Here is a 121,896-nt window from a genome sequence, read left to right as displayed (position 1 = left end):
GACTGGCATGACTGCATGGAACACCATTACCTTCCTGCCAGAGTGATACCTATTAAAGTACTTACATTTGCATGTTTTTGAAGTGCTAGGTTGGCAGAAGCTGGGCCTAAAAGCAGGAAATCCACCCCACTCGGATTTGACCTGCCCACCTTTCAGTCAGCAAGTTCAACAGCTCAGTGGTTTAACCTGCTGCGCCACTATGTGACACAATTTGACAGAAAAAAAAATCTGTTCCTGGTTTGAAAATTATTTCTTGTTTAACTGTGCAGTACTTACTTTGAAAGTAGTAGTTCAACTCCAGAAACTGTTTTTGTGGCTGCCACAAACCGTTGGTTAGGACTATGAGATATTCATTGTAAAAACTAGCAAAATGTGCTGCAGGATGTCTCGCAAAAACTTTGTTTTTGCAGTTCAATTAACTTTTCACATCTTTTCATGATAGAACCAATTAGGAAATGACATTTATAACCCAGAAACAAAAATGTGTTGCACAGTATTATATCGAGAATTCATGTTACCTACCATGAGTGAGTTTTAAAGATGTATTTTTTATTTAAAACAAAAAAAATATGTTCAAAATACACATTACAGTAGGTTGGATGTAATCAATATATATATATTTTGAAACCCAACTTCTCTTGAGTTCTGATCAATCCGCTGTAGAATAGGATTCCTTGGGTAATTTATAGTAGTCGTTCATAGAACAGGAGATATGCTTGTGCATTCAGCACTTTGGATACAGGAACTGCTTGTACTCGGGTGTCACTAATATGATACCATTGTCCTTTGGATGATTCAGTCTCTGCATCTGCTGAATGGGGGAAAGGTGAGTAATTTTACTGTTATTACATTCTGGCCATTAGTCAGTAAATTAGTTTTACATTATAAGCCACCCTGAGTCCCTTTCGGGGTGAGAAGGGAAATACAGTAAATAAATAAATAAAGTTCCACTTACTATGTTGAATCTTGCCATGCAGGACGAGATCAGAAAGTTGGTTGGTAGTAGCTCTTGTCTTCACATAGGCAGTGTAGTGGCCAGATCTCATTGTACCACTGTGTTCAACAATTCCATATAAAGAATACAGGACTCTTGAACTCCCTTCTGCAACATTCTGTAAAAACAGTAAACCCCAAGAGCATTTCAAGCACCTTGATTTAATTTTTGTTTTATTAGCCAAAAAATTAACATTGTACAGTTTCTCTCCATATATACACAATCATTTTCTGCTGTCACTCGATTTAGACTAAAAAGTATCATTAGCAGTGTTTTTTGTAGAAGAGTTTAAAAATATTAGGGTCCCTAGTTTTTGCTTAAAATATTGCAAATAAACTGCATCAAGGCAAAACTTCATTCAATACATCAAATAATCCATTGGGTTGCTGTGAGTTTTCTGAGCAGTATAGCCATGTTCCATAAGCATTCTCTCCTGATGTTTCGTCCTCATCTATGGCAGGCATTCTAAGAGGTTGTGAGGTCTGTTGGAAACTAAGCATGTGAGGTTTATATATCTGTGGAATGTCCAGGGTGGGAAAAAGAACTCTTGTCTGCTTGAGGCAAGTCTGAATGTTGCAATTGGCCAGCTTGATCATTTATTTATTTATTTATTTGCGACATTTATATGCTGTCCTTCTCACCTTACAAGATATATATACATACAATATATTATATTATTAGCATAGTACAATATCAGTATTAAATATTACTATATTGTACTATACCATTATATTGTAATATTATTAGTAATATTACATGTGATATAAATATATAATTATAATATATTATTATTAGTATTATATTGCATTACATTATAATATTATAAATATTATATGTATATACAATATATTACATTATATTATTAGCATTTAATGGCCTGAATAATTCATTGTTTGTAAACTGTGACACTGAATTTCCTGAGATTTGAAAATAGTGCAACCAAGGATGCCATTATAATGGCTTTTTAATCTCCCTATAATGCTTAGAACAAGTGAAAAGAAAACATGATACAGAAATGCTTGCAAGGCCTGAAGAGTACCATACATTGGGAGAAATAACAACTTTTCTATTCCGCCACCATCTCCCCAAAGGGACATGGGGACCAAGCCCAACAAAAACAATAAAATATAGCAAAAATAAAATACATTGCATTTCAATAATTAAAACAATAAATCCAAACAGAGAAATTGAAGTAGATACCAAAAGGAAGAAAGAAGTATGAAGGGAGGGCTATGACAAAACCTCATCTGGATGAGTGGGAGTGCAGAGCAAAAAACGCCAGAACCTCCACAAACACCACTTACAGCCAATATTATGGTCTCAAGGGAAGTCACCAGATCTATAAAGACATTAACTGACACAAAGCCCACAATCAAACACCAGCTCCATGATTTGTGTGTGCACACTATGTTTACAATTTATACTTCTAACACCTTCTTTTAAAAAGCCCTTCTATTGACAAAAAGTGGGTTATTGAGAAATAAAGGAAATCAAATGCACTTTTTTCTTCCTTACCTTACACTTAATAGAGCAAAAAGGAGCCAAATCTATGACTTCGGGAAATTTTATGTGTTTGTTCACTTTTTGGAGATTGTATCCAGTCTAGGAGAGAACCACAGAAAGAAAGATACAAATAAAATGCATACAATGACAGAATGATCAGGAATAAATTTGAAATATTTCTTCTACAATTCAAATATAAATGTAATAGTCAGTACAGCCCCATTTGTGACATTTTGCTAAATAAATGTTAACCAATACTGCCTACCATGAAGGCACTGCACTACAATTCTATCAGGGAGTAGACAGTAAGTGATGTGAATGAAACAGCAGCCATCTTGCCACAGCCTAACCTGTTCTACACACACTTCCTGCTTTGCGAGTTTGCTGCCCCTGGGCAGAAATGGGATCATCTCAAGTATTTAATTAAGTTTCAGGCCTGCCAGGCCTGTTATTCTCTGTATGTGGGGTGGGGTAAAGGTTTTACCCAAACATTAGAATAGCAACAATAGTAATAGCAGTAGCAGTAATATGAGGTTAACAATACCTGTTGAAATCTTTTTAAATGAAGAGTTAAAATTGGAGGAGCAAGAGAAATCAGCATTTGTTTTTTGGCATTAGTGTATACAGGTTTCTTGACATCTGGAAAAAAGAAAAAAAAATTGTTGACACAATTGTTTAAATGATTTCTATACTATTTCTTATACCTATTGCTATGCTCATGACACAAAAATGGAAGATTGCTGTCTGTTACTAGACTTGAATTGTTCTTAGGAGGGGACAATTTGGCTTACTTTTTCCAGTAGTCTTTGGTCCACAAAGTTGCTTATGTGTGCATACGTCACAGAGAAGCTTATTGTTCTCACAAAGTTTCTCATTATGGGTGAATTGATATAAACAATGAAGGACTGAACTTTCTTCTGTATTCATTTCTTCCCTGTTCGCAAGAGTGCAAAATGCTGTTTCTGGGTCTTCATTCACTACTTGGTACAATTTTGTTTCTGAATTATGAAGTTCACTGAAGCTATCAGTATCATCTTCAGGTTCTTCATCCAAGGACAGTTTGTGAAAGCCATTGGCAGTACAATCCTCGTCCTCATCTTCATTCTCATCTTCATCCTCATCCACTGGCAGTGTACTATCTTCTTTGAGAGACAAATGGTCAAATTTATTGACACACTCTACAACAGAAACTAAGTCTTCTGAGGGAATGTCCATACCGACTTCGTTGTTTGCCAGTTGGCCAGAATCCTCTGCATTTACATTATTATTATTATGGGTGTTAGTTATATCATGCCCATTTATATTGCCTCTTTGATCCACACAAGACTGTTCACATGAATTCAATGACTTTTCCTCTTGCTTCAGAGAAGCCACCTCAGAGTTATTCCCAGCATTTTCTATTCCATTGCTACTAATATGGTCAGCTTCATTTTTTTCAACGGCACAGTTTTCTGTTAGTGGAATCACCTTTTCCTGAATTTTTTGCTGACGACGATGGTTCTGTGAAGTGAAATACACCACACATTAAGAAAGGATACATAAGGAAATTTCAAATGAGCTTGTGCCAGATAGCTACACATAAAAGATAAAGGTTTCCCCTTTACATTAAGTCTAGTCATGTCCAACTCTGGGGGGTGGTGTTCATCTTCATTTCTATGTGAAAGAGCTGGCGTTGTCCATAGACACCTCCAAGGTCATGTGGCCAGAATGGCTGCATGGCAAGCCATTACCTTCCCGCTGACGTGGTACCTATTGATCTACTCACATGTGCATGTTTTCAAACTGCTAGGTTGGCATAAGCTGGGGCTAACAGCAGGAGCTTACGCCACTCCCCAGATTCAAACCGCGGACCTTTCAGTCAGCAAGTTCAGCAGTTCAGAGGTTTACCCCGCTGCGCCACCAGGGGCTTATAAAAGACACGGCTTTTTACACCATATAGTTGTTAAAAACAAAGCATATGAATTTAATAGTGTAGAAAGAAACAGCCTTACTACTTATACAAGTGGTATGACTACATCAAACCAGGATTGGCTGTTACTGTGATTAACTCATGGTTAGCCTTGAGTTTGCACTCTCCCCATTCCCAAAATACTGGAATCTATTGTTTCTTAAAACGGTTTTAAAAAATACTGTGCCACTAAATATTTTATTTTTAATGATTTAATAGTTTTAATTATTTTTAATACTCCAATTTTTAATTGCATTTCAATGAAAGGGGGGGGGGTAATTTATAGCTCATTTATACAGTTCTAAACCAGTAGTGGAACAATGTGTAACACCATGAATCTTGTTTTGTGACCTCTGCTGTACCATACAATCAAAAAAGAAATAAAGTTCGGTCTTCTTCCTTCCAACAGCCTTTGAAAATGCCCAAGGGATATTTGTGAGCAAATATATACATATATATGTGTGTGTGTTTTGCAATGGGGGTATAGCAGCGAGATACAGTGCTTCAAAGTCTCCAGGAGAGATAAAGCTATGTAGCCTCTGACTGATACCCACCCCTTTTTTATACATTTTTGCTCATGTCATTACTAACCTTTGCTTGCTTTTTGGCCATTTTCTTTGCCTTTTTCTGAAGATGCTTACTTGCCCCAGGAGTCTCTTCCCGATCCTTCAAATAAGAGTCATTTTCAATGTTGTCGGCATCATCTTCCATCTCATTTTCCTGTAACTTTTTAACTCTTTTCTCAACCGTTTTTTTCTTAGCACCCTTAGAAAGAAAGAAAAAAACTTGAGCAGTTTAGACAGGTATGGGTGGTGATAATAAGACATACCTAATGAAAGTAAAAGGAAAATGACACCCTCTTTCCCCCTCAAAAAGAGAAAATGTTGTCGTTTACAATCACTTACCTGGAAATGGAATGTGGACTGAGTTTTCTTAGCTTTGTTACAAGTTCTGATATAATTTCTTTTCACAATTTCACAAAAACTGTATTTTTATGAAACGATCTATTATATTAAACCAATGAAATCCCACTGTTACACTATCTGTAATTGGTTCACGCTATTGTCTTTGAGCCTCATATATTGTGGACTTGGGAGCAGGCACCCTAAATGTGTGAAGAATAACCAGTGTATCTGTTTCGTACATTTCTCACTTTTAGTTTTTTAGATATATTAATCCTACCTTCATCCTGATATAGGGACTGAAAGAGGCTACTTTTGCTTCAGAACTCCTTTCTTTTACTTCCCTTGAAACTTTTCATCTTCCACAAGTCATTTCTTTTGGCTGGAGAAATTTTCACATGCGAAGAAATTATAGATGTCTTTATACCCTTGATCATAACATACTAACAAATTCTATCTTCTTTGCACTCTTCTTCCTCTATTTTTGTTGATTTTAGAATCTTAGCAACATAACCCAGATGTACAAGATAAAAACAAAGCACATACTTTTATGCTTACCTGATCATTTAAAACTGGGAGTGAAAGATCAAGGAATGACTCATGCACTAATGAAACCTGAAATAAAGATTTAGCCCATTATTAGAGTCAACAGAATATAAGGGATTTTATACATTGGAGTCAGACTACATAAGCTTAGATGTACTGTAAAACCATCTGAATTGGCAGCTCCTGGTGAAAAAAAGCCCCAAACTCTAATGTCTTTGGAAGAGCTAAAATTAAGCATTTAAGAATAATTCACTTTATATGAGAAAAGTAGTTAAGCAAAATACCAGTAGTGACTGGTCTGTTTTGGGTCTTCTAGCTGAACGTTAAAAAAACCCCAGAAACTATTAAAAATAAATTATTTCCCAATATCTCTCTATCAAAAAGCAATCATTTTATTCCATTGTACACAGATTTCTTAAGAGCAGGACAATTTGCTTTGTAAATTGAGAGCACATTCAGATCTTCTTCTTCTTTTTGTTTTTACGTTTCTTGGTGAATTTACAGTCTTTATTAATTCCCCAATTACCAAACTAGAAAGAACATCATTTGAGTAAAGACTCTATGTTTACAATACAACCCATAGTGAGGAATGCTGAAAACCCAAATTCATAGAACCATTGAACTGGAAGAGACCTCGTGGGCCATCCAGTCCAACCCCCTGCCAAGAAGCAGGAATATCGCATTCAAAGCACCCCAGACAGATGACCATCCAACCTGTTTAAAAGCCTCCAAAGAAGGATTCCCTGCCACACTTCAGCAACTTTCCTAGGGTTGCACAATTTGCACTCCTATTTTGGACTGTAACAAAAATCAGAGACACTTACAGTTTGGCACTCCTCACACATAATTGTGCTTGTCAGTTCGCCTCCAAAAATACGATCCACAAAGGTCTGTGTTATCTTCCTCTTTTCATATTCTGAAATGTCAGATAATATATTAATAAAGCAACCAATCCTTTTACTCTTAAAATATGCAGTTGTTTTATTATAATGCTGAAGTAGTTATATCCCCATGTCATACTAAATTCTGATTACATTTTGTTTTAGTTGTGAATTGACCTGTAAATAGGCAAGTAAATGACAATTTATTTTCCCGTTTCTATCTTGTTTTTTCTCTATTTTGTCAGTGTCTGTTTCAGGGAAATAATTGGGAAAACAACTCTGGTACAGGGTGAGACAGCGTAACTTCCTTTTTTAAAATGTGTGCCATTCAGTCAGTTGAAGACGTAACGGAGTGCTAGTGGTCTCATTTGAGAGGCGGGAGTATAAAGTTTTGTCCTGACACAGTTCAGTCACCATCATGCGTTGGAACAGTGAGGAGCATGCTTTTGCCGTTGAGGCCTACTTTTCGAGCAGATTTGGAGTGGCCGGCCCGCTCTCCAGATTTGGCCCCTTGAGATTTTTTTCTATGGGTTTTTTTGAAATCCTGTGTTTATGTGAACCGTCCAAGGACCCTACAAGATTTGAAGACCAACATCCAGGGAGAAATTGCCAACATAATGCCTGCTATACTGGCAAAAGTCATGAGAAATGCCAGAAATTGGTTTACTCAGTGTATGGAGAATGGAGAATGGGGGACATCACGTACCTAATTTGATCTTCAAAACTATGTAAAACAAAACTTTAGGTATGCACCTACATTATATTAAAATAGATAAATAAAATTCTGATTCATACAATGGGTTTTATTAAGTTTTGAAAAAAGGAAGTTATGCTGCCTCCTCTGTACAAACCACAGCCAAGACAAATCATTTTTTAAAATGGAGGGTGAGAATAACTGTGGCTCTAAATATTGATTCACTTCAAGTCCTACAATCCCTAACACTGGCTATATTGCCTAGAACTGATTCAAGCTGAAGTCCAGCAATATGTGGCCCAATTCTAGTTTACAAACTGGAGTTCATATGCTAACAATAAGCCATGGGTTATACTGTTGCTTGTGACTGGGTAGTTTGCAGGTATGAGTTCAGATACAAGTCAAAATTCAACAAATCACATGGTTGTTACATGTGAGCCTAATTACCAAATTAGAAAAGAGGTAGCACACTCTTTAGTAAGAGAACAGAATGAAGACACTATATAGCTCCTTTTTTCAAAAGATGTGATTAATGGAGCTCCCAAATAGACTCAAAGAGACATGGTGAACATTTTTAGCAACACATGGATAGAAACAGTTACCTTTGATCTTCTTTTTAAGCTCTTCATTCTCTTTGTCAGCTGAATTATTCAGTGCCTTAAAGATTCCAACACAGATCCGCTAGAGAATAGAATTATGTTTTGCAAAAGTAAGAAGCCATGCATTTTTGTTCATAACCGTAAAACAAAGGATTTTATCAATGAATACATTGTTCCTAGAGCAGACTGTCTTAAATCTAAATGATCTCCCTACCATCTGAATGAACTGTATCTTCAATTCAACAGAATCTTCCACTGACTCAAAGGAGTGTTTTTTTTTACAATTTCAATGGCCACTGAAGCCCAGAATCACTTCCCTGCAGATTCAATGAGTTTCTCAATCCTCCCAAGCAGAGGATGAAGGAGGTTAGGGAAAAGAACTGAGAATGACATCCCTCCCTATTCCAGATGGATGCCTATGATGGGGAGAAAACCTGCTAATTGAACCCCATGTATACAAACTTGGTCCAATGCATCTCACTTGTGTGTGTGTGTGTGTGTGTGTGTGAGTGAGAGAGAGAGAGAGAGAGAGAGAGAGAGAGAGAGAGAGAGACTTAAAATGACTGTACTTGTGTTCCACTGAAATTAAGGGTAATAACATTAGTTGTGGCTACATTCTTGCATCTATAAAAAAACGAACAAATCCAGTTTGTTATGGAACAGTTGCCTTTTGAAATCCTTTAAGATGATACAATGTTCCTATTTTGTTAGAGAACACTTGCCATTTGAAATGTGAAAGGAACAGTACATCTTTAACAATCTAATTTGACAGCTCATAATTGTGAGAAAAATCCTCATTTCTGAATTTAAAGCTCTATCTTTACTGTATTTCAGATGCTGTGACAATGTTGTATGCAACATGTTGAAGTTCAATAAAATTATTAAACAGGAATAATACTCCAATTCTAAATTGGTTAATTATTCAGAAGCATGCATTTACTTTCTAGTAGGAGAATTTAGGACTGCACCCTAATTTGCCCCCACTGCCTCTATGAGAAATCACAACTACATTTTGTAGCATGAACTTACTCTCTCCAAACTAATACTTGAGAAAAGAGGACATGAAATTTCAGCAGCCACCATATCAATCCTGATCAGATACCTACTTGAACTTCTTCTGTCCGCATTCCATCTAGTAAGTAACGAAGCAGCTCCTGACTGTCCTGTTGCTGATACCCTTTAAACCGTATGGCTCTGTGTATGAAAGAAAAAGAAATTGTCATAGCTTAAAGTGTGCAGAATACATAATTAGTTGAGGAAGAGGGCAATATAGCTTGAGAATGAGGAACGAATTCTGACATCACTTTGAAATGTCCAGGTTTATGTTTTATGTTATGGTCCCAAGAAATTACAAACAACATTGTAAACATACTTCCTTGAGTCGCCTACGGGCTGAGCAAGGCGGTATACAAATACAGTAAATAAATAAATAAATAAATAAATATTGAAGTTGCTTGTTTTATTGTATAGTCCCCATAATATTTTGGTATGTAATGCAAAAGAACAGGAGGTGGTTTCTTCTAGAGTTTTACAGCATCACGGTATGTAAATTTGTTTTAAAATGCCACATACTCCTTGTTAAGTTTGTACAGGATCTCAGGCTTCAAATTCTAGAATCATCTGATGCCTGAACTGTCAGAGGGCCAGATCCAGTAGTGGACTTCTCCTAGTAGAGAAGTGACATCCACTGATACTAAGTGAATGTCAGTCCCTGCTTTTCACTGCACCTCTTGTGAACCCACAGATACAGTTCTGGAAGGTTGGAGTGAGTTTGGGAATAATAATAATAATAATAATAATAATAATAATAATACTTTATTTTTGTACCCCACATTCATCTCCCCAAAGTGATTCGGGGTGGCTTACATATGACACGAAGTGCCTAAAATAATGCATAAAATTAACACACGGTACAATACAAAAAAATTAAAAATAAAACCAATAGCATATAAAACAACGATTTCAAACTCAGAACAAATGCCCAGTAACCTATGGTCACAACTGCCATAAAACATGGCTAAACTGTAAACAATACAAGGGAAGGAGATAGTGCAAATTGTAGCTAAGGAACAAGGGCAAGGGGGGGGGGGGAGGAAAGTGCAGTGCTGTGTCATTAACTGCGGACCAAAGTAAAGAGATGTGCACATCTAGTGAAAAGGACGAAAAGTTTAAAGATTCAATGCAATTTTGGATTTAGTCCCACTGTTGTTCATAAAAGAATAGCAATTTAATAAGCTTTTTAATGATAAGATCAATTATAATTCAGCATAAAGCAATCAAAACATATACTAAGCCAGTTTTGCAATACTATAGGAAGATGCTTTACAGGGAAGATACTCACTTTTTACAGACCTGGGAGAAGAGCTCTTTAGGAGTCACAGTTCCCTTTTTTGTCTCTTGCATGTCTGTCAGAAAATCGCACATTGCTAAAGTAAGAGGTCTTGGTTGATCAAGTGTAATTACCACAGGTTCCTTAACAACACACAAAGAAAGTCACATTAAATATTTTAACAATCTGAACAGGGACAAAGATAACTTCACTATCCTAAGCAAAGTCATTTTGTTAATTTGTATAATTGAAGAGTTGCATCTATTGTAGTGTTCACTAGAAAAAACATTATCCCAGAAGAAATTCTGTTTCCTCTCTACAGCACAGACCACTTCAGCTCTACCAAAAGTTAGGCAGCTATGACGAAACACTAAGAGTCCAGGAAGAGGGATAGTAGCAGGAGGACTGAACTGAGAACGAAATACAGTGGGAATTTGCTAGTCTGGCTCAGAAAGGAATATCAACAGTGCTAGAGGGGGAATGTGTGTCTCATAAGGAAATCAAGCTCCAGAAAGCCTTTCATGATCAAATTAAGATCAAAATGCTCAGAGGGGAAGTTCAAGCTCCTGGCCTCCTTGTCTTCATTTCCTTCCCTCATATCGAAAAGGTACCATGATTTGTCTGAACCCAGCCATTACATGAGAATATGATTAATTAAAAATAGATACAAAAGATTTCCGATCTCCTTGTGGCCACATCAGAAAATGAGAGAACTCCTCAGCCTTATGTGCGGTCTTCATGCAATCCTAAAGCAGGACCATGGTGTTATTGCTCTGCCCACTTCTAAATCTAGAGACCCATCAAAGAGTCTGCAAAGTTATAATCTGAACTTGAAAGGAAAAGTACTTAAATCCACATTGTAATCATTTTAATGCATCCCAAAATAGAAGTGTACATACTGTTATTGAAAATTCTGGAGGCTCAATTGTAATGGTATAGTCAGCCATTTTAACCTCTTTCAAGAGTTCTCTTAGAACTGGGGTCTGTGACAGGTTCTGTAGGGGAAAATGAGCCAATATTATTCAGTTATGTTTTTGTGAAAACAGCACAATGCCACTAAATTTTCAAAATCTCCCAATCCCACTGCGCCTCCAGTTTTCCTGAAGAAATGCTGCAACCAAGAAGAGTGACTTGGAAAGTCAGAAAAAGACTGCAGCAGCTTGTTTATCTATTGATCCAATCCAAGTTGGATTCATTTCCATCACACACAACTACTGATAAAAAAAGTTTCAACTGCCCATCTCAACAGAATCTGACAAATCAGGATTCGATTAGAGATTTGGCTGCAACATTGAAATTGAGCTAATAGAAAGTCACTGGTGATTATATGCATTTAATGATTTTATATGGTTTTTATATGACTATTGTGGCATCAAATTGTTGCCAGTTGTAAGTCGCCTTGAGTCACCTTCGGGCTGAGAAAGGCAGAATAGAAATACCGTAAATGAATAAATAATAAACATAGAACTCGCTACTTCCTGCCAAATATATCCCAACTCTTGAAGGAAACAACATATGTACCACTTTTATTAATGAACATAAAATTCCAAAAATACATAAATGTGTTTAATGTACTTAGAAGCAAGTTTATATAGCCTTTAAAAACAGCAATTTAGTCAGAAAATAACTAAAATGCAACTGCAGTTCCAATCACTTTTCAGTACAAACCCAGAAAATAGATGGCAATCTCAGCTATTTGCACCTTACCTGCAAAACGGCGTTATAGAAACAGGTGTTTCCAAGATTGCTGAGACCCTTTACTGTCACTTCTGCAAGGCCATTTAAATGAATCTTATTCTCTTTGAGCAAAAGCTCCTTTTTCTCCTTCTCCTCCTCATTTTTGTGATCTTTTACTTTTTTGTTTTCTACTGGTTTTGTTTCTTCATCTTTAGACACCGAAATGGCAGAGTCTACTTTGAATTTTAAAAGAAAACAGTCAAGATATGATAAAAGCACATTGGCAATCCAATCACGAGATCTAGCAATTACAAATATCTCTTAAGACAGGAATGGTATTATGAAACAAAGCTTGAGTCCTGAGTTTTGGCAGTAGCCAGGAGTGCATTTGCACAATTAAAACTAATGTATCAATAGTACCTATGGCTATAGTGACACATGTCTTAGTTACATCTCACTTGGACTATGTTCTATGTGAGGCTAGGCTACCTCTGAAAAGTGCTTGGAGGCCTCTACTGGCCCAAAGAGATGGTTAGATTGTTAACTGGGATTGTCTACAACTTTCCTTGTTGGAACAGCTCCACTGACAACTGTCTGTTTCTAGGCACAATTCAACTAGCTCTGTAAGTTATCTGAAGTGTTCCCACTGTTCTGGTTTGCTCAGCATATATGAGGCTAATTACTAATGAAAATGAACATACAATATAAGAGTCCATGTTCTCTTTAATATCTTTTTCTCATCCTGTAGGCCCTACTCATGTATATGGCCTATGGATGAAATTTGGCATTTCTGATTTGTTTGGAAGTTAACCGTTAGAATTTATATAGAAATGCAGTAATGTAATTATTTAAAGCTATACGCACACTCACTGACTCCTCAAAAGGGAGTCAGTAGCTAAAACACACTATGAGTAGATTCTGTGAGGATTTGAAAAGAGATGCCATGATGCAATGGGTTTGCCTGGAAAGACATGTGTCGGCAGCTGACTGGCTGAGCATGCCAGGGGCCAGAGTTTTGATTGGCTGCTGTCTCTGGCTTCCTGCTGAGACTAACGGTTTTAACTGCCACTTTCACTTTGGACAGCGAAGAGAGTGCTGGCTGCCAACTATCTGAAGCCTGATCACTTTTAAGGTATGAGGCTTGATTTAAAGACTGTTTAAAAGGACTGTTTTATTCCCTCTGTTATCTGTGTCAATTCAGAGAGACAGCTGTATATATTGTTGCCCTGTTTGAACTTTTGAACTGAAGCAAATACACTTCAGCTCAAAAGTTCAAATAAAGTACCTGAGTGACACTTTATTATACTGCAGGGTATATCTTGGTTTAAAAAACTGTGGTAATGCTTCTGTTTATTTACATTTATCAACCCCTCACAGATTCAAGTCTCTTGTCCTAGGAACTTACCTTTATTTTGCATGCTTGTACAAGCTTGCTTTCTAACATAATCTACAAGTTGGCCCAGCCGACTGGAACTACTGTACTGGACCTCGTTATCACACAAGTAGCACCTATTTCAACCAAAAAAAAATCACAAAAGATAATTGTTGTTAAGATAAAACCAAAGTGGTATGATACTATGGCATGGAATATATTTAAAATAAATACAATATACATAACTAACTGTGATATGATTTTTAATGAAACTTTCTTTCAGGGAGAATATTATATTGGTAGTGGGCACTTTAGTTTTAACTTTTGCATACTTACAATGGTTTTATATTATTTAATGTATGCTTTTTTAAAATTGTGATATTTTAGTTATGTTTCAGTTCTTTCCCTACATTTTAAGCTAATTTTCTTGCATGGTTTGTGAACCAATTTGAGTCTCACACCAAAGGAAGAAAAAAAAAAAAGAAAAAAGAAAAGAAATAGATTTTATGTTGGTGTGCAACTGAACACTGAGCCATTTCCAGGTTCCGTTCAGGTTTTCAGAGTAACGTGATTGATGTCCAGGGGATAAAGCTATGAATAAATGATAGCTATTACATGCCTTTTCTGGTAGAGTAACAGTGATGGACAGTAGGCATTCCTTATTAAACTGTGTTTTTTGAAAGGCGCCTACCCTACACCTGATCTATTTTAAGGTTCAGTAATTAGAACTATATTGGGTAGTTAATTTTATTTCGAAGTCCAGAATATGAAAGAACGGGCTTCCTTATTGTGCTGGTGATATCCACAGCACCTCCCCAAAAGCAGTCAATGCAACACAGAGAAAATTAATGACTTTCAAGTCTTAGTCCAATAACTCAAACCAATGTGTGCAGCAAAATATACATTTATACTCATACCAGTAGAGATTGAGCATATGTAACTAAATTCTATTGTGCTGAGAGTAACTGTAGAATCATTAATGACACAATAGCCTTTACAAAAGCTTTTATAGTGCTTGGGACATTGAAAACAAACTCCATATGTAATCTATGTATACAGAAACAGTAATTCAAGTATACTGTACAAATGATTACAGAAAACATCTAACAGCCTTGTAGCACATGTCCATACAAAGATTTATTTCTGTGATCCACCATGGATACAAAACTGTACACTATCACACCCATATAGTATTCAATGGTGAATGTGCACACTCAGAATATTCAATAAATCAGTTGCTGAGGCCTGCAATACTTATACCTCATACTATAAAAATGAGAAACTCACCATACACTCCAGTTATCCACATTAAGAACTAAGCAGTGAGGTTCTGATCTTGGGGTTTCATAATGCTTTAAAGCATGTTTTTCTTGAGAATTTCTGCCACAGCCCTGTGACATTAACAACAGAAATATGAAGCACACACACCTCAGTTCTACTCCTCACTCAGCAATTGAATCAATGTGCAATGTCTACTGCAACTGAGACAACCACAATTTAGGCCACAGTCAATCACTATGCCATTTGTGAGGTTGCTAATTAGAACAAAATTTGCTTTCTCTGCTCATAGTAACCCTAAGTTAGGCAGTACATACTTTTGAAGTCTAGCAGGAAAATTAATTATCATTCAGCAGTAAGAAAGACAGTCTGATGTGATAAAGAGCAAAAAGATCTCTACATGGCACCCAATCTGAAGGCCCTTAAATGTACATGTTTGATCTCTTAAACATCTAACAGAAAAGACAGTTGATATTATAACTAAAACACTTGTGTTCATCAAATGTAATACTAAGCATTAATCACAATTAGGAAAAGATACTTTTTTTATTGCAAGTACCAGAATCCCCAATGATCATCTTTGGTTGTGGCCTGAAAATGTAGCATGTCCAAGATTTTGTGTACTATTTAAAATCTTAACATGTTTTATTATAGGGGAAAAGGTATACCCTGTGGCCGCATTTCAGACATAACCATATTGATGGTCTGTCTTCTGCTTCGTCTTCAGACTTCTCTGATGTACCATTGTCAGATATGCGGCAATCCTGGCATGAGCCCCAGTCTACATTCTGCAAGACTTTTTTCAGGTGGCCTTGATCCAAGCCTTTGCGGAGGTGTTTGCACATAGGTTCTGTCAAGAGGTTAAAACAAGGTGAGACTCACAACTACAGAGAGTGAAGGTACATTATTTACAATCCATGGAGTACAGACCAGGATGGTGTTATCTGATCCAAGGTGGTGTTATCTGATCAGTTATAAAACTTTCTGAGTAACCTTGGGTGAATGACTCTTTTCTTGATCTAAGCTACCTTGTAGGACTTTAGTGGGAACAAGATGGAACAAATATGTACTGTAGTGACCTACATGGAGGAAAGATGAGATTGCTGTGATAATTAATAACTTGCAGGTAGAAGCAAAGTTGCTAATACTGTCCTACAAATGGCCCCACAAAAAACATGTTTGATTTTAATATCACAAATGAAAAATCTTGGTTGCTTCATATACTCTGGACTGCAGCTCTCATATTTCAACTACTAGCAATGATGGCAATGGGAGTTGGGAGTCCTATATAATCTGAAGGGCCATGTTATGGCTATCTCAGCAGTCAATAATATGTAGCAAATATGTAACTATTTGCTTGTTTTGATGCTTAAAGCCCACTGTAGGGTTTTTTTTGTAAAAAGAGGCATTTATATTTTTTTAAATGCGTGTAAGAAAACAAATACAATGACCTCTTGTTTCTTATTTCCATCCTAAGCCCGCATTAATATATGCACAACACAGACATGGATGCTTCATAAATAATTATATAAATGTTTTTCTTCATTTAGTAATTTTTATAGTCTTTAGGCTAGAAGTAACTTTCAGTAATCTCACATTTTACTTCCAAATAGGCTTACTCTCAAGTAAACATGAATAGGACTGCACTCTCAGGGCTATATCAATGGCATCACTCTACTAGCACATGGCATTTGCCACTTGTGTATACCCCATTTTTATGTGCAAGCATCAAAAACTTGAAAGTAACAATCCAAATAATCTTTTTCGTTATTTCATCCTCACCAGCTGACAATTAAAATAGTAACATCAAAGATGATCACACCTTACATGAATTGGGAGATTTGTGTTTACTGGTATATGATGCTGTTATATACAAGTCAGAGTATAACTATTTATTTGGGAACATAATTGCAATAGGGATGACTCCTTAACAATGGCATTAAAAATCCTGCCAAGTATTAATAAAACACTTCCAATAGGAGCTATACAACTGACTGACACGGTTTGCACTTACAAGGCATACCTGATATGTCCGTTAAGTCATCTGACTGTACATTTTTCCCCTTTGTTCGTTTCTTTCCCATGTTGGAGACTCAAAGTTGTATTCCACATCAAACAATGTTGATCTGGACAGGGAGGAAGGAAGGGGGAGGATCACTCTTAACTTTCAAAGAAACCTCAAAACCTAAGAGCAGCTGCTTTTAGCACACACTAAGACATAGCACTACTGTGACAATATATTTTTTTCAAGGTTTCGAGATCCCAACCACAATGAAATGCCATGGAACAAGTTTTAATAGAAAGTAGGAATGAAATCTTTTGCCAATCATTTTTTCCTTCTTTCTCTATATTTTAGACATCTAGAGAAGAAGGATCAAAGTATCATGAAGTCTGACCTCTGGCTGAAAATTTATAAAGACCCTACATAAGCCAGCGTATAACACAGGCATGGGCAAACTTCATCCCTCCAGGTGGTTTGGACTTCAACTCACACAATTCCTAAAAGCCAAAGTTTTCCCATGCCTGGTATAACAATTTATTTAGCAGCAAAATGTACAATAAGAACATACTAGGAGCAGAAAAGTCAACGACAGCACTCATACCATCTAGCTGTTGATAGTACTGGACTTTGAATACAAAGATCTGAGTTCAAATAACTGCTCAGCTAAGAAATCAAAGTGCATTTTACCAAGACAAGGACAGATCTACAGTATAAAAATTACACTATATAACATGATTTTTGTTCCTGGATGATAAATGTCACTTCCTAATTGGTTCTGTCATAAAAGTATGGGTAAAAGTTTATTAAACTGCAAAAACTTTGGTTTTGCAGGACATCCTGCAGCACATTTTGCTACAGTTTTTCAATCAGTATCTGCTATAGTCTCAACCAATTCAACATAGTTTGTAGCAGCCACAAAAACGAAGTTTCTGGAGTACAACAGCTACTTTCCAAGTAAGTACCGTACTATTAAACTTTCAAATGGTGTTACATAGTATTATAATCTATTCCTAAGAGCTTCTGTTTAGATAGAACAGGGTAACTTCAGATGTATCACCCCAAGTTTTGCAGGCAATAAGTGGGATATGTATGCAATGAAATAAATAAAATACAGCCACTTGCACTGATGAAAACTTTGCAGTTAGTCTTACTATACTAGGATCTTAAATGACTGTAGAAGTTCTTAGTAGGTTTGTTTTATTCAAGTAACATACAAAAGAGTAAATGTTCCTCCTCCTACCCCAGATACAACCAGGTTACCAGATCCATAAAAATTGTAGTCTGATGGTGTATAATGTAGGAAACATTTTATTTATTATTTTTATTACTTTCCACTTCTCCTACAATATGGGACTTAGTGGCCCAAATCCTATGGGTTTGTCCCAACTAGAGTGGACTAATGCATCAACAGTTGAACAGTGAGTTGACAAGCAGAAACTTCAATTAGTCCAACGAGCGGCAGCCAGATTACTCACCGGAGCGACATTCAGGGAGCATACCACCCCCCTGTTATGTCAGCTCCACTGGCTGCCGGTTCAGTTCCGAGCACAATTCAAGGTGCTGGTTTTGACCTACAAAACCCTGTATGGTTCCGGTCCAGTGTATCTGTCCGAACGTATCTCCCTCTACGTCCCACCCCGAAATCTAAGATCATCTGGGGAGGCCCTGCTCTCGACCCCACCACTCTCACAAGTGAGGCTGGTGGGGACGAGGAGCAGGGCTTTCTCAGTGGTAGCCCCTCACCTGTGGAACTCACTCCCGGGGGAAATCAGGGCATCATCATCCCTCCTCTCCTTCAGGAGGAGGGTGAAGACGTGGTTGTGGGACCAGGCCTTTGGGCAATCAGGCAATTAAAAGACAATCAGGTGAATAAGATCAACACGATTGATGAAGTGGAATGGAAAACTAGAACTATGAGTTAGCAATCGCTGACCTTGTAAGAGAGGAACTGGGTTTGTATTGGTTTTTATTGATTTTATTGATATATGAATTAGTGTGATGTAATTGTGTAATTGTTTAACTTTGTGTCTTGATTGTTTTGTACTGCAGGCATCGAACCGTGCCTTGCTTCTGTAAGCCGCCCTGAGTCCCCTTCGGGGTGAGAAGGGCAGGGTAAAAGAACCCCAAATAAATAAATAAATAAATAAATTGACAATGTATTGTTGAAGGCCTTCATGGCCAGAGTCACTGGGTTATTGTAGGTTTTTCGATGGCCATACAGCCAGAAAAACCTAAACTCAGTAAGTTGACACATAGGTAAGTCCTACTGAATCAGTTGGTTTACTTTAATGGTAACTTACTAGGCAACTTTTAGAAAGACACATAGTCACAGCCATGGAAATCCCAGTAATAGATTCACCATAGGGCTGCTGTAAGTTGTTAATGACTTGAAGGGACACAATATGGGCCATTGTGTGTAGGAATCATCCTGACGAATACATAGCTGTATTCACAAGTGCATAAACAAACTGTTCTTCCACAAGGATAATCAAGAGTAATCACCTTAATCTTTTTGAAACATATTTTTGGAAGAGTATACTAATAACAGGAGGAAAAGGTATCAAACAAAGTCATACAAAAATGCAAGCATCACTTTCATCTTCTTCTGATATTACATTTTATGTTGCATTGCTATTATTTATATAAATGCAATGGTATATTTTGGAACAGTCCTGTTTTTACTCTAGGAAGCTCCTTTCACTGCTGCTTTTTCCTCATAGTCCTACAATACTTTCCATTAGTGTCAAGGAAGAACATTCACTGCAGTTTATAACCCTCACACATTCTACTTTTACTATGAAGACATTAAAATCATTTTCTTAAGTTCCTTAGGCAGGTGAAACAGCTATACACTATTTCTTGGCTATTCTCTCTCCCTTTCTTTTCCTTTGTCAAATTGTTGGTTGGGAACCAGGGGGTGGGTCAGATCTGTCCTTGTATTAGACCAGTGATTCTCAATCTGTGGGTCCCCAGGTGTTTTGGCCTACAACTCCCAGAAATCCAAGCCAGTTAACCAGCTGTTTGGATTTCTGGGAGTTGAAGGCAAAAACATCTGAGGACCCACAGGTTGAGAACCACTGTGTTAGATGGTTAAATCATTTAATAACTAACCACCTTTGACCATAGCTACTGCATGGCTTATGGAATTGAACAGTTCTCTCTAGGTCAGTGGTTCCCAACCTGTGGTCCATGAACCACCAGTGCTCTGCAAAAACTAAAATGTGGTCAGCGGCCTCACCATTACTACACCATTGCAATGAAAGTGACCGATCTCGCAAAACCCTCTTATAGTGCTGAAGCTTATTAAATATGGCTTTTTGTGTGTGAGCAGATGGTGACTATTGAATGGTATATGTTCTGTATCAGAAACTGGAGCTGATGTGGTCTATCCAATGCAATTTTCTGAATCAGTGCCCTAAATAACCAAACCGAATCTAAAGTTGACCAAAACTGATTTGTAACCCTTTTGGTACTAATGTTGGAGAGCGGTCCATGATTAAATGGTCCCTGGTCAAAAAAACAGTTGGAAATCACTGGTTTCCTCTCTTTTGTTCTCGCCCCCTCTCCTTCTTGCATATATTATACTATAGTTTATTTAATTTCTGTTCATTTGTTTGTTTTTATCTAGGTTTTAGGCTCTAGGTTTTGCCAACATACCAAAAAGAGGATTCTAGGTTTTGCCAGGATACTGGGTTTGGTTACAGGACCTTTCCATGGATGTTCCAATTCCATTATGTATAATGGTGTAAAACATTGTCTCTTATATAAAATGGAGAGATATAGGAGGTCGATTTTCAAGCTGTGGATGTTGAATCCATGGATACAGAGATCAGAGTGTAGCACCTGCTTTCTAAGGGTGCAGCTGCATTTGGTGAGTGCTAATGCCTGATTAAACTACAACTCCTAGGATTCACCCTGGCACGCCTTGAACTGCTTTGGCTCAATGTTATGGGATTGTGAGCGTTCCCGTTTGGAGAAGCATCCGCCCTCTTTGGCAGAGAAAGCTGAAGACCTTGTAGAACTACAACTCCCATAAGTCCACAGCACTGAGCCACAACATCCAGAGTGGTATCAAACTGCATTCATTCTGCTGTGTAGATGCACCCCAAATACTCCCCTTGAAATGGAAGGGAAGAGACAAGTTTGGAAAGTTCCTTTTTTTGAACAACTCTCAGCCGCAAGGCTCCCATGCCTCGAGATACACAATAGGTTCCTATGGCAGTTCGTGTAAGAATGTCTCGAGACAAATGAGAAATTGCCCGGTTCCACTTTTCCCCCGCACTCTAGGGAAAGGAGCATTAGAACGCTGAAGAGCCAGCCCTCTGATTGGCCAACTCTCTAGTTCGCAGCCCGCCTATCTGACCTGACTGATAGCTACCCCCACCAATCGAGAAGCATTCGAGCGTTTTGCCCCGGCGACGAAGACTGGAGTGACTGGTAGCGTTCGCACCGCATGCGGAGGCGGAGGCGCCTCGACGCGGCCCTGTGCTTTGGTGCCCTTACCTCGAGTGACGTCCTGGGAGCGAGTATTTTGCGACACATCTGTGAGCCCGACGAAGAGTTTTGCGGCGGTCCGGAGCAGCACTCGGCAAGCGGCTGGCGGCCCACGACCATAGAGACTACACGACAGAGGGGCCACTTGATTCGACCGGAACTTCCGGTAAGTTGGCTGTCGAGAAGGAACTCTCTAATGAGGAGACGTAGACGGAAGCGGAGAGGCTATAGACTCTGATCACAGTAGAGTATCGAGCTGGCCGTACTTCCGGGTGTAATTTTGTCATTTTTAAATACCTGGATGCAAGTCTCATTTAATCTAGAAGGTTTTACTTCGAAACATCTATAAACGTGAGTTACCAATAGAAGAGATAATGGAAATCGATGTACACAGTAAATTTCAAATCATGCTCATAAGTAACTGAAAGTTAACATGCTATTGAGAAATCACTTGTTGCTTCAAATTTATATTAGAACTAGAAGCAGTGCTATTTGTAAATGAAAACAGGGGAATTTCAGACAAGAAACAATCAGGGCCAGCTACAACCAAGTACTCCCCCAGGCAGGAAGCAGCCAGGCTTTGAAGCTGCAAGACTTTTCAATGCTGATGAAGCTGGCCAATTGCAACATTCACACTTGCCGCAAACAGACAAAAGTTATTTTCTCCCACCCTGGACGTAAACCTCACTTGCCTAGTTTCCAACAGACCTCGCAACCTCTGAGGATGTCTGCCATAGATGTGGGTGAAACATCAGGAGGAAATGCTTCTGGAACATGGCCATACAACGTGCCCCCGGTGGCGCAGTGGGTTAAACCCCTGTGCCGGCAGGACTAAAGACTGACAGGTCACAGGTTCAAATCCGGGAAAAGGCAGATGAGCTCCCTCTACCAGCTCCTCCTGCAGGGACATGAGAGAAGCCTCCCACAAGGATGATAAAACATCAAATCATCCAGGCGCCCCCTGAGCAACGTCCTTGCAGACGGCCAATTCTCTCACACCAGAAGTGACTTGGCTTCTCAAGCCACTCCTGACACGACAAAAAAATAAAAAAATAAATGGCCATACAGCAGGGAAAACTCACAGCACCCAATGTTAACTTTATTTTTCTGCTTTATTTCTTTTAGGAATATAATCAACATGATCCATTTGGAAGAAGCTGAACAACAACTCTCTGAATTAGATTTGCTTTCCAGTATGTTTCCCAATGAGGATGAATTTAAGGTGACTGACCAACTGGCTCTAGCAGAACTGAAAGATCGGGTGGAAAAGTGCACTTCGGAAGAGCCATCTTCAAAAATACAGTTTATGCTTAATTTAGAAATAGAGAAGCCTGATGGAAGTGAGGTACTGTTGTCTGAAAGTAAATGAACATGCCTTTTGAATTTATACTCTTAAATATACTATATAGACATATATTTTAAAAATCTCTTTCTAGGTTCCCCTTTCTTTGTTCTGTGCTTTCCCATTGGAATATCCCACCGTGCTTCCAGAAATCACTATCAGGTACTACATGTTATATTCCACAGGGGGAAATTAAATATGTTTATTATGTTATTGTTGATGTTATGTTCTCAAATCAGTTCCAAGTTATGGCAACCCTAAGGCAAAACTACTACTGGAGCTGAGAGTGTGTGATCGATCCAAGATCACTCAATAGGTTTCCGTGATCAAGCAGGAAATTAGACCTTGTCTCACCAATAATAATAATAATAATAATAATAATAATAATAATAATTTTATACCCCACCTCCATGTCCCCATTATCAAGCCCAGAACTTACAACAAAATACACCAACTAAAACATAATAAAAAACATAATAGTATATCAAAATCCAATTAAAATGCAGCAGGGTATAAAACTGCAACTATATAGGCTGCAACTATACTCTAGAACAGGCATGTGCGAACATTGGCCCTCCAGATGTTTTGGACTTTAACTGCCACAATGTGGGAGTTAAAAGTCCAAAACACCTGTAGGGCCAATGTTTGCCTATGCCTGCTCTAGAATGCATGCTGTTGAATGCCAGGAGTTACAGTTTTATGAGGCTCCAACAGTCTTTAACAAAGAAAGCTAAGGACCTTGTAAAAGTACAAATCTCAGGATTCCATTGCATTCAGCCATAGCAGTTAAAATAGTGTCAAACCGCATTCATTCTATACCGATAGTCAAATGCACTGCAATATACGTATAGATCTTCAGTGTCTATCAATTATCAGTTATCAATTAAAAACACTATTGAAATGCTTCTCTAATTTTACAAATGGAGAACCGAGTAACATGATTTTGTTATTATAATGCTCATTTTTGAAAAATATGACAACTGACAAAAAGCAGTGTCCCAAGCTGTTACACAAGTTGAAAGCTTAAACATTAGCCGGTGTAAAATGTAGCTGAAACCATGTTTTTAAATTGATAATTGACATGCACCTGTCCTTCCTAGAATCAGAACTGAAAATGACTAGCCTCAGACTTGTGCCTTTCCTTCCATCTTGTGTTAAGGCAGGAAGACTAAAGCAGTTTCTTGTTGTGTTTTAATTTATGACATTGCAGTTTGATCTTGGTTTTTTAATTGAATTGTTGTTTATTTGTTTAGTTGCTTCTGACTCTTTGTGACCTCATGGACCAGCCCACGCCAGAGTTCCCTGTTAGTCATTGCCACCCCCAGCTCCATCAAGATCAAGCCAGTCACTTCAAGGATAGCATCCATCCATCTTGCCATTGGTCGGCCCCTCTTCCTTTTTCCTTCTGTTTCCCCAGCATGTATTAGTATAACTGATTTCAGTTGTCTGCTCTGGACAAGTCTTTAAGTCTGGTTCCACCCATTATGTTCAATGAAGGAAAATGAGAAATAAGCATAATCTAGAGCAGGGCTCCTTACACTTTTTCCAGTTGTGACAGCTTTCTTTCTGATCAACATTTATGCAACCCCAGGTATCTAAGTATGCAAAATAGCTATAAAAACCTAACATTTACTGATAAAAAAATATCAAAATTTGCAATGTTGTCTTTTTGTGGAGTACAGCTGAAGCATTTTTTGCAGTGTCCACTGTAAACACTACGTGTTGTTGCTAATAGATTAGTGTCACCTTTGACTACTGCCACATTTTTGGGACTCCAGCATTGAGCTATGGGAACCCCATTTGGGTTCGGGACCTACAGCTGAAGCAGTGATCTAGAGCATGTTTTGGATTGTATTATGCAATTCATTTTTATTGACGGTGTGTTTCAAACTGTGCTATCTTTCCCCACTTACAGGTCTCAATTCATAAGTCGATCCCAGCAGGCTCAGCTAAATACAGATCTTATAACATACTTGCAGAAGCATTGTGCTGGTGAAGTGTGCATTTTAAGTGCAAGAGAATGGATTAAAGATCATGCTGCTGCTTACATCAACAAGGAACGATCATCTTCCACTTCACAGAAATCAAATATTCAAAGTTCTGAGGATATCTTCACCAGACTCTGGATTTACAGCCATCACATTTATAACAAGCAAAAAAGAAAGAATATAATTGACTGGTCTAAGGAACTTTCTCTCACTGGATTCAGCATGCCTGGGAAACCAGGTATCATTTGTGTTGAAGGCCCACAGAGCATGTGCGAAGAGTTCTGGGCAAGGTGGGTATTCATATATCTTTTATTTAAGATTTGCAATACTCTTCTTTTGACTGGTAACATTAGTAATAGAAAATTCCTAAGATGGTATTAACTCCCCCCCCCCCTCCCCCGGCAGATCAGATGTTTACAACTGATTTGACTTTATCCCTCTTGGATCCAAATTCACTCCTATAGTTAATGTAGAAAGCAACTTTCTTAATTCTATATTGTAAAGCATATAGTATTTATAATCCCAACTAGTTATATGTAAAGGTAAAATATTCACAGTTATTCTTAAATTTTTTTGTTGTGTCAGGAGCAACTTGAGAAATTCTTAAAATAATTTCTATCTACAGTGGAGTTGAGGATCCAGCTGTAAAACTAATGCAGTTTGACAGCATTTTAACTGCCATGACTCTATTGTATGGACCCACAGGAGTTGTAGTTTTACAAGGTCTTCAGCCTTCTCTGCCAAATGGTGCTGGTGCCTAAAGAAACTACAATTTCTACGATTTGGTAGCATTGAGTGCTGGCAGTTAAAATGGTGTCAAACTGCATTAATTCTGCAGCATATAATTAGCATTTTCTTTCCTTAAATCCATTCAGACATGTCAGGTGTTCCAGTTTTTCCATAGTACCAGTGATATAGTAATTTAGAATACATTTGGAGTTCTAGCTTAACAGAAACATGTGGTGAGGAGAATAATTTGCTGAAACCAAAAGCCATGCATAATAGTATAAACACACATTCCTTTATGTCTAGCCTTCACTGTGATTTTTGAAATCTTAATGACAGAACAAACTTGTTACATTAGAAGGTTTTTTTGGCATGGCAGGGAGAACAACATAAGTAATCTTAGGAGTTGCAATTCTACAGTAGATGGCTTCTCGTTCAGAAATTGCTTGATCCCCTTAGTAACACAGGAACCTGTGCACTCTCTTAAGGGTGTAATGAATTGACTTCTGCCACACGATGGATTTGCTGCAGTTGTTGGTGGCATGGCCAAATGTTAATAGCTGCCCAGTCGTATATAAAAGGTTAATGCTTGCATTGATTTGGCAGTTTGAAGCTGGGAAAAGATATGAAGGTGGAGAATAGACAGGATAGGTGAATTTTCCTAAGTTTCTATCCTACGTAGAGATCATAGAATCATAGAATCATAGAATCAAAGAGTTGGAAGAGACCTCATGGGCCATCCAGTCCAACCCCCTGCCAAGAAGCAGGAATATTGCATTCAAATCACCCCTGACAGATGGACATCCAGCCTCTGCTTAAAAGCTTCCAAAGAAGGAGCCTCCACCACACTCCGGGGCAGAGAGTTCCACTGCTGAACGGCTCTCACAGTCAGGAAGTTCTTCCTCATGTTCAGATGGAATCTCCTCTCTTGTAGTTTGAAGCCATTGTTCCGCGTCCTAGTCTCCAAGGAAGCAGAAAACAAGCTTGCTCCCTCCTCCCTGTGGCTTCCTCTCACATATTTATACATGGCTATCATGTCTCCTCTCAGCCTTCTCTTCTTCAGGCTAAACATGCCCAGCTCCTTAAGCCACTCCTCATAGGGCTTGTTCTCCAGACCCTTGATCATTTTAGTCGCCCTCCTCTGGACACATTCCAGCTTGTCAATATCTCTCTTGAATTGTGGTGCCCAGAATTGGACACAATATTCCAGATGTGGTCTAACCAAAGCAGAATAGAGGGGTAGCATTACTTCCTTAGATCTAGACACTATGCTCCTATTGATGCAGGCCAAAATCCCATTGGCTTTTTTTGCCGCCACATCACATTGTTGGCTTATGTTTAACTTGTTGTCCACGAGGACTCCAAGATCTTTTTCACACGTACTGCTCTCGAGCCAGGCGTCACCCATTCTGTATCTTTGCATTTCATTTTTTCTGCCAAAGTGGAGTATCTTGCATTTGTCACTGTTGAACTTCATTTTGTTAGTTTTGGCCCATCTCTCTAGTCTGTCAAGATCGTTTTGAATTCTGCTCCTGTCCTCTGGACTATTGGCTATCCCTCCCAATTTGGTGTCGTCTGCAAACTTGATGATCATGCCTTCTAGCCCTTCATCTAAGTCATTAATAAAGATGTTGAACAGGACCGGGCCCAGGACGGAACCCTGCGGCACTCCACTTGTCACTTATTTCCAAGATGAAGAGGAAGCATTAGTGAGCACTCTCTGTGTTCGTCCACTTAACCAATTACAGATCCACTTCACCGTAGTTTTGCCTAGCCCACATTGGACTAGTTTCCTTGCCAGAAGGTCATGGGGGACCTTGTCGAAGGCCTTACTGAAATCCAGGTACGCTACATCCACGGCATTCCCTGCATCTACCCAGCTTGTAGCTCTATCGAAGAAAGAGATCAGATTAGTCTGGCATGACTTGTTTTTGATAAATCCATGTTGACTATTAGCGATGACTGCATTTGTTTCTAAGTGTTTGCAGACCGCTTCCTTAACAATCTTTTCCAGAATCTTGCCCGGTATCGACGTGAGGCTGACCGGACGGTAGTTGTTTGGGTCGTCCTTTTTTCCCTTCTTGAAGATTGGGACCACATTGGCCCTCCTCCAATCTGCTGGAACTTCTCCCGTTCTCCAAGAACTCTCAAAGATGGTTGCCAATGGTTCCGAAATGACTTCCGCTAGTTCCTTCAATACTCTGGGGTGTAGTTGATCTGGCCCTGGGGACTTGAACTCATTAAGAGCGGCCAGGTATTCCTGGACGACTTCTTTCCCAATTTGGGGTTGGATGTCCTCCAATCCCTCATCCACTCCATCTTGCTGAGGTTGAAGACTCTCTTTTTGTGAGAAGACCGAGGCAAAGAAGGCATTAAGTAGTTCTGCCTTTTCCCTATCCCCTGTCAGCATTGCCCCATCTTCTCCGCGAAGAGGTCCTATCGCCTCCTTGTTTTTCCTTTTTCTACTGACATAAGAATAGAAGCCCTTTTTATTGTTTTTAATGTCCCTGGCAAGTCTGAGCTCGTTTTTTGCTTTAGCCTTGCGGACCTTTTCCCTACAGGTGTTGGCTATTTGTTTGAATTCTTCTTTGGTGATTTCTCCCTTTTTCCACTTCTTGTGCATGTCTCTTTTGTGTCTTAGCACAGTTAGAAGTTCTTTGGACATCCATTCTGGCTTCTTTGCACTTGTCCTATTTTTTCTCTTTGTTGGCACGGTTTGCAATTGCGCCTTGAGTATTTCACTCTTGAGAAATTCCCATCCATCCGTAACTCCCTTGTCTTTTAGTATCTGTGTCTACGGAATGCTGTTCAGCGTTTCCTTCATTTTTTGGAAATCAGCTCTCCTAAAGTCCAAAATGCGGGTTTGACTTGTCTTAGTTTCGGCCTTCCTTTGTACCTCAAATTGCAGGAGCACATGGTCACTTGCCCCTAAGGATCCTACCACTTCGACCGCATTGATCAGGTCCTCCGCATTTGTTAGGATGAGATCAAGAGTAGCCAATCCCCTTGTTGCCTCTTCTACCTTCTGGACCATGAAATTGTCTGCAAGGCAAGCGAGGAATTTGTTGGACCTTGTACTCTTGGCCGAGTTTGTTTTCCAGCAAATATCGGGATAGTTGAAATCGCCCATGACTACTGCATCTCTTCTCTGTGCCTGTTTGGTCAACTGTTGGCAGAAGACTTCATCAAGTTCTTCCTCCTGGCTTGGGGGTCTGTAGTAGACGCCTACAACGACATCTTTTTGAGTCCCAGTTCCCTTGATTCTTATCCAGATGATTTCAAGCTGGTTTCCCAGATTGCTGTCTTGAATCTCTTCTGCAGCATAAGAGTTTTTGACATATAAGGCTACTCCGCCTCCTCTCCCCTTTGTTCGGTTTCTGTGAAAGAGGTTATACCCCTCGATATCTACATTCCAGCGATAGGAGTCATCCCACCAGGTTTCAGTGATCCCTATGATATCATATTTGTGGTGTTGTGCTAAAAGTTGGAGTTCGTCTTGTTTATTTCCCATGCTCTGTGCATTAGTGTAAAGACATGTGAGCCCCTGGGATCTTCCCTTGAGCTGTTTAATTGGGATTATTGTGCTTTTGGTACTTGGTCCTTGTTGTGTTTGTGCAGCCCTCCGTTTAGCCTTCTGGCGATTCCCAGACATTATGGGTAAAGTAGTGTTCGCAAGGCTGTTGTCCCCCTCCCCCGGTGGACCTAGTTTAAAGTGCGTCTAATGAGGTTTGCGAGTCTGTGAGCAAAAAGGTGTTTTCCTACTTGTGTGAGATGCACCCCATCCCTTGCCAGTAGGCCATCCTCCTGGAAAAGCAGGCAATGGTCGAGGAAGCCAAAGCGTTTCTCCTGACACCATTTTCTAAGCCAGTCATTGACCTGTACTATTTTTCTGGCTCTTGTGGGTCCGTGTCTTACAACAGGGAGGAGGGATGAAAAGATCAGAGTTGAACGCTCTGATTTTCTTTGCTTTTCAACTAAACTCTAGTTTAAATCCTGCTTGATGGGCCAAATTGTTTTGTTCTGGAACTAGGGGTGGTTTCACATATCCCCATTTGGTGCCAAACAGTCATAGCACAAGTTACTGTATATTGGTAAGTCAGCAAATGGTATACTGCAGAGAAACTTTTCAGCCCTATTAATGATGGGATTCAGCTTCCCTTCACAACTAGTGCTACTCACACTAAATCTGGCTACAGTCCAGTTCCCCAAAGTATATAAACATGAACCATTTCTACACCAATAGCTATGAGAACTATACCAGCAAGTTAGAAACAGCAAACTTCACTAGATCTTAATATATTTTCCCATCCTTGAACTACAAAGTTATCCAAAAAAATATCATAGGATAGAATCATAGAGTTGGAAGAGACCTCATTGGCCATCCAGCCCAACCCCCTGCCAAGAAGCAGGAAAATTGCATTCAAAGCACCCCTGACAGCCATCTATCCTCTGTTTAAAAGGCTCCAAAGAAGGCGCCTCCACCACACTCCAGGGCAGAGTGTTCCACTGCTGAACAGCTCTCACAGGAAGTTCTTCCTAATATTCAGGTGGAATCTCCTTTTGAGTATTTTAATCGTATACAGTTTAGGAGAAATGTAATAGGATAGTAAGTAATGACAAGTATTTCTAGGAATATATGCTACATTTTAAAATACAGATAAATGTCAAATAGCAGTAATAGACTGAACTATATAATAATAATTTCTGACATAATTTCAGTTACACTGAAATTTTGATTAATTACAACTAACACAGTCCACTGGTTTTAACAGAATGTTTTAGGAGTAACTTTAGCTGGATTAGATATTGTTGCATTTTCTAAGTGTGCAATACTCTTATTTTATTTAGACTTCGAAGATTATCATGGCAACGGATTTTGATTCGGCACAGGGAAGATATTTTCTTAGAGGGAGCTGAAGGGCAAATGGGGAAACAAAAGAAGTTCACAGTTTTTGAAGAAAAAATATTTGATGCACATGGTGCCAGAGGAAATCACATGGATTTGGGACAGTTGTATCATTTTTTACTTGACAGTGGTTGTGGTGATATATTTCAATTGTACTTTGGAGTTGAAGGACAGTAGAAAACCACAACATTTTCCTTTTTAAAATAAATAAATAAATAAAAATAAATGATGGCTAAAGATTTTATTTATGGCTACTTAATAAATCTTTGATGCACCAATAAAGTTCCTTTGAAGAGGATAGTTTATTTTAATTACAAAGATTTAAAATAGCTTAGTTCTGTTCATATTATCGACTATTGTTGACTAAAGCTTATTCACAGTTACGCAAGTCTAAATCTCTGATGGGATTGTAGAAATGCTACCGGCTTCTTTAGCCCATGTTATTTGTCTTTAAGTTGTTTCCAAGTGATTGTGACTCTAGTTTAAAGGGAACCTGTAATTGGCTTTTCTGAGTAAGATTCATTCAGATAGGATTTGACTTTGCCCTCCTCTTGAGATTAAGAGACTGTGGGTGAATCTACACTGTGGAAATAATGTGAGACCACATTAATTGCCATGCTATGGAACCATGAGAGTTGTAGCCAGTACTTGGGGCCATGCAAATTATTGCTGCTGGAGTTCAAAATGACCATTATCATTTTTTACTGCTTAACATTATTTTTTTCTTCAGAAGTAGCAAGCTGTAACTCAGGTTACTCACAGATAGACAATAGTGGATATGTGCTTACCTCTTACACCACGTGTGAGCAAACTTCAGCCCTTCAGGTATTTTGGATTTAATTTCCACACTTCCTAACAGCTGGTCCACTGGCTGGGATTTCTGGGAGCTGAAGTCCAAAACACCTGGAGGAGTAGAGTTTGAGAAACATTGGTTTTCAACCTGTGGGTCGCCAGGTGTTTTGGCTTACAACTCCCAGAAATCCCAGCCAGTTTACCAGCTGTTAGGATTTCTGGGAGTTGAAGGCCAAAAACATCTGGGGACCCCAGGTTGAGAACCACTGCCTTAGACTAACTGCTTATCTGTTTCTAACATATGGATCCCAAAATAGGACAAATATGTGGTTTGCCCTAACTCCACTGAAAACTTTTCAGAATAAGCATCAATTCTAGTGTTGTTCAAACTTCCTGCCATCTTGGTAAACTGCCATCATTCACTTATCTGCTGAGAACATTCTGCTTTGTAGAAGAACTGGAACATGTTATTTTATGTGGATCACTAGCCAGACTTCTTCAGCTTCATCATTGCTTATGCATAGATCTGGGGAAGATGACTAATGGAGTAGAAACTGTTTAAATGCCATTCTCCTAAACAGAAAAAAACCCTGTCAGGTTCTTGGAATGGCAACATAGGACTGTTTCCAGAAACACATATTTATCATGATATCCTAATAGCTCTCAATTCTCAATTGCTAACAAAAAATAACCTTTTGTGACTTTAAATTAGGCGTGGGCAAACTTTGGCCCACCAGGTATTTTAGAATAATAGAAGCACAGAGTTGGAAGAGACCTCGTGGGCCATCCAGTCCAACCCCCTGCCAGGAAGCAGGAAAATCCCTTATGTCTGTATATAATGAGATGTGTGAAGCAGCACATCACCCCACAATATGTTAGGGTTACATATTTCAAAATGCAGAAAACACATTTAACAACACACTGCCTGAAACTACTAATCACTACAGTAACTCTTACTTTAAATATTCATACTATATACAGGGCTAGAAATACTCCCAGTGTTCATTGTGTTTAAATAGCAACAAATTGCCTTGCCTTTCCCCCTTCTCTGCCTCTTCCAGAGCTGCCTCAGCTTATTTCTCTTTCTCCTTCTCTCTGAATCTCTCGCTCTCTCATTCTTGTTTTCTCTGAGCCATTCTCTGCCTCATCTCCTTGCAAAATTATCAGTGGTGACTCAGAGTTGGGGCAAAAAAGAAAGAGACAGACCTTCTGGACATTTTAAAAGAATAATAGAATCCTAGAATTGGAAGAGACTTCATGGGCCATCCAGTCCAACCCCATTCTGACAAGAAACAGGAAAAGCTCATTCAAAGCACCTCCAACAGATGGTTATCCGGTCTCTGTTTGAAAGTCTCCAAAGAAGGAGCCTCCACCACAGTCTGGGGCAGAGAGTTCCACTGTTGAACAGCTCTCACAGTCAGGAAGTTCTTCCACATGTTCAGATGGAATCTTTGCTGTAGTTTGAAGACATAATTATGCATCCGAGTCTCCAGGGCAGCGGAAAACAAGCCTGTTCCCTCCACCCTATGACTTCCCCTAACATATTTATGCATGGCCATCGTGTCTCCTCTCGACCTTCTCTTCTTCAGGCCAAACATGCCCAGCTCTTTAAGCCGCTCCTCATAGGGCTTGTTCTCCAGACCCTTGATCATTTTAGTCATCCTCCTCTAGACACATTCCAGCTTGTCAATATCTCTCTTCAATTGTGGTGCCCAGAATTGGACACAGTGTGATTCCAGGTTTGGCCTGACCCTGGATCTAGACACTAGACTCCTATTGATGCAGGCCAAAATCCCGTTGCCTTTTTTAGCTGCAGCATTGCATTGTTGGCTCATGTTTAACGTGTTGTTCACAAGGACTCCAAGACACCAACAGGCTGATAGGAATTTGTGGGACTTGGAAGTCCAAAACCCCTGGAGGACCGAATTTTGCCCATGCTTGCTTTAAATATATTGGAAGTCCCAAAAAAGGATATATACTTTGCCTACTTACACATGACTTAATCTACCGAACCCTGCATTGGAAGGAACGCTTCCTTTCCCATTTATCTTAGGACCAAAAGAACTCGGGCGCTATAAAGGGCGGGAGGGAATCCCCTCGCACCCTTCCGGTCCGCCCCCTCCCTCTCTGGGCTGGGAGGGGGAGGGGACTCGATGATGCCAAGGCGGCCTCGACTTCCTTCTTCCACCCGGAAGCGCGGCTTCCCTTCAGTTCCTCCCTCTCTCGGTTTCCCTGGGCTTCCCACGACGGTTGAGGCCCCAGCCATGGGAGATAGGCCCAAGCAGCGGACGAAGGGCAACGTGAGGGTGAGGCGGCCGGGGGTTTAGCGGGCGTAGAGGGGGATCGGGCAACTCCCTTCCCGGCCAAGCCAGGCTATGTCACAACGACTCCCTTTCGCCAGAGCAGGTTCGGGGTGAGTCTACACCAGGCATGGGCCAAAAGGAAGGGGCTTGAGGCTGGCAGGAATGGTGAGGTTGGCCCATGCCTGCTGTAGAGGCATCCTCAAATGGGATGACTTGCTGGGGAGGTGCAAACAGATGCTTTATTTCTTTGCCCATTCTTTCAAGGATCTAAGCAGGGTCGGCCCTGGGTAGCACCTGGATGGGACACTAACAAAGTCCAGGGGTTGGATCTCCATTTCAGAGCAAGGAACTGGCCACGGAGGTTAAGATCTTCTGGGGAGGCCCTTCTCTTGGTCCTGCCTGCATCGCAAGCGAGGATGGTGGGGACAAGAGACAGGGACTTCTCAGTGGTGGCTTCTCAGCCTTTAGAAAGAAATCAAAGGCATGGTTGTTGGAACAAGCCTTTGGCCAGTAAAGCAGTGGTTCTCAACCTTTCTAATGCCGTGATCCCTTAATACTGATCCCTCACCACCTCATATGGTGGTGACCCCCGACCATAAAATTACTTTCGTTGCTACTTCATAACTGTATGCTATTGTTATGAATCGTAATTTAAATATCTGATATCCAGGGTGTATTTTCATTCACTGGATCAATCTGGGCACAAATGCCTGATACACCCAAATAAGAATACTGGTGTGGTTTGGGGGAGTCATTTAGGAGTTGTAGTTTCTGGGATTTATAGTTCAGCTACAATTAAAAAGCAACCTGAACTCCACCAATGATGGAATTGAACCAAATTTGGCACACATAACTCCCATGAGAAAATTCTGGTTTGGTGGGCATTGACGTTGAGTTTTGGAGTTGTAGTTCACCTACATCCAGAGAGCACTGTGGACTCAAACAATGGTGGATCTGGACCAAACCTGGCACAAATACTCCATATGCCCAAATGTGAACTCTGGTGGAGTTTGGGGAAAATAGACATTGACCTTTGGGATTTGTAATTACTGGGATTTATAGTTCACGTAGAATCAAAGACTTTTTTGAACAACAATGGTGTTCAGAAAACTTGACACACGGAACTCCCTTGACCAACAGAAAACACTGTGTTTTCTGATGGTCTTCGGTGACCCCTCTGATGCCCCCTCATGACCCTCCCAGGGGTCCCGACCCCCAGATTGAGAAACCCTGCAGTAAAGTAATGCAGTGCAAAGAAGAATTAGGGATTATGTGCAATGACAATTGAAATGGCTATGGTTTACGATTTTGAATCATGTGATTTTAATATTTATATTAAGATGTTTTTAATGCTTTGTCTTAATATTTAAATTTTGTTTATGGAGCAGTAGGTTAAACCCTTGTGCTGGTAGGACTGAAGACCGACAAGTCAGAGGTTCAAATTTGGGGTGAGCGTGGATGAGCTCCCTCTGTCAGCTCCAGCTCTCCATGCGGGGACATGAGAGAGAAGCCTCCCACAAGGATGGTAAAACATCAAAACATCCTTGCATCCCCTGGGCAATGTCCTTGCAGACAGCCAATTCTTTAACACCAGAAGTGACTTGCAGTTTCTCAAGTTGTCCTGACCACCCCCTCCCCCCCAAAAAAAACAAACCCATCATCTATACGATTTTATAAAAGCTTTCATTAAACAGGTATATCTTTTCTAATGAACTATTCATAAAATTATAAAGTTCACAATGGGTGTTTTTTAACACATAGTATTACAAAATACATAACCAGGGCAGCAGTAGTTCAATATAATTTCTCAATTATTGTCCTTAAAAAAAATAACATTTTTGTGACTTTGAAGCAGGCATGGGCAAACTTTCTGGTCCAGGGGTTTTGGACCTCAACTTTCACAATTTAAAGCAGGCATGAGCAATTAAAGCAATAACATTAATAAACAAATATTAAACATTTTTCTCTCTAAAATTAATCCTTTTTCTTTCCAAAACAGCCCTCTAGTAGTGGTAGAGCAGCAGAACTTCTTGCCAAAGAGCGAGGAACTGTTCCAGGGTTCATTGGCTTCGGGACATCTTCCAGCGATCCAGGATATGTTCCTGCAATTCAAGGAGCTGAAGAAATAGATAGCTTAGTAGATGCAGATTTTCGAATGGTGCTCAGGAAACTTTCCAAAAGAGATGTTATTACCAAATTAAAGGTTGGTTGGTTTTATTGTTGTTAAAATAGCATGCAAAGGCTATGCATTAATATCTACTGTGCCACAACTCTCAAAACATCTTTAAATAGATTACATATACCCAGAAACACTTTGAGAAAAAAAAATTCACTTGTGTAGTACAAGTAATGTTGCATTGTAGGATATTACACAGTTTGGTTGAAATCATTTTCATGTAATAGTTGCTGAACTTTCAGGGCATTTTTGACAGTCTGTGTGCCCTTGAAATATCCTGAAAATTGGTCCTGGATGATTGTGAGGTCATCAGGGCAGAATATCTGACAGGTAGAGAGGATGGATTGATAGTCTTTAGGGTACAATCCAGAGAAAGTTAAGGTACACCAAAGTATATTTGAAATCACTGATATCAATACATAGAAAACCACCTAAAGTAACGTAGCACTGAAACTTTATTTGGGATTATACAACAGTAATATTTATTACAGTCGATATACCAATCAGTAAACAAACAGTTGTTTATAAATTCTCCCATCTCAGGAGAAGTTCACGAAACTGTATTTGGAATTACGTCTCATTGAACTTAATGAGATTTATCTATGTGAAACAAATATTATGCTCAAAATGGTAATGATTCCAATAGGACATGCAGCCCGATCTGTGTGGTTTTAAGTGATTTAAATAAATCCCAGTGGTGTTCAGTTGGATAGAATGGATAGAATGCACTGACTGTGCACTTTGTATTTCAATTAGCAAGTGATTCATGAGGAACCTGAATGGTAGGGATTTTGTTATCATTTGACAACCTTATTTGTGTATAGTTATGTGGTTTTAACACGACAGTCAGAATTGTTATCCAGCCATGAATGCAAATGTTTGTAATATTGTATATAGAGAATTAATAGCAATGTCTGTATATGTGTGTGTGTGTTGTAAAATCATGTTCATTTTTCCTGTCTTTAATTTTAGGCTATGCAGGAATTCGGGACAATGTGTAAGGAGAGAGAAGCAGAGGTTGTTAAAGGAGTTCTACCATATTGGCCTAGAATTTATTGTAAAATATCCGTTGTGAGTATTGAAACTCTTGGATTATATAAAAATTGACAAATGGTGTCTCTATGATTATGCTACAGTAGTTAAAGAAATGTGAAAAATGTGTTTTTGTAGTGAGTGAGATTAATTTGTTCTGAATAATATTTTGATATAAAGCCACATTGTGCTTTATGTTTAAGTTATATACATGAAGATGTATGGAAAATATTGGATTCATTTTTGGGTGCAAATATTTTTTCAAGATAGAGAAACAAATAGCTTTTATTTGTGTTGTCTCTGCTTTATAAGTATGTTTACTTTTCAATGTTATTGTAGGATCATGACCGCCGGGTCCGAGAAGCCACACAAGAAGCTTTTGAGCAGCTTATTCTGAAAGTTAAGAAACATTTGGCACCTCATTTAAAGAGTCTTATGGGGCACTGGCTGATAGCGCAGTGCGATACTTACTCTCCTGCAGCATCTGCAGCAAAAGTAGCATTTGAAAAAGCCTTTCCACCAAGTAAACAGCCAGAAGCTTTAGTGTTTTGTAAAGATGAAATTCTAACTGTAAGTTTTCCATTTTTTAAAAATTAAAAAAATTAAGGAGAGATTATTTTCTATTTTTAAGTAAATATAAATATTGTATTGAACAGAAATACATTCCATTTAGAAAGCCTTTTAATTACTTTTTAATTTATAATTATGTCATGTACAGGTATGTTATCATTTGCCTATTCTACAAAAGTGAAAGTTTAGAATATTTTATAATCAAAACTGATAATCCTGATGCAGCAAATACCATTAATTTAGTAAGCCATTTTTAATTCCTGGACTTTTAAATTCTTTTTAAATTCTTTATTACTCTTCTTATTAGCGGATACTGTCAATAAAAGGGAACAAGTAGCTTACTTGTGAATGCTTTGAATAGCTAGTTAATCATTCACACATGTGAGTTCTGTGTTTCTTCGCACTATCAGTAATAAAACTGTACATTTATTTAGTCTAGAAAATATATTACTACTGACATCACAAATGAGATTGTGCTTTGATATGACCGATGGGCTAATCAATAAAATGTACTACAAATGAGATTGTTCATTGTGAGTATTTCAGAACAATTTCAAAATGTTTTGCAGTGGGTTAGGGTGGTTAAAAATTATTGGGATTTACTAATACATCTCTGATTTGCATTAGTCTTTCTGTATTTATCAATAAAACAACACTGCCTTTCTGCTATTTATTATATCATAAAAGTAAATGGGAATTGATTTTTCTGTGAAAGGCAAGCTTCATTCAGTTATAGTCAAAATTCTGGGCTTGGAATTTGAAATATATATACTTTGCATCAACATCTTTTAATGGATCTCAGGGTTTTTTAATCAAAAATCAAATGGCTCTGAAGCCCTCTATATCTACAATATAAAAATAATAAAAGAACATGACAGTGTTGTCCTTCTCCTTCTGATTAATAATGATTGTTAACATGTTTTTATAAGAACTATGGCATTCTCCCCTCACGCCATTTAACGACATCTGATTGTATTTGATCCAGGTGCTACAAGATCATCTTTTGAAAGAAACACCTGATACATTAAGTGATCTTCAGTATGTATTTTTAATATACACACATTATTTTTAGCTTAAAATACAAATTTAATTTGTATTAATTGTTAGGTTCTTGTAGGTTTTTTCGGGCTATAGGGCCATGTTCTAGAGGCATTTCTCCTGACGTTTCACCTGCATCTATGGCAAGCATCCTCAGAGGTAGTGAGGTCTGTTGGAAATAGGAAAATGGGTTTATATATCTGTGGAATGACTGGGGTGGGGCAAAGAGCTCTCTGCTGAAGCTAGGTGTGAATGTTTCAGCTGATCACCTTCATTAGCATTTGAAGGCTTGGCTGAGCCTGGGAAAATGTTCTGTTGAGAGGTGTTAAGATGTGCCTGGTTGTTTCCTCTCTGCTGTTTTGCTGTAGTAATTTTAATGTTTTTTAATACTGGTAGCCAGATTTTGTTCATTTTCATGGTTTCTTCCTTTCTGTTGAAATTGTCCACATGCTTGTGGATTTCAATGGCTTCTCTGTGTAGTCTGACATGGTGGTTGTGCGAGTGGTCCAGCACTTCTGTGTTCTCAAATAATATGCTGTGTCCAGATTGGTTCATTAGGTGCTCTGCTATGGCTGATTTCTCTGGTTGAAGTAGTCTGCAGTGCCTTTCATGTTCCTTGATGCGTGTCTGGGCGCTGCGTTTGGTGGTCCCTATGTAGACTTGTCCACAGCTGCATGGTACACGGTAGACTCCTGCAGAGGTGAGAGAATCCCTCTTATCCTTTGCTGAACGTAGCATTTGTTGGATTTTCTTGGTGGGTCTGTAAGTGGTTTGTATGTTGTGTTTCCTCATCAGTTTTCCTATGCGGTCAGTGGTTCCCTTGATGTATGGCAAGAACACTTTTCCTCTGGGTGGATCTTCATCTTTACTCTCGTGGCTTGTTCTTGGTCTTGCAGCTCTTCTGATGTCTGAGGTGGAGTATCCATTGGCCTGGAGAGCCCAGTTGAGGTGGTTCAGTTCATCTTGGAGGAGGTGGGGTTCGCAGATTCTTTTTGCACGGTCTGCCAAGGCTTTAATGGTGCTTCTTTTTTTACTTGGGTGATGGTTGGAGTTTTTATGTAGATATCTATCTGTGTGTGTGGGTTTTCTGTAGACAGTGTGACCCAATTGTTGATCTGGTTTGCGGATGACTAGGACATCTAGAAAAGGCAGTCTTCCTTTATTTTCTTTTTCCATTGTGAATTGGATTTTTGGGTGGATGCTGTTAAGATGGTCCAGGAACCTATTGAGTTCTTCTCCATGGCTCCAAATGGTGAAGGTGTCATCCACATATCTGAACCATATCGTGGGCTTTTTGGTTGCTGTATTAATTGTATTTATTGCCTGTAAGAATTAAGATATAAAGCATGTTTGAAATATGTCAAATCTGACAGGAAATTTTTCTCCCACTTCAGAGCTTTCTGCATACTCTTCCCACTGAAATCAGTCTAGTAGTGGTTATATTATAATTATAATAATATAATATAACCACTACTAGACTGTGCTTCCTATTCATTCTAGTAGTTGCATGAGTGGCATTTGCATATATGATTGTTCTTCATGTGCCTCATACTATCGGAGAACTAATGAGGTGCTTTAGGAGGTGGTTATTTTGCTATGTCTGAGTGACGACAGTGTAGTTGAGTACTTTAAGGTCCTAGTCAGAGAACTTCTGCTTGGATAATTTTATTGCCATTCAGAGTTACTGCAAGATGAAATAGAAAATGTACAGTTATTGACCGTGGAATATTAATGGTGAAGACAATTATGTCTCAGTTTGTAGCAGTGATATAAGTACAGTTCATACTCAAAATCTGAACATTATCTTGGTTTTTGGAGCATCTTGTTTAAAGATGATAATTTAAATCACATATAAAACATACTAGTGATTGAACTACATATTTACACAGCTTATATCTAAATTTTCCCTTTCTTTCCAGAACTGTGCCACAAGAAGAAAGGGAGGCAAAATTCTTTCGAATTCTAACCTGTTCTTTGCTAGCTTTAAAGAAATTGCTTTGCACATTGCCCAGTCATGAGAATAAGTTATTGGAGGAGAAACTTAAGCCTTTATTGTCTCAAAACAAATTTTGGAAATATGGGAAGCACAACATGCCACAGGTATTATATCTGTTGTCAGTATTTCCCTTCAAAATAGGAAACTGAGAAGAAAGAATGAAAAAACGGTTTCAGCAATCCTACTGTATATATTCATTTATAAGTCTCAAAGAAGAGGATGTTTTCTTTTTTTATAAGAATACTGCACATTAACATTTATTTTTAAAAGGAGTTATTCTCTTTTCTGAATGGAAAAGGGCCTTTTTAAATGCCTGAGTGAGAAATAGTGGTTGCCCCTCTGAGGCAGCGCTGGTCTCTTCTGCTCTCTGCAAAATGACCCTTGATTTGTCCATAAATTTTGCTCCCAAAGCCTATTCTCAGTCTATACCTTTCATTGCTGCTCTGTTTCTTTAAGTGTGCCATCTTATTACAGGCAGTTTCCGAGTTACGGACATCTGGCATATGTACAACTCGTAGATATGAACAGGGCAGAGGAAGCTTTCTGGGGAGTGGTGGAGCTAGCTGTTCCTCCCCAGCCAAAGTGAAAGAGGTTGGCAAAGGAGCCAGCAACAGACTCCTTCTCCCCTCATTTCAAACTATGGCTATTGTACCTCTCCTTAGCGTTGGCTGCTGAGGAAGGGAGAGGGTTTGCTGACAGGCTCCCTTGCATTCTTCCATTGTCAATGCTGTGGCGAAGGAGCCTGTCGCCAGCTTCCCTTGCTTCTTGCCCCAGTGTTGGCTGAGGAGGAAGGCGAGAGAACCTGTCGGCAAGCTCCCGCCTTTCCTCCTCAGCCAACTCACTCGAGTTTCAGTTTTAAAATGTATCCATTTAGACTTACAAACAGATTCAGCTTAAGAACAAACTATATAACCTATCTTGTTTGTAAGTTGGGAACTACCTGTATGTTTGGGATTTGGTAGAGAGTAATTCTTGAAACACCTTAACAAAGATAGTTACTGGAATTTTCTTGAACTCTGTTTTTTGAGCTGTATAACCACCTAAACATTGTCATCAAAACAATCCAAATTTACTTATGCTTTTTATGTATAAGACTCTGTATCCTCCAGTTCTCAAAATCTTTGTGAACAAGATTAATTAGCCCGAAAGTAGCTCTGAGTATTAGAGCACACAAATGATCTGCAAAGTAGTTCATCTGGAATACCTCTACTGACATTAAAGTGTTGGCCTCAGATTAAATGCTATGTGGACTGTAGTTATAGTAAGAATGATAAATGTTACAGAAGACACATTCACTCTTTTAGAAATGTTTTCTGAGGAATTAAATCTCTTGTCAGCATCCTTGTTGAAATAGTTTTGAACTTGGCTGTATCACATGTTTTTGTTCTAAGACAAATTTTGGATCAGAATTATTGTTCCCTTTATGCAACACTATTTGATAACTCAATTTTTAAACTTCAAAACATTTCCAAGTCCTTCAATTTTAATAAGGGAAAAAAACAAGATTGAAAAAGTTGCTGGATATGCTTTATAGACAGAGTTTTGGTGAACCTTTAAAAACAAAAATGTCACTGCTCAAAAATATCTAATTTTCTTCTCTTCAACTTTAGGTTCGTTCAGCTTTTTTTGAGCTGATTTCTGCTTTTTGTTTGCACATTCCTGAGTCAATGAATGCTGAAGCATCCAGACTTTGCCTGGCAGTTCTTCTTAGCATCGATGACAATGATGCTGTTGTATGCCCCGCTCTTTGGGAAGCTGTACTCCATGTTCTTACTACCATTGAGGTAATCCACCTTTCACACTGTACTCCTGGTATCAAAAACTGGGAGTATATCTATACAGAATTGAGGAAGGTTATATATGCTAAATTATCTTTTTCTGCACAATTGTCAAACGTAGAGGAGGCCTGCATTCCACTTCATCTCTTTAATCTTCCCTCTCAAGGATTAAACAAAAGGGTGGCAACGCCATTACTCAATTTAGCTTAAATTGGAGTACAATTCACTTCTGACTGCTTATCCATCAGTTAAAGAAATTTTTCAAATATGTGATCTTGCAGCAATGAGAAGAGATGATTGTTTACTGTAGATTTATGTTGTTGTTTTGGCAGGGGAACAGTTTAATAATCTTGTAAGAATTTTTTCTAAATTGTGACAATTATACCTGTGATATCAAAGTAGTTTATCTTATAATCATCTTGAAAAGTTGTTCTTCTCTAAGGGAAGTATTTGAGAATGATTAATTATTTTGTGATTTCTTAAAAACATTCAGATTCACTAATTATAAAATGAACAGGTAATTATTATTTGAACAAAGCAAAAGGGTGCAGTGTTATGTGGGTGGTGCATGAAATATGTTAGATGTCTGTCCAAGCACCCTGCATATGCTTTAATGTATTTCTGCATTTTGTGGTATTTTGTAGGATTGCTGGAGTCATGTGAATGCAAAAAAGGGAGTCCTGCCGAAATTGTGGACTGTGCTACGAGAAGGAGGACGAGGGCTTGCTACTGTTATATATCCGAATCTCTTGCCATTTATTAGCAAGATACCACATGGCATTATAGAACCAAAGCTGGACTATTTTAGAACATTTTTCACCTCTGTATCTCAAGGGTAGGCATAAGTGAGCTCTTGTACAATTAAGAATTGCCATGTATATGGTAGGAACTGGAAAACGTGACTAGTTAAATTTAAGTGCTGCAGATACTTGACTTCAAATTCAGCTGTCTTACCCATAACTTGATATATATATATTATTTTCTTGCAAATCTAAATCATTGTTGTCTTTACAGCATACATTCTTTTTTTTCTAGTGTATATTCTCATGTATAAGTCAACTTCATGTAGATAACTAGATAATGTCTGGTTTTGTGAGTTGAAATTATGGAAAAGGCAAGGGCAGAAGAAAACATCAATGCCAAAATTTCTTTACTTCTACGTGAGCGTACAATGTTAGTTCTGATACTCTCTAATTGCTACTTGCAACACTATGTAAAATTCAAAGACATAGCTGTTTATTTATTTATTTATTTATCGTGTCATCAGCAACCATACCATTGTATTTCAATTCTGACAGAACAAAACAAACACACAGATTAAAAAGAAAAGAAAAGAAACACAGATTTTGCAGCTTGGTAGTTGGTTAAATGTCCTTTGACCAGTATCTGGCCACTTGGAGTGCCTCTGGTGTTGCTGCAAGAAGGTCCTCCATTGTGCATGAGGCAGGGTTCAGGTTGCATTGCAGCAGGTGGTCAGTGGTTTGTTCTTCTCCGCACTTGCATGCCAAGGATTCCACTTTGTGGCACCATATCTTTAGATTGCCTCTGCATCTCGTGGTGCCAGAGCACAGTCTGTTCAGCGCCTTCCAAGTCGCCCAGTTTTCTGTGTGCCCAGGGGGGAGTCTCTCATCTGGTATCACCCATGGATTGAGGTGCTGGGTTTGGGCCTGCCACTTTTGGACTCTCGCTTGCTGGGGTGTTCCAGCGAGTGTCTCTGTAGATCTAAGAAAACTATGTCTTGATTTAAGTCGTTGACGTGCTGGCTGATACCCAAACAGGGAATGAGCTGGAGATGTCTCTCTTAATGAGACATAGCTGTGTTAGTCTGGATTAGTATGGAAAAGGAAAATGAAAAGTGATATAGGGGGAAATATGGAAAAGGATATTGTAGCTCCTTTGAGAACAACTGATAGAATGAAAGTTGTAGCAGAAACTTTAGTAGAGGGAGTTTCTCTCATCTAATGTGTGGAATGAAGTGCCCCTGGACATACATTTTTACCCATGAGTGAGTAGGTATTAAATAGATAGTGAATAGATATTGCCTAAAGCCCAGAGAAGCAGATCACCATATAAATTACGGAAAAGGTTCTAGGATTATAGTAGGATGTTGGCTAAGAAGCAGAAAGGAGTTGTGATAAAATTACAGTATAAAAGTAGTCAATGCAACATGATTTAATACTATTTGAAAGTAAAATCAATAACAGTGTTGGTCTTGTTTCTTAATTTTGTATTTGCTTAGGTTATTAACTGAAAGAGCTATGGCTTGCCACTCAGAATGTTCAGCAATCATATCCGCATTTATGGAATGTTTACGATTTACAGTACTACAGAATGTAGGGAACGAAAAAGAACAAATTGAAATCCAAGAAATGCTTATAAGTGAACAGGTATTTTATTATGGAAATTTTAAAATGTCATTTATACATTTTCCCATTTTAATAAATGACTTAGTTATAGTAAGTTGTCTGAAAGTCTGTGGTAAAATAGTTGAAAGAAGTCCTCCCTAGGCAGGAATTGTGAAATGGAAGGAGCCACAACTAAAATGACTCTTTTCAGCTACACAATTTCCTAAGACTAAACAAACAAATGTATTGAATATTTTCTCTTAAATATTTTGAGAATGAAAGCTTTTTAAATGAGAAAATATATTCTAGGGGACAGGAAGAAGAACCATTACCTTTAAGAATATATATTTGTGGTGTACTTTTTCTCTCCTTACTTTAGTTGGGGCTTCCTTCTCCTAGTTTACATATTACAGTATATAGTTTGCAAGTATTCAGATATGATACCATTATACTACATGATAACTTAAATCAATATGATATCACATTAGAGTAAGAGAAATTAAATAAAATAGGATAGATGGTATGAGTAAACACATTCTGTATACTGAGGTAGCCTGACAACTATTTCCTTTCATGCTTTTTGTCTGACTGTTTCATTACTACTGAAGAATTGTGAGTCAGAGAGCGAAAGTGTGACTGCTTCAGTAACATATTTGTGACTTGTAAAAATGGGTAAATGGCCTGGCTGTGCTTTCACAAAAAGAAATCAATAAACTTTATAATTTTTCTATGGACAGGGAAAATTGCAAAAAGTTTCAGTATCAGCTCAGCACTAAAAATACTGTGTTTTTCTTCTGATAGTTAATTCCCCTCATCGATATGGTGATTAAAGAGCCAAGGTTACAAAATGGACCTTTGTTTTATGAGGTAGCAGAAGTTTTATATTTTTGGAAAACAAGAGCAGAGATGGCAAGTGGTGACCTAGCAGCTCTCACTTACCAGAGGATGATGCTGAGCTTTTGGGATGGCTTTTCAAGCATCTGTGTGGGATATGTTGATGTCATGGATGCAGATGAGAAATCTTTGGCTGCCATGTCTTCTTTGCTACAAATACTCCAGAATCCAGAAAGCAAGATGAAACCAAACAAGAAAAAAGCTGTGAAGGTCAGATTTGCAGAAGACACTCAACCTGAAAGTAACACTGAACATGAAAATTATGTTGATTTGAGAAGTAACAATGAACCCAGCATTCCTACTCCTGGAATTCATGAGCAAAATCTTTCCTCTTTACAGAAGGAGCCTTTAGAAGATTTAGTTTGTAAAGTTGCTGAACTGAGTCTTGTGTATGCTAATGAACAGAAGTCTGATAGACACTTAAAGTTCCTTTCTGCGTTACTTAGAAACTTTGCTTCTAGTAGAGTTTTTCATGTACTGTTGCAAGATAGAAGCAGCCTGGAAGCTGGAAAGGTTCAGTATGAAAATCCATCTGTCCAGTTTCTGTATGAGAATGTAATTGATTGGCTGAAGGAAGATGGCAGAAAAGAGACTGACTTCTTGGTGGATATTTTATATAGCGTCCTGTATTGCTGCAGCAGTGCCACGGAGAGAGAAAACATTCTTAATGACCTAACAAAGGTAAAAGAGACTCAAAAATCCATTTCATGTACAATGATATTGTGTTAGTTTGGAAGCCATTATGATGAAGTGACTAAAATAATCCAGGTTTGTGGTAGGCAGTTTGGATGAGGATGAAATATCATCACTGTTTAGGATAGGAATAGATTTTTTACTGGCATATTAACTATAGCTATTACAAACCATTGTTATTCATTTCATATTAGAATGTTTCATTTTTTTTCTACCCCAAAGTATTTTCAAAGTAGTGTACATGAAGCAAAGTTGCTTTTATTGTTGACAGCAATTACTCTATCCTATTGAAGAGCTATATTTCTATATTTTTATACTGTCAGATTTTATATTTCTGTACATACCTAATCTATCAGTGTTATTTATGATGCTGATTGATTTATTTGTTCTAGTTAGTGGTGTTTGATTAGTTTATTCATAATTGTTTGCTTTAATGGTTTTTGTGTCATTGTATATGGCATTGAATGTTTGCCATTTTGTCCCTTTGGAAGCTGCCCTGAGTGCCTCTGGGGAGAACAGGTGTATTACAAATAAATATTATTATTATTATTATTATTATTATTATTATTATTATCATTATATAAAAACAATAAAATTAACAGAGATTAAAACAATATCTACAAAAACACTAGAGCAGCATTATGCATCAGGAGCTTTAACAAAATTGTGCTAGCTGTAATTAGTTCTTAATCATAATTAGTATCGAAAGCCCATTTAAGTAAGGCTAAGTGAGAATTAAAAGATTATATTATTCGGAAAATTTATGCAATATCCTCCTTGTCACACTATTGAAGCTATTTTTGTTTCAGATGGAGCTAAAGTGGAATATTATTCTTCAGATAATTCAGAAGGTATGTTCAAAGCATTTTTCTCCAAAACTTTTCTGCTTAATGCTTTTTTGATAGCTTTTTTTTTGTCGTGTCAGGAGCGACTTGAGAAACTGCAAGTCGCTTCTGGTGTGAGAGGGTTGGTAGCTGAAAAGTAGAAAGTTGCTTCAGAGTGCACAGGCTTTCCAGCTTTCTTCTTTTGGTTCCAGTTCCTTGAGGCAACAACCCATATGAAATGTATAAGGAACAACTGGTTTTTCGTTTACCAACAAAAATTAATTCCCAGTTTTCTCTGACTCCCTGCCATGCTTTATAAGTGAGATCAGAAGAACTGGATTGGCCCTGGTGGTCAGATTGCATCCTGGGACAGGGTCTTTATGATATGAGGGAGTGTGTCCATTTTAAAACACCTGCCTTATTATATCATCTAGCCCACTTTCCTGTTCTCTGGAAGAAGAAGTACATGGAGTAAAAGACCCATGTGGAGGAGCTCTTTCTGGTGACGGCTTTGTGTGTTGACATCTTCACTCTCCCCTCACCTTTTTTAATTTGGTGTGGCGCAGGATAAATGAAACATAGTCAATTGGCTCTTTGAGACACAGGGTATGGTTTCAGCAATCTTAATTTCCCCAGCACCTTCCAAGTTGCCTACAGGCAGGACATACGTGAGTTAGGAATACATTGTTAACTCAATCAGAAACTACTCTAATATATATATATATATATATATATGAATATGTTTTCTTGGTGTAGGCATGTTCAAGCTCAGAAAGACATTCCCTAAGTTCTACTTGGCTTAAAGGAGATGTGTTAGGTGAGAAGCTTGTCACTTTGGCTGATGATCTATGCAACACTAGCCTGAAAACGACAGTAGTTTCAATGGAATCCTTTCATTCGGAAAGATGGACTCTACTAAGTTTGGTATTATCTCAGCCAATTAAAAATGGTAGGTAACTTTACCTTTCCTGGTGAATAATAAATGCCTACTATAAGTGGGAAATGCAAGATACTGTACATGGAACAATATAATATTTCATGTATCCTTGGTAATATCCTTATAAACAGGTTTCAGAAGTTATGAAGTGTAATTCCATAGAAGAATTCTTGATTGCTGCATGTCATTTTGTCTTGGGCTTGTGATTCTATAGTTGTAGAATGTATGTATTGACTTGGGAATAACTTACACTGTTTCTCTTTTCATTCATAGACTCCTTGATTGGTGAAATGTATGTTAAAAGGATTATTGATAAACTACAAACAGCACTGGCTAAAGCGAAGGATCTTTCAGAAGCTGGAAATACAGAACCATCTGTGTCTTTCATCTGTGACATATCCTCTAACTTTTTCACCTCAGTTAAAGGATGCTTGTTGATGCCATCATCAGAAGACCTGTTGTTCACTATTTTCCAGCTGTGTGCACAAAATCAGGATACAACACGTTTATCAGGTAGCACTGCATAATAACTAGAGCAATTGCAAAGTCATTCCTTGGAATGCATTTTTTTCAGTTGATAGGTGCAGTTCTTGAAACTTACAAAAGAAAAAAATTAAGTAAGAATGAATGTGAAAGCAATACTATCAATTTCAAAAACAGTAGGCCTATCAGAATAAGATACCCTGTTGTTTTGTGTAACATTGCAACATACCTCAGCAAAATGTTTAATGGCCAGCATCCCTATATCCCACAGTGTATGGCAGTTCATCTAAGAGATGCATAGTATAACTTTGTTTTTTGAAATTAGAACAACATAAAAGAACTTGCAGATACCAGAATCTATTGTGAAGCTTTCAGATTTAACAGTACAATAAATACTTAGCATTATGTTAAGGGTTTTTTGCTCTGTTTTGCTGTATAGATTTCCTTGTCAACAAGCTGAAGCACACTTGGTTGTGTGGCTTAACTTCACTGGTGCATCAGCTTAGTGATACACATAAAGAGAGCACCTTCCTGCAGAGATCTGCATTTTGGGTCAAGAACCAGCTTCAGTCTTCAGCGTTAGATCTCAAAAGGTAACAATATATCAAACTGTACTCGTGTGTGTTTAATAGAGTTCCATCTTGGTAGTTCAATTCAGGCTCTCACTTGCACCAAACATAGCTGAAAGAAACTAGTGTTTGCATGTGATCTAGAAAGTCTATCCTGGTTTGATATTCTGCCTGCCAACCAAACTACACTTCTGTTTTCTCGTGCTGCCTGACATAGCCTTCCTCACCTTAGCACCCTCCAGATATTTGGTACTACATCTCCATCAGACGCAATCATGACTAATGATGCTGGGATCTATATTTTAAACACCCAGGCACCACCACATTAGAGAAGAGTAGCCTGCATATAATATAAGTGTCTGGATGAAAACAGAAATTGAGTCTCAAAATAGTAGTCGAGGAAGATGTGCTGAGGCTAATTCCTGCAGTACAAAATCATACCTTAGTCTTGTTCTTGGCTGTTTTAAACTATATGCAAATTTTGAAATACACATTGAATAATCAATATGTTTGTGTGTGGAAAATTAGTTTGTGATTTTTGTGTTTTTTTCTTCAAGTTAAATATTAGGTTCTTCTCAGTTTGCAGGTTTTGATTTCTGCAGTCAATGACTTGTTGACTCAGCTATTTCAAACTGATGAAGTTTCTGCTTCTGTTCTGAAAGATTATCTTGAATGGCTCACTCCAAGCAAGACTGAATGGGAAAGGATGCGAGACTGCCTGTCTAATGAGGTAATGTAACAAAGACATCGCATGATGTTTTCCTATCCAGATTTGTGTGTTTGGGGAATTCTATATAAATCTGTCTAAGAAGTAAAATCAGTTCAAGATATAAACACATCTTTGCTGTCAATATAAAGTACACATTTTAATCATTAAAGTTTGCACACCCGCTAGATATTGTAATCAGCTAGTTTTCAGTGATTGATTATTTCATTCCCATTTATCTGGTCTTTGAATGAAATAAGAGTTGCAGCTATGGAAGACTCATTTCTTATATGTAATGTTGACTTTATTAATAAACTCTCCTTACTCAAAAGTTAGAATGCAAAATTTTTCTAGTTTTAAAACCAACACTGGTTTTGAAGAATCATGGTGTAGGTGTGTGTGTGTGGGTGCATGTGTTTGGTGAATGTATTTTTATATACTTTGTTTTTCAAGTTCAAAATATCATTTCAGTACATATTTATCCACTCAACATAGTTTTTAAGATCTGTCAGTTCACTTGGTTCATAAGAATCTCCTAGAACCAGTTCATACTTTATGCATTTGCAAAAATGTGAGTTCTTGTTCTTGATGTAACACAAACAAATAGATAGAGCATACAGTATGAGAAAGCAGGACATTAAGTGTTGCATGGAACACTTTCACATTATAAATGTGTGGGTGTGGGTGTGATATGTGTTAGTTCTTGGGCTAGTTTTGATTGTGCGGTCTTGATGTGATGCTTCTGTTATGTGCAGGATACTGAAATAATGAAAACACTGCAAGAACGGTTTTAACTAACTCCCCCCCTCCTTTTTTGTAGTGGATCAGGAAGCCCCTTTTGGAAGGAAGACTGAGCATGAATTGTGAGATAACAGGAACAGATCGAAAGCATTGTGCCATGACTAAACTTCCAAGCCATTTGTGTACAGCAACTCTGTTAAGTAAAATGGTGCAGTTGATATTGGAAAAAGAGGTGGTGTTTGAAAACCCAGAAGTGGAAAGAAATAAATTTGAAAATATCAGTAAGTTCCAGGTTGTTTTTTTTTTTACAAAACTGTATGACTGCTTCAGAAATCTGGTGTCAAGCAGTAATGGGGCATATAAATAGCTTAACGCAAATCAATAAGAGCTTGATTTTTCAATTACTAAAGGATTTAAGGAAGAGAAGAACTTGCGAAGTTTAAACATTGGTATTCTTCCAGTCCACCTTCATTAATTACTTTTGTGCTTCCTTTTTAACCAGTGCAACTACTCTTTATGTTCCTGCTCCACAGCATCTATTAAAAAGTTGCTTAAAAATAAATAAAAGTAAGCTTCTGGTTTTTGGTTTAAGGTATTGTTTCCATCCCCTTGCTTCATCACTTGGACACTCACAGCAGAATGAGGTGATTATACAACATACAACATGAGTTAGTACTTGGGCCATATGGTATTCCTCCATCACCATGTAGTGAGCCCACACTGGGAGGCAATCAAAGTAAAAATTTAGTGACACTGCAAAGTGGTGAGGTTATACTTCAGAAAGTTGTAGTAGTAATGTCATTACACTTTCGTTATTGGAAAAAATATTGCAGGTAACTAATTATTCCTAACTAATTATATCCAAGTTCTGGTAAGGCAATTGGGATTACGACTGTGTGGATTTTTTGCGTGGTTTTTGTGTTATGACTCACACTGTGATCTCTTAGTCCATGTTTTGTTAAGGCATATCTCTCAAAATTCACCCTACACACACAAGCCTCCTATTTTTTCTAGGTCAAGACAGAAAGCAATTTTTCCTATACAGAAAATATTTCTGTCTGAAAATAAATGAGCCATCAGTGCTACCACATAAATAAAAACCTTAGGTTTAGTGCTCCTCTTACCATCCCAATGCAGTCCTGAATGTGGAAGTGAGGCACGAATGAGTTTTTTTTTTCTGTCTCTCATATTTGCTCCCCAATCTAAAAGATCATTGATATGATATGAAATCATTGCAGGGATGCAAAGCATCACATACAAGCAAGTGCTACATCAATATATAAAAAAATAACTATTATAAAAATAACAACTTGTTGACATTTTCTCTTGTTATATGTACATGTGTGTGTGTTTTGAATTGCACATGTAATAAATGTCATGATGACTTAAAGATTAATGCATATCCTGGATTATGCTAATCAGATATGGTTCTGGCTTTTTCTAGTTGCAGAATATCTGTATGCTTTACAGTGGATTGAAGAACTAACAAACCCATCTTGCCAACTCCTTGAATTTCTTCACCACCTACAAATAGAGAATATTTCATACGGGAAGTTACATACATTCAGTAATATCACTTGCCTCTTACAGATATTATTTGAAAGGTAAGCGTGCTGGTTTGAATTCCTTCTTAGCTATGGAGACCTACTGGGAAACCTTGGGCAAGTCATTACTGTCTCAGCCCCAGAGGAAAGCAAAGGCAACTCCCTTCTATATAAGTCTTGCCAAGAAAATCCTGTGAAAGGTTTGGCCTAGGGTTGCCTTAAATTTATAATGACTGGAAAGCAACAAACATCAAATATTGTTTCTCAAATAACTGTCTTAGGATTTTGTATGCTTGAGTATCACTTTGGTTATTGTTTATATCTAAGGATTGCCTTATAATTTTTTTCACAATGATAATAATGGTTGAGTGAATTTATTTTGTCTAGAGGTAAACCACATAATTACGTAAAAGCTGTCTTATCATTTCATAGATCAAAAGAGAATGGAAGACTTTGGGCTTTGACCATGGCTAAATTGTTAAATACAGAGAGCTTTTCGTCCTCTGAGATAAAAGCACTTTTTGTTACAGCAGAAAGGTATGATAATGACCCAGTACTTCTTTTTAGACTGTTATTCCACCTGTTACTTCTACAGTGAAGAAAGCAGGAAATGTGAAGAACAGACTTCATCGTATTGCAGAGACAGATCAAATAAGCCATCTTAAAATTCATTGCTTTCTGTCAAATCTTTTTGTAATTGTTTTGTTTCCTTGTGTCCTGCATTCCTTTTGGTTCCTTTTGTCTTGCATTTTGTTTAACCAATATCTGGTCTCATTGGGTAAATCCTATTCTTTATATAGGATATAGCACCAAAAAAAAAAAAAAAAAAAAGAATACTTTTGCTGTAGACAAGCTATTTATTTTGTATTTGATCATTGATGACCAACATATTCTCCTTGATGTCTTCATTTCATGGACAGGTTTTTTCCATTAACAGAGGGAAACTTACACACACTTCAGAATCTGTCTCCATTTTTATCTGAGGAAGATAACAAAGAGCTTGTTGTTTACTGCACTTCTAAATTAATGGAATGTGACAGAAGCGGACTTCTTAGTATTGATGGTCAGTGTCTTGTATATTACCTTCAGTGTTACCTTAGGTTGTAGGGAGGTAGGATTTTCAGTACCAGACATTTAATAGAAATCGCTGCTTCTATTCTTGAGCCATTGTAATTCAGTCGCGTTGTGTTGTTTAATCTACACAAGTGCATTTTTCTAAGTTGCAGATTTCAAGAGGTATATATCAGTTATATTGCAACTGTGCCTGCTGTATAAATAAGATAAACCTAAATTTCATTTTAAAATGCTCCAATTTTAAAAGGAAGGGAATATTTAACAATTAATATCAGAAATTATTCTTTAAAGTTGCTATGTGACAATATGCATTTCGACTGCTTCTGGTCTTTTCCTCTTCCTTTTAAGGAAAAAAAGTCCTTCATTTCAACTAGTCCATTTAACTTAGAATCTGCCTCCCAGCATCCCAAAGGGACAGCAGACAAGAAATGACATTAAACAATTAAAACACAAGACTTAATATTTCCGCAATAATGAAAAAGCTATAGACTTATTATTTATTTACCATATTTATTTATTTACCAGAAGCAGTCGAAATTCATTTACCATCTATGTATAAAGGCAGTTTTACACATAGATGGACAAATTTATATCTACTTCAGGCATTCTTCTACAATTCAATAAACAGATGTGTGTTGTATAGCCCAGTGGTTCTTAATCTTTAGTCTTCCTGGTGGTTTGGACTTCAGTTTCCACAATTCCTAACATCTGGCTGGGATTTTTGGGAGTTGAAGTCCAAAACACTTGGAGGACCAAAAGTTGAGCACCACTGCAGGGAGTTCATCCTTGCTCCAATAGAAACCAGGTTTAGAAATGCAAGGCTTTTTCAGAGTGGAGCAGGAGGAATTTCAGAGTTTTTCTGATCTTTAACCAGTTGCCAAGGTTCACTCCTTGTCACTGTTTTAATCATTTTTTCTTATATAAATAAAAATAACAACATCAATAGCAATAATATTTGGCTTTGTTTTAGGAGCTTTTGCAAATCTTGCTATTATAAATTCTTGTTTGAATTCTGGAAGCATTGGTTATGGAGAACAAATTTCTGAGATACTAAAAACCATCATATCTTGGCGAAATGACTACGAGGACAATTTTCTTTTTAGCTGGTGGGTAATTCTGTTGTATGTTTTAAATATTGATTTTTATTAATTTCTTCAAATAGTTATATTTGCAGTAAGACTGTAGGGAAAAAAAGTAATTTTCACTGATCACATGAGTTTTTATAAATGTATTAGCTTGAAAATGTGTAAAGACAGAACAATATTTCTGAAGCAAGAAATATATTTTTAACTTTCTTCCTTCTTTTTCCTTGGATGATGCATACTTTTTTTTAGTATGGTACATGTTACAAGTATTTTGTCTGGAAAAGAAGAAGAAAGTGTTGGGCAAGTGGGCTTATTAACAAAAGACCCTCCTCATAAATGCACAGCAGAGTAACTTAGCAGGAGCGTGACCCAGCACCAGCAGCCCAAAGTGATAAAAAGAACAAAAACACAGAGATCAATGTTACGTTTTTCCATAGGAAGCTTTTCTTTATAGCAAAATAATGTGGTTGCACTATTTACAAAAACAAGGTTTCCATATCACAAATAAAGTTCAACCTTCACACTGGAGCTTCACACACAAGGCCTTTGCATACATGGTCTTCTTATAGACTAAGGCCTGCCTCACAGAGAAGCCTCCCCACACAGGCTGAGGCGTTCTCTCACACAGAGAGGCTTCTCTCAGGCTGAGACGTTACTAAGCAACAGGCACGCCTGCTTATATTGTACTGCATCTTTGCTGAGTCATTGCATCCATTTAACCCTTTCAGTGCTTGACCCACATTTTTGTAATTAAAAATACCTAATTAATTTTTAATATTTATGACAGAAAGAGCCTAAAGGTGTTCCCAGCCACAATCTTTATGAACACGTGCATTTAAAATGATTGGCATTGAAAGAGTAAGCAAATTTTCAGAGATAATTTTCAGAGCTGGTAGCACAACTGGCTAAACAGCTGCAATAAATCACTGCTGACCGAAAGGTGGCAAGTTCGAAGCCAGAGTCGGGGTTTTGCTCCTGACTGTTAATAGCTGTTTTAAAAAAATAGCTGTTAAAATAATAATAATAAAAAATGCCCAGCTGTCTGTCGACCTAAGCAGTTTGAAAACAGCTGTGAGCTGTGAGTAGAGAGATTAGGGACCACTTAAACGGAGGCTAATTTATGACACCATAAAAATGCCAGAGAGCAAGGAGGAAATACTATGATCAAAATGGCTCAGTGTCATAGTGGATGAAGCGACAGCCCCCTGTGGCCAAATCAAGCAACCTCCAGGATCTGGTGGAAGAACTGCTTGAACGGCCTCTATCTATTTGTATGTCTTGTATGTCAAAAACGGCATTGAATGTTTGCTGTATATATGTATATTGTGAACCGCCCTGAGTCCCCTTTGGGGTGAGACGGGGAGAATATAAATACTGTAAATAAATAAATAAATAAATAAATAAATAAATAGTGAGGTTAGTGTTCAAAAATTGATTATTCTAACATAACTGGTTATTCTGAGCAATTTAGTTCAATCAATGTTGCAGCCCTGGTTTACAAGATTTAGGATTTTCAGAGTAGCAGTGTAGACTATCAGAATAAACAAGTCGGGCTCCTCAATAGTGCTGGTTATTTGTATAATGAATAATTTCATAAGTTCATAAAATAAAAGAATTTGTACATATGAACACTTGTTATTGATATTTACATAGTCATTTCTCTTGTACCTTTGTTTTTTACCTGAAGTGATTCCTCTTTTGTTGTTATACAGAAGTTAATATTAAACTATAATTTTCTAATCGTTTCTAATTTTTCCCCCAAGCAATCTACAAGAAGGAAAGCCACCGTTGCTTGGCTTTAATATTGAGGTGATCCATTTTATATCTCTGTTGCTGAACAATCCTCCTGCCTTGCTAGAGAGTGAGTGGGATTTTGTCATGTGTTCAATGCTGGCATGCTTAGAGGTAAGTAAGAAATACAAATACATAAAACTATCCACTGGGTGGCAGTTCTTTCTTCTTCAAAATCTGAGATATTTTGCAATGATTTCTGATGTAAGATTAAGATTTTTTATGATTATTTAGGGTTACTAATTACAGTAAATGTTTCACCTTTTTTCTGGTACAATTTTTTTGGAACTGATGTCATATGCTCCACTTAATCTTTCATACCAGTGCTTCCACACTTGAGCATACTTCATTGGCATTTCATTTTACCAGTATATACAGGTCTCTAGCTAACTAATGAGGTGTCTGGTTCTGTTCACAACGAATGGTTGGTAGAAATGTAAAACAAGTTATTAAACTCAAATAAGGGTAAAAGAAAAGATTTAGAAAAATGAGATATATTGAGAAAGAGAGAGAGAAAAGTTGTCTTTTGACTACAGGAATCTATTTTTGAAGCATATACTTAAAGAACTTGTTCTGTTTTATTATAAAAGGGTTAATAATTACATTTTTTTTTAAAAAAAGAGAACATGTAAGTTTGAAGAGATAGAGTTATTTGTTCTTTGAGTAGGGAATACAGATTAGTCAAATTCTATAACTGGGGGGGAAAGCCAAAGTTTTCCCTGATGTTTTTTCTTCCTCTCTTCAGACAACGAGTGAAAGCCAGGCAGTGTTTCCCCAGGCGCTCGTGCAAGTGTTTGCCTGTGCCAGCTGTGACTTGAGTTTTGCCTTGAGTGCCTACTTTCAGGCAGCGACTCCTGAAATCATCGAAAAACTTCCAACAAACCTCATGACTGAATGGCAGGAATTCTTTTCTGAAGGCATCCATAGTTTACTTTTACCATTGCTGGTTAAAATCACAAGTAAGTCTGTGGAAATTACATTTAGTTAATGTAAATTATTTAGTGAATCAAAATGAACTAACCATGATACTATAAAAATCCATCTACTTCCCTGCTTATTTACTTAATGCAGTATCACACATGCTGTTCTTGCTTTCACTTGCTCAAGCCTTTCAGGAAGATGATAAAAGATTAAGTTCTGGAAATATGTCACCTGTGAATATTGTCCAAGGTTATTTGCGTGTAATATTTTTAATGCTTTTGCCAAGTGGAAGTAACAATTTAACTTCTGTTTTATGCTTGAAAAATGTGAGTTTTGTATTGAAAGTTAAAAATATGAATGATCTCTCAATAGGGAAGGAAAAAGATACACTGGAAACATCATTTCAGAGCTCCATGTTGAAATCCTTGGGCAAAGCTTTAACGTATATATCAAAGGATCAGTTACTGAACAATAAACTTCCTGCCAAATTTGTGGCTGGCCAGAAGACCAACCTCCCTGACAAACTACAAACTTTGTTAAATACACTTTTTCCACTACTGCTGTTTAGATCTAGACCTGTTCAAATCACAGTATACCAGATGTTAAATAAGTAAGTTATCTCACTGTCTACTAGAAGAAATGTTTTGTATCTGTTTTCACTTGTATCTGTAGAATTTGGATTTGGGAAATATCTTATTAGCATAATGAACATTTCTGTTCAGTGTGATGTGCAAATGTGGTGATACATTATCTGCACCATGGATGAGCAACTATGGAATGCCGGAGCACATTAGCACCCCAGGAGACCTTGGTGGGCTGCCCCACTGCACTCGTTCTGGAGAAAACAAAGCAAAAGTCTGCAGGGCCCTTAAGAGGGCCCAAACATGGTGGAAATGCCCTCCACATCCCCAGAGAGCATTTAAGGGATTTCTCAAATTTTTTTACAGAAAAAATTGACCTCCCCTGGGGAGACACAAAATGGCTCAGGGGGCCACATTTTGCCACTCCAGATCTACATGTTATTTGCAATCTTGGCCAAAGCTAATCATTCCTAAGTGCTCAACCTTCCCAACTTCCATTCTAAGTAGAGCTGCTTGATTTTGGTAATTGCTTTGGAAATGTAATAACACAGTCATCAGCTGTTGCTTTTGTCCCATGTTCCGATACCTAGTTTCTGGGCTGAATAAGGTGATGTAAAGGCATCTTCTGGCCAACCTCCTTTTGTAGAGTGTGGGAACCATTGTTTTGGGAGACTTGCTAGATCTCTACAGTTTGCTTCCCTTGAAATGACTTATAGATGTCTTAGCTGCTGTGAGCATATAAAGAAAGTAAAAGAGCAACATTAATATAAATGTTAGTGCTGAAGATGAGAGATGCCAGTGCAAGCTCAAAGGGTAAAGGCCTTGGCCTTCTAGCCATCTGTTCAGCCTGGAAACCTGCTCTGAAGGATTTCAAAGGGTTTAAAGCAGATTTTGAGGGCAGACAGCAAGGTGTGGAATCTTCTCCTGGTTTTATTGACAGAAACAAGTCATGAGCAGAATAATGGGATAGAATCTTACATTATGCTGCTGTTCATATGAAAATCCATATGTTTAGGACTGAGATGGTACCTACTTTCCTTCTGCACTTCTGTAAAGAGGTGATTAAAATACATAATACTGTCTTCAATGTTCAGTAATGAAATCTTAAAAAATATTTTAATTGTTTTTCCCCTTTCTTTCAAATCCTAGGTTGATGTGTGAATTACCTAAATTTGATGATGTGGATCTCAAATCCTATGGAGATGAAGAGGAGGAACTCTTATTGTATGTTTTATTTTCTTTATTTTTGGTTAATGATGTTTAGTTTCAGACACTAAACTAATCTTGCAGTACATTTGAAAATACTATGATTGACATCCTGCATTGCTGTATGGTACTGTTCCAGATTCAGTTGTGCTCTATATTCATAATTGTGGCATTATTACCATGATTGTAAATGCCCCTAAAACCCACCTTAATGTCCAGGGAGCAATAAAAGTGTGCCTGACAGTTGATTGGGGCACTTCAGGATGATACAACACCTCCTGTTTTTGAGCTCCAGTGCAGTGAGGAAAAGCAGGTCACAGTGCTAGCCAGTAGGCTATAAAGATCATATAACCCCCTGATAAAGTAGCTGCATTGACTGTTGAACTGGTTTCAGACTGGATTCAAAGTGTTGGCCATGTTCTATAACTCCCTAAATGGTTTGGGTCCAAACTATTTTAAAACGGTACCTCCTTATATTGACCTGCCAATGTTTTTAGGGGAAAGCTTTCTCTCTGTCCCACATCATCCCTGACATGTTGGTGAGGACATGAGAGAGAGAGTCTTCTTAATGGTTGTTCTCAAGTTATAGAGCTCCCTTTCCTAGGAAATCCTATTGTTCCCTTATTAACTGTCTTTTTGCCAGAAAGTAAAGAAATGAGTTTTTGGTGTATGTGGCAAATAAAGCTTTTAATTGAGAAATGTAGTATTATTTATTTATTTGCTTATTAAATTTATGTCACTCCTTTCTCACAAGGAGAATCAACACAGCTTTTAAGGTATATTTAAATGCTATATTTAAATCTAGTTTAATTGTGTTAAAACTTTTATATCAGCAGTTCTTAAATGTTATGGGTCCTTGAATCCTGTGTAGGGAAATAGGTGGAAGCATAAGATCAATCAATTGATAAAGATAGGAGTGGTTATCTGGGTTTAAGAAGGTAGTTCTTTACTGGGGTGTTGTGTTGTTTCTAGCAACATTTTTTCCTGACATTTTGCCTGCATCTGTGGCTGGCATTTTCAGATCTGCATCTGAAGATGCCAACCACAGATGAAGGTGAAATGTCAGAAGAAAATGCTGCCAAAACCATGAAACACCCCAGTGATTCTGGCTGTGAAAGCCTTCGACAGTGCATACATAATTACTGTAATAGATAGTTTGAAGTCAGAGAAGATGGAATTTATTTTATTGGCATGCCTTGCATTTGTTTTAGGTCGCCACCAGCAGCTCTTATGAATGTTCTCACCACTCAGGAAGACTTACTAGAAAACATCCTAGACTGCATCCCAGTTGGAGAGTTTGCAGTTATTCAGCCACTGAGTGAAGAATTTTGCCTTATTTTAGGATATCTCCTCACCTGGAAATTAATGCTCATTTTCTTCAAAGCAGCATCTTCTCAGGTAAAAAAAACAAACAAACACAAAACCTCGCTTTTACACAGTATTTTAGTGAGAAACCAGTTCAGTTTGCTTGAAGCGTTCTTTTTGCTAAATATAACTGCAAGAAATAGAAATTCAAGAAATTTATTTTGTAAAATTATGAATAATATTTATGCATACATTACTCTTTGTCCACAACTCTGACTTCAAGCTATCTATTACAGTAATTATGGTTTGAGTTTGGTAAATTGTTTCAAGTACTTGAAATGTCGATCTTCTCTTTAAATAGCTTAACAGTGTGTTAGCATTACTTCACTTGCAAATATGTAGCATAGTTTCGTAGAAGAACATTCTTATCTAATCTAGGAATCTCATTTAAATCCATGGTGGACATTCCTTCAGTTCATTTGCTTCATGGCACAAGTTTTATTTGAATTTATTTCTTACTTTTTTTCTTGACAACCAGCTGCGGGCTCTCTATTCGCAATACCTTCGAAGAACCAAGAGTTTGAATAAATTATTATATCACCTGTTCAGGCTTATGCCAGAAAACCCAACCTTACCAGCATCAGCAACTGAACTTCCAAATAAGGATGCAAAAACATACTTTACAGAAGAGCTTGATTTAGACATTAAAGGTTGGTCCAAATATTTTAGCTTTGATGACAGCCATTTCAATCTTTATAAGCATCAGATATATTTTATACTGGAATACCATTTTCAAAATATACTGTTCAACTTAGCTAGTGTTAGAAAAGGACTTTCTTTAGGGCAGTCATAGATTTACAATGTCACATAATCAAGGGATAAAAGTAATTTGAAGTGTGGCACATTTATGGAAGAAAATATGCTTTAAATACTGTTCTTTCTGCACACATTTCATCTCCAGATTCACCAGGACTGTCGTCACAAATCCCACATCTGGCTTGCTCTGTTTACTGTATGACATTGAAAGATTTGCCAGCCATGGTTCGCCTTTGGTGGAATAGCTGTGAGAAACGAGTCTTCAACGTTGTAGATAAATTTACAAGCAAATATGTCAGCAATGTACTTTCATCACAAGAAATATCTTCAGTGCAGACTAGTACGCAATTGTTTAATGGCATGATGGTTTGTATTTTTATCTTACTTTATTTCATGTGGTACATTTCAGTTCTAGGAAGTACACTATGATTGACTATTGAATCTAGGAACTGTGAGCAAGCACAGACATATGAAGTCATATTAATAATAATATTATTAATAATAATATTTTATTTATATTCTGCACTACCTCCCTGAAGGGGACTCACAACGGATTACAACATACACAGATAGGCAAACGTTCAATGCTTTTAATTCAGTGGATTAACAATGACATACAAATACATAGAACATAGTCCCTTTCTCTTTCATCTGTGGTTTCTGGAGGCAGTCCTCAACTCTGGCCATGGGGAGGTGCTCTTGTTCCATTTCCAAGCCGAGGAGCCTATTGTCTACAGACACCTCCTGGTCGTGTTGCTGTCATGACTGCATGGGCGCCTTTATTACCTTCCTGCCGAAGCAGTACCCATTGATCTCACATTTGCATATTGAATGTCAAATGCAGAAAAACAGGTTAGGTTAGAATTAGTACTCTAAATAAGGGCATTTATCATCTGGAATCAATGTGTTTTTCTATGCACTATTTCTATGATTATGCAATTGAACAGATTTAACATTTGGGAAGACTGTGGGAGCATGACTGCTTCAGGAGTGCGCTACTGTTGTGCTAACATAAAAATAACATACATCTAAATTTGATGTATAGAGCTATTCTGTAAAAATGTGTAATATTTGTTCCAGTATTGTCCTGTGCTTAAGACTAGCAGATAATGTCTGCAGTGAACTATTTTAATTCCTGCCTTCTGGTTAATGTTGCACAAGTTAGAGTAGTAAGCAATATTTTTATAGAATGTCAGGTACATTTAGGGATATTTGTTGTTACTACCACTTCTGGACTATTTTAATTTATTCTAGCTAGTATTGATCCAGTTTTATTTGGACTATTGTTTGACTCGCTTGCAATGATGCTACCATAAATTTAGTTTTTGTTTGTGTTTAAAATTGTTAGTTTGATATGTCTCCTGAAATAACGCCATTTCCTGTTTATTGGTTTTTCACAGGTAAAAGCTCGATCAGCTACTCGAGAAGTCATTGCTACCTACTCAGTTGATGATATATTCATTGAACTGATCATACAGTTGCCTCCTAACTACCCTTTGGGCTCCATCGTCGTTGAGAGTGGAAAGAGAGTTGGGGTAGCAGTTCAGCAGTGGCGCAACTGGATGCTGCAACTCAGCACATACCTCACTCACCAAGTACGTTTTCTATTTTAAAAAATCTTGTTCCCAAAAACACCATGTATTTTAGTTATTGCCATATAATATTATCTGCAGGTTAGATTAATTGCATTAATTAGATCTGCTGTGGGGAATAAAGGAGAATGGCAGCTATTATTTTCTTCAAAATTTGACCAGATTTCCTAAAAGAAGTTACTTTTTTGGATTCAGGCACCAAGAATGTATGGCTGGAACAGCCAGAATAGAGTATTCCGGTGGGTGATTAAGGGCTCTGGACTCTACATTTCCCATTGCATGGCAGCCCTGCTTCCCTTAGTTTTCAGTCTTGATGTACTGCTTGTTATACGAGTCCAGTTAGGGCACCCCTGTGAAAGTGAAAATCTGCGAATAAAGAAATTGCTTATTTTTTTTCTCTAAAAGAATATACGAGTTTCTAGATTTTCCAGAAGAATTGTATGGTTAACTTTTGCTGGAAGCTGACTACAGAATTGCATTTGAGTTCCTAGAGATTCCTCTCTAGAAATCTCCACCATGATTACAGAGAGTTGACCATAGAATCACACAAAATCACCTTGATATTCCTAGGGGAATTTTAAAAAAATCAAATTTGTGAATCATTAAATACACAAAGTCAAAACCATAAATGTGGAGGGTTAACTGTAGCACTTGCTGCTCAACCCAGTTGGAAACTGATGGGGCATTGGGCTTTAATGGCAGAATTGGTGTGTGTCCCCATGTTCTCACATTAGCCCAGTGCATATTCAGAGCTAGTGTGATTCTGCATACCTTAAAATATTTTAAAGCTGTAGTATAACTGACAAAATATGTGTAAATATCATGAACCAGTGTGAATGGACTACAGAATGATACATCATTTTTGAACCAATATATTTTGAATATTTTCTTTCTTTCTGTTTTAGAATGGAAGTATCATGGAAGGTTTAGCATTATGGAAAAACAATGTGGATAAACGTTTTGAGGGAGTTGAAGATTGCATGATTTGTTTCTCGGTCATCCATGGCTCTAACTATTCTCTCCCTAAAACAGCTTGCAGAACGTGCAAGAAAAAGTTCCATTCAGCTTGTCTGGTAAGTACCTAGAGTAGGAAGACCTTGAACCAAGTTTCAAATGAAAAGAAATGTAATACTCCAACGGCTTTGGTGGTGCCAGAAATAGTTCAAAGTAATTGCTCAAGTTGCTCACTTTAGCAACATTGAAATGGCCGTTATTTATCACTAGAAAAACAATTTCCTTCCATACTTATCCACACTTCAAATATAAATAAAGTTTTATTTTTACTTTTAATAAATGCTCAGCAAATTCATTCACATTATAAAAAGCTGTGAGTAATATAAGTTCTTTTAAAACATTCCTTAAGAATGCTTTCTGGATGTGTTGGCATGAATACCACCATATCCAGCTAACATGGACATAGAAAATCTAGGCCATTGAATCCCTACAATGAAGACCATATTTGTCAGCTAATGTCTTTATAAACAAGTTGTTTTAATTTGAAAAGTTCACTAGATTATTTTTTGCATTATTTGATCAAGCCAAATTAACTCTGCTAAATTTCTGCCAAACAAAACTGATTAATGCCTGTTTTTTTTCTTTCTAGTACAAATGGTTTACATCTAGTAACAAGTCCACATGTCCACTCTGCCGAGAGACCTTCTTCTGAAGTATTATCTTCTCTGTTTTAGAGAGCAGACAATAATCACAGCAGGATTTAGCGGTGAAAGAAGCTAATTTAGGTTTAGCTGTATTTACAAATAAAATTTTAAGTTGATTGATAAGTCTGATTTAAAATATTGTATATGTCAATTCTTATATCAAGATTACTTATTTATTAAAACAGAGTATTCTGATATTTCTGGTGAAAATTGATGGGTTTGTAAAAAGTGTGCACAGTGTGCACTACTGCAGCAGTAAAGGATTTTACAGCCACCTGGAGCTGGTGTTTTCAGAGCAGGAAGCAGGCCAATTGCCCTTTTCTGATTCCATTTGTAGAAGTAAACATGGCTTGGCCAAGCAACATTGTGTACGGCTACACATAACCTCCCCTGAGTTCGGTGGAACTTAATCCCATCTTAAATTGTACACTTGATTTGATCTGATGTGTCCAGCAGTATGCATTATTCAAATAAAATATTAAGAACTTGATAGGTTATGATGAAAAAATGTGATTTAAATAAATATTTAATGCAAAAAAGGAATATAAAGAGCTTTCTTAAAATACACCATGGAGTAGACTTGAGTTGGATTTACAGTCATTTAATACAGCTCAGTGCAGTTCAAACTGCATTATATGAATGTACACTGACTATATAACTGTATTATATGACTTTAGATCCAGCTACAATTGATAATGAACTGGATTTTATATAAATTTAATACCGATTCTAGTTGAGCTGTTTATTTCATTTTAAGATAGGACATCCTAGTTCCAATTTTTTTTAAAAAAACATGTCCTTGCATTTTTGTAAACATTCAGCATTTAATAATAACTTTATTTGCAAACACAGGATCTTTCTTTGGTGTCCACTGGCCTGGTCTGTCTGCATTCCCACTTGGATTCTGCTAGCATAGCTTTAGTGGCACTGATCCTGGCTTCATTTAATTTTTAAAAGCAATAAACTAAACCTGTATTTCAATTTAGGACCACAGTAGGTTATTAGGAAATAATTTCCTTCCATTCTGAACTATACGAATTCTGTTATACAAACATCTTGCACATATTAGAACATACATAAGCCTGTCACTTTAATTCCCTGTCAGTTTAAAATGGTTAGGTTTAACTAACCTGCATTCTAATTGGCAATCGTCTGTGTGTTCCATTCCAGTCATCAGTGTTACAAACCCATCATACTCATTAAGGCAGTACCAGGCAGTAACCTGGATCAGGGCATAAGAGTAGCAAATACTACCATATCTCAAGTATAGTCTGTCTTCCGCAGGTGGAGTAGAAAAGATGGAAAGCTTGAGAATAAATTCCATGGTGGGAGTGGAGCATGTGTATCTAGGAGAGGGCAAAATTAGCAGTGTCTTGTGCACACTGTGCAGCTTTTCATCTATCACCCAGATGACAACAGCAAGATTCTGCACGTGTTGTAATAGGCTACAAAACTTGCAGCAAGTATCTTCTGAGAATCATCCTCCTTCCCTCTGGATACTGCACCAAATGCCCTTTCGCTTTGCAAGACAGTAAGCAGCAGAACTCGTCTTCAGGATCTCCAGAATTTGAGTATTGAAAGGTTTTCTCTTCCTGCTTGTCTGCAAAGTACTTTGGTGCCTTTTAAGCCACGCCTCTCCAATATTTTAATAATTTCATCTGCAATTAAAAATGAAAAGCTATAGTAACGTTGAAGACAGCAGCAGGCTAAAGTCTTTTTTGTCAAAGTATTTATTTCTGTCCCATTCTAAACTGTCTGCTTTTTTAGCAAATAGGAATTCTGAAACACTGACGTGATGATCGTCATTGACAGGCAAGCTGCTATAAAAGGGAACAGAACACTTTCTCATTTAAAATTTTAATTATTCTGCTTATAAGAGCCAGCATACTTGAACATAAATAATACACATGTGGGGTGGGGAGATCTTTAACATAAACTTGTCTGCATTATTCACCTTTCGTCAACTGGTAGTCCCTGTGTTTCATTTATAAGATAAGAGACTAATGATATAGTGGTTCCTGAGAGAGGTGATGTCATTTAAGGCTCTAATAACTGTTTGGTGTTCACAGAGGGTCCATCCACACTACAGAATGAATGCAGTTGTACACTACTGTAGCTGCAATGCTATGAAATTATGGGAACCACTAAACCACAACTTCCATCATTACATAGCATTTAACTGTGGCAGTTAAAGTGATGTCAAAGTATTCATTCCACAGTGTAGATGCACTCAGAATGGAATGAAGAGAGTGAAAGAGAACAGAATAACCTCTAGCATCTCATCTCCCCTCTACAGGCTTGTACTACATTACAAAGCATAAGGTATTTCATGCTATAACCAACCGCAAATTAAACCAGAGTTCTTTTCTGTTTCTGGAGTAAAAAAGGCAAACTGTTTAACTTACTGGGTTTCTGTGAGTTTTCCTGGCTGTATGGCCATGTTCCAGAATGCTTCTGGAACTTGGCCATACAGCTCGGAAATCTCACAGCAACCCAGTGACTCCGGCCATGAAAGCCTTCAACAACATGTTTAGCTTATCTTCCAGAAACGTTTTAAAATGGGAAGAAGGGACTATTTTAATCGCGTAACATACACCCCTCTGGCCCAGAGCATATCTAAATTACAGTAAATAAGATGGTAATTTGAGATAGTTTGCAATGAAAGTCTATGTAACCCAAATATTCTGCATTTTTTATTTTTTTAATTAAAGTCATTACCTCGACATCATAAGAAACTATTTCTTCTAAACACAGTTTTTTTCAATAGCATTTCCAAGTCTTGGTAAATGCACAAAAGGCCATCTACAATCTTTGCAAGGGCTTTCGATGTTTGCCTTAATATCAGCAGCTAAATGCCTTATATCTTTTACAGGATACCATAGTTCACTGTACATACAAGAGTGACAATCCAATTCGGCAAGAAGCTATCTCTAAAATAATTTATTTGAACTAATTTCATTTGGAAGGCTTCCTTTAAATGCTAATATTTAGCACTATAAATGGTGACTTGTTTTGAGGAATTTTTCAGAGGTTAAAAGATATCCATATATTTAAGAGAAAAAAGAAAAAGAAAAGAAACTTTCTTTCCCCTACCTGGATTATTTTCTTGGATTGTAACTAGGTAAAACAATCCTCTTGCGGAAAGTATGGTGGGCACCAGTGGGATAAGTCTGTTCATAACTTCTCTACCATTTTTACCTCCAGCCCAGGCTGCCTCTATTCCATGGTTTTGTATCTAAAATTAAAAGTTGCAGTTTGACCACATTTTAGAACTATGATTTCTTCAGCAATTTGATTTACACCAGATTTAAGCAGTCAAGCTTCACTTCAACATTTTCAAACCACTAACACACTGCAAGTGATAACCTGCTTATCACAACATACAGTAGATTGATAAATGATTTCCCAAATGCATTTGCGTGCAATTCTTACCTCAGCAGATGGTGTTACCACATAGGGTGGATTAAACAGCAGTAGGTCAACTTTCCCATGTAATCGTGGCAACAATCCTACTGTCTAGACATAGAGTGAAATAAAATAATACTATGAAAATATCCAAGTAAAACATCCATATGTTATACATCCAGTTTCAATTTGAGTCAAAAAGATGTCATAGGAAAAATGTAAAGATATATAACATCATTTGCTTGAGTACATGATTTCCATTCCTATGAAAAATTATTTAAAAATTAAAAATCTAAAGTATCATGTGACATTTATAGTTTAACAAATGCACAAAAAGGCCAGAAATAGAGATGCAGTGGGCACAACGTTTTCAATAAATTTGCCAAAACGCAAGATAAAGCCATCCCTCCACATTTACAGTTTTGCTGTGACTACCAACCTTAATTATGTAATGTGGTTATTTGAACCCTCTACTACCACCACCATAAAAAACTGACGTAATTAGGATTTTTATAATTTGAGTCTCACCAGGTCAGTAATGATGGGTTGAATATTAACATTATTACAGAGAGCTGTCTCCAGTGTGCACAGAGCTGCCAAAGGATTGATATCAGTGCACCTGTAAGAGATAAGTGAATGGAATATAAATAAATAAATACAGTAATAACAATAAAGTGTATATTCCCTGCAATAATGACAGTATTAAAACTGTCATAAGATACATACACCTGCAATTTGAATTTCCTAGTAAGGAACAGTATTTCTCTTCTATGAAACTACAGAGTTATCATGCTCACTTTCTGCAGAATTCAAATACTTTTAGTAGGAATTTTGTAACAAGTGTTCCCCTTTTTTTGGTATACATTTTTATTGTGGTATATAAGAAGAAACGATGACAACAGCAATCTTTGGTATTCAACACTCAAAAATACCCGTGAATCACCAACCATGACTTCCGACACCACACCAAATGGAACTAGTATCTAACAAAAATCTGTCCTTATCATTACACGAATTAATCCCATATTTAGCTATTTCAATATCTATTTTTGTCTTCTTTTTTAAATACCCAAAGGCCAGTCTCCATTTTTTCCATTTGCATTCCTCTCTGTTTCGTCCCCTTATGCTATTGGAGATCTTGCCCATCTGGATATGCTCTACTGCATTTCTTTTCCAATCCTTAATAAGTAGTTCTTTTTCCCCCTTCCAAGATTTTGCTATAATGATTTTCGCTGCCACATAACTATATTGGCATATATCTACATTGTCTTTGACAATTCTCTCCTGAAACAAACCCAATAAGCACATTTCTGGGTTTTTCTTAATCTTCTTAGTAATCATTTTATTGGTTTCTTTAGTCACCTTTATCGAAAAGTTTTTTTTAGAACCATACAGGTCCACCAAACACAGAAAATGTGCCTTTCTGTGTTTTCCATCTCCAACATTCCCTGTTGGATTTTATCAACCTTATCCATTAATTCAGGAGTTATATAACCTATAGAAGTTATATAACTATATCACATTTTATATGCTTTCTCTGATAGAACCCACTATTGAAAATTTAAATCCTTTTTTCCGTAAGTATTCCCATTTATCCAAATCTATATTTTCCCCAAATCTCTGGACCAGAAAATCATTACCTTTTTATTTGATTGTCTTCCAGATTGTACTCTAGAATATATTTGTATAATCTGGAAATCAGTCCTTTGTTTTCTTTCCCCAAAGTATTTTCCAACTCCGGTTTCTTTTTAGAAAATCCAATTTTATTGTCTTTCCCGAATATATCCTGCAATTGATGGTTATCCTTAACTCTTCTCTCACTTTTAGTTTCCACTGTCCTTTTTCTTCAATTAGATATTCCCTAAATTTTCTCAGTTCCTCACTGTATGTTGTTTTTAACACTGCACAGCCATAAAATAATATTCTACTCCATCTCTTCCTTGTATCTTTTCCACATCGCTAGAAGGCTAGCTCTTATGAGATGCCTATTAAAAACCTTTATTAACCTTCTCCTTTCCATACATAGATGGGCATACCAACCAAATCTTAGATTGTACCCCTCTAGACTGAGTAAAGCTCAATTTTCTAATTTGATTCAGTCCTTTAGCCAACTAAAGCCTGTAGCTTCATAATAGTATCTAAGATCTGGAAGCACCAATCCTCCTCTATCTTTTGCACCTACTGGATTTCGATATGCCATTCGAGCCTTTATTGCATTCCATATAAATTTAACTAATTCCTTGCTTGATTATATGATTTTAACATTTATATGAATATGTTTTTAACTCCACATTTTAATTGTCTAAATGTTGTTACTTTTTATGATCTAATTGATAGTTATATATTATGGTTGCTCTATGTTAGGATTTATATGTATGTGAGGCATTAAATTTTGCCATAAATATGTTGGAATACGCTTTGAGCACCCCCCCCCCCCCCGCTCCCGGGTGAAAAAAGTGGTATACAGTGTTCCCTCACTTATCGCAGGGGTTCCGTTCCAGGACCACCCGCAATAATTGAAAATCCACGAAGTAGGGACACCATATTAATTTTATTATTTATACATTATTTAATATATTTTATATATTATTTTCTTACCCGCGTTTTCTTACCTGCCTCCTGGCCCATCCCAAGGGTGCCTCCCTCCCTTCCTGACCTCCGGAGCCACGTAGGCAGCAGCAGGCCAGGAAGGCAGGCCTTCCTTACTGTGCCTCAGGCTGCCACACTTCCAGGGTCCCTGGCCTCCACTGGACGTAAATAATTAATATTTTATATTAATATTTTGTAAAACTCGTGAAACCATGAGTCTGCTAAAAGCGAACCGCGAAATTGCGAGGGAACACTGTACAAATAAAGAACATTAATTAATTAATTCTTATTTTTTCAAAAATCTTCTCTCTTATTTGCAAATTTTGAAATAGAAACAGCATTTTTGGTAAAATCATCATTTTAGCACTGTAACGGAAATGTTTCCCACTCACCTCTACCTTCCTGGTGTTAATAAACTCATCAGAAAACTTTGTTCATGTATCCTTATTTTGAATTGTATGAACACAAAAGTTCCCAAGTGTACCTGTGCTGTCGCACGCTGGGCCTGTGCATTAGACTGTACACAGGACATACATTCTGTGTGCCCAACGGGACGCCGGGGCTGCCTCAGATTAAAGGCCCTTAGATTCCCCCAAACAGAGTCTTTAGAATGCTTAAAGTAAATCCAACAAAGTTCTTTATTCAGGAACAAACAGGTACTTTAACGGTTTTCTTAAGTCTATAGGCTCTTTCAATCTTGTCCATCAGGAACAGGCACTGTCTTCTCAACTGTAACTAACTGATGGGGAAATCCTAGCTTCTAATCTGGGCAGTCTGTACTTGCCTCTGTTGACGTGGAGCCCCTGCACCCGGTACCAACTGCGTCTGGCTTCCGTGAGCGACCCTTGCCCCAACAGAGCTTTGTAGACCTCCAGGGAAAAAGAAGGAGTTCAGGTTGCTGTGATGACCGGCTGGAGTCCCTCAGCCAAGCTGTGGCTGTATGTTTCCTGGCCAAGCCGTAGGGCTGTATAACCCCGGCCAAGCTGTAAAAGACGAAGCTTTTCTACAGGAGCCACTTCGTTCTATGTCCTGTGCGCAAGGCTTCTCTGTGAGAACTAACTCAAAATGGCTTTGTTCCCTCCAAAACTCAAAAAGGGGCGGGATCAGGGAACCTAACTATAACTGGCAGGTGGCTTACCCTATAAATGCAAATTATAACAGGAAACCCCCTGCTACAAAATCCCAAGCATGGGATTGCACACAAACATGCAAACACAGCAAATAAATCTGGAGCTCCTGGAACAGCTGTTCCAGAACAGTACCTTTGACATTCATTCATACATACAGGTAAGGAATCATGGGAATTGTAGTTTTACAAGGCCTCTAGCTTTCTCTGCCAGAAGCTGCTGGTGTCTCACCAAACTATAAACTGCAGGATCCTATAGCACTGAGCCATGACAGTTGAACTGGTATTAAACCACATTAATTCTGCAGTATACCCAGTGATGATGTGGCAAGCTGGAATGGCAGTAGTGTGATTCTTCAAATTCTGTTATACTGCAAATTCTCCACATGTACAATGATGGCTAGGGCTGCTCGATGTTGTAGCCTAATGCCTGGAGCGTTTTATCATTCTGTCCTGTGGTTTCAGCAGTCAAATGAAAAGGCACCCTTCTTTCAGTAACTGTGCAACATTACACACATGTACTAGATCATACTTACAAGTACAATGCTTTGGATCCAATAACCGAAGCCACAAAAGTTGACACAACTCCAGATCCACATCCTACTTCAAGGCAGATGCTAATGCTAAATGTTTGGTATTAAAAACAAGGGTGGGAATTGATTAAAATGAATTAAGGATGTTACATACAGATCAGACGAGGTTCTTAAGGGTTCTAAATCAGAACTGACTTAAAATCAACTAACATGCCTTTCCCCCTTAACTTAATATTGAATTTTCTGCAGGAAAAAAAGAGATTTGACTGTACAATATAAGCTGTACTTTGAGAGAGTCATTGCCACCCTTAGGAACCTTGTATTTTAGATCATGCAACTATACAAGCCCAATTTTAAAAGAGGTTAATTTCACTCTTCAAAGCAGGCATGGGCAAACTTGGGCCCTCCAAGTGTTTTGAACTTCAACTCCCACCATTCCTAACCGCTTCAGGCCCCTTCCTTTTTCCCCTCAGCCGCTTAAGCAACTGAGAGGGAAAAGGAAAAGGCCTGAGGTTGGGTTGCTCTAAGTTTCTCGGGCTATATGGCCATGTTCCAGAAGCATTCTCTCCTGACGTTCTGCCTGCATCTATGGCAGGCACCCTCAGAGGTTGTGAGGTCTGTTGGAAAGTAGGAAAATAGGTTTATATACCTGTGAAATGTCCAGGGTGGGAGAAAGAATTTTTGTTTGTTGGAGGTAGGTGTGAATGTTTCAATTAGCATTTAATGGCCTATCAGTTTCAAGGTGTCACTTCTTCCTGTCTGCAGGAATCCTTTGTTGGGAGGTGATTAGCTGTCCCTGATTGTTTCTTGTCTGGAGTTCCCCTATTCTTATTTACTGGTATGATTTTAGAGTTTTTAAATACTGGCAGCCAGATTTTGGAGATTTTCTAGATTTGTTCCATTCTGTTGAAATGGTCCACATGCTTGTGGATTTCAGTGGCTTCTCTATGTAGCCTGACATGGTGGTTGCCAGAGTGGTCCAGCATTTCTGTGTTCTCAAATAATATGCTCTGCCCAGGTTGGTTCATCAGGTGCCTGAGGCTGTTAGGAATGGTGGGAGTAAAAGTCCAAAACACCTGGAGGGCCCAAGTTTGCCCAGGCCTGCTCTATGCAGTCAAAGGCCACTTATCTGGAACAAAATGCTGCTGGACGTCTTTATCCAACCATCCACGGCTTGAAAATAGTAAAAACAGAAACAAGCCCAACCCACCAATCAGCCGCCCCTTGCCTTCTCTTCCCTCTTCCTATTGGCTCCCTCAAGCCACGCCCCCATCGACTGTCTCACCCGCCGCTCTGCAGCTCCGCCGCGTCCCCCTCGAGGGCGTCCAGGAGCAGGAAGGTGTCCTCGGCGGGCTCGTAGACCTCGCGGAAGGGCCCCTCCGGCCCCAAGTGCGGGTGCCGCGGCGTGGGGATCATCCTCGGCTTGGCTCTCAATGTGGCGGCGCTGCGGATGCCTTCCTTTTCTATCTCTATGGCGAGTCAGCGTGGCGGAGGCGAAGAGAGAAGAGGGAAGGGCCGCCTCACTGCGTCTGCGCATTCCACGGACACTTTGGCCAGGCTGGCGAGTTAAGCCACGCCCCCTACCTTTCGTGGCTTCCTGATTGGGCGCTCAATTGAGAGACGCTAGGCTTTCAATCCGGAAGTCATTGTGAGAGAATGAGCTTTGCTCGCAGAGATGGGCGGGTAGAGGTGATGGTGAGCGTCATTGCGGGACTGTTCGGGACTTCTTCGTTGGAACGTGAAGTGCAACAATTCACTAGAAAGGAGAATTATAGCCATAGTTTCCCAATTTATTAATCAGTTTAGGTACTGTGTTCCAATAACTGAAGCCACAAAAGGTTTCAGGACTCCAGATCTACATCCATATGATGTATCGGCCCAAAAGGCTGTTAACTGCAATAATATGTCAATAATGTATTTAAGTGGGTTGTTGTAGGTTTTTTCGAGCTATATGGCCATGTTCTAGAGGCACTCTCTCCTGACGTTTCGCCTGCATCTATGGCAAGCATCCTCAGAGGTAGTGAGGTCTGTTGGAATTAGGAAAATGGGTTTATATATCCGTGGAAAGACCAGGGTGGGGCAAAGGACTCTTGTCTGCTGGAGCTAGGTATGAATGTTTCATCTGACCACCTTGATTAGCATTTGATAGCCTGGAAGTGCCTGGAGCAATATTTTGTTGAGAGGTGATTAGATGTCCCTAGATGAACAAAATCTGGCTAGCAGTATTAAAAAACTCTAAAATTCAAACAGTAAAACAGCAGAGGGAAAACAATCAGGGACATCTAATCACCTCTCAACAAAAGATTGCTCCAGGCAATGCTAATCAAGGTGGTCGGTTGAAACATTCACACCTAGCTCCAGCAGACAAGAGTCCTTTGCCCTACCCTGGTCTTTCCACAGATATATAAACCCTTTTTCCTAGTTCCAACAGATCTCACTACCTCTGAGGATGCTTGCCATAGAAGCAGGCAAAACGTCAGGAGAGAATGCCTCTAGAACATGGCCATATAGCCCAAAAAAACCTACAACAACTCAGTGATTCCGGCCATGAAAGCCTTCAACAATACAATGTATTTAAGAACCCAAGTAGATACTTCTTTAATACTTGGAAGACCCATATCAGCAATTATCTCAATCTAATATAGACGGGGGCTCCATCTTCTACACACTCATATAATGTAGTTTGGCGCTGCTTATATAGTCAGTCAGACCTCACAACTTCTGAGGATTCCTGCCGTAGATGCAGGCGAAATGTCAGGAGAGAATGCATCTGGAACTTGGCCATACAGGCCAGAAAACTCACAACCCAGTCAGTGTAAACTTATATAATGCAATTAAACTGCATTGCATAGATTCACAGAGTTGGGGGAGACCTTGTCGGCCATCTGACCCAAACCCCTGCCAAGAAACAGGAAAACCACATCCAAAGCACCCCTGACAGATGGCCATCTAGCCTCTGTTTAAAAGCCTCCAAAGTGGGAGCCTCCACCACACTCCAGGACAGAGAGTTCAACTGCTGAACAGCTCTCCCAGTCAGGAAGTTCTTCCAAATGTTCAGGTGAAATCTCCTTTCCTGTAGTTTGAAGCCATTGTTCCAGGTCCTAATCTCCAGGGCAACAGAAAACAAGCTTGCTCCCTTCTCCCAATGACTTTCTCCCACATATTTATACATGGCCATCACGTTTCCTCCTCTCAGCCTTCTCTTCTGAAGGCTAAACATGCCAAGTTCTTTAAGCTGCTCCTCATAGGGCTTGTTCTCCCTCCTCTGGACACATTCCAGCTTGTGAACATCTCCCTTAAATTGTGGTGTTCGGAATTGGACAGTGTGATTCTAGGTATGGTCTGACCAAGGCAGAACAGAGGGGTAGCATGATTTCCCGGAATCTAGACCAGTGGTTCTCAACCTTCCTAATGCCGAGACCCCTTAATACAGTTCTTCATGTTGTGGTGACCCCCAACCATAAATTATTTTCGTAGCTAATTCATAACTAATTTTGCTACTGTTATGAATCATAATGTTAATTTCTGTTATGCAGGATGTATTTTCATTCACTGCACCAAATTTGGCAAAAATCCCCGTTACACCTAAATTTGAATACTGGTGGGGTTGGGGGGAATTGATTTTGTCATTTGGGAGTTGTAGTTGCTGGAATTTATAGTTCGCCTACAATCAAAGAGAATTCTAAACTCTGCCAACAATGGAATTGAACCAACCTTGGAACACAGAATTCCCATGACCAACAGAAAATACTGTGTTTTTTGATGGACTTTGGCGACCCCTTTGACACCCCCGCACGACTCCCTTGGGGGTCATGACCCCCAGGTTGAGAAACACTGATCTAGACACTATACTCCTATTTATGCAGCCAAAATCCTATTGGCTTTTAAGCTGCCACATTGCATTGTTGGCTCATGTTTAACTTGTTGTCCACGAGGACTCCCAAGATCTTTATCACACTTACTGCTCTCCAGCCAGGTGTCCCCCATTCTGCATGTTTGTTAGTTTTGACCTGGAGGGCCACATAAAATGGCATGGTGGGCCAAATTTGGGTTGCAGGCCTTGGATTTGACACATGCGATCTATCATATTCTTCAGCAAGAGATCTTTCACTTCCATAGGGTTTTCTATTATATGCAGATTCGTGTATTCACACAAAAACTGGGAATATATATTCAATGGATATGGGGGGGGGGGGGGCACACAGAACTTTACTAATTCTAAAGACAACCATCTAAAACTGTAACCACATACTTCCAATTTCCATCTCTCCCTCTGCTGTAGCCTGATGGAAAGCATGGCTGCTGTCCAGTAACAGCTGATAGAGAGAGGAATGTGATGGAATTTATTTCTAATTTGAGCTAACAATCTGATCCTGCTTCCCATCTCCCCTCTCGTAGTTTGATGGAATATCTCTTGATAGTGCTTTACAGTTAATATTAATAGTTGCAACCCAGTATTTATGCAACCTTCAAAATACCAGTATGTCTTCAGAATGTGCACATTATTCATTGGAACCTCATAGCAACTGTTGCTGCTGTGCTGCGTACTTTTATGGGCCAATACTGTGTTGTTGCCAAAGCCAAAAATCATGTCCAATCCTTCAGCTTGCATTTGGGTGGCCAGGAAAAATTAGCTTCAACCAAGGTCCATGAGTGCTGGTTTAAAATTAACCCAGGGCCTTTGCAGCGGAACATTGGAAAGCTGTACTGGCTGACAACAGGATCAGATTTGTGAAGTTTTATTGGCTCATGGTTTTTCTGGAGGTGAATCACAATTATTCAAAAAAAATATCATATTAGGTCTAATAGAATATAACAAGAGATTAAGAAGCAAAATACATTTATCTCTTAAGAAGATGGAATGAAGAAATTTTGATTTTTGGATAGGTAGTGCTGTGTTCAGAAAAAGTGAGGTGAGGTGTTAGCATATACTTAGTTTCTTTTACATTGGATTTCTTGGAAATTAGAATAATTGCAAACCCTTTCTGAACAAATCTTGCCAAGCAAATTTATTTATTTATTTATTTATTTGCTATACTTGTACACCGCTGTTTCTCAGCCTAGCCGGCGACTCAACGCGGTTTACAACAAAATACAACAATCAACAGTATACAATTTAAAACCATAAAAACATAATACACAATATTCGCACATCAATAACAGTCCAATGCATCTCCTGACTAAAATCGTAATCCAGTTTTGTCGTCCATATTACCAAACCTTTAATCATTACATTCATTGCACCGAATTAACCAAATGCCTGTTCGAACATCCAGGTTTTTAATTTTCAAATCCTGTGATAGGTTCACCATAGGGCTGCCATAAGTCAGAAACAACTTCAACTCACACAACAACAGCAAAAACAACACGTATTTCATTGCAAAACATATCCTACGCAAAACATATGTTACGTTTAATCATTCTGAAGGATGTTTTCTCTATACATAGTGAACGTTTGGACTTTTTTTGCAAGAATTGAAGAAATCATCTTTCACATTAGCAAATGTTAGTCTTGGCCACTTTAATGATCAAGAGAAATTATATATATGTAAAAAGGCCTCTAAACCTTGCTTGGTAAAATTTTGTCAACATTTATTTTTGATCCTTATATAACTAAATGTGACAGGGCGTTGTTGCCAGAAGAACATTTATTTCATTTTCTAGAAATCGCTGGCAAGTTAACTATGTTTCTGTTTTGGCGATATGTCTTTCATGTTAGCAAACTATTTTTGATGGATATTGTAACTTGTGAATACTGCTGAACTGCTTTCTGGTGTTGGAGGACATCAGTTCGCTGAGACATATGCAACAACCCAGGCATTTGTAATATTTTTCCACAGAAAATGTTTCATTATAACAGGACCTCATGAAAATGGAGAGGCACATGATGCACATTATTAAATATGCTATTTATAGGAACAGGGTAAACAGATAGTCCCCTATTACTCTGACCTGGTTATCTGGCAGTTCTTCTCCCAACAGATGTGGTGACTCGGATTGAAGCTGGATAGTTGGCATTTCTAAGAACTAGAATGCAATGCTAGCTATTGAATTGAAGGGCATTAAAATTGCTGTCCACAGGTACTATTTTGACTTCTATTCAGACAATTCAGTGTCTGTTAGTTGTTCATGAAATCCTGTTAGTTGTTTATGAAAAGGGAGAGCCTGAGGGTGTTTCCACACAGCGCCCAAAATATGGGCCCTCTCGGATTTTTACCTGAGGCATCCAAATGACAATTTAGGTAAACGTGAAAGCAGGAAACCTAGCTTTATTCTAAATTAATTAAGTACTGGATTAATTAAATTCCTGAAAGACCCCGGTTTAATCCAGTATGGACCCTGTCTGTACTGACTCCTCAGTAGTCCTGGGAGTTATAGTCCAAAAATCTGGAGTTATAGTCCAAAAATCTGGAGGGCCAAAGTTTGCCCATGCCTGGTCTAGACACAAGCAATGACAAGCAATGACCTACACTTAACCCCAATTAGGTAATTTCAAATGTACCATGTAATGCTCTCAAATACAGAAACTTTCAATAGATAAACAAAATAATTGAAAAGTACCTAGCAACATTTTAATCTCTGCAAAAATGTTTCCAGGAAAAAATACTGTTGATTCCATTTTGAGGCTCTGAACATTGTGTTTGAAAAGAAGCACTGATAGAGGAGCTAATAATTGAAAAAGAGGAGTGTTTCTGAAATGAATTGTCCTTGGCTTCTCTGCCAAACAGCTCTCTAAGGATTAAGGTGTTTATCCTCAGTGCATTTTACTGTACATCCGTATGTCTGAGACAAGTCTTCACTGGCAACTAGCGACAGTCTGATTAATTATTGTTGTAGATGGACTTTTCGGAGAAGTTACCGTGTTATGCAATTGTCTTCATAAAACCTCACTGGTAACAATGGCTCCATGAAGATAGTTTAAAAAGGTCGAATATGCCAATGTTTTGACTTTAACTGTTTTAAATGGGCTATTCACAGAACTATAAAATATATTACTGAAACATGAGTGCACCTTTGGAGATTTGGTGCATAACAGTAAACAGAATATAAAGAATTCCATCAAACTGTTGTCAAAGTGTGCAGATTTAAGTTATAGCAGTTGTGAGAATATTTGGTGGTTTTGACAAGTTCTTTAAAAATGTTCAGAGCAGGTATGGTGAAGATGTGTTTCTTCAGATGTTTGAGGAATACAGTTTCATATCAGCTGTCTACTTGAGCTGATGGTGCAGGATGATAGGTAGACAAGGTGATCATAATAAACAACATACTCAAGGATTACAAATGGTTCCCAAAGCAGCTTGTAAATATATTTCTGGACACAAAGTTAAAGTACTATTAAAAACTGTATTGGAAATTTCCATCCTGTTGATGTATCAATGGCATTGTAAATCCGGTTATCTGGTTTTATTTTGTGGCAAAGCACATTTTTTGTGTGTAGGCCATCTCAGGCTCAATACCTGGTATTTCATGTTTCAGGGCTAGGAAGCAACTCCCTGTGAGTCTTTGAAAAGTTGTTGCCAGAGCGACAACACTGAACTAGATGGACCAATGGTCTGAGTCAGTAGCAAGAAAATTTAGGAGCATCAAGTGTTAACATGAAATGTATCTGATATATACAAACAAGTTATGGATTTGAAAGGAGATGGCTAATGTGGTCACAGTGACTGTAAAGTTCTTTGTTATAAACAGGCCAAGTTGGCAGTGCAGCTTTTAGTAGGAAAAACACAGGTAAATGGCCTAAAATTACTAGGAAGTCATCTAGAGTTACCCTGTAATGTGAAAGCCATCTTGGCAGAAGCTTTGTCTTCCTTTTCTTCTACAGCTAAGGATTATATTTAGTAATCACATCTTATTATAAAGGCAGTCTTTGTAAAACTGTGGATTATGAATGGCACATAGAGTTAGAGAGCAGAATACTACCTTTGAGCTTTAGGAAGCACCTGGAACAGGATTGCCTCTTTAGAGGATTGGTGTATATTTCTTGTTTGGGTAATTAAACTGTGCCTTTGTCTATCCATATAATTAATCTGTATGCTCATAAATGAATTCCAACTTTATGAAATGGTTTAGGTAACCAGTGGTATCTCCTTCCAAATGAAACCAAACCCAGGTAAGCTGTGCATCCTTGAAGCACCTTACTACTCGAGAATGTACAATATATTACAATGTGCTTTTAAAGGGCGAGTAATTTATTTGAGACTATTTTGCCAGGAACCTTTTAATGGGGACAGGAAAGGGTTCACAAAGTATTTAGCAATCTGAACATTTCCCTTTGTTTGCATGGTAGTCCCAGCTCCCTATCTATGTGATAGGTACTAATAGAAATAATGTCATATGAAAGCTGACTGACGCAACCTGGGGATCACAACCAGACACAGTGAAGACATCTGCCCTTGCACTTTGCTACTCTGCTGCTGAGTATGCATGTCCAGTATGGAATACATCTCACCACGTTAAAACAGTGGATGTGGGTCTTAATGAGACATGCCACATTATCACAGGATGTCTATGCCCAATACCTCTAAAGAAATTATACTGTTTATCCGGTATTGCATCAACTGATATCTTCTGGGAAGTAGCAGCCAGCAATGAAAGGACCAAGGCATTGACGTCTCCGCCCCATCCTCTGATTGGATATCGGCCAGTATGCCAACGACTTAAAACAGCTTCCTGAGATCTACAGAGATACTTGCAGGAACATCTCAGCAAGTGAGAGTCCAAAAGTGACAGGCTAAAACCTGGAACCTCAATCAGTGGCTGATACTGGATGAGAAACTCCCTGCTGGGCACAGAGAAAACTGGGCAACTTGGAAGGCGCTGAACAGACTGCACTCTGGTACCACAAGATGCAGAGCCAATCTTAAGAAATGGGGCTATAAAGTGAAGTCCACAATATGCGAGTGTGGAGAAGAGCAAACCACAGACCACCTACTACAATGCATCCTGAGCCCTGACACATGGATAATGGAGGACCTTCTGATGATGCCACCATCATCACCCTCTTCAAAAAAGGGGAAAGAACAGACTGCGGAAACTATCGAGGTATCTCCCTTCTCATCTCCGCTGGGAAAATCCTCACAAGAATCCTTGCAAACCGCTTTCTACCCCTCTCAGAAGACACCCTCCCAGAATTCCAGAATGGCTTCCGCTCCTCCAGAGGAACAGTGGACATGATCTTCACTGCACGACAGCTCCAAGAAAATTGCAGGGAACAAAGTTAATCACTGTACATGGTATTCATTGACCTTGCAAAGGCATGCGACACAGTGAATTGCAATGCTCTCAGGACCATCCTCCAAAAATCGGGGGCCCTAACAAATTTGTGAACATCCTGCGGCTCCTCCGTGATGACATGATGGCAACAGTCTTGGACAGCTATGGCCCCCGAAGTGATCCATTTAAGGTGGAATCAGGCGTCAAACAGGGATGTGTTATTGCCCCAACCTTATTTTCCATCTCGATTGCTATAATACTTCATCTTGCTGATGGGAAGCTTCCCACCGGAGTGGAAATCATCTATCGGACAGATGGCAAATTATTTAACCTCAGCAGACTGAAAGCCAAAACCAAGGTTACAACAACATCTGTTATAGAACTCCAGTATGATGATGACAATGTTGTCTGTGCGCATTCAGAAGAAGACCTACAAGCCACTCTAAACACCGTCGCAGAAGTTTATGAGAAACTCAGCCTGTCATTAAACATAGAGAAAACCAAAGTGAGAACTGGGAAGCCCTTGCCCTTGAGCGCTCCAGCTGGAGGTCAGCAGTGCTGTAGAATTTTAAGAGGCATGAATGGAGGGCGAAAGAGAGAAACATGCCAAGAGGAAGACGCGTCAAGCCAACCCCGACCGAGACCGCCTTTAACCTGGAAACCAATGCCCTCATTGTGGAAGATGCAGATCAAGAATAGGGCTCTACACTCATCTACGGCTCCACACTCATCTATGCCAGGACACTACACTTGGAGGACCATCATCCTCAGACTACGAGGGATTGCCTAAGCTAAAAGGAGGACCTTCTCACAGTGACACCAGAGGCACTCCCAAGTAGCCAGCTTCTGGTTAAAGAAAATCTAGTATGATGCAAAGTTTTTAACTTTGTTTGTGGTTTTTAAAAAAATACATTATAACTGTATTTTCAATTTACTTCCCCTGTTGGTCCATGGGGAGCTGGAGCTGACTGTGGGACCTCATCCGCGATCTCTCCAGATCTGAACCTATGACCTGTCGGTCCTCAGCCCTGCCGGCACAAGGGTTTAACCCATTGCACTACCGGGGGCTCCTATTTATAATGATGGCATCAATAATATCCAGCAGTGTAGCACCAAATGCTGTGAAGGACACCTCTCCTGAAAACCATTAGCTGTTCCCCACATATAAAATATCTCCTTATTTTTAGTATTTGAAGCAATACGTCTTGAAACCAAAGGCATCACAACTGAGACTAAATATAAGATGGTGCCTGTCTTCCCTTCCCTTGCCCTGGTTGATTGGCTTGATCCAACATTCTTTTAAGATAATTTCTGGCTCCGTTCATTTGCAAACTGAAGAAGTGAAGGGATGATTGCCCCAAGAGAGGCAAAAGCGGCAGACAGTCGACCAGGATTGTTATTGTACAGAAACACTGATTGGGAACTGGAAGAAAAAGGAAGCCTCTGCCCTCCCTGTGGGGTTTCCTTTTGTGGAACATTTTTCTTGGACAAATGGTTTTGCTGCCTATGATTTATTTGATACATAAATAGGATAAAATTGGCAAAGTGTCCACCCAGTTGGGGATCACCGTCAAGATCATTTTTAAGAATACAAACGTGAAATCCTTGACTTCATTATGCTGGTTATTAGATTCTGCAAATACAAAATCATGCAAATGATCATGTTTGGTGACACTAATCAATCACTTCCCTGCAAAAAAAATCCTCTCTGAAATCTAGCTGAGAAAAGTCAGATGACAGAGGAATAATTTAGAATGTCCTTACCAAATTTGGATAGTTAGAGGGTATAATTAAAAATAATCAGTTGTTAACATTACACAAAAAACAAAATGAGGAATCTTGACTATAATGATGTGGGAAACCGTTTTCAGACCAAGGGTTTAAGCATGGGGAGTCCATTGGGAACTACAGCACAAAGACTAATTGGGTTAAAATGGATGGAACCCACAGAAGAAACTAGAGATGCAGGTCAAGAGACTCAAAATATGGTTGCTTTATTGCAGGAGTTCTCAGCCTGTGGGTCCCCATATGTTTTGGCCTTCAATCCGCAGAAATCCCAGCAGCTGGTTAACTGGCTGGGATTTCTGGGAGTTGTAGGCCAAAACACCCGGGGACCCACAGGTTGAGAACCCCTGTTTTATTGGAAGATTCATGGCTGGAACATTTTGTAGTCCATTAAAGGAATATCTATAATGCAACAACAACAACAACAACAATAATAAATGAAAGACAAAACAATATTTAAAATGAAGAAGAATTTTCACCAACATAAACTTACCCATCTTTCAATGGGAAGTGTAAGCCTACTTTTAGATGATGAAATAGTCAAATTAATTAGGATTGTTGTGTGCCTTCAAGTAATTTCAGATTTAGGGCAAACCTAAGTGTAAAGTTTAGGGCAGTGGCCAGATAAATGACTTTGGAGGGCCATATTTGTCCCACGGGCCTTAGTTTGGGGACCCCTGAGTTAGCATCTGCACAGCAGTAATATCTTCTGGTTTTGCAGACAGGCAGAATTGCCCATTAGAAAATGTGTAGCCAAGGTCTGGAATGCTGTTGTTATACATTAGAATCACATTGACATCCCCCGCAGTTCAGACCTTTATCCCAAAGTGAATTCTTATTTACTGGGAAAGTTAGGCAGCTTCAAGATCACCTGGAGAGATTCTTTATAGTTTCCACTCTGTTTAGTCCAGCTGCAGAATTTTGGGAAGAAACATTTCCTTCAAATAATTGATGTCTGGCAAGATTATTCATTTAGATGATAATTACTTCTGCATCTATCACATTCAAACTATTTTCTAGTTTTCAAATATTTCTTTTCTGTGGAAATATTGGATTTAATTTAAAGAAAGGTTGACTCGTTTTCCTACTCACCGAGCCAACATTCTTTTCAAACTAGAGGATTTATATAATTTCCCCCTCAAAATCCAGTTTGTATTACCAGAACATAAACACCCGAAGTTAAAATACGAGCCTTTACTGCTAACTGCATACTATTATGCATGGATTTGTGAGCATTTTACCAAGCAATTCTGCACTGGGGCAATGGGGTATACTGTTCACATACAGTAATTGAATGGAACACCACAGATAACCTAAAGTGGTGTAATAAAAGGGCACACTTAACATTGTGGCTCTGTTGATAGCAGAACTTTGCACCAGATGTGGGCATAGAACAAGGAATGTTTTGACTTTACATGTTTTAAACAGACTTTAATTTAAATACTGCATTGTTTATGCTGTTGTTTGATTGCTAAAGCTCTGGAAATTAGCTTAAATGCTGAAAATGACCCACAACTCAATACATGTTTTTATTGAAATCCCTTCATGATACCCAACTTATACCCTAAAGACACCAAATCCAATCTGATCTTGGAAGCTAAGATGATCAGCCCTGAATAGTACTTAGATGGGGAACTGCCAGTGAATGTCAAGTGCAGTAGGCTATATTTCAGAAGCAGGAACTGGCAGACCACCTCTGAGTATTCCTTGCCTTAAAAAATGTTGAAATTCGTGGAGTCGCCATAGGTCAACAGGCAACTAGTTAGTGGGAGTATGTTTATACGCCCAAAATGTGCACCCGCCTGTGTTTTTACCCTGCTTTGTCCTGAAGTAATTTGAGAGTGAATTAGATCCTGGTCTTGAAAGACCTGAGTCTAACCCACTATAGCCACTGCCTGGACTGCTCCCTCTGAAGTTCTGGGACTTCTGAGGGGGCAATCTGCAGTGCCCTCTCGTGTTTTCCGGACTGAATCTGCCTGGAAAACTCAGAGGGCCTTACCACCTCCTCAAAAACCCTTTAAAAGAGTTTAAATAAATAAAATAACTTACCTAGTCACCATTAAACTGCTGCCAGCCCTCTCCTGCCACACAGAAATTATGTGTCAGGAGAAAGGAGAGCAGGAGGAATATTGCTCCTGAGCTAGCAGCACAGCACAGAAATGCTGCCCAAGTTGACCATAGAGTCATGGCTTTTCTGGTTTTTTTTGTTGGTGTCTGGGTGCCCTGCTGGAAGGTCCGGCAGAGCATCTAGACACCCCCCCCCCCCCGGAAAAGTGTGGGGTTTTTTAACCATGTGGGGACAGAAGTTCAACCTGACCTGGGTTTTTTAAACCCAGGTCAGATCGAACTTTTCCCCTGTCTGGAACCACCCTGGAACTCATAAAATGGGGGTATTATGAGACTGTTTGAGCTTTGATGTGAGGAAATACATTGTAGGCACATTATCATAGTGAGTTCAATGGCTGTCTTAATGTATGGTCATTGTCGACACAGGTTCTGACCGGTGGCATTTCTATGGATGCTGAAATATGTAAAAATAACAACACATTTTTGTTCCTGTTTTAGAGTCATTTTATGTTTTGATCTTGGGTGTGCCTTATTTTCAGCTTTTCTACCAATGTTACATCAACAAGTCTTCCACCGCCACCTAATCTAATTGGAGTAGATAACAGGATTGTTTACCTGGTCATCTACCATGACAAGATCTTCAGTATTTTAAGGAACATTCTGTTGATACCTCTGTATTTCCAACAGAAAATAACTACCATGTTCTATAAAACTATAAACACATAACTTGGATTTCTTTATTCAAAGTGAAAGGACCAACAAAGCAGCACTGAAATGTGTTGTGTGGCTATTTCACTCTCTATTAACAGGTAAAACTATTCTCAGATCACTCTATGGAACTTTTTTTTTTAAAAAAAAAAGCACTGGGTCTATGTTTTGATTGAAGCCCTTAGATAAATGAGAATGAAAGGCTAAACTTTTGCCCAAGAATGCCTTGTGGTTAATTGGTCCTGGACAGAGGAGAAAACCCTTTTTGTTAAGTGCCTCACGAGGCAGCATTGGATTTCGCCAAGTCTGCATTTGCAGCAGTAATACAATTATATTTATCCCTTAGCAAATTATAGTGGTTAGTTTACATTCTTGAAAGAATTCAGCAATTTTGCTTTGTTGAGTGAAGAATTCCAGATGGTGACCACCAAAATTTTTATGGCATTATTGATAGAGGAACTCAGTAATTAAGACCATAAGTATAGGTATGCACAGTGTATATATAATTAAGATAACTGTTTTATGGTGTGGTTCATTTTAAGGAAATAAGAAAATGCCCATACTTTGTCTTTTAAAACATTCCACGAAAGCACTATAATACTCTTGTTATATCCGGGGCTCTTACAAAACATTTTACGTCGGCAGTGAAAAACAGTGTTATTAAACTAAACTGTTGTTACTTGTTATTTGCAGTTGCCTTAATACAGTATATAGAACTTAAAGGATATGGCTTATAAAAAATGCAGTCTCTATAAAAGTCAGTTTATTTTAGCTGATTTTTGCCAAACTTGCTTGGATTCATTTAGATAGATTTATAACCAAACTGAGGCAACAATTCTTACTACAATTTCACCTGTCCCTTGTGACTAAGTCCATCAAATGCTTCCAAGTCTTGCTCTAAATCACAACTGTATAAATTACTCATGAGTGTAGTAGGATGGCTTGTATTTCTTGTATATGATCCAGGGCCACTCTAAGGAAATCATTTTATGTGAATATAAGCAGCAATGAAATTATCAAAACTTATTACCATGATCTCCATTTTGCCTTTAGAGCTTCCATACTATCAACATAGTAGACACATTACTATGCAGGCAAGAATCAGTGAAAATATTCACATCCATCCTGGAAAGCATCCTTTGTTACTTGGATTTTGAACACCAAGCATGCCTCACCATTGGTTGTGCGGGCATGGACTGCTGGGAGTTGCAGGCCAACAACATCTGAAGGATAATACAACTTTCATCCCTTCTGAGATCTTCATATCCACCTTACCTCCAGCTTGATTTTTTATAAACATTTTACCCTGATGAACAAACCTATGGTTTTGAAAACTTGCACAAAGATTTGTGTGTGTGTGTGTGTTTCTGGTTGTCATAATAAAGATAATGTCACAATATGGATTTTGGAAATTATTTTATTTATTTATTTGTTTATTTATTTGATGCACTTATTAACCGCCATTCTCAGCCCATAAGGGCGACTCATGGCGGTGTACAGTACACATAAAAGACAATTACAAAAAGCCAGTTTCAACAACATATATATACAACAATTACAGACTACACTAAAAATCCGCTTCGTCTCTTAGCGGAATCATAGCCAGTCTCATATTCCTTGTTCCATTCCAGTTCTCATTACCGTATTGTTTAGCACTTAATTAAATGCCCTCTCGAACAGCCATGTCTTAAGGCTTTTTCGAAAGGACATGAGGGAAGGCGCCTGTCTGATGTGTGCAGGGAGAGTGTTCCACAGCCGGGGGACCACCACCGAGAAGGCCCTCTCCCTCGTCCCCACCAGCCGTGCCTGTGAGGCAGGCGGGATCGAGAGAAGGGCCTCCCCAGATGATCTCAAGGTCCTCGTGGGCTCGTAGGCCAAGATGCGGTCGGAAAGGTATTTTGGGCCGGAACCGTTTAGGGCTTTGTAGGCCAAAACCAGCACCTTGAATTGGGTCCGGTAGCAAATCGGCAGCCAGTGGAGCTGGGACAACAAGGGCGTTGTGTGCTCCCTGCCACCCGCTCCAGTTAGTAACATGGCTGCCGCGCGCTGAACCAGCTGAAGCTTCCGGGCCGTCTTCAAGGGCAGCCCCACGTAGAGAGCGTTGCAGTAGTCCAGGCGGGATGTGACAAGAGCGTGTACCACCGTGGCCAAGTCAGACTTCCCGAGATACGGGCGCAGCTGGCGCACGAGCCTGAGCTGTGCAAATGCTCCCCTGGTCACCGCTGAAACCTGGGGGTCCAGGCTCAACGATGAGTCCAGGGTCACACCCAAGCTGCGAACCTGCGCCTTCAAGGGGAGTGCGACCCCGTCCAGCACAGGCTGTAACCCTATACCCCGTTCGGCCTTGCGACTGACCAGGAGTACCTCTGTCTTGTCTGGATTTAGTTTCAGTTTGTTCGCCCTCATCCAGACCGTTACAGCGGCCAGGCACCGGTTCAGGACCTCGACAGCCTCCTTAGTAGCAGGTGGGAAGGAGTGACAGAGTTGGACATCATCTGCGTACAGATGACACTGCACCCCAAAACTCCGGATGATCTCACCCAGCGGCTTCATGTAGATATTAAACAGCATGGGGGACAGTATAGAACCCTGTGGCACCCCACAAGTCAAAGGTTGTGGTGCGGAACAGGAGTCCCCCAATAACACCTTCTGGGTGCGGCCCTCCAGAAATGACTGGAGCCACTGCAGAGCAGTGCCCCCAAGACCCATTTCCGCAAGGCGCCCCAGAAGGATACCGTGGTCGACGGTATCGAAGGCCGCTGAGAGGTCCAGGAGCACCAACAGGGACACACTCCCCCTGTCTAGCTCCCGGCGCAGATCATCCACTAAGGCGACCAAGACCGTCTCGGTACCATGCCCCGGTCTGAAACCAGACTGTGCCGGATCCAGATAATCCGTGTCTCTCAAGAATACCTGGAGTTGTGAGGCCACCACGCTTTCCATGACTTTGCCCAAGAAGGGGAGATTGGAAACAGGCCGAAAGTTGCCTAATTTAGTGGGGTCCAGTGATGGCTTCTTCAACAGCGGCTTTATGATAGCCTGTTTTAGGCTCGCTGGAATCTTGCCTTCCCGAAGGGAGGCATTCACCACCACTGTTACCCACTCAGCCAATCCCCCTCTGGCCTCCCTCAGAAGCCAGGATGGGCAGGGGTCTAGGATGGACGTGGTGGGCCTCATTCCTCCAAGTATCTTGTCCACATCCTCGGGTTTCACAAACTGAAAAGAATCCATCAAAATAGGACAAGCAGGTGCTCTTGTTACATTCTCGGAGTCTGCATCTAACGCGGCGTCCAGCCCAGAACGGATCAAGGCGACTTTGTCTGCAAAGAACCGAGCAAATGCTTCACAGCGCGCGACCGAATTGTCAGGGCTCCCACCTGCAGTGGTGGGAGTTAAAAGACCTCTGACAATCCGAAACAACTCCGCCGGACGGTTCTTTGCAGACGCAATAGTGGCCGCAAAGAAAGTTTTCTTTGCGGCCTTTATTGCCACGGCATATGCCCTAAGAAAGGACACAAACCGTGCTCGGTTTGACTCGCTCGGATCCGAACGCCACACGCTCTCTAGTTCCCTCTTCCTTCGCTTCATCACTGCCAGCTCCTCAGTAAACCAAGGGGCTGGTTTAGCTCGGCTACTTGAGAGGGGACGTTCCGGAGCAATCATGTCAATAGCCCTGGCCATCTCCCCATTCCAGAGAGCCACCAAGGCTTCGACATGGTCACCTACCGAGGTGGCGGGAAAATCCCCAAGAGCCGTCAGGAATCCATTCGGATCCATCAGCCTCCTGGGGCGGACCATCTTAATAGGTCCTCCACCTTTGCAGAGGTTAGGGGGCGCAGTGAGCCTAAATCTGATCAGGAAGTGGTCGGTCCATGGCAACGGAGAGATGGACAGCTCCTCCACACCGCCACCCTGTTCCCATCCCTGGCAGAAAACCAAATCCAATGTGTGTCCAGCACAGTGGGTGGGGCCAGATATTTGTTGGGACAGCCCAATGGTTGCCATGGCAGACATGAAGTCCTGAGCCGCACCTGTGAGGGTCGCCTCGGCATGGATGTTGAAGTCTCCCAGCACAAGGAGCTGTTGAGACTTCAACGCCAGGCTCGAGACCACCCCCGCTAGCTCAGGTAGGGAGACTGTAGTGCAGCGAGGTGGATGGTACACTAACAGAATCCCTATTCTGTCCCGGTCACCCACCCTCAGGTAGACGCTTTCAAAATTTGCGGTCTGCGGGATGGGGCACCTGGTCAGATGGATGGAATCTCTATAGACCACTGCGACCCCGCCTCCCCGCCCTCCGGATCTCGGTTGGTGCTGCACGGAGAAGCCCGGAGGACAAAGCTGGGTCAGATTTACTCCTCCAGCTTCATCCAACCAGGTCTCCGTGATGCACGCCAGATCTGCCCGCTCGTCCAGGATTAGGTCCTGGATCCAGGTCGTTTTTCCGTTGACAGATCTGGCGTTCAACAGCAACACCTTCAGTCCAGAGGGTCCGCTCACCTGGTTACACCAATTTACCTTAGGAGACCGAGTTGGAATTGTTAATGTTTTGGATAAATGGTCCGAATTAGGCCGAATTCGAGGTCTCCTTCTTCCGCATCTCCTCCTTCCCACCACGACCTCTATGGGGGCCCCTCGGCTAGTGGAACACCTCCCCTCCTCCATGCCGCAGTTCCTGACCAGGGTCTTAATCTCTATTTCATCAGATGTTTGAAATGTTGGCGTTTTTTCTTGCCAATTACTTTGGTCTTCTTTGTCCCCCCTCCCTTCCTCATTGTTCTTCACAGGCTCCAGCCCACTTATGGTCAACATATCTATCCCTGCATTAATCTATTTTTTTAACTTGAAACAAAAGCAAAACAATGGACTTCATTGCCCTGTTGTGCATCAAAATCTCAAGTGCTACAGTAGTTATATGTAGATACACATTTAGAAATTATTATTATACATAGCTATATGATATATTTCATCATACTGGAGAAGTCTGCAACCAGTCTAGGTGACCCATGTGCCTACTTAATCTTCTTTCCAGGTGCTAATTTCCAAGAGACAACTTCAAGCTTTGATTCTGTGGATGTAGGATCTGTGGATATGGAGAGTTGTGTTTAGATGTACTTAGATGTGCTAAAGATTGGGCTTGTTTTCTCTTACATGGAAAATATCAAATAATCTTTATTTACCACTGAGATGAATCCTCCAGTTGCTAAAGCAATATAATAAACAGCATTGTGATACAACAGTGAGATTAGGTACTTCCACATCCCATATAGTCTACCCTCCACATTTGTGATTTTTGTGTATTTAATTATTTATGGATTTGATGAAATTGCTCTCTCTAGGAATCTCCCCAGAGCAACTGCAGAATGTGACCACAAAGATGCATTGTAGGATCTAGAGCTTCCAATCTTTAGGTCCTCCACTGCAATGTTATGGTTACCTTCTAGTCGGAATTAGCCTTAGAATCCTAATGGAGGACCTAGAAAGTTTTACCTCTAAGGTAAAAATATAGAAATTTTTATTACCAGTGTTTCACATTCACAGGGGTCCTCTGCTCCTAACCTCAACGAATGCAGAGAGCTGGTTGTACTTGCATTTGTACATTTCGTCTATTCACAGTTTATTGTAAAGCTCTAAAGTTGGAGAAGGCACATCTTGTGTAGACATAGTCTTCTGATTCTGAGCCTTTAAGATGATCATGGAAACACAAGCAACATAAGATTGCACAAAATGCAGTAAGAGGAGCAGAAAGCCACAGATGATCTCATTTGGCAACTGGAATTGAAAATAAAGAAAGGCCACTTAGTTCACATCTTCTGTTTCAAGAGTACATTGTACATATGTAATTTAATCAGACAGTATCAGTTTTAATTAATATCACAAGTGCCTCTAGCTGCCAAACATTTTAAAAACATTTAGATTTTTAAATAAAAAATGCAAACCGTACTGGCAAATAACTTTTTGACATAATTGTTGGACAGATGGCAGTCTGAAAGAAAAAGAAGTACACATTGAGTTAACTATTTTAGAAGATATTAATGCTTGACCTACTGAGCATAACCAGTTCTATTTTTAATATGCTAATGAAATACCTAAAGAATCAAATAAATTCATAAATACACTCATCCCTCTACTTTTGTGGATTTGATTACTTACAGATTGGATTATAGAGTCATGCTGGTGGACCTAGAAATTTCTAGAGAGAGGGAGAGTGAGGGAAACCCATTATATTTCAAGAAAGAGTTTCTAGAAAAATTAATTATACCTACTCATATGACCTTAAGGAAAATTGAATGAAGATGATGTACCAATGATACCTAACACCGTGCAAATTGGCAAAGTTCTCAAAAAACACAACAAATGCTGGAAATGTGGGATTAATGAAAAAGTAAAGCCTTCTGGAAAACAATCCAGGAAGCATGTCAAAAGATCTTGAAAACAACAATTCCTTAAAACCAGAGCACTATCTCTTAGGAATGGTTAATAAGGACTGGGATACAAACAGAGATAAGCTGTTCATCTATTTAACATCAGTAGCGTGGATTGTATTTGTGAGAGTTTGGAGACAAAATACAATATCAACAAAGGAAGACTGGCTAGAAAAGACATTAGACATAATGAACATGGATCACCTGACATTTTTATTAGCAAGACAACAGAACATAGATATTAAGGTAACCAACTGGACCCCCTTCAAGGAATGGATAAAAGAAAATAAACTCAAGATGTTATTATGAAGAGAGTCCAGGAGGTGAGAATTACCAATATCAAACAACCTACAAAGGAAGAAGAAAGGAATTCCAAAGTGTTTTCTTAAATACCATTATAAAGAAGAATGGAAGTTCAATACATCTTTTTTGCTTTCTTTTCTTTTCTTTTTTCTTCTTCCTTTTTCCTGCCCCCTAGCCCTAACTCCAACCCTAACCGCAAGCCAAATCCCATCCCTAACCCTATCCTTTTTTGGATGTTATCCTTTTTAATGCTTACCCCTGAAAACCTTCAATAAAAATATTTATTAAAAAAAGGAGAAAAAAAAGAAAGTTTCTATGTTAAACCACAAATGTGCAGAAAAAATCAAAACCTAAAGAAAGACGAAGTCTTGATACTTCCAGGGACTCGCCCTTTCCCTTTTGGGGTAAGCTTTATGTTTTGACTTAAATGATACATGCTATAATACATAAGTAAACAATTTGAGATACACATCCATGTGATGACTCCACAATGACTCATCATTATTATCAATAATAAATACTGTGAAATATATGGATCTTTCACAAAGCTGTAAACCATATTCATCAATTATAAACAGCTACTTGATATCATTTGGTGGATCCTATTAGGCCTACACATTTCATTTGGTTTGTCAAGTGTTAACAAAATTTAATATACAATTTATTTTCTTGCTTTATTTCTTTCTAGTTCCAAATAAAAAATATATTGGCAGGAAAAGCATAAACTACTGTGTGTGCCCCTGACCATATATTTATATAAGCCTCCGGTGCTGAAAATAATATTACACACACACACACACACACACTGAATGGAGTCCTTGGGTGTTATATATCCGACACATATTAAATAGCAGAATGAACTATTCTATTAAAAGTACAATCTTGCTTAATAAGTCAAAATTACCTTTCCCTTCTCCTTTTCCCAAAGACTTGGAAATGCATAACAACAAAAACAAAACGCACAAATATTTTCAGGTGTCGATGAATCATGCATTTTCTTTTTCTTTTTGTGGTGTGAACATGCACTGCTCATTAAAATAAAATAGCATCTTGTTAATCCCTACATGCAAATGATTTGAATTTTCTCAGCTTTATATTATTTTTACATTATTGTGAGCTATACATACTTTGGCAAGTGACTTATGCTTAAAATATAACCTCAGTTATTTTCCAGTTACATTCTGAATTTTGTGCATTTAAGTTAAAATGTTTAAAATGTTTTACAGTATCAAAACACAACAAGAGAGAAGGAATGGAATGAGGGAGGATTTCTAAACCACTTCCAGTTTAGTTTGTAATTTTTTAAATTTGGGGAGTGGGCAGGTAGTGGGATAAAAAATAGCTCCAGCCACATGGAGTTTTGCACCTCTGTTCTTCATGCCTAGCACTTTGTGGAAGTTTTCATTGTTTCTGGTTCTGTTTATGTCTACTTGGAATGCATCTTTGGACCTCATTGTCAGTTGCAAGCACTCAGTGGAACCAAAACCATGTGTTGTGAAGGACAGCCGAGCATTTTAACATGGACATCTTTCTTTTCTTTATTACATTTGTGTTGCCTTGCTATGCTATTACTCCTTCACAAGTATATTCTCCTAGCCAAGAGAAGCACTTGGGCCTATGCATACATATATAGACATGCCTAGATAAGTATAGTCTGCTCTCCACATTTGCCTGTTTAATTTTTTCGGAGTTAATTATCCACAGATTTGATTAATTTAGGAATCTCATGACTCTATGGTCAACTTTCACTGAATGTAGGTGCATAGAATCATGCTGAGGACCTAAAGCTTCCTAGGCTTACAGCCTGTGTTGGATGGGGCCGCACTCCCCCTGAAGACGCAGGTTCGCAGCTTGGGTGTGACCCTGGACTCATCGCTGAGCCTGGAACCCCAGGTTTCGGCGGTGACCAGGGGAGCATTTGCACAGCTAAAGCTTGTGCGCCAGCTGCGCCCGTACCTTGGGAAGTCTGACTTGGCCACAGTAGTCCACGCTCTGGTTACATCCCGTTTAGACTACTGCAATGCTCTCTACGTGGGGTTGCCTTTGAAGACAGCTCGGAAGCTCCAACTAGTCCAACACTCGGCAGCCATGATTTTAACAGGAGCGGAGCTCAGGGAGCATACAACCCCCCTGTTGCGCCAACTCCACTGGCTACCGATCTGCTACCGGGCTGAATTCAAAGTGCTGGCGTTGGCCTTTAAAGCCCTAAACGGTTCCGGCCCAAGCTACCTATCTGACCGCATCTCTGCCTATGAACCCACCAGGACTTTGAGATCTTCCGGGGAGACCCTGCTCTCGATCCCGCCTGCTTCTCAAGCTCGGCTGGCGGGGACGAGAGATAGGGCCTTCTCGGTGGTGGCTCCTCGGCTGTGGAACGCCCTTCCTACGGACATTAGACTAGCACCATCTCTAATGGTATTCCGCAAAAATGTGAAGACCTGGATGTTTGTGCAGGCGTTTGAGTAATTTAGTGCAATTTGGTAATGGAACATAGGAATGGAACAATGGACGACGAACCTGGACTACGCTTGGATGATGAGAAGATTGGGTACGGTTGTTTTTTGTAATAATTGTGCATTGTAATTGCTTATTGGTAATTTATGGATAATGTGTTAAGTCAATTGTTATATGTTGTATGGAACCACTGCTGTTTCTACTGTTTTTACTGTTTGTGAACCGCTGTGAGTCGCCTTCGGGCTTGAGATACAGCGGTATATAAGCAAAGTAAATAAATCTATATCTATATCTATATATATAATAAAGAAGAGTGTTTGTATGCGACGGACAGAGGAGGGAAGTGCGGAGGGCGGAAGTGTATGTGCCAGCATTCCGATTGGCCAGCCTGAAAGTTCCAACATTCTGATTGGCTGCCGCTGTGGTGCTATTTGCATATGGTCTCTGATTGGCCAGCTTCAATAGGAGCCCCTGGTGGAGAAGAGGGTTCATGGCAGAAACGGGCATGACAGAAGGAAATTTGCATATGGTCTCTGATTGGCCAGCCTCAAATCCAACATTCCGAGATGACAAAGAGAGGAAAGGAAAGGCCGGGGGCTGGGTCAGAACACTCCCAATACAGACCGAAATAGGCACACAGAACCCCCATCACCCACTCTACATCCTACTGCAGTTTGGAGGAGGATGAACCATGGATGATGGGACTTGCAGTACCACCACTCACATTCTGAGACCGCTGTTAACCTTATCCAATGACTGATCAGGACCAAACTTGGCACATAGACCTCTCATGACCCACTTTACGTCCTGGTGTGGTTTGGCCGGGGATGGACCATGGATTATGGGACTTGCAGTATCTTTGCTCAATTCTTGAGACCACTGCAACCCTCATCCAATTACCGATAAAGACCAAACTTGGAACACTGAGTCTCCATGACCCACTCTACATCCTGGTGCGGCTTGGAGGAAGATGCACCATGGACGATGGGACTTGCAATACCTGCACTCCCTTCCTAAAACCATTATAACTGCCAACAATGATGGATCACGACCACAGTTTACACAGAGAGCCCACATGACCCACTCTACATCCTGGTGCAGTTTGGAAGAATTTGACAATGGATGATGGGACTTGCAGTCACTTCACTCACTTCCTGAGACCACTGAGACCCTCGCCAATGATGGATCAAGACCAAACTTGGCACACAGAGTCCCCATGACCCACTCTACATCCTGGTGCACGTTTGAGGAGGACAGACCATGGATGATGGGACTTGAAGTACCTCCACTCCCTTCCCAAGACTGCTGCAACCCTCATCTAATGTCCGAACAAAACCAAACTTGGCACACAGAGCCCCCATGACCCACTCTACATCCTACTGCGGTTTGGTGTAGGGCATACCATGGATGATGGGACTTGAAGTACCTCTACTCGCTTTCCGAGACTGCTGCGACCCCCAACAATGACTGAACAACACCAAACTTGGCACATAGACCTCTCATGACCCACTTTATGCCATGGTGTGGTTTGACTGTGGATCGAGCATGGATTATGGGACTTGCAGTATCTTCGCTCAATTCCTGAGACCACTGCAACCATCATCCAATCTCCGATAAGGACCAAACTTGGCACACCGGGTCTCCATGATGCACTCTACATCCTGGTGCGGTTTGGAGGATGATGCACCATGGACGATGGGACTTGCAGTTCCTTCACTCACTTAGTGAAACTACTGAGACCCTCATCCAATGACTGATGAAGACCAAACTTGGCACACAGAACCCCCATGGCCAATTCAACATTCTGGTGAGGTTTGGGGGAGAACAGACTATGGATGATGGGATTTCAAGGACCTCCACTCACTTCCCAAGACTGCTGCAACCCTCATCTAATGACCAATCAAGACCAAACTTGGCACACAGAGCCCCCATGAGAGACTCAACATCCTGGTGCTGTTTGGAGGAGGACGGACAATGGATGATGGGACTTGCAGTACCTTCACTTACTTCCTGAAACCACAGTGACATTCATCCAAATACCAATAAAGACCAAACTTGGCACAGAGAGCCCCCATGGCCAACTCAACATTCTGGTGATGTTTGAGGGAGACTATGGATGATGGGACTTGCAGTACCTTAACTCACTTTCTGAGACTGCTGTGACCCTCATCCAATGACTGATCAAGACCAAACTTCTCCATCCTGGTGCAGTTTGGAGGACGATGGGACTCACAGTACCTTCACTAACTTCCTGAGACCACTGCGAGCCATATAAATAACTGATAAACACCAGCCTTGATATACAATTCCTTTCTCTCATAACCCGGGCAGCGCCGGGTCCCCAAGCTAGTAAATAATAAATAAGACTCCAAGATTTAAAAAAACCAACCAGTTTTTTAATGCTCAGTTTTTTCACATTCATGGTGTCCTGATCTCCTAACCCCTGTGAAAATGGAGGGCCTATTGTATACATAAGATTGGCAACATTGATCATATGGCAGTTAGGAGTACTTCCAAATATATATTAAACTCACTTTGAAGCGGGTTTAAGTCCACACAACCCAGTGGAAAAAACCCAGTGGTGCCCTCTTCACTTCTCCAGGGTCATGGGGCCTGAAGAAGTGAATTGGGTTGTGTGGACAGACTCCTGGGATTGCAGAAGGAGTCTGTACCCATAGGACCCATAACTCATTAGAACTGGGCCTTTCAGGAAGGCCCAGATCGAATGGTTAAATTAATTCAGGATAAAGCAGGGTTCTCCTGTTTTGTCTTAAATTAATTCGCTTTTACCGGAGGAGTCGCTTGGATGCCTCTGGTGAAAGCACCAGAGCTGGTGCATTTTGGGCCCTGTATGACTTTAATCCGTACCCAATCGGGCGTAGGTTAAAGTCCACACATCTCCTGCCAAAACCAGCACTTTCCTGGGTGTGTGTGTGCATGCCTAGATGCCCTGCCAGACCTTCCAGCAACTGCTGAGAATGATTAGAACTGAGGGCTCTAAATGGGAGGAGAGCAATGACCAATCTCGATAAAATAGTGAAGAGTAGAGACATCACATTGGCAACCAAGATCCGCATAGTTAAAGCAATGGTATCCCCTGTAGTAACCTAGGGATGTGAGAGCTGGATCATAAGGAAGGCTGAGCGAAGGAAGATAGATGCTTTTGAACTGTGGTGTTGGAGGAAAATTCTGAGAGTGCCTTGGACTGCAAGAAGATCCAACCAGTCCATACTTCAGGAAATAAAGCCCGACTGCTCATTGGAGGGAGGGATATTAGAGGCAAAGATGAAGTACTTTGGCCACATCATGAGAAGACAGGAAAGCTTAGAGAAGACAATGATGCTTGGGAAAAAGGAAGGAAAAAGGAAGAGGGGCCGACCAAGGGCAAGATGGATGGATGGGATCCTTGAAGTGACTGGATTGACCTTGAAGGATCTGGAGGTGGTGATGGCTGACAGGGAGCTCTGACGTGGCCTGGTCCATGAGGTCATGAAGAGTCAAAAGCGACTGAATGAATAAACAACAATGAGGGCTCAGTTACCTTATTTTCAAGGATAATTCAAGGGTATGGTTATGATGTACAAAGATGTATATGGCTGGATCTACACTGCCATATAATGCCATTTCAGAATGCAGATTAACTGCATTGAATTAGATTATATGAGTCTACACTGCCATCTAATCCAGTTCAATGCAGTTAATCTGCATTCTCAAACTATATTATATGTCAGTGTAGATCCAGCCTCAGGTTCATGTGATGTATTTGAAGGACTATATGTGGCTGCCTATATTTTTTAGATTTTTCTGTGGTGGCTCTTTTCTCTGTCCCACAACCCAGACCTGATGTGAACATAGGAAAGAATCTTCTTTGTGATGGTTCTCGGGCTCTGAAACTGTCGTTCTAGGAAGATTAGATTGCTGTCCTCCTTACTATCCTTGCATAAGTAGCTAATGACATTTATGTATTGGCAGGTTTTTTGGGGACTCAATGCTGCTGATGAAAGGGTCCTTCATATGCAATGTTGTTTATTTGTTGTTCTTTTTGGTCTGTATATGGGGTTTTCTTTTTGCTTTTTTAAAATTTAGTTTCATTATATTTTAACTTTTCTACAATGTATTTTTTTTTAGCTGCGTCTCTTGTGTCCCAGATTTGGGACAAACAAAATACCTTACATAAACTATGATGAAAAAAATGTAAGATTGGGTTGAAAATGATATGATTTAATATAGTCAGGTTTCCTTGGTGCATGGTAAGAAAAAAATCACTTCCATTTACTGGGGCCTTTTTAATTTTGGAATTGAGCCAGCAACAACTGTTTGCATAAGCAGGCAGCTATTCAACCATTAATCATTCAATGGTGCAAACTAAAAAGTGGAACAAGGAGAAAGAGGCCAGCACGTGGTCAAAGACATAAAAACAGTTACCCAGAAAGTCAAACAATTACCAAAAATGTAAGTCCTTGGCCTACGTCATTTGTTATTTAGCTGTAAAATCCATAGAACATCCTAAAGTAAATTTGTCAAGATGAATTGTATGGCACCACCAAATTACTCCTGCTATTATGAAAAGAAAAACAATTATTTCCTCTCAAAGAAGTAGCAAGTGTAACAGCACAAACACCACTAGAGTGAACAAGATCAGTTATTTGGCTGGGAAGGACAGCACATTTGTACAACCTACATCTTAGCCAATTTAAATATTTTCCCTTTTGAGATAGCTTGAATTGGCAGTTAATTTTGCATTTTTTCTGTATTCAAACAAATGTTTTTTTCTCTGCTGAAGTTTCTCAAGACACTGTTTTTACTTGGCTGCTGAAAACAAAACTGGGACATACATACTACATGTGCTTCTATTTAAATATATCTTATGATGAATTCAGCTGTTATTAACACAGAAATTAATAGGTTTCCATGCTAATCCACTGGATGTCTCTGGGCAAGCCACACTCTCTCAGCCACAGAGGAAAGCAAAGGCAAACCCTCTCTGAATAAATCTTGCGAAGAAAACTATGTGAGAGGTTTATCTTAGGGTTGTCATACATTGGAAATAACTAAATGGCACACAGTAACTAACTACAACAACAAAGCATGCAAATGAAATTTCTGTCATAGTTCATCATTAATTCCTTCTTCTGTTGCTGGTTCTCCCATATGACAGGAAAAGGCATCTTTCTCAAGCAGTGGATGTTGAAGTATTGTGAAGATAGCAAGGTATTTTCAAAACATTTCATTGTATGTTGCCAAGGTATTAGCATCTTTTGAGAAACATAACAGCTTATGCTGCCTGAGAGAAGATCATACAATTAGGTGGAGTAATGTATTGTCGCAGGCTTTCATGGCTGGAATCACTGGGTTGTTGTAGGTTTTTATGGGCTATATGGCCATGTTCTAGAGGCATTCTCTCCTGACGTTTCACCTGCATCTATGGCAAGCATCCTCAGAGGTAGTAAGGTCTAAACTAGGAAACTTGGCATACTTCCTAAAGGGTAACACAAGTTGGTGAAGAAACACTCTAATTAAGTTAATTAAAGACTTCATCAGACAGGAAGGAGGAAAGCAGGGGAAAACGCTGCCCCTTATCTCCCAACAAAGTCTGTCTTCAGGGATGGCCAGCCATCCCATGACTTTCTCTGGTCTTTCTGAGAACAGTCTTCTCTCCATTGTAGCATGCTAGAAAGACTGTTTCCCACATGCGGCCACCAAAAGTGACTGTATGTCGTGGGATGGCATGCAAAAATGGAGAGAAAAGGGGGGGGGGGAGAGAGAGAGAAACATCCATGTGATTTGGTCCTAATTCTACATCTCATTATCTAATTTATTTGCATGCTGTAAAATAGCAGTTATGTTCATATGAGCTACCATTACCCAACCAGACCTCTTTTTTTTTTTTTTTTTTTACTTTCAGTTGATGATACTGGCATGCTGTTGTGTGAAGCATGGAACAATTCAAAGTACTACTAAATGCAGGTTTCTTGCTCCCCAACTTCCTTAAATTTTAGATCCTTGTATGTATGAAAGAAAAAAAAAGGAAAAAAAGTATTATCAATTCAAGACTATGAATACTAAATTGTAGTTATAGTCCATATATATATATGGATATGGATATCCCAAGCTGCAGTGTATGGATGTAATGGGAATATAGTATATGTTTGCTTCTATACTGTGGTTTTATAAGACATGAGGAAGAACTTCCTGACTGTGAGAGCCGTTCAGCAGTGGAACTCTCTGCCCTGGAGTGTGGTGGAGGCTCCTTCTTTGGAAGCTTTTAAATAGAGGCTGGATGGCCATCTGTCAGGGGTGATTTGAATGCAATATTCCTGCTTCTTGGCAGGGGGTTGGACTGGATGGCCCATGAGGTCTCTTCCAACTCTTTGATTCTATGATTCTAAGTTCTTAAATGCCCTGTAAACAGAAAATATTTTCCAGGACAGCTAAGAAAGAACACCACTTTCTATTGCCTCTGGCTTTTCTACCCCCTTTTTTTCCAGATGATCTGATTTTCATGTTTAAGTGACAAATAGGGTTTTAGGTTATTTTTATGGAAAACATCATTGACTGTTTTTGGGAAGCCTATTAACATCACATTGGAAATGCTAATATATGTCTGAGTTTTTATGCATTTGAAACCCAGGTTCCAATGAGAGCATTTTGGCTTAGTTGTGATTTGTACCCAAGTGACATAGATGTTCCACTGATAACAGGGAAAACTGACGTAGACATTTCCATCATTGAAATTTAAATACAGTAAGTGTGCTTATACAAGGCCAAGTGCTTTTGCTAGTTATTTGTTAAGCAGAGCACTTGCATAAAATAAACACAACAAGGAGGGACCCAGATTCAAATGATCTGGACCCCAAGGGATTATAATAGACAAAGCAAATGCCAAATGAAAGCATGTCTATATATGGTATCTTCCTTAGGAAAGGACTTAATGTGTGTAATTCTGTGCTTTATGGCAGGTCACTGTGTGCTTCAAGATATTATGACTTGATAAGGGAAACCACTGTCTATTTGGAAATGTATTAGTAGGCAAACAGTGAGAACACAACAAAATACTGATAATGAAATAGGTTTAGTTTTACGGTTTCTTGACCTCTAGATTGTGCTACAGAACAATACAAAAGAGACAAAAAAATACACAAAAAGACATGTATAAGGCATACTGAAATCAAGGGCAACTTGATTATTTGTCTTTTTAGATGACTCAGCAGTTGTTTATTTGTTTAGTCACTTCTGACTCTTTGCGACCTCATGGACCAGCCCACACAAAAGCTCCCTGTTGGTCATCACCACCCCCAGCTCTTTCAGAGTTAAGCCAGTCATTTCAAGGATACCATCCATCCATCTTGCATCTTAACTCATCAGAGTTTGTCCAGTTGACCTTACTGTTTGCTACCAGAAAAAATGTAATGTGTCTGGAGGTGAAGTGATTTTCCATCTGTTCAGTGTGACATAATAGGGCTACAAAACTCAATGTGAAATTGCATTGAAGCTTTCCTACCTTTGGAATCCATTTTCAGCATTGCAAGGATTTCAAGACTGGTCTCTTTACTGTGGCCACAATGAAAGAGAAAAGTTACTTATTTACATTGTGCCCTATCACACTGCACTGTTAAAGTGCTGTATGCCACTTTAACTGCCACAGCAACATTCGGTGGAAATCTGGGGTTTGTAGTTTAGTGGAAACCAAGCTCTCTGGGTGGCAATTCTCAATTTGTTGCTGTTCATTGCTGTCAGGTTGACTTACGGCATCGACAACCCTACTCCAATCTTTTACACTCAGTATTACAGCTGCGTTGACTGATCTGGAATGTGGTCTTCCTTTTTTCCTACTGCCTTCTGCCTCACCAAGTATTATTGCCTTTTTAAATAAGTCATGCCTTCTCATGTTATGTGCAAAGCATGGCAGTTTCACTTTGGCCATCTTGGCTTCTTGAGTTCAGGCTTTATTTTCTCTAGAGACTTCTTCACATGGCTCATGGGGACCATTCAGTTGCGCCGGCGAACTCTGGCGAAAGGGAAGGTGTGCAGAGTGCCTCATGGCTCCCCATGCTCCCTCCTTCTTCCACCACATGGTGGGGACAGGACAGGGTGTGTTGACAGCCAGTTCTTGTCCTCATCAGATGGGAGAAAGGGCAGCAATGTGCATTGCCTCACTACCCTTTCCCCATCATATGGGGAAAAGGTGAGGAAAGTGTGAGTAGCTCCATTGGAGCTACCAGAAAAACACTTTTCTCCCAGTGGTGGAAGAGGAAGTGCTTCCTTCACTTTGGGAAAAATGTGGGCGGGGCCTGCCCTGCATTTTCTAATGGCGCTTGGCAGGGCCTGCCCAAGTCCCAGCTAAAAGCAGCAAAACAGGGCTGTTTTGCATGACAGGAAATGGTCCTAGGACTCATTTGTCTTTTTAGTAGTCCATGATATCCACAGAACCCTTCTCCAGCCCCACAATTCAGATGAATTGATTTTTTTCCTATCACCTTTCATGGCCATACATAGAGAGTGGAAATAAGATGGCATGGTCAATCCTAACTTTAGTATGCCATGATATATTTTTACAATTCAAGATTGCCTCTAATTCCTTCATAGTTGCCCTTCCAAGTCCTACTCTTCTTCTGATTTCTTGACTGCAGTCGCCATTCTGATAAATGACTGAACCAAGATATAGGAAATCTTGAACTTTTTCAATGTCTTCATCATATCCTCTAAAGTTATGTAAATCTTCTGTCATTACTTCTGTTTTCTTAATGTTCAATTTTAAACCCACCTTTGCATTTTCTTCCTTGACTTTCTTCAGTAACGATTCTGATGTCCCTTCTTAAACTGCAGTTTCCAATAATCTATACAATGTTGTCATGGCAGTTAAAGTAAAATATAGTGCTCAAACAGTGTAGTGCAGAGGTTCCCAATTTTTGGGCATCCAGGTGTTTTGGACTTCTGCTCCCACAATTCCTAACAGCTGGTGAGCTGGCTGGGATTTCTGGGAGCTGGCCGGGATTTCTGGTGTAGTTTGATAAGGCTTAGTGATATCAAGATAATCTGAAAGGGCTAGATTGAGCCATGCATTAATCTACTATTATGGTTGCAACCCAGAGCTCTGCCCTGTAGTGGCCTCTAGAGCTGTGTTCCAAAACTCAAAACTCTATCCATGCTGACACTTTTCTTTAACATCTAGCTTGGCTCAAACAGAAAGAAAATCTCAAAACACAATGAAAAATACATCTGCATTGCAGAAATATTTAACGAAAGAGTACATAATACCACAAAGTTAGGGCCACTTTTCAGGTTGTCCTTGTAGTTGTGGAACACTTTGTGCCTGTATATTTTAGTGTTTTATTTTGGAAAAGATTATGAATTAAAATACATAATAATTAGCTATATATCCCATTGCAACATATATATGCAAAACAGATTAAAATTAGATGAAATTAATTATAAATTATTTATGAATTATTTGTTTAAAGTTCCTCCATTTTTTGATAATCTACTTATGCATACTTGGTTATCTAGAACTAAATGTATATTTATATATAAATAAACCTTAAACGTACTTACATTTTAAAAACTATTATATTAATACTAATATTAACCTGAAATAGACTAAGAATGTTGATTAGCCATTTATTATTGCACATTTAATTCCTTTTCCCTCTGAATAATGGGCACTTAGTAGTTTCCCATTACATTTTGTTGGCAAATGGGAATACGAATTGTAAAAATAAAAAAAAATATGGAGTTCAAATTCTGGGAGCTTCAGAAAAGGCTTTAGGGCACATGTAACCCCTGCCTCTAATATCTGTTTTTAATTTTGGATGCCAACTTTGTTATGACTAGCTGAGAAACCATAGTTGGACCTTGACTTCTGAGTTCTCTTTCACTCCAGAAGCAGTCAGTGATCCAGTCTAAACATAGTCGTACCATTACAAAGGTCAGTTGTAAGCAAAACTCTCATTTTGTATTTTTCTGAAGTGAAAAGAGGCAGCAGTTGCCCTTTGTTCTCTTTCATTCTCAGGCCCTTGAAGAAGAAGGTCTCCTGTCATTATGATGTTTCTGAGTTATGGCAACCCTAAGAATGAGACCTTCCAAGATACCTTTCAATAACAGCCCTGCTCAGGTTTTTCATACTCAAAACTAAGCCTTCTTTGACTGAGCAGTTTTGGTCCCATTTCAGAGGAATCAGAAAATAATCTTGTAACATTTTGAAATATTAGCAGTTGGTGGTTTGTGTATCTATGAGGTATTAGTCAAACTTTAAAAGAGCTATACAAGGTACTGATTCCACATGTTATGGAGAGTTCGAGACATTGGAGAGCTCCCCAAAAAGTTCAGAGTGAAACTAAGAACGAATTTGCCACTCTTTTGTATTTTGACTCTGTGTATGTTGTTGAATGTCTTTTGATAGTGTTTTATCTCTTGTTTTAATGATGTTGTTTCCCGCCTCAAGCCACAGGGAAAGGTGGGCAATAAAATGGTTGTTGTTGTTGTTATACGAAGACCAATGGGTACCACAAGACAAATGGTGTTATTGTTAATGCTTTTGTTAATAACAACCTATCACTAAAAGTCATAAAGTTACTAGTGTGCCACAACTCTCTATGTTCTTACTACTGAAGCAGCAAGTGGGAAAATACATCAGCACATTCTTAAGTCTCTGAAAATACTGCAGTGATTTTTTAACAGAAGACTTACATTTCTAACAGATGCCACACGATGGCAGTCTGATCACATATAAAATAAAATAACCACCCTGTGTTTTTGACACAGCAAGTTAAGATTTTTAAACTCTTATAAACAAGGATACCCAACTTGTAACAACTGAATTGAAGGCAGCTCACCATATTTTCAGTAACATCCCATTTTCACTCCTGGCTTTGAGCTGGAAACATGGAGATTATAAACACCAGGCAACCCACAATGCATGGCCTAAACAGAGGCCATTGACTAATAATCAACAGCAGTGTCAATGTTTCTCATTTATTGCCATAATGTATCATGAAGTGATAAGTCACCTTTAGTTAGAATTCTTGTATAGGGCAGAGGTGTATCAGCTCTGGAGAACAAATTTGGAATATTCTCGGAGGGCATGCATGTGCATATATTTCACAGAATGAACATGTGCATTGTACATTTTCCAAAGAGAGCAAGTATTGTGTAGTGGATTGATTGTTGGACTATGACTCTGAAGATCAGAGTTTGAATTCTATACAACCATGGAAACCCAGTGGTGTCATCTTGGGCAAATTACACCCACTCTCTAAGAGGAGCAAATCTTGCCAAGAAAACCCAGTACAGGTATAAGTCAGAAATTACATGGAGATATGAACAGCAACAACAACAGCATCATATCCCCCCCTTTTTTTGTCAGGAGTGACGTGAGAAACTGCAAGTCACTTCTGGTGTGAGCGAATTGGCCATCTGCAAGTATGTTGCCCAGGGAATACTGCCCAGGGGATGCTCAGATCTTTTACTATCCTGTGGGAAGCTTCTCTCATGTCCCCGCATGAGAAGCTGGAGCTGACAGATGGGAGCTCACCCCACTCTCCGGATTCAGACTGCCAACCTCTTGGTTAGCAGTCCTGCCAGCATAAGGGTTTAACCCATTGTGCCACCGGAAGATCAATATTCCTCATAGGGAGTCTCCCAATTCTTGGGAAATGGAAAAGTACTTCACATTTGAACATCACCGTATATTGTGCCAAAGTCATAGTAAGTGCCATTTTTTGGGTTACAATTTCTAGCACTCTGTTAGGCAGTTGTGTTAAGGCTTCGAGGTATCCATCACCATTGATCATAAAATCTTAGACCACCTACAATTACTCTTTATGGCTATTGGAGGCCCATATAATGCTTTCAGCAAAATAGTCTATCATTTCTCACAGTACTGTTTGCCTTATTCATCATCAGAGTTCCATTTACTTTTTTGGACTACAGCTCCCTGAATTCTTCAGCCAGCATGGCCTTAAATCATTTTGATGATGGAAGATATTCAAATGGGCAATGGTTCCCTGTCAGAAGCAGTGATATTTAGGAAGTCTCAGTCCTTATATCAGTACTTATTACTGTATAGGGCATCCTAAATACTGATGCTGCCATAAATATTCCATAAGTGTTCTATTTATAAGGCACCATAGTGATATTTCAGCACATTGCTGTGGAATTCTATAAAATATTTTACAAGCTACTGAAACCGTGTATACCATAAAAGGTAATGTAGCAGTGCTCAAAACTAGAGGGATTTTTTAAAAAAAGAAAAATCTTTATTCATAGTGACACCCATTAACACACTCTTTGCTTGAGTGACTAATAGGCACCCCTGGGCTTGAGAGAGAAGTATGTTGAACCTTTCAAAACAAAATTGTTGGATTCTTGGTAATGGCCAGAAATACATATATTAACCCCCATCTTTTGGGGGAAATTTTGCCTATCAACACTTCTTTAATAACCACAAATCTTTCCAGAGAATTAAATTCTGGATTCTAGAATCCATTGGGGTCTTTTAGTAATAACCCTTTTTTACTCTTTTCTAGTCTTTTTTTCTTTTAATTCATCAACTTTTTTTCCTATTTAGCAAAGGGATGTCTGAGACATTTCACAGACTGGCCCACACATACCTCATCTGGCAGTGACATTGCAGTTGGAGACCTCACAGTATGTTGATTCAAGTCCATGGTCACTCTAGCATGACAGGAGAAAGGATCTTTTACAGTACATTTGAGTATCAAAGTACCAATTATACACCAGCAATACTTCTTGGACTATTTGTTTATATTTCAAAATAGACAATTTAAAAGCTTAAATCCCATTGTTCATCCCAAATTAGATGGACTAATTGACTAATTGAATAAATAAGATGCTATACAAGTTCTGTTAATTTAGTGGGTCTATTCTAGATGGGATAAATAGTTAGATTTAAGTTTAAGTATGTATTTGACACTCTGCTTCATGACTTGCCAATGCCTACTTGGAATTCAGTTAGCTTTCCAGCAGAGCTTATCTTAAAGCAAACGGAAACCTCTGTAGGACTGCACAATAATTACTCCTGTTTGTTTTCTTGAAAAACAAACCAATATGTATGCATGTGATTATATAGCCATTCAAATTGCTGCTAGTCATAAACAAATGTATTACACAATATATTATACAATTCTACTAGGAATACTTACATCATTTCAGTCAAGGCCTCATTTAGGAAATGATTAAAGCTGCAATCTTACGCAATTCGGTGCCTATGCAACACATTTCCTCTCCTAGACTCTGAATAGACGTGCCTAGGCCTGCACTGTAAATATCAGAACAAAAACAAATCCTTTGCCTGACTGCCAGTTTCTACATCTGTATCTCATTCTATACCATGGTGGGCAACTGCCATCTCTCAAATATAAAGGAGTGCTGGACACATGGTCTTCCAGATTCTCCTTTTGATGGGCATAATGCACAGTGGAGTTACAATCCAATAACATGAGACCTATATATTCCTCACCCTACTCTAGGACTTTCTTGCATGATACTTATATTCCAGTCATGCAATTATAGTTATTGAACACATAGCAGAATGAGCACCTTCGATATTGCACCTCTCCTCATTCATGCGGTTATACCAAATCGTAATTCATTGTCCCATGATCATATGTTCACACAGCCCCAGAATTCCGATTTCCCCCACTTCTGCTGTTCCATAATTTTTTCAGCAATTTTACAGTTTCAGCAATGAAAAAAGAGAAGCAAATATACCTGGAAAATATTAAATAAATTTAATACATACAGCTTGGGAATAGCGAAGTATGAAGGAGAAGAGGAGACTCCCCCTCCCCTGACATGACTTTACTTCTGGAATGCTGGTACAGATATGAAACAGCACAAGGTAAGTGATTGGAACATTGTGGGAAGTGGCAGACCGGCAGTGGGATGGTGTGCAATAGAGATCGCCACCTAAGATTCAATGCTAGTTTGCTGGTTGTGTGCAATAAAGTCCCTAGTCAGTGAAAAGTTTTCAAGCATCCCAGAATATGAGACATGATACTAGAATTATCACTTTTTCCATTTTTAAAAAACTACGGTGGAAAAGAATAGTGGTTACGAAAAAAGATTTGGTAGAACTCTTGGAAGGATCCTTTATATCATTGTTTCTTTCAGAGAGTTGGATTCTATCAGAATCTGGAGGGCTGTATGTTCATAACCTACCCCCCCCCCCCGGTCACTTTTAAGGAAAAACAATAGTTCAGTGGTTCCCAATCTTTTTTTGACCAAGGACAACTCTCCAACATTAGTACCAAAATGGTTACGACTCAGTTTTTGGTTAACTTTAGATTCAGTTTGGTTATTTGGGGTGCTGATTCAGAAAATTGATTTGGATAGATCACATCAGCTCTAGTTTCTGATACAGAACATATGTAGTCGTCATTAGTAATCTACAGCTGATGTGGTCTATCCAATGCAAATTTCTGAATCAGCACCCCAAATAATTCCAGGAAGACACCAAGGCGCTCCTGCTTCCAGGTACCACATGGAACAGTTCTGCTCAGGGACAGGGAGGAGGAGGAGAAGCAGCAGTCAGGAGGCTTGTTGTCACACCTTTTGTGGGTAGTCTGCCTCTTCCCTCCGAACATCTCTGCTGCCTTGGCACTATAAGAGGGTTTTATGAGACCAGTTGCTCTCATTGCAATAGTGAGGCTGTGGACCATATTTTAGTTCTTGTAAACCACTGGTGGTCCACAGACCACAGGCTATGAACCACTGTTCTAGTGATGGAATACACTGATGTTGGTCTAAGGTTTCTTTCACAACATTCAGTTATAGCACTATGATCCCCCTTTGACTGCCATGGTGCTATCCTATGCGATCCTGGGATTTGCAAGTTAGAGAGTTCCTATAGTGCACGCATGTCCAACCTTTTTGCTTGCCTGGGCCTCATTAGAAGAAGATGGAGAAGAAGATGAATTATCTTGGGCCACACATAAAATGCACTAATGCTAATGATAGCTGATGAGCAAAAAAAAAAGTTTTAATATTATTTTTGTGATATCTGCCACTTAAAAACTAAGTCCTCACATAGTAATCCTAATTATGTGCTGCCCCATTTGGAGGGCCTTTTAAAATAATCAAGCAGGTCTTCTAGCCAAACTGTTAGCAATTTTAATGCAAATTATGAATAATGCTTCAGTATTTGTGGATGAAGCATAGTCTGATTACTCCATTCCATTCCATTGTCATCTATCAAGTTTGAGCTCAAGAACTGTACAATCAGTTTACAAAAAAAAAAAAATCACAAAAAACTCATATTACTTTACACTTTTGTGTTGGACCGTATTCATAGCTCTCCTGGGCTACACATGACCCATGGGCAGTGGGTTGGAATGATATAGTGCCTCACCAAACTACACAGCCTAGGATTTCTTAGGACGTACTTGTGGTACTTAAAAGTGGAATTATAGTGCTCTATATACCAGACTTGAATCTTTCTGAGAATAAAAGTTACCTCCATATCCAATACTTTAGCTTTAAAAACTAAGTGCTACATTCAAAAGAAGTTGGTTGTTGACTGTTTTTTATTGTTAACCTCATCAGTTCTGAATTTCATGGTAATTATTTTATTAAAAGCCCAAACCCCATTGTATTAAAGAATGACCATCTTTTACATACTGAAGATGGCAGTAGAAGGCAAAAAGAGAGAGGATGTATTTGAAAGTTAGATGGGAAATCCATTGCCTGCACTGCAATTCTATCCATTTCACCTCCAAACTGTGTTAGATTTCCTGGAACCTTAAATTTTTATGGTCTCTTATGATGACATTAAAATATTATCAAGGCCTTTGTTTTTGTATGTTCACACCAGTGCCTCTGTTGCCATGTTACCTTCCCGTGGGAGAAAGCAGTACATAAAATATCTTGGAGAACAATAATGAAGGAGAGGAGCTTTCTTTGCTGAGCTCACTTTTGCTTCCTGGAAGCTTTTGTTCTTGTTACATCAAAGCACCTACTGCTTTTGAACATCCAGATCTTTTAGCTTTTCTTCCTAACAATCTCTCAGTTCGCAGGCATGTAAATGAAATCTCTACATAGTTATCCTTTGGAGAGAACTACTGTTTCTATTTTCCCCCTTTTGTCCAGCCTCAAGATTAATTTTAAATGGGTCTAGGCTCAATTGCATACCTGTATTTCTAATTCTGTCTTTTGATTGTTTATCCACTATAGAGCCTAATAGATAACATCACTCCAGGAAATACTTGATTATGGGGATGTCTCTGCTTAGTGACATTCAAGTCATTTCTGATTTATGGCAACCTTAAGCCAACCCTTAGCAATATTTGTTCAGAAGGGAGTTGCCTTTGCCTTTCTCTAAGGCTAAGATTACGTGACTTGTTGACATTCACCCAATGGGTTTCCATGTTTGAGTGTTGAGTGTGGATTCAAACTCTTGACTTAAGACTTGGAATCCACCATTCAAACCATTACAGTTCACTCGCTCTCAAATGACACAATAGAGAGTAGACAAAGTTCAGATCCAAATGTTCCTGGGATGCAATGTCCATAATTGTTAGCCAGCACAACTGGTGATAAAGAATGATGAAGAATGCTGGGAGCTGCAGTACAACAATAATTAAGGGGGGGGGGGAGGAAAAAACCTGAGGCCAGGAATTGTGGGAGTTGAAGTCCAAAACACCTGGAGGGCCAAAGTTTGCCCATGCCTGATTTAAGCATGTCCTTCTTAATACCTAATTACTCTACTGGATATCCCTCTTAAGTCTATAACAAACTATTTTCTCTGTTCTTCCCCTCACTCTTTTTTAATTTCAGATTCTGGAAAGTCACCCTTTCTAATACTTCGGTTATCTTGTTCCTCTACAGCAGTGGCTCTCAACCTGTGGGTCCCCAAATGTTTTGTCCTTCAACTCTCAGAAATCCTAACAGCTGGTAAACTGGCTGGGATTTCTGGGAGTTGTAGGCTAAAACACCTGGGGACCCACAGGTTGAGAACTACTGCTCTACAGCACACTGGCTCCCAACATATCCTATTATCTGGATAGGACTAAGAACAAACACCAAGAAAAAGCAGCATTGCCACCATAGCAAAAGGTATTTATCTCAAAAGACTCAGGAAGGAATGGTCTAAGAAAGGATGTGGACGTCCCACACACCTTCTGTTTTAAATAGACAGAAGTCCTTTACTTAAATGGAACCTCAATTTTCTGGATATAAGAAACCTTTGGTTGCTAGCTACCGTGTATAAGCAGTGAAAGATTATTATATCATAGCCTGCTGCATTTCCCAGAAACAATCTGGCTATCCTATAAAAACAATCCTGGACTAGATTAAATTTTGCTTTGAGCCAACAAATGCACATTTTTTTTTCTTTTTCAAAAGTGCATACAGGTTTGCTACACTAGACTCATGTTTTAATCATTCTCCCTGAAACAAACATCCCCTTCCCCCCATGTCCATTTCCTTCCAGGTTTCTAATGTTTTTGCCATATAGAATAGATGTGTACAGATTTGGCAGAATACACAAGGAAAAAGAGTGAGTCATGTTATCATCCAATTCCTAATGGAAAGAATACCTACAGGAGGAGAAGGGCAACACACCCAACAGAAACCACGGAAGCCAGACTGTGTGTGTGTGTGTTTGAAACAGCTGCTACACAGATTAGCATTTTAGATAGATTTTTTTGGGTTCAACCATTAATGTGTGGGCTAGATGTGTGGGGAATCTTCTGATGTGTTGACAGTTTTAGGGCAACTGTTGTGCTGTCAACATTTTCTAGTTTCCATTCAGAATGAGATCCTTAGCCTTATCTTTCTTTCTCGTATGCCCCACACACTTTATTGTTGCATTTTATTCTGTCATGCCTCTCCTCTCACTTTCTGAGTAGCATGTTGAAAATCCTTTTGGGAAACAGACCCAATGCTCTTCAGATGTGACGGAAGCAGCAGAGTGACTGAACAGAGCACTTTGTTGTCCCTCCCCCTCCACCAATGAACTTGAAGTTACATCTTTATTGTTATTATTAATGTTATGCATTTTTCACAGCATCAGAACTCAAAATCACTTACAGATTCAAACAACACCCAGTACATTAAACCACAGAATAGGCCAACATCATTTTTTTAACATATTACCTATTTTAATGTATTTTGGGGTTCAAAAAAATAATAATAACATTTTAAAAAGCAGAGTAAAAATGTCATATGACAAACAATTCTTTCAAAAATTGTTATTTTTTAATTGTTTCTGTTGTTACACCTTTTGTATGAATTTTTGGGGTTCATATCAGCAAAGGAGCCCCCAGTGGTGTACTGGGTTAAACTGCTGAGTTGCTGAGCTTGTTGACCGAAAGGTCGCAGGTTCAAATCCAGGGAGCAACGTGAGCTCCCGCTGTCAGCCCCAGCTTCTGCCAACCTAGCAGTTTGAAAACATGCAAATATGAGTAGATCAATAGGTACGGCTTCTGTGGGAAGGTAACGGTGTTCCATGCAGTCATGCTGGCCATATGACCTTGGAGGTGTCTATGGACAATGCTGGCTGTTCAGCTTAGAAATGGAGATGAGCAGCAACCCCCAGTGTCGGACATGATTAGACTTAATGTCAGGGGACAACCTTTACCTTTACTTATCAGCAAATTAAAGTGTTTTGAATGTTTATTATAAGACTTTAATCCTTTTCTTACTGTTGCTGTTTTACTACCCAGAGAAATCTTAGCGACGCATTGCAAAACAAAATATTATTTATTTATTTGTTTGTTTGTTTAAAACTTTTATATCCCGATTTTCTCTACCTCCATAGAGGGACTCAATGCAAGTTGTAAAACAAAACACCTGTATGTTATGGAGCAAAGCTGAGGTCATTTTTGGATTTAGATTGCCAGATTCCTATAATATTAGCATATATTTCTTTAAAAAATGTGGACCTCAGTTTTGCAAATTATAATTAAGACACCACAGTTTATAGTCCATGGGTGTGTGAACTTGATACTCACAGGCATAAATTCAGGGAAAAAAAACTACTTTTTTATAGTTTGAGGGGAATGTTTCTAGTTGGTCCTTAAGGTTGTTTCACTTATACTCTCATGCTGGGGGCAAACTACCTTTCCAAATAATCATTCTGACTTATCCCACGAAATCTTCCTTCTTCTATCCTAGCATCGCAGAAAGTGAGATACGGAAAAAGGTTCATACTTAGAACTCTTATATTTGCTGTATTCTTTGTCATTTTGCATTCCCCTTTTCTTTGGATGTCTAAATTGTATTTCTAAGCATGCAGCCAAAATTTTAAGTCAGTGCAATGCAAGAAAATGAACAGAAGGAAAATTTCATTTGGAGACAAAATTTGGAAGGACAGTGCTGCCTGCATCTCTCTCTCCCCCCCCCCCCCCCCCCACCTCAAATCCCCCATTGCAAGATCCCTGGAGGGATTATATTAATTTCTATGGAAGTGTAAAGTTTCATTAACAAATTCCAGTATATCAAGATGGCACTAAAGGCACAAAAATTGGGAAAGTTTTCCTGGGCTATTTCTCAAACCTGCCTTCAATTATTGTTCAGTATTAGAAGCATAACTTGGAATGGTTACTTAAAAAAAAAAGAGAAGACTACATTGGATTGATGCAGGCTGAGGAATTCTGGCAGTTGCAGCCTAAAAGAATTTCCAAGTTCTGATTTGGAGTTACATAATTAAAATTGTGCCCTATGGAAAAGGGAATATGAAAAATTACTCTCTGTAGGGGGCAAATTCAGAATTCGAACTGATAATATCGGGATAGTCTGGGACCTGAGAGGAAGTCATAGGGAGGAGTGAGCGAGCATGTTTTCTGATGCCCTGGAGACTAGGACGTGGAACAATGGCTTCAAACTACAAGAAAGGAGATTCCATATGAACATTAGTAAAAACTTCCTAACTCTGAGAGCTGTTCAGCAGTGGAACTCCCTGCCCTGGAGTGTGGTGGAGGCTCCTTCTTTGGAGACTGGATGACCATCTGTCGGGGGTGCTTTGAATGTGATTTTCCTGCTTCTTGGCAGGGGGCTGGACTGTATCTCATGAGGTCTCTTACAACTCTATGATTCTATGATTCATCACACAGAAAGTAGGCAGCTGCCCTTTCCTGTTCCATGTGTGGGAAAGTCTTTCCTAGAGTTTAAACCAGGGGTCTTCAAACTAAGGCCCGGGGGCCGGATGCGGCCCTCCAAAGTCATTTACCCGGCCCTCGTTCAGGGTGAACCTAAGTCTGAAATGACTTAAAAGCACAAAACAACAACAACCATCCTATCTCATCTGCCAAAATCAGGCCCACACTTCCCATTGAAATACTAATAAGTTTATATTTGTTAACATTGTTCTTCATTTTAATTATTGTATTGTTTTCATGTGTTTTTTGCACTACAAATAAGATATGTGCAGTGTGCATAGGAATTCATTCATGTTTTTAAAAATTATAATCTGGCCCTCCAACAGTTTGAGGGACAGTGACCTGGCCCTCTGTTTAAAAAGTTTGAGGACCCCTGGTTTAAACTTCGGATTTTTTTTGCATACTATCTATGCACTGTGCCATTGAGCCAGGTCTGCATTAGGTCCGGGACAAAATGCATTATTTGGACTGCCTCTCTAAGAGCAGTTCTACACAGACAAGTGAAGCTTGGTCAATCTAGCTTCCCTTATAGAATTTCTGTCATATGCCATCTGCATGTACTGTTGATTGCTGTTATTCATAATAATAAACTGCATTATATGGAAGTGTAGATGATGCTTTAGTCTTTTGAAACTTGTACTTCCTTTTGATAAACATTAAAAAATTAACCAACTCCCTCCTAATTTTATTTGAATTAGAACTACCTACTCATTGCAAAACTTCAGTTCTTTAAATTCAGCCAACTGTACAAGTGTTGCAGGCATATTTTTATTGTTGTTATATTTGGTTACATTCTGCCTTTCCCCCTAGTTTGGCGCTCAATGTAGTTTACAACAATTAAAAACAAGCATAGATAAAAATTCACAGTACACAAAAGTTAAGAAATAATTAAACTATCAACAGTTTAGAAACCATTGCAAAACATAAACATAAATATAACAAATTATACAAGGCTTGTTTTCACCTGCAAATTACCGAATATGTTTTGAATTCTTGGATTTTCTCCAGTTGTTATGATCTGCCTTCAGGCTGACTCCGATCTTATTACAGGCTTTTAAAGGAGGATTTACTCAAACAACATTTGCTGTCACTTTCCTCTTATGCTAAGGGGGTGTAAACATTAGGAAGAACTTCCTGATGGTAAGAGCTGTTCAGCAGTGGAATATGCTGCCTTGGATTCTGCTGGAGTCTTAAATAGAGGCTGGATAACCATCTGTTGAGAGTGTTTTGATTGTGTGTTCCTACATGGCATGAGTTGGACTGGATGGTCCTTGCGGTCTCTTCCAACTCAGGGGGCCCTTCCACACAGCCCTATAACCCAGAATACCAAGGCAGAAAATCCCACATAATCTGCTTTGATCTGGGTAATCTGAGTCCACACTCAAATAATGTGGGATTTTCCTGTCTTGATATTCTGGGATATAGGGCTGTGTGTAAGGGCCCTCAATGAGTTTATGATCCTATGACTTGCCCAAAGTCACCAAATGGGTTTCACAGCTGGGAGAGGATGTGAACTCTTGTCTCCCAGAGGCCACTGCATCATGTTGTGATTTTTCATTATGATGGGGGAAATTCCCATTTTGTATTTTGACCAGCATATAAATGTGCTTTCTTCATCATTCCTGCTTCATCGCCCCCCTCCCCCCACCCCTACACACCCAAGTCATAGTTAACTCAGGCATCTTTATATATTCTGGCATGCTCGCAGACATACAAAAAGCAAACAGAAACTTTCCTTCAAAATTCTTTTGGAAAGTGTGGGTGGCAAGACACATAGGTGGTCTTTATACAGCTGTGAGTTTACACTGAAAGTATATGCTCTCAATCAGGGGAAAAACACCCATGCATTTATACATATAAAATATACACTACAGATATAAAACAGGGAGGACTGATGAAGGGAAATACAGTAGAGAAATACCAGGAGTGCATTCGTAGACTTAAAAGTTCCAATTGGGATCATTTAAAGGTTGCAGATGACATCACTTCTGTTACAATCGGCTCTGTAAAAATGGATGTGATTTGCAGGTGAAATTAGAACCAACATCAGAAGTAGATTCCATGTATTTGTTTTAGAATGTATTTTCTTTCCCTTCTCCCTTTACAGGGGCTAAGTAAACAATTTCTCATTTTCACTGTCTCTAGGAATTACTAACTACCTCAACAGTGGGCCTGCATGGAGTGTGACCTTTAAAACTAAACCTGGACCACCAGTACAGAGACTCTCCTTCAAAGGTCAAATATCCCTGAATACTGACCTACACTCTGAAGTGAAGATTATCATCCTATGGAGGTGGATAAGGTTGCTGCTCTCCAATAAGAATTATGTCTCTACCCCCTAAAAATCTTCCTTCACTTCCCAATTTTCTAGCATTGCAATAACTTAAAACTTCAGTCAACGATTTGGTAATAAAGTTTAGGCACCTAGAGAAAAAAGGCAGGCAAAATGAACAAAGGAACATTAGCACAGCAAAATAAGAATTCTGAATGTGAATGGTTTTAAATATTTCACTCTTTGAAATGTCATCAATTTAGGTATTGAAGAAAATTCCACTGAGTGAAAAGAATTCTTATCTGGGGACAACCTAAATGAATTCTGTGTTTACACGTGGGTCCCATCTCCAAGAAAACTCATTATGTATATGCAAACATGCAAAATACAAATCTCTCCAGGTTCTGAGTATTTCAGAAAAGGGGTACCCAACTTGTGTAAGAGTAATGTGAACTTGATACTGTATCTTATTTAGCACCTAGTTGATGCATTTTGCTCCAATAGAAGCTTCCAGATACTCTTCAAGTGTATCTTCATACAAAATAGTTATGAGGCAACTAAGGCATGAATGACTCTTCCTTCCTGTAAGCAAAAAAACAACAAACCTAGCTTTGACCTGTAAAGGAGTATTAATCACTTCCCTTATCCAGAAATGGCAACATTTGAATAAACAGGTATTAGTCCTCATTTCTAGACGACTTCCCCACATTCTTAAAATCTGCAGGCTGAAAGCAGTCTCATTTAATAAGACAAGAAATTTTCTCAGGCACACCAATCTGGCTTGCCAAATATTGCACTTCATAACAAGATGAATCTGGCTAATTTTGTCCACAAGGTGCATGCCACAAAAGGCTCATAATAAGCCACTAGTGTCTCCAGCACTTAGGTAATGATAAAGGCCTTAAACAGACTGGAAAGGCATCACCTGCCTACTTTATGTAGACACAATAGTGAAAGAGAAATGAGTCTCCACAGAAACCTCTTCAGCTTCCTTCCTAAAATTGCTACATCTCAGCTCTTTTACCTCTGCTCAGAACTCAGTCAAAAAGACAGATCATTCCTTTTATTGTCCAGCTCACGCGGCTCATCTTCTTAAATCTGTATAACTCTCTTTTTATTTCTGTGACACAAAATTCAATCTCCTTGTCTGTTGTTGTTGTTTATTTGTTCAGTCACTTCCAACTCTTCGTGACCTCATGTCGGGCATCACCCGACATCCTTCAGAGTCAAGCCAGTCACTTCAAGGATACCATTTATCCATCCTGCCCTTGGTCGCCCCCTCTTCCTTTTTCCTTCCATTTTCCCCAACATCATTGTCTTCTCTAAGCTTTCCTATCTTCTCATGATGTGGCCAAAGTACTTGATCTTTGCTTCTAATATCCTTCCCTCCAATGAGCAGTCGAGCTTTATTTCCTGAAGTATGGACTGGTTGGATCTTCTTGTGGTCCAAGGCATTCTCAGAATTTTCCTCCAATACCACAGTTCAAAAGCGTCTATCTTCCTTGTATCTCCTTGTCTATACTTTGGAAATCTTATTTATCTATTTCTCATTCCCATCATTGACGTCTTAGCCACATATTTCCCTGCCCTTGACTTTCATCCAGTCATCCAGAAGTAACCCTGATTTTCCCAATAACTCTGCTTTTTTCTTCTTTGCTTTATACCTGGTAGCCCAAATTCTATATGATGCAACCTATATTTCTTTTCAGGAGTCACCTCCAAAATCACCTTTTCCATGAAAGCTATGACTTAACCCCATAATCTTACTTTTTTCCTGAACCAAGCATAATTATTATTGAATATACATTTTTCTCTTGTTTCTCTCCAGCTTTATCATTCTTCCCTCACTTAACCTGATCATTGCTGCTTTCCTGTAATGAATTTTAGATTGAAATTGTCTTGGGGATGGGAACCTGGCTTATTGTTATTAAAGAACAAGCCCCATATCTGAAGGAAGTGTGTTACAGGATTTTGTGTAGATATGTGAAACCACAGATAATAGTGAACACTATTATTTTCAATGGGATGAATGATGGAGATAACTGAGAAGAGAGTGTAGCTTGTATAAGGTGAGTGACACTGTGGATAAATGAAACCATATATAATGGTTTTGCATTTATTGGTTTGTACTATACTTTACAAACCATCAGTTTCACTGTTGATGCTGTATAAAAATTGAGCACAAATTATAGGTTATGGTCTTATGCTGGGCATCTTATATTTAGCTGCAACTGAATTCAGAATTCAAAATAAATGTGCAAAATAAATTGTGGTTCAGTTATGGAAATAACAAATGTTAATAGATGATTGTTGTGGAATAGAGAAATAATATCAGACTTTCAAAAAATGAGAAAAACAGATTTCACTGAAAGCCAGTTTTTGTTGAAACTAGTCAAGACTATTAAAAAGGATGCTTAAAAGAAATGCAGGAAATCCTACCTTAATTACTTGAAGATCTTAATAGTGCAAAAAATACCACCATCTGACAGAATTTAGACAGGAAGAAAATGTAGCTCTGATTAGTACATTTTAGCTATTTAATCTCCAGTGTATGTGAAAAACATCCATGCCCCTCAAAGATTATCACTGAATGAGAACTTCAGACATTTTCCTCCATTCACATTATAATTTGTTTTCATTAACACAATCTATTTGGAATTGCACTGTTGCTGCTACTGCCACTGGTAGTTTCCTTCCCCCATAACACAAAGAAATAATCCCTGTTATTTGCAGTCAATCATCCAGAAAAAATGAAAAGTAGCATGTCATCTTATAAAACTACTGTAATTTATATTTCTGCAGCTCTTTTTCCAACTGACTTTCCTCAAAGATATTAAAGTCTCTCTCAGGACATTTTCCATGAACAAATCTTGCAAAGTGAAAAGTTGGCCTTACATTTGCTATGAGTCAGAAATGTCTTGAAGGTACACAACAACAAATGAGAGGAATTTTGGACCACCACTGATTTGGATATTATCCATGAATCCAGGTATTGGTGAAGCCATTTTATAACATGACACAGTGCCACGAGTGTCACTTTTTGTGGTTGTGTTATTGTGATCCTGTCTATGGTGTTAACATCCAGAGGTTTTCCCAGTCCCAGGGTATCTACTGTTACAGGAACTACTGCTGCTCTCTTTTCAATTTGTAGAGCTTTAGGTTTTATATATACAATGTATTGTTTGTTTATTTATTTCATTTATATCTCAACTTCCCCTTCAAACTTTGGCATTCAAAGGCGGCTTACAAAATAAAACATTACCTGTAGGTCCTGTAAAAACATCTCATACAGCTCCAGAATGCAATTTAAATCACTGAATGCAAGCATCTAGAAGGCCCAAACTAACAGGTGGATGAAACTATACCTAGTCTATGTAGAACTTTTAGGAAACATCAATGATTGGAACAATCATTTGCAAAAACCTTTCACCGAGATAATTATGGGCTCTCCAGTTTGTCAGTTGTGTCAGTGTCAAACGCTCTAAACATGAGAGGCCTCTGGAGCCAACTGCTTGTCATCTTAAGGGGCTCCAAGCTGAAGAATAATATCTGACATGAGTCCAATGCAGCAAACTCTATATTTTGAATATTTCATCCTTAGTGCTGTATGATAGCCACTGCTTGCAGCAGCTTGTTTGGTTTATGACAGAACAGCTGAAGAAGTCAGAAGCCAAAGCATTTTACTTTAAAGCCTTTCTATAGTTTCTACGGTGTTTGTTACTGTAATAGTTGAAATGTATCTTATTCTATCCAGGAGTAATTCAACTGGATCCTGCATCAATTGATATTTCCAAAATATATTCCAGAGTTTATCTGATGCAGATTAAGCCAATTCCAGTAATTATTGCTGGATGTTATCAGTTCTCCATTGCCTGTATCTAATGGCTTTATTCTTTTCCTACTAAGTTTATTTGAATACCAATATTATGTCTTTTAATACTGCATAAAAAACTAATTGTTTGAGAAAATGACACAGAGAACCAACATGGTGTAATGGTCTAAATGTTGGATTGTGACTCGGAGGCCGGGGTTTGAACTACTGCTCACTCATGGAAGCCTACTGGGTGACCTTGAGCAAGTCCCAGTCTTTCAGCTACAATGGAATGGAAAGGTAAGCTTCCCTATGAAGAACTCTGGCCAAGAAAACCCCATGATAGTTTGATTTTAGGATTCTTATAGGAATGACTCAAAAGCACATAACAATAAAAACTGACAGAAGCGAGTGTGTGTATATGTGTAAATGTGTTTGTCTTCAAACATGGGTCTTCATCTTCTATCTCTTCTTGAGCTGATGTGAATGACCATGGTGGCAATGATTTGTCAAAGTGTGATGGACTAACCCTAGGTTGCCTTGTCTCTTTTAAACTGCTGATTCAAAATTTCAGTGTATTGACTTCATGTAGTTTTGCTGGATCAAATCTTTTCCAGGAAGCTGTGGGCACAGGACGTTGTGTGTGCGGAACAATGGAGGGTGACGTTGACCAAACATGAATGTCTGGTCTCATGTGAACAAAAGGCAGAGCTTGGAGCTACGTTAACAAAGTCTCTGAATTACGTATGCCCCCAAATATGTGTGTTTTTGGCACTTCTGCTTCAAGACATCCATCCAGTGATTTATTCAACATTTATTTAAGGAAAATAATACATGTATAATTGTACCCTTTCCCTGAGCTCCAGACTTAAGAGGCTGTTTAGTGATGCCCAGAGAAACACGAGAGCTTGTATTGAACACTGCAATTGGGTGACATCTGATCCTCAAATATATTGAAGCAACAATTCTTATTGAAAGCAGCTCTTTTAGCAAAGCACAGTGGATTGAAAAAAAAATGGCATACTGCATCTGGTTTAAATATTTCTGAGTAACACAGTGGTATGACTGGATTAACAAGTAAAGAGAAGGAGCTCATATTCCTTGAAGGATGATAAAATAAATAATATTTGCTCACTGGTTCTAATGTTATAAGGGCATTATAAGATTAGACTAAAAGTGCAATTTCATTTACACATAAAAACAACAACTTAGTATGTAAATACTTACTTACTTACTTACTTACTTACTTTGCTTGTATACCGCAGTTTCTCAGCCCGTAGGCGACTCAACGCGGTTCACAACAAGATCAAAAAGTCAGTCCAACAGCATATAGTTTAAAAACCATTAACAGCATAGTATAAAAGTATTAACACATCAATAACAACACATTAACGTCTCGTAACTAGAATCGTAGTCCAATTCGTCATCCGTGATTCCGTTCCTATATTCATCGTATTCAT

General features: G+C 39.0%; 4 protein-coding genes and 1 long non-coding RNA gene across 10 annotated transcripts; 2 read left to right on the top strand and 3 right to left on the bottom strand.

The window, feature by feature from the left end:
* Nucleotides 1-528: 528 nt before the first annotated feature.
* USP16 (ubiquitin specific peptidase 16) lies at nucleotides 529-21,318 on the bottom strand. Of its 4 annotated transcripts, none has more exons than XM_060770457.2 (18): nucleotides 21,229-21,318; nucleotides 16,747-16,849; nucleotides 15,392-15,573; nucleotides 14,733-14,836; nucleotides 13,479-13,582; nucleotides 12,104-12,309; nucleotides 11,296-11,391; nucleotides 10,409-10,539; nucleotides 9,174-9,261; nucleotides 8,071-8,149; nucleotides 6,718-6,809; nucleotides 5,906-5,962; nucleotides 5,037-5,210; nucleotides 3,289-3,997; nucleotides 3,042-3,136; nucleotides 2,510-2,596; nucleotides 956-1,112; nucleotides 529-811 (listed from the first exon to the last, which is right to left on the bottom strand). In XM_060770457.2, exons 2-18 carry the CDS (start codon nucleotides 16,805-16,807, stop codon nucleotides 684-686), a joined length of 2,550 nt encoding a protein of 849 aa, XP_060626440.2. In that variant the 5' UTR covers nucleotides 16,808-16,849; nucleotides 21,229-21,318; the 3' UTR covers nucleotides 529-683. The 4 variants fall into 4 exon arrangements, with proteins under 4 accessions (XP_060626440.2, XP_060626441.2, XP_060626442.2 ...); XM_060770458.2 differs by having other exon boundaries at nucleotides 529-808; XM_060770459.2 differs by having other exon boundaries at nucleotides 12,104-12,306.
* RWDD2B (RWD domain containing 2B) lies at nucleotides 21,307-30,425 on the top strand. Of its 3 annotated transcripts, none has more exons than XM_060770463.2 (5): nucleotides 21,307-21,385; nucleotides 22,345-22,564; nucleotides 22,656-22,723; nucleotides 24,477-24,839; nucleotides 30,124-30,425. In XM_060770463.2, the coding sequence occupies exons 2-5, from the start codon at nucleotides 22,358-22,360 to the stop codon at nucleotides 30,356-30,358; spliced, it is 873 nt and encodes a 290-aa protein (XP_060626446.2). In that variant the 5' UTR covers nucleotides 21,307-21,385; nucleotides 22,345-22,357; the 3' UTR covers nucleotides 30,359-30,425. The 3 variants fall into 3 exon arrangements, with proteins under 3 accessions (XP_060626446.2, XP_067322797.1, XP_067322798.1); XM_067466696.1 differs by lacking the exon at nucleotides 21,307-21,385 and adding an exon at nucleotides 21,407-21,570; XM_067466697.1 differs by lacking the exons at nucleotides 21,307-21,385; nucleotides 22,345-22,564; nucleotides 22,656-22,723 and adding an exon at nucleotides 22,962-23,942.
* On the bottom strand, nucleotides 22,313-33,155 carry LOC137096717 (uncharacterized). Its single transcript, XR_010909647.1, has 2 exons — nucleotides 30,970-33,155; nucleotides 22,313-22,574 (listed from the first exon to the last, which is right to left on the bottom strand). It is a non-coding gene; the product is annotated as an uncharacterized lncRNA (long non-coding RNA).
* Nucleotides 33,116-63,754, top strand: LTN1 (listerin E3 ubiquitin protein ligase 1). The gene is made up of 30 exons (XM_060770455.2): nucleotides 33,116-33,279; nucleotides 35,276-35,479; nucleotides 36,425-36,523; nucleotides 36,824-37,054; nucleotides 38,040-38,092; nucleotides 40,012-40,192; nucleotides 41,699-41,872; nucleotides 42,511-42,701; nucleotides 44,106-44,253; nucleotides 45,013-45,786; nucleotides 46,608-46,649; nucleotides 47,379-47,571; nucleotides 47,833-48,072; nucleotides 48,482-48,635; nucleotides 49,191-49,341; nucleotides 50,138-50,339; nucleotides 51,503-51,662; nucleotides 52,035-52,139; nucleotides 52,523-52,665; nucleotides 53,647-53,782; nucleotides 55,525-55,666; nucleotides 56,298-56,511; nucleotides 56,846-57,083; nucleotides 58,204-58,278; nucleotides 59,472-59,658; nucleotides 60,104-60,275; nucleotides 60,527-60,747; nucleotides 61,782-61,976; nucleotides 62,879-63,046; nucleotides 63,577-63,754. Exons 1-30 carry the CDS (start codon nucleotides 33,127-33,129, stop codon nucleotides 63,637-63,639), a joined length of 5,409 nt encoding a protein of 1,802 aa, XP_060626438.2. The 5' UTR covers nucleotides 33,116-33,126; the 3' UTR covers nucleotides 63,640-63,754.
* Nucleotides 63,755-64,447: 693 nt separating this feature from the next.
* Nucleotides 64,448-72,822, bottom strand: N6AMT1 (N-6 adenine-specific DNA methyltransferase 1). Its single transcript, XM_060770464.2, has 6 exons — nucleotides 72,570-72,822; nucleotides 71,288-71,374; nucleotides 67,565-67,655; nucleotides 67,064-67,147; nucleotides 66,725-66,866; nucleotides 64,448-65,289 (listed from the first exon to the last, which is right to left on the bottom strand). The coding sequence occupies exons 1-6, from the start codon at nucleotides 72,698-72,700 to the stop codon at nucleotides 65,183-65,185; spliced, it is 642 nt and encodes a 213-aa protein (XP_060626447.2). The 5' UTR covers nucleotides 72,701-72,822; the 3' UTR covers nucleotides 64,448-65,182.
* Nucleotides 72,823-121,896: the final 49,074 nt, after the last annotated feature.

This window comes from Anolis sagrei, chromosome 3 (assembly GCF_037176765.1).
Source record: "Anolis sagrei isolate rAnoSag1 chromosome 3, rAnoSag1.mat, whole genome shotgun sequence".
NCBI lineage: Eukaryota > Metazoa > Chordata > Lepidosauria > Squamata > Dactyloidae > Anolis > Anolis sagrei.
Note: the sequence above shows the minus strand (reverse complement) of the source record. Positions and strands in the feature narration are given on the sequence as shown.

Bases quoted from the DNA above. Each gene is read 5' to 3' on its own strand.
- USP16 (XM_060770457.2), bottom strand. From the start codon at position 16,807: ATGGGAAAGAAACGAACAAAGGGGAAAAATGTACAGTCAGATGACTTA. The intron at 3,998-5,036 runs GTTAGTAATGAC...TTCACTTCACAG, and splicing joins TGGCCAAAAAGCAAGCAAAG to AACCATCGTCGTCAGCAAAA. The intron at 812-955 runs GTAAGTGGAACT...TCCCCCATTCAG, and splicing joins GCATGGCAAGATTCAACATA to CAGATGCAGAGACTGAATCA.
- RWDD2B (XM_060770463.2), top strand. From the start codon at position 22,358: ATGATCCATTTGGAAGAAGCTGAACAACAACTCTCTGAATTAGATTTG. The intron at 22,724-24,476 runs GTACTACATGTT...CCCCACTTACAG, and splicing joins CTTCCAGAAATCACTATCAG to GTCTCAATTCATAAGTCGAT. The intron at 24,840-30,123 runs GTGGGTATTCAT...TATTTTATTTAG, and splicing joins TGCGAAGAGTTCTGGGCAAG to ACTTCGAAGATTATCATGGC.
- LTN1 (XM_060770455.2), top strand. From the start codon at position 33,127: ATGATGCCAAGGCGGCCTCGACTTCCTTCTTCCACCCGGAAGCGCGGC. The intron at 61,977-62,878 runs GTACGTTTTCTA...TTTCTGTTTTAG, and splicing joins GCACATACCTCACTCACCAA to AATGGAAGTATCATGGAAGG. The intron at 63,047-63,576 runs GTAAGTACCTAG...TTTTCTTTCTAG, and splicing joins AGTTCCATTCAGCTTGTCTG to TACAAATGGTTTACATCTAG.
- N6AMT1 (XM_060770464.2), bottom strand. From the start codon at position 72,700: ATGATCCCCACGCCGCGGCACCCGCACTTGGGGCCGGAGGGGCCCTTC. The intron at 71,375-72,569 runs GTGAGACAGTCG...CCAAACATTTAG, and splicing joins GCGGAGCTGCAGAGCGGCGG to CATTAGCATCTGCCTTGAAG. The intron at 66,867-67,063 runs GTAAGAATTGCA...TTTTAATTTTAG, and splicing joins TGGTAACACCATCTGCTGAG to ATACAAAACCATGGAATAGA.